Consider the following 106,940-nt stretch of genomic DNA (forward strand, 5'->3'; position numbering starts at 1 on the left):
AGGCAATCACAAATTTGTAACAAGCAAATTTCGTGAAGTGCCAAAAAATGGACGTAGACTCACCTGATCATTCCCAGCTTAGTGATAAGCTTTCAGCGACTGATAAGATGAGGAAAATAGCTGGTGCACCTGCAGAATTCCGTGCCAGCTTGGCTAAAGACCTATATAAGGCAATTGGAACGCCTAACTACAATAGTAGCTTGATCGCAACGACTACAAGCACTATTACCACGAGCACACTATCTTTTTCAACAGGGAAATGTCCAGCGAATTACTCAATGGCAAATACCGTAACTGGCAGCATATGTTCAGTACCGAGCACCTCGAGAGCTGAGGCGTCTACTTCAAGCTTAGCCAAAAAAGTATCCCAAGGAAAAGATTGTAGCTTTCAGATGCCGATGGTCTCTATTAGTAAAAAGCAAAAAAGAGCTGATAAAGTCTCAAAAACAATTAAAAAAACTACACACCCAGCTATTCCAAAAAATCACCCATTCAAGGGCCGCCAAAATTTTACACCTGTTACTACCCCTTCAGTAGCACTTCTAAATAATCGCTATGCAGCGCTATCTGAAGAAGCTGAATCTGTCATGGAACTGGACGAAGAAGAGCAACATGGGCTAGTAGCAAACGAAGCTAGCAATGAGCAGCAGCCAAGCATAGTGCCTAAGCCTCCAGCTATTTGCGTGCCGCAAGTGAATAAAATGGACAAACTCGAAGACGCCCTCAATTCTGTAATTCCAGCTGATGAGTATGACATTCGCACATCCAGATTTGGAGTTTCGCGTATATATGCAAAAAATTCCCAAGCTTTTCGAACAGTTATTGATATGCTGACGAAGCAAAACTGTGAATTCTGGCACCATCAGTTGAGAGAGGATACGCCGTACAGATTGATTATTCGAGATATCCATCCAAATGTACCAAAACACTTAATTGAGCACACTTTCACCGACAAGGGTTTCACAGTCATGAACATCTACTGCCCCAGGAAGCCAAACTGGCGTAATATTGAAATAAATGAAGAGGATGATCATGAAATAAATAACTTAAAAACAAGACAGAGTATGTTCTACGTGAACCTAAAGAAAACACCAAATATTGCAGAGGCACTTAAGATTACTCAAATTGGAAGGCACAGAGTAACAGTAATTAAGGCAAAGCACAGTAAAGAATTGGTGCAGTGCTTTAGATGCCAAGATTTTGGACATACGCGAAACTACTGCCTTAAAAAGCCAGTCTGTGGAAAATGCTCTGGCGACCACTATACTGGATCAAAATCGTGCGAACTAAGTCTTAGTAACAAATCCATTTGTGCAAACTGCGGCGAAGATCACCTATCTAGCTATAAAAGTTGTTCAGTCCGAATTGAACTCAGCAAGAAGCTTAAGCCGACAGCCAGACTACCAGAAGATGGAATGCCTGCCAGTAGCAAAAATAAAAATCACCCAGTCGGATCGCAAGTCATCTCAAATGCCAATGTGAGGAGTGGGTTCTCCTATGCAGACATAACAAGACCGCGTGCAGAGAAAAATATTAACGTGAACACATTACATGACAGCTCCCGGTTGTTTAATGGTGCTGAAGATCAACATTTTAGTAGCAAATTCAAAATATTAGAAAAAGCTATAAACGACCTTAATAGTAGAATGGATCAAATGTTCAAACTAATACAGGATACGATGGAGGCAAACAAAGCCTTCCGCGACCTGGTACAGAAGCTTATTTCAAAATGAACAAGCTTCAATTAAAAATCGGATTATGGAATGCACGAGGGCTAGTCAAGAACATTGAAGAACTTAGACTTTTCCTTAATGCTAATAAAATCGATGTAATGTTGATAACAGAGACACATATGCGCCCTGGTCGGAGAGCATTCGTACCAGGATACGATCAATATTACGCTGATCATCCCAGCGGAACATCGAAAAGTGGCTTTGCTCTGTTCATACGATCGTCCATTGCCCATACTCAGAACGAACCTATGTCCAGGATAAACATACAAGTTGCCAGCGTGAGTGTGCCGACTAATGTTGGATGCATCAAGATCTCCTCAATATACCTGCCACCCAACCAACCTTGGAGTACAACTGATTTTGAGCAACTTTTTCTTAGCCTGGGGAACAGATTCATCGCAGGCGGTGACTTTAACGCAAAGCACCCATGGTGGGGTAACGTCAGATCATGCTGTCGAGGGAAGCGATTGCAAGAGGCCATCGTCAGTAGCACATGCGAAATCCTTGCCACTGGCGAGGCAACTTTCTTCTCATACAACACTCGCCTTACACCTTCTGCTCTCGACTTTTTCATTGTCAACGGGATTGCGCAAAACAAGCTGTCAGTCGAAACTAAATATGAACTCTCCTCGGATCACCTGCCAATTGTAGCATCAGTGCATCATTCTCCTCAAATCAAAACTATGAAGCAACAAATTCTCCCTCGAGGCTCTTGCGTTGAAGTATTTCAAGCCGAACTAGATAGTAGAATCAACCTCAACACGGAAATAAAAAGTCCCGATGATATAGAAGATGCAATCTCGATATTTATGAGAAACGTAATATTGGCTGCATCTTCTGCTGCGCCTGTAAACCAATGTTCACCAAGCCAACGACGACAAGATACTCTTCCCCCAAGTGCCGTAGCTCTCCTGCGCCTGAAAAGAAGAGTAAGAAGAGAGTATGCGAGAACGGGTGATACTCGAGTTCATCAAATCTACTTGAGACTATCAAACCGTTTGCAAAAGGTTCTTGCAAAAGTCAAGCAGACGAGCATTGATAACATTTTAGAAAAAGCTGGCCCCGATGCATCTTTCAACTATACTCTCTGGAAGCTTACAAGCCGATTTAAAAGAGTAGTCATGCCTAAATCGCCAATTAAAAATCCAGCAGGCGGTTGGTGCTACTCCAGTCAGCAAAAGGCTGATATCTTCGCAGACAGTTTAGAGCAAAGATTTAAGCCATTTAATCTTACGTCTGCTGTTACACGAAGGGCCGTCGAGCTACAATTGGAAATGCCATTTCAAATGTCCTTGCCAGCAAGCCCAGTCACATTTCAAGAGGTGGTGCAGCAAATTAAGAAGCTGAAGGCCAAAAAATCCCCTGGTGAGGACCTGCTGGACAACAGGACTTTAAAACTTCTGCCTAAAAAAGCGCTGCTATTTATAGTGCTGCTCCTCAACAGCATTCTTAGGATAGGACACTTTCCTACCTGCTGGAAGATGGCGCTAATCTCCATGGTACCTAAGCCAGAAAAACAACACACAGAAGTCGATGGCTACAGACCAATTAGCCTGCTCTCAGCGCTAGGGAAGATGGCGGAAAGAATGATACTGAACCGCATCATGCAGCTTGAACCTGTAAAGAAAAGAATTCCAAAGTGGCAGTTTGGATTTAGACAAGGTCACGGCACGCCAGAACAACTTCATCGAGTGGTCAACTTCGCGCTTGATGCAATGGAGCAAAAAATGTATTCGGTAGCTGTGTTTATGGACATTCAACAAGCGTTTGACAGGGTGTGGCATGATGGCCTCCTCTTTAAGCTGAGAAACATATTGCCGCCGCAGCTATTCCAGCTGGTGAGTAGCTTTCTAATGGACAGAAGTTTTAGAGTTGTTGTAAATGGAGCAAAATCATCGAAGCGCCCAATCTGTGCAGGCGTCCCACAAGGCAGCGTTCTTGGACCAACGTTATATACCCTATATACAGCCGATATGCCTTCCTCAAGGGTAATAACTGGGTTGGACGAGGACGATGTGTTGATAGCAACCTACGCGGATGACACTGCAGTGCTGACCAGAAGTCCAAGCATAAATCTAGCTACGGAAGCTCTGCAACAATATGTGAGCAGCTTTGAGGTCTGGGCTCAGAAATGGAACATAGGCATCAACAGCAGCAAATGTGCTAATGTTACTTTTGCTACGAGAACACTTTCTTGCGGAGGCATTAATATGCTGGGCTCCACACTTACGCACAAGAGCTCGTACAAATACCTGGGTGTTGTACTCGACAGGTCACTAAATTTCAAAACCCATACTACCATGGTTCGACAGTCTGTGATGGCGAAAGCGGGAAAGATGGCGTGGCTACTTGCACCAAGAAATAAGCTATCGCTGTACAGCAAAGTCACGATATACAAGTCCATCCTCAGCCCCATATGGAAATACGCACTTCAAGTTTACGGCAACGCGTCAAAAACCAACTTAAATAAAATTAGAGTTGCTCAGTCAAAAATTCTACGACGAATATGCAATGCTCCATGGTACATACGAAACAGCGACATCGAGAGGGACCTAAAGGTTCCCAAAGTGGGCGATGTTATACAATTACATGCAGCAAGGTACTTGCAACGACTTGGTGGTCACCCTAATGCGCTAGCCAGACGTCTAATTAACCCGCCAAGGAAAAGAAGACTCAAAAGGAGTCATCCACTGGATCTCCCTACTAGATCCCTCCTATAACATCTCATTAACTTTTTGTAAATATTCTAAATAATGTATGTACCTACTCCATATATGTAACATTAAGTTTAAGTATGTATCTCCTGTGATCAATTGTTTTTCCCCTTAAATGTAAAACTAGATTAAGTTGCCACGAAAGGTAGCAGTAAACTTGTTTACAATAAAATACAAATTTTCCACATGAAAAAAAAAAAAGATAATTTAATGTTTTTTTTATATGGTATATTAAGAAAAAATCATTTTGTTTATTATATATTTTTATTTAAATTAATTTATTTTATATATTTTTCTTGATTTCTTATTTTGGGTGCAGTTATATAATTATAATTGTTAGTGTTACGCGAGAAGAGAAGAGCAGCCCCTATATTATTTATACGAGACCGCAAGCCCCAGCCAGCCCAAAAACCACAAAACCTTACGCTCCTGCGAGGGAAAGCCCCCCCCCCCCCCCAGAAAACAACAAACTATTCTAAATATACGTATAGTACATATAGGCATGCATTCGGGGGGATCTTTGGTTGATCTTTGGTGTTTGTGGGAGGCGGTCGATCGGTCGGTCGGTCTGTCGGTCAACACACAACACACACAAAACTGAGTACAGTGTTAGCGATGTATAATTAAGCGAGACGGAGCAACAAATACAAAATAGCGAGCGACAACTTAATGGAAATATTTAAATTATTTATGTACACACAGACACGACACCCTCTACATACATTTATGTACATATGTATGTACAATTCCACCTCAATGGATAGATAATTTTGGAATCCTTATTTTTACTTTTTGTCATTGTCCCATTCAAAACCAATCACAACAATCCAATATTTAACTATTTATATTAATTCGATTGATTTCACAGTGGCAGTGGTATTATATTTATGTACAATTTGAAACAATAGCAACGGAATAATTCAAAAAAAAATTCAAAACAGAGAGAGGAATAGAGAGAGATGGAGAGATAGAGAAAGAGAGAGCGCGCTCGTTGATCAATCAAATGTGGGGGGTATATAATTCTCAAAGTGCCTTATCATTAATATATTATATATGAATATGAAACAAATACAGAAAACACACAAATTATGTATAGTCTTGAGAAAGACTGAAAAAACAAAACAACAAAAAAAGGCATTAATTATTTATTTGTATTTAATTACTATCTACCCAATCAATCCCTACTTGTTACGGCAGAGTGCAAAGGTCTACCACATAATGATACTATGTAAACAAACCAATATAAATTACTGTTTTTTTTATACCCGATACTCAAAATGAGTATTGGGGTATATTAGATTTGTGGTAAAAGTGGATGTGTGTAACGTCCAGAAGGAATCGTTTCCGACCCCATAAAGTATATATATTCTTGATCAGCATCAATAGCCGAGTCGATTGAGCCCTGTCTGTCTGTCCGTCTGTCCGTCCGTCCGTCCGTCCGTCCGTCCGTCCGTCCGTCCGTCCGTCCGTCCGTCCGTCCCCTTCAGCGCCTAGTGCTCAAAGACTATAAGAGCTAGAGCAACGATGTTTTGGATCCAGACTTCTGTGATATGTCACTGCTACAAAAATATCTCAAAACTTCGCCCCGCCCACTTCCGCCCCTACAAAGGACGAAAATCTGTGGCATCCACATTTTTGAAGATACGATAAAACCAAAAACGCAGAATCGGTGAGGATGACCATATCTTCTACAGTGCAAAATCTGAACCAGATCGTATAATGATTATAGCCAGAATCAAGAAAACAATTTCATTCTTTCTCGCTCTGTCTCTCTCTAACACACAGGTTTCATGGTCGGTTTTGTCAATTGCAAAATATGAGTTCAAGGATCTCAAAACCTATAAGAGCCAGAGCAACCAAATTTGGTATCCACACTCCTGTGATATCGGACCTTGACCGTTTCGTGTCCAAATTTCGCCACACCCCCTTCCGCCCCCGCAAAGGACGAAAATCTGGGGCATCCACAAATCTCAGAGACTATTAAGGCTAGAGTAACCAAATTTGGTATCCGCACTTCTGTTAGATCTCACTATTAAACGTATATCTCAGAATTTCGCCCAACCCCCTTCCGCCCCCACAAAAGACGAAAATCTGTTGCATCCACAATATTGCACATTCGAGAAAACTAAAAACGCAGAATCATAGATAATGACCATATCTATCAGATTGCTGAATCTGGATCAGATCGGATCATTGTTGTAGCCAAAAGCAAGAAATCAATTTTCACTGGCTACGCAGCGCCCGACGTCACGCTCAGACTGATTTTCTGTCTCTCTCGCACGCACTCTTTGTCGTGTCGTTTAAGATTAGCGGCGTCTGCCGGAGGAGAGCCATACTGACTTAGTATCGGGTATAACTGTAGAGTTGCGGTGTCCGCAGCAACTCACAACGTTCCACCTCGTTTTTATGTTATTTCCAAACCATTCGGTTCCCGCCACAAGGCATTTGCACCTGAACGATCAGAGAGGATCTTGAGGTATCAAAACGCCACAATTGACCGACTGGGAAAGTAGCATAGCATAGCATCAGAGCCAAGGTCCAAGTAGCAGCAGGTTCAAGAAGCTTCAGTTGCGTCATTGCAGCCATTTTCATAGTTTCATAGGCGCCGGCTTCCAGAGTTTCATAGCACCCAAAGAGCATAGTTGCACAGCCAGCACCTTAAATAGTTTCGTAGCAGGCAAATTTCATGGTTTCGTAGCAGCCACTTCAAGAGTGGATTTATTTATAAATTATGGCATACTTTCAGGCTGTTTTGCAAATACAAATTCTGGTTCCAATCGGTTGGCACAACTGTCCCTATCACGAAAGATATAGCCAAGGAAAAACAAAAAGTTGAAGCAGACTTAAAATTGGTACAAAACGAGAAAAATTAAAAAAAAAGTCAAACGGCCAACCTAGCTTACAAAAGCACAATTTTCGACATACGGAAAAAATCTATTTTTATACCCGATACTCAAAATGAGTATTGGGGTATATTAGATTTGTGGTAAAAGTGGATGTGTGTAACGTCCAGAAGGAATCGTTTCCGACCCCATAAAGTATATATATTCTTGATCAGCATCAATAGCCGAGTCGATTGAGCCCTGTCTGTCTGTCCGTCCGTCCGTCTGTCCGTCTGTCCGTCCCCTTCAGCGCCTAGTGCTCAAAGACTATAAGAGCTAGAGCAACGATGTTTTGGATCCAGACTTCTGTGATATGTCACTGCTACAAAAATATTTCAAAACTTCGCCCCGCCCACTTCCGCCCCCACAAAGAACGAAAATCTGTGGCATCCACAATTTTAAAGATATGAGAAAACCAAAAACGTAGAGTTGTAGAGAATGACCATATCTTTAAGACTGCAGAATCTGAATTGGATCGTTTCATTATTATAGCCAGCATCAAGAAAACAATTTCATTTTTTCTCGCCCTGTCTCTCTCTAACACACACGTAGCATAGGCGGCTTTGCTTAGAGTAAAACATTATCGCCTAGATCTCAGAGACTACAAAAGCTAGAGCAACCAAATTTGGTATCCACACTCCTAATATATCGGACCGAGACGAGTTTGTTTCAAAATTTCGCCACACCCCCTTCCGCCCCCGCAAAGGACGAAAATCTGGGGATATTCAAAAATCTCAGAGACTATTAAGGCTAGAGTAACCAAATTTGGTATCCGCACTCCTGTTAGATCTTACTATAAAATGTGTATCTCAAAATTTCGCCCCACCCCCTTCCGCCCACACAAAGAACGAAAATCTGTTGCATCCACAATATTGCACATTCGAGAAAACTAAAAACGCAGAATCATAGATAATGACCATATCTATCAGATTGCTGAATCTGAATCTGGATCAGATCAGATCATTTTTATAGCCAATAGGAACAAATCAATTTGCAGTGGCTACGCAGCGCCCGACGTCACGCTCAGACTGATTTTCTGTCTCTCTCGCACGCACTCTTTGTCGTGTGGTTCAATATTAGCGGCGTCTGCCGGAGGAGAGCCATACTGACTTAGTATCGGGTATAACCGTAGAGTTGCGGTGTCCGCAGCAACTCACAACGTTCCCCCTCGTTTTTTTTTTTTTTTTTTTTTTTTTTTTTTATATACCATACAATTTATATTTAACTTAATTTAACGGACAAGAGTATGTTGGGACTAAGGGCCCCGCGGACTGCGGTACTGCCGCAAAGCATTGCTTCGCAGTGGCGTGGACACCTACTCCGTCTGCTCCTTCCGCCTTCTCTCCAAGGACCTAAGCGTTCGCATCACGCTAGAGGCGAACTCCGCGGCCGCTTCCCACACCTTCGGGTCTGCCAGCATCAGCGGCACCAGAGTCTCGGTGCTGACCCTAGACCCTGCTGCTGTCTCCAATGTCTGACGCTCGAGGTCAAACCTGTGGCAGTCGAAGAGGACGTGGCGAGCGTCCTCCTCTATGCCTGTGCCACACTCGGGGCACCAGTCCTCTGTCTCGTGGCCGAAGCGCTTGAGGTAGCCGCGGAAGCAGCCATGTCCGCTCAGTGCCTGGGTAAGGTAGAAATCCACCTGGCCGTGCTTCCTTTCAACCCAGCATGCTATGCTTGGGATGAGGGTGTGGGTCCATCGGCCTTTGGGTGAGTGGTCCCATCGAGTCTGCCATCTGTCTATGCTGGTCCTTCTGGCGGCGTCCTTAATTTCTGCTTTGGAGCGTACCTCGGCTGCACTGTCCGTCATGGCATCATGGATCTCCTTCCTCTCCCTTATCAGCTCCCTGAGCGGAACTTGCCCGGCAATGACTAACGCGGCTTCGTCTGAGATGGTCCGGAACGAGCACGCGATCCTAATGGCGCACAGTCTGTACGTTGCCTCCACTCCTCGCATGTAGCTCCTCACCTTCGCGGCTTCTGCCCACACCGGTGCGGCGTAGAGCATCTGCGACGTCACGACGCTCGTCAGCAGTTTCCTCGTTGCCTGCTTTGGCCCTCTGGTGCTTAGCAGCATCCTGGATAGCGCTCCCGCGGTCCCACCGGCCTTCGTGTGGACGTATTCCAGATGCTCTTTGAAGGACAGGCGCGTGTCGATGAGGACTCCAAGGTACTTGATGGACCTATGTGATTCGATCGCGGTCCCACCAACCTGCACTGGAATCTGGAATCTGGCGGTCTCGACCACTTTACGGCTGGATATCAGGACCGCCTCCGTTTTTTGGGCCGCCAGCTCCAGCCCCGCGGCGGCTAGCCACGCCTCGACGGCTTGTATGGCGACGTTGGCAAGCTCCTCCACTGCGGCAAGTTCCTTCGCTACCGCCACTATTGCGACGTCGTCAGCGAAACCCACCAGGTTAGTGTTGGCTGGCAACGGGAGCCGTAGGACCCCGTCGTACATGGCGTTCCAGAGCAGAGGTCCCAAAACGGAGCCCTGCGGGACTCCGGCTGAGACTTCGTATGCCCTAGAGCCCTGACATGTGTCCATTGTCAGCACCCTATTGCTGAAATAGCTGCGCGCTATATTCAGTAGGTAGCCCGGGATGTTGAAGGACCTCAGTGCCTCCAGCGTCCGGGTCCAGTCGGCCGAGTTGAAGGCGTTCCTTATGTCCAGTGTCACCACCAGACAATAGGACTTGGTTCCGCCTCTCCACCTAGTCCCAGCAATGGCTTCCTCCGCCGTTTGTACGACCCTCAAGATGGCGTCCAGCGTCGACCTCCCTTTCCTGAACCCGTATTGGTTCTGGGAGAGACCGCCTGCTGCTTCGATGGCTGCGCTCAGCCTCGCACCGATCACCCTTTCGAAGACTTTTCCCATGGAGTCCAGAAGGCAGATGGGCCTGTAGGAAGAGGCCACCCCTGGCGGCTTGCCCGGCTTGGTTAATAGTAGCAGCCGTTGCCTTTTCCACCTGTCGGGGAACGTCCCCTCCTGGAGGCATTTGTTGAAAAGGCCCGCAACTTCCCTCGGGAGTAGAAGAAGTGCCAGCTTCAACGCGCTGTTGGGGATCGCATCCGGACCCGGAGCCTTCCTAGGTATCAGGTTTCTGCCTGCCTGCAACACCTCGGCTTCCGTAACCTCGCAAATGTCGCTCGGGCTATGCTCGAACCGCAGGGAGCTAGGGATCTGCCGTCCTCGAGGAAACAGTGCCCTGACTATACCCTCCAGTGCCTCTGGATCTGTTGGAGCTTTACTGCCCGCGTTCAGCCTCTTCACCACCATCCTGTACGCGCCTCCCCAGGGGTCCTCTTCGGCGGCATCACACAGCTTAAGGAAGCATTCCCTCTTGCTGTTCCTTATGGCGGTCTTCAGATCCTTCCTCGCCGCTTTGTAGGTCTCGCTGCATCGGGCCAAGCGCGGTGTGCCTCTGGCTCGCTGGAGCAGCCTTCTGGCCCGGTGGCAGGTTTTACGGAGAACCGCAATCGCTTCGCTCCACCAGAAAACTGGATCCTTGTGCTTCCGGAACGTCCCTCTCGGTAGCATGCTCTGGTCGCAGGCGCCTTCAAGTGCGTCCGCCAATTTGGTCGCCATATCGTTGGCTCCGTCTGCATCGTTTGCAGAGTAGCGCTCAAGGGCGCTTGCGAAGGCTTGGGCCCTCAGCGTGTCCTGGCGGTACGCCTTCCCATGCCGGAACGGGGTACCTCTCGATCGGGCAAGGGTGCCCAGGGTGCATAGTATGGCCTCGTGGTCGCTGGCAGTATATACGTCGCTGATCCTCCATCGGGCGTGCCGGGCCAGCGTGCTGCTGGCATAGGTGAGATCGATGATCGACCCTACACCTGCCCTGCTGAAAGTTTGTTGGGACCCTTCGTTCAGAAGGACGACGTCCAGAGAGGCAAAAGCCTCCAACACCGTGCGGCCTCTGGCGTTTGTACGTGAGGACCCCCATTCCAGGGCCCAGGCGTTGAAGTCGCCTCCGACTACGACGTTGTTCCGTCCTCGCAGATCGCAGCTCAGCTCGTCCATAATGCGGCTGAAAGTCTCCAGTGAGAGGCTGGGTGCCAGGTAGCAGCTGTAGAACCATATGCCGCCTACATACCCTCGGACGAACCCGTCTGCCGACTTGGTGTCGCGCAATTGTGGCGCGTCGACGCCACAGAGCCACAGGGCCGCTTTGCCAGTAAGGTCCGTGGCCCAATCGCTGCTGCTGCAACTCCAGCTCTCTCCAACACTCTGGCAGCCCTGGGTCGATCGGGGCTGTCTGGCAACACCGTCCGTGTGGCAACTCTACGCGATCACCTGTCTGGCGGCGCGATCAGCTGCTGTGTGTGAAGCTCCGGACGAGAAGAAGAAGAAAGAAGAAAAGTTGAGTGAAAATTCCTTTTTTCCCTCCACCAACAATGTGGAAAGTGGAAGTGGAAGTCGCCAAAAACAAGGGTTCACCCCCCCTTCCCATCTGTGTCTCTGTGTGTGTGTGTGTGTGTGGGGGTTTTTTTTTGCTTATAGGTCAAGTTAAAAGTAAAAGTATCCAACACCATTTGAGCCGTGTCTTTGCTACTCGTCGCCCTCTTTCGCCCTTGTTCGTTCGCCCTCTCTCTCTTTATCATCCGATCCCTTTTGAGTCTTTTGAGTTTTTGCGAAACATTCGCGTTACGTATCCCCAAGCAGCAATGGAAATTGATTTCAACGTATCTCTCCCATTCGCAGGTGGCCAGCGATCATCACCAGCCGCAGCAGCAACAGCAGCACCAGCACCATCAGCAGCAGACAGCGGATCAACTCGTCCTGGATATCAGCATGGAGCAGTCACAGTCGCAGCAGCACCGCCTCCATGGCGCCCTCACACGCACCATCTCACAGCCGGCTCAACAGCGCCACCCTCTGCACCAGCAGCAGATCCAACAACAGCAGCAGCAGCAACAGCAGCAGCAGCAGGGTGTTGCCTCCTTGGTGACCATCATTGAGAATCTGGGGAACATGAATCTGCACCGTAAGCTCGAGCGCACACAGTCGGAGCCGCTGCCCCAACAGCCCATGAACATATCTCGGTGAGTGCCCCCCCCCCCCAGATCTGTGAGATCTTTCATTATGCGCCAGACGTGCCTTACATGTGACTTACTCTTTCCCTTCGTTTGTGTGTTGCAGCTACAAGACGGAGCTGTGCCGCCCGTTCGAGGAGGCCGGCGAGTGCAAGTACGGAAAGAAGTGCCAGTTCGCGCACGGCTTCCACGAGCTGCGCAACCTGCAGCGCCATCCCAAGTACAAGACAGAGTACTGCCGCACCTTCCACAGCGTCGGCTTCTGCCCCTACGGGCTGCGCTGCCACTTTGTGCACAACGCGGACGAGGCCCGCGCTCAGCAGCAGGCCGCAGCCCAGGCGGAAGCGGATTGGGAGGACAGGCCAAGCAGAAGAGCATGAGCACGCCGATGCAGCAGGAGGAGATGCCGCGCTTGCCCGTCTTCAACCGCCTGAGCTCTGCCGTGGAGGACTACCAGCAGAAGCTTCAGTCCAGCCTACTGCCCTAAGCAGCTCCAGCATCAGCATCAACACGAACATCAACACAGTCAAGCCACACCTCACCTTCGCCTTCGCCTTCGCCTTCGCCCTCGCCCTCGCCCTCGCCCTCGCCCATTCACCCAGCATCCTCCAATCATTCAGTCATTCAGTCATTCAGTCATGCAATCAGCCACAGCAACAGCAACATTGACAAAATCTCAACAACGACTACTCCGAACCATTGTAGACTTGATCCCCTGGCTGCTCCCTGCTTCCCCGGGATAACTTCGTATTCACTTATCCACCGGGGGTCCGCAATTCCCTTATCCTTATACAAATCCTTATCCAAATCCAAACCAAAACACAAACCAGCAAACAACAACGATGATCTTGACCAACGAACAGCACTCTTCTTCCACAACGGAAACGGAACAGCACCGTAACGCAACTGAATGAGGAACAGAGTGTTGCTCGAACACACAAAAACAATTGAAACGAAATCTGATCTTGAAAACAAAACAAATAATACTTGTATACACGCACGCGACTGTATACAGATCTTCGGTCTTGCATTTATAGGACCTATTCGCGGACCCGCACACCCATTAGAACCCAGGCACATTTGCTCTTGTTTAATATCTATGCAAAAATTTTACTAGTTATTACATGCGATCGGTCGTATTGAGAATCGATTATCAATCGATCCGATCAATGTATCAAAATCCAATCCAAAACATATACATATATATACAAAATATATGTACATGAATACATATATATATGTATACATATATATTTTATATATAACGTTGGACCGTAACGTTGTCTTCCAATCCAATCCAAAACGGATCGCCGAGAGCCGAGTAGGTTCTTTAATTTATTATCCTGCTAAATTATGTAGTAGCAACTTTGTGTACATATTGCGATATGAGTTGATATTTTTTGATAAACTTTTATATAAATTATACATACTTATGATTACGAGACTACGATAATGATAATGATAACGATAACGATAACAGTAACAGTAACAGTAGCGCCAATGCCAATCCACTGGCGAACGCTATTAACGATGATATACCTCTTGCAGTCCTCTGCAATGCAACAAAACAAAAACGAAACAAAAAGAAAAGAAAAAGACCCAATCACAATTCAAACAAAAGACAAAGAAGAACAAAACAGATTTTTGTCAATTGTTCATCAAAAGACTATCGATATCGAACGAGCACTACTCGATATTCGACTCGATTCGATTTGATTCGATTCGATTCGGTTCGGTTCTTGCTCATGATATCTTATTGATCAATTTTTGTGAGACGAACGGAAATGCTGATTTATTAGACACACATAATTTATTTTCACATAAATATACATACCAGATATTTTATATGCGATTAATGTTAATAATTTATGAAACCAACCCGCTCACACATACAGATATACACACAGACACACACACACCACACTGACACTCACACACAAGCACACACATACACACACAAACGTATATATTTTGACCATTGATAATTTAATGTTTTTTTTATATGGTATATTAAGAAAAAATCATTTTGTTTATTATATATTTTTATTTAAATTAATTTATTTTATATATTTTTCTTGATTTCTTATTTTGGGTGCAGTTATATAATTATAATTGTTAGTGTTACGCGAGAAGAGAAGAGCAGCCCCTATATTATTTATACGAGACCGCAAGCCCCAGCCAGCCCTAAAACCACAAAACCTTACGCTCCTGCGAAGGAAAGCCTTAATGGAAATATTTAAATTGTTTATGTACACACAGACACGACACCCTCTACATACATTTATGTACATATGTATGTACAATTCCACCTCAATGGATAGATAATTTTGGAATCCCTATTTTTACTTTTTGTCATTGTCCCATTCAAAACCAATCACAACAATCCAATATTTAACTATTTATATTAATTCGATTGATTTCACAGTGGCAGTGGTATTATATTTATGTACAATTTGAAACAATAGCAACGGAATAATTCGAAAAAAATTCAAAACAGAGAGAGGAATAGAGAGAGATGGAGAGATAGAGAAAGAGAGAGCGCGCTCGTTGATCAATCAAATGTGGGGGGTATATAATTCTCAAAGTGCCTTATCATTAATATATTATATATGAATATGAAACAAATACAGAAAACACACAAATTATGTATAGTCTTGAGAAAGAGTGAAAAAACAAAACAACAAAAAAAGGCATTAATTATTTATTTGTATTTAATTACTATCTACCCAATCAATCCCTACTTGTTACGGCAGAGTGCAAAGGTCTACCACATAATGATACTATATAAACAAACCAATATAAATTACTGTTTTTTTTATACCCGATACTCAAAATGAGTATTGGGGTATATTAGATTTGTGGTAAAAGTGGATGTGTGTAACGTCCAGAAGGAATCGTTTCCGACCCCATAAAGTATATATATTCTTGATCAGCATCAATACCCGAGTCGATTGAGCCCTGTCTGTCTGTCCGTCTGTCCGTCCGTCCGTCTGTCCGTCTGTCCGTCCGTCCGTCCGTCCGTCCGTCCGTCCGTCCGTCCGTCCGTCCGTCCCCTTCAGCGCCTAGTGCTCAAAGACTATAAGATCTAGAGCAACGATGTTTTGGATCCAGACTTCTGTGATATGTCACTGCTACAAAAATATTTCAAAACTTCGCCCCGCCCACTTCCGCCCCCACAAAAGACGAAAATCTGTGGCATCCACATTTTTAAAGATACGATAAAACCAAAAACGCAGAATCGGTGAGGATGACCATATCTTCTACAGTGCAAAATCTGAACCAGATCGTATAATGATTATAGCCAGAATCAAGAAAACAATTTCATTCTTTCTCGCTCTGTCTCTCTCTAACACACAGGTTTCATGGTCGGTTTTGTCAATTGCAAAATATGAGTTCAAGGATCTCAGAACCTATAAGAGCCAGAGCAACCAAATTTGGTATCCACACTCCTGTGATATCGGACCTTGACCGTTTCGTGTCCAAATTTCGCCACACCCCCTTCCGCCCCCGCAAAGGACGAAAATCTGGGGCATCCACAAATCTCAGAGACTATTAAAGCTAGAGTAACCAAATTTGGTATCCGCACTTCTGTTAGATCTCACTATAAAACGTATATCTCAGAATTTCGCCCCACCCCCTTCCGCCCCCACAAAAGACGAAAATCTGTTGCAATATTGCCACAATATTGCACATTCGAGAAAACTAAAAACGCAGAATCATAGATAATGACCATATCTATCAGATTGCTGAATCTGAATCTGGATCAGATCGGATCATTTTTGTAGCCAAAAGCAAGAAATCAATTTTCAGTGGCTACGCAGCGCCCGACGTCACGCTCAGACTGATTTTCTGTCTCTCTCGCACGCACTCTTTGTCGTGTGGTTCAATATTAGCGGCGTCTGCCGCAGGAGAGCCATACTGACTTAGTATCGGGTATAACTGTAGAGTTGCGGTGTCCGCAGCAACTCACAACGTTCCACCTCGTTATACCCGATACTCAAAATGAGTATTGGGGTATATTAGATTTGTGGTAAAAGTGGATGTGTGTAACGTCCAGAAGGAATCGTTTCCGACCCCATAAAGTATATATATTCTTGATCAGCATCAATAGCCGAGTCGATTGAGCCCTGTCTGTCTGTCCGTCTGTCCGTCCGTCCGTCCGTCCGTCCGTCCGTCCGTCCGTCCGTCCGTCCGTCCGTCCCCTTCAGCGCCTAGTGCTCAAAGACTATAAGAGCTAGAGCAACGATGTTTTGGATCCAGACTTCTGTGATATGTCACTGCTACAAAAATATCTCAAAACTTCGCCCCGCCCACTTCCGCCCCTACAAAAGACGAAAATCTGTGGCATCCACATTTTTAAAGATACGATAAAACCAAAAACGCAGAATCGGTGAGGATGACCATATCTTCTACAGTGCAAAATCTGAACCAGATCGTATAATGATTATAGCCAGAATCAAGAAAACAATTTCATTCTTTCTCGCTCTGTCTCTCTCTAACACACAGGTTTCATGGTCGGTTTTGTCAATTGCAAAATATGAGTTCAAGGATCTCAGAACCTATAAGAGCCAGAGCAACCAAATTTGGTATCCACACTCCTGTGATATCGGACCTTGACCGTTTCGTGTCCAAATTTCGCCACACCCCCTTCCGCCCCCGCAAAGGACGAAAATCTGGGGCATCCACAAATCTCAGAGACTATTAAGGCTAGAGTAACCAAATTTGGTATCCGCACTTCTGTTAGATCTCACTATTAAACGTATATCTCAGAATTTCGCCCCACCCCCTTCCGCCCCCACAAAAGACGAAAATCTGTTGCAATATTGCCACAATATTGCACATTCGAGAAAACTAAAAACGCAGAATCATAGATAATGACCATATCTATCAGATTGCTGAATCTGAATCTGGATCAGATCGGATCATTTTTGTAGCCAAAAGCAAGAAATCAATTTTCACTGGCTACGCAGCGCCCGACGTCACGCTCAGACTGATTTTCTGTCTCTCTCGCACGCACTCTTTGTCGTGTGGTTCAATATTAGCGGCGTCTGCCGCAGGAGAGCCATACTGACTTAGTATCGGGTATAACTGTAGAGTTGCGGTGTCCGCAGCAACTCACAACGTTCCACCTCGTTTTTATGTTATTTCCAAACCATTCGGTTCCCGCCACAAGGCATTTGCACCTGAACGATCAGAGAGGATCTTGAGGTATCAAAACGCCACAATTGACCGACTGGGAAAGTAGCATAGCATAGCATCAGAGCCAAGGTCCAAGTAGCAGCAGGTTCAAGAAGCTTCAGTTGCGTCATTGCAGCCATTTTCATAGTTTCATAGGCGCCGGCTTCCAGAGTTTCATAGCACCCAAAGAGCATAGTTGCACAGCCAGCACCTTAAATAGTTTCGTAGCAGGCAAATTTCATGGTTTCGTAGCAGCCACTTCAAGAGTGGATTTATTTATAAATTATGGCATACTTTCAGGCTGTTTTGCAAATACAAATTCTGGTTCCAATCGGTTGGCACAACTGTCCCTATCACGAAAGATATAGTCAAGGAAAAACAAAAAGTTGAAGCAGACTTAAAATTGGTACAAAACGAGAAAAAATAAAAAAAAAGTCAAACGGCCAACCTAGCTTACAAAAGCACAATTTTCGACATACGGAAAAAATCTATTTTTATACCCGATACTCAAAATGAGTATTGGGGTATATTAGATTTGTGGTAAAAGTGGATGTGTGTAACGTCCAGAAGGAATCGTTTCCGACCCCATAAAGTATATATATTCTTGATCAGCATCAATAGCCGAGTCGATTGAGCCCTGTCTGTCCGTCCGTCCGTCCGTCCGTCCGTCCGTCCGTCCGTCCCCTTCAGCGCCTAGTGCTCAAAGACTATAAGAGCTAGAGCAACGATGTTTTGGATCCAGACTTCTGTGATATGTCACTGCTACAAAAATATTTTTTAAAACTTCGCCCCGCCCACTTCCGCCCCCACAAAGGACGAAAATCTGTGGCATCCACAATTTTAAAGATATGAGAAAACCAAAAACGTAGAGTTGTAGAGAATGACCATATCTTTAAGACTGCAGAATCTGAATTGGATCGTATCATTATTATAGCCAGCATCAAGAAAACAATTTCATTTTTTCTCGCCCTGTCTCTCTCTAACACACACGTAGCATAGGCGGCTTTGCTTAGAGTAAAACATTAGCGCCTAGATCTCAGAGACTACAAAAGCTAGAGCAACCAAATTTGGTATCCACACTCCTAATATATCGGACCGAGACGAGTTTGTTTCAAAATTTCGCCACACCCCTTCCGCCCCCGCAAAGGACGAAAATCTGGGGATATTCAAAAATCTCAGAGACTATTAAGGCTAGAGTAACCAAATTTGGTATCCGCACTCCTGTTAGATCTTACTATAAAATGTGTATCTCAAAATTTCGCCCCACCCCCTTCCGCCCCCACAAAGAACGAAAATCTGTTGCATCCACAATATTGCACATTCGAGAAAACTAAAAACGCAGAATCATAGATAATGACCATATCTATCAGATTGCTGAATCTGAATCTGGATCAGATCAGATCATTTTTATAGCCAATAGGAACAAATCAATTTGCAGTGGCTACGCAGCGCCCGACGTCACGCTCAGACTGATTTTCTGTCTCTCTCGCACGCACTCTTTGTCGTGTGGTTCAATATTAGCGGCGTCTGCCGGAGGAGAGCCATACTGACTTAGTATCGGGTATAACCGTAGAGTTGCGGTGTCCGCAGCAACTCACAACGTTCCCCCTCGTTTTTTTTTTTTTTTTTTTTTTTTTTTTTTTATATACTATACAATTTATATTTAACTTAATTTAACGGACAAGAGTATGTTGGGACTAGGGGCCCCGCGGACTGCGGTACTGCCGCAAAGCATTGCTTCGCAGTGGCGTGGACACCTACTCCGTCTGCTCCTTCCGCCTTCTCTCCAAGGACCTAAGCGTTCGCATCACGCTAGAGGCGAACTCCGCGGCCGCTTCCCACACCTTCGGGTCTGCCAGCATCAGCGGCACCAGAGTCTCGGTGCTGACCCTAGACCCTGCTGCTGTCTCCAATGTCTGACGCTCGAGGTCAAACCTGTGGCAGTCGAAGAGGACGTGGCGAGCGTCCTCCTCTATGCCTGTGCCACACTCGGGGCACCAGTCCTCTGTCTCGTGGCCGAAGCGCTTGAGGTAGCCGCGGAAGCAGCCATGTCCGCTCAGTGCCTGGGTAAGGTAAAAATCCACCTGGCCGTGCTTCCTTTCAACCCAGCATGCTATGCTTGGGATGAGGGTGTGGGTCCATCGGCCTTTGGGTGAGTGGTCCCATCGAGTCTGCCATCTGTCTATGCTGGTCCTTCTGGCGGCGTCCTTAATTTCTGCTTTGGAGCGTACCTCGGCTGCACTGTCCGTCATGGCATCATGGATCTCCTTCCTCTCCCTTATCAGCTCCCTGAGCGGAACTTGCCCGGCAATGACTAACGCGGCTTCGTCTGAGATGGTCCGGAACGAGCACGCGATCCTAATGGCGCACAGTCTGTACGTTGCCTCCACTCCTCGCATGTAGCTCCTCACCTTCGCTGCTTCTGCCCACACCGGTGCGGCGTAGAGCATCTGCGACGTCACGACGCTCGTCAGCAGTTTCCTCGTTGCCTGCTTTGGCCCTCTGGTGTTTAGCAGCATCCTGGATAGCGCTCCCGCGGTCCCACCGGCCTTCGTGTGGACGTATTCCAGATGCACTTTGAAGGACAGGCGCGTGTCGATGAGGACTCCAAGGTACTTGATGGACCTATGCGATTCGATCGCGGTCCCACCAACCTGCACTGGAATCTGGAATCTGGCGGTCTCGACCACTTTACGGCTGGATATCAGGACCGCCTCCGTTTTTTGGGCCGCCAGCTCCAGCCCCGCGGCGGCTAGCCACGCCTCGACGGCTTGTATGGCGACGTTGGCAAGCTCCTCCACTGCGGCAAGTTCCTTCGCTACCGCCACTATTGCGACGTCGTCAGCGAAACCCACCAGGTTAGTGTTGGCTGGCAACGGGAGCCGTAGGACCCCGTCGTACATGGCGTTCCAGAGCAGAGGTCCCAAAACGGAGCCCTGCGGGACTCCGGCTGAGACTTTGTATGCCCTAGAGCCCTGACATGTGTCCATTGTCAGCACCCTATTGCTGAAATAGCTGCGCGCTATATTCAGTAGGTAGCCCGGGATGTTGAAGGACCTCAGTGCCTCCAGCGTCCGGGTCCAGTCGGCCGAGTTGAAGGCGTTCCTTATGTCCAGTGTCACCACCAGACAATAGGACTTGGTTCCGCCTCTCCACCTAGTCCCAGCAATGGCTTCCTCCGCCGTTTGTACGACCCTCAAGATGGCGTCCAGCGTCGACCTCCCTTTCCTGAACCCGTATTGGTTCTGGGAGAGACCGCCTGCTGCTTCGATGGCTGCGCTCAGCCTCGCACCGATCACCCTTTCGAAGACTTTTCTCATGGAGTCCAGAAGGCAGATGGGCCTGTAGGAAGAGGCCACCCCTGGCGGCTTGCCCGGCTTGGTTAATAGTAGCAGCCGTTGCCTTTTCCACCTGTCGGGGAACGTCCCCTCCTGGAGGCATTTGTTGAAAAGGCCCGCAACTTCCCTCGGGAGTAGAAGAAGTGCCAGCTTCAACGCGCTGTTGGGGATCGCATCCGGACCCGGAGCCTTCCTAGGTATCAGGTTTCTGCCTGCCTGCAACACCTCGGCTTCCGTAACCTCGCAAATGTCGCTCGGGCTATGCTCGAACCGCAGGGAGCTAGGGATCTGCCGTCCTCGGGGAAACAGTGCCCTGACTATACCCTCCAGTGCCTCTGGATCTGTTGGAGCTTTACTGCCCGCGTTCAGCCTCTTCACCACCATCCTGTACGCGCCTCCCCAGGGGTCCTCTTCGGCGGCATCACACAGCTTAAGGAAGCATTCCCTCTTGCTGTTCCTTATGGCGGTCTTCAGATCCTTCCTCGCCGCTTTGTAGGTCTCGCTGCATCGGGCCAAGCGCGGTGTGCCTCTGGCTCGCTGGAGCAGCCTTCTGGCCCGGTGGCAGGTTTTACGGAGAACCGCAATCGCTTCGCTCCACCAGAAAACTGGATCCTTGTGCTTCCGGAACGTCCCTCTCGGTAGCATGCTCTGGTCGCAGGCGCCTTCAAGTGCGTCCGCCAATTTGGTCGCCATATCGTTGGCTCCGTCTGCATCGTTTGCAGAGTAGCGCTCAAGGGCGCTTGCGAAGGCTTGGGCCCTCAGCGTGTCCTGGCGGTACGCCTTCCCATGCCGGAACGGGGTACCTCTCGATCGGGCAAGGGTGCCCAGGGTGCATAGTATGGCCTCGTGGTCGCTGGCAGTATATACGTCGCTGATCCTCCATCGGGCGTGCCGGGCCAGCGTGCTGCTGGCATAGGTGAGATCGATGATCGACCCTACACCTGCCCTGCTGAAAGTTTGTTGGGACCCTTCGTTCAGAAGGACGACGTCCAGAGAGGCAAAAGCCTCCAACACCGTGCGGCCTCTGGCGTTTGTACGGGAGGACCCCCATTCCAGGGCCCAGGCGTTGAAGTCGCCTCCGACTACGACGTTGTTCCGTCCTCGCAGATCGCAGCTCAGCTCGTCCATAATGCGGCTGAAAGTCTCCAGTGAGAGGCTGGGTGCCAGGTAGCAGCTGTAGAACCATATGCCGCCTACATACCCTCGGACGAACCCGTCTGCCGACTTGGTGTCGCACAATTGTGGCGCGTCGCCGCCACAGAGCCACAGGGCCGCTTTGCCAGTAAGGTCCGTGGCCCAATCGCTGCTGCTGCAACTCCAGCTCTCTCCAACACTCTGGCAGCCCTCGGTCGATCGGGGCTGTCTGGCAACACCGTCCGTGTGGCAACTCTACGCGATCACCTGTCTGGCGGCGCGATCAGCTGCTGTGTGTGAAGCTCCGGACGAGAAGAAGAAGAAAGAAGAAAAGTTGAGTGAAAATTCCTTTTTTCCCTCCACCAACAATGTGGAAAGTGGAAGTGGAAGGCGCCAAAAACAAGGGTTCACCCCCCCTTCCCATCTGTGTCTCTGTGTGTGTGTGTGTGTGTGGGGTTTTTTTTTGCTTATAGGTCAAGTTAACAGTAAAAGTATCCAATACCATTTGAGCCGTGTCTTTGCTACTCGTCGCCCTCTTTCGCCCTTGTTCGTTCGCCCTCTCTCTCTTTATCATCCGATCCCTTTTGAGTCTTTTGAATTTTTGCGAAACATTCGCGTTACGTATCCCCAAGCAGCAATGGAAATTGATTTCAACGTATCTCTCCCATTCGCAGGTGGCCAGCGATCATCACCAGCCGCAGCAGCAACAGCAGCACCAGCACCATCAGCAGCAGACAGCGGATCAACTCATCCTGGATATCAGCATGGAGCAGTCACAGTCGCAGCAGCACCGCCTCCATGGCGCCCTCACACGCACCATCTCACAGCCGGCTCAACAGCGCCACCCTCTGCACCAGCAGCAGATCCAACAACAGCAGCAACAGCAGCAGCAGGGTGTTGCCTCCTTGGTGACCATCATTGAGAATCTGGGGAACATGAATCTGCACCGTAAGCTCGGGCGCACACAGTTGGAGCCGCTGCTCCAACAGCCCATGAACATATCTCGGTGAGTGCCCCAAACCCCCCCCCCCCAGATCTGTGAGATCTTTCATTATGCGCCAGACGTGCCTTACATGTGACTTACTCTTTCCCTCCGTTTGTGTGTTGCAGCTACAAGACGGAGCTGTGCCGCCCGTTCGAGGAGGCCGGCGAGTGCAAGTACGGAAAGAAGTGCCAGTTCGCGCACGGCTTCCACGAGCTGCGCAACCTGCAGCGCAATCCCAAGTACAAGACAGAGTACTGCCGCACCTTCCACAGCGTCGGCTTCTGCCCCTACGGGCTGCGCTGCCACTTTGTGCACAACGCGGACGAGGCCCGCGCTCAGCAGCAGGCCGCAGCCCAGGCGGAAGCGGATTGGGAGGACAGGCCAAGCAGATGCTGCAGAACAGCATGAGCACGCCGATGCAGCAGGAGGAGATGCCGCGCTTGCCCGTCTTCAACCGCCTGAGCTCTGCCGTGGAGGACTACCAGCAGAAGCTTCAGTCCAGCCTACTGCCCTAAGCAGCTCCAGCATCAGCATCAACACGAACATCAACACAGTCAAGCCACACCTCACCTTCGCCTTCGCCTTCGCCTTCGCCCTCGCCCTCGCCCTCGCCCATTCACCCAGCATCCTCCAATCATTCAGTCATTCAGTCATTCAGTCATGCAATCAGCCACAGCAACAGCAACATTGACAAAATCTCAACAACGACTACTCCGAACCATTGTAGACTTGATCCCCTGGCTGCTCCCTGCTTCCCCGGGATAACTTCGTATTCACTTATCCACCGGGGGTCCGCAATTCCCTTATCCTTATACAAATCCTTATCCAAATCCAAACCAAAACACAAACCATCAAACAACAACGATGATCTTGACCAACGAACAGCACTCTTCTTCCACAACGGAAACGGAACAGCACCGTAACGCAACTGAATGAGGAACAGAGTGTTGCTCGAACACACAAAAACAATTGAAACGAAATCTGATCTTGAAAACAAAACAAATAATACTTGTATACACGCACGCGACTGTATACAGATCTTCGGTCTTGCATTTATAGGACCTATTCGCGGACCCGCACACCCATTAGAACCCAGGCACTTTTGCTCTTGTTTAATATTTATGCAAAAATTGTACTAGTTATTACATGCGATCGGTCGTATTGAGAATCGATTATCAATCGATCCGATCAATGTATCAAAATCCAATCCAAAACAAACAAACAAAAATATATGTACATGAATACATATATATATATATATACATATATTTTATATATAACGTTGGACCGTAATCGTTGTCTTCCAATCCAATCCAAAACGGATCGCCGAGAGCCGAGAGCCGAGTAGGTTCTTTAATTTATTATCCTGCTAAATTATGTAGTAGCAACGTTGTGTACATATTGCGATATGAGTTGATATTTTTTGATAAACTTTTATATAAATTATACATACTTATGATTACGAGACTACGATAATGATAATGATAACGATAACGATAACGATAACGATAACAGTAACAGTAGCGCCAATGCCAATCCACTGGCGAACGCTATTAACGATGATATACCTCTTGCAGTCCTCTGCAATGCAACAAAACAAAACAAAAACGAAACAAAAAGAAAAGAAAAAGACCCAATCACAATTCAAACAAAAGACAAAGAAGAACAAAACAGATTTTTGTCAATTGTTCATCAAAAGACTATCGATATCGAACGAGCACTACTCGATATTCGACTCGATTCGATTTGATTCGATTCGATTCGGTTCGGTTCTTGCTCATGATATCTTATTGATCAATTTTTGTGAGACGAACGGAAATGCTGATTTATTAGACACACATAATTTATTTTCACATAAATATACATACCAGATATTTTATATGCGATTAATGTTAATAATTTATGAAACCAACCCGCTCACACATACAGATATACACACAGACACACACACACCACACTGACACTCACACACAAGCACACACATACACACACAAACGTATATATTTTGACCATTGATAATTTAATGTTTTTTTTATATGGTATATTAAGAAAAAATCATTTTGTTTATTATATATTTTTATTTAAATTAATTTATTTTATATATTTTTCTTGATTTCTTATTTTGGGTGCAGTTATATAATTATAATTGTTAGTGTTACGCGAGAAGAGAAGAGCAGCCCCTATATTATTTATACGAGACCGCAAGCCCCAGCCAGCCCTAAAACCACAAAACCTTACGCTCCTGCGAAGGAAAGCCTTAATGTAAATATTTAAATTGTTTATGTACACACAGACACGACACCCTCTACATACATTTATGTACATATGTATGTACAATTCCACCTCAATGGATAGATAATTTTGGAATCCCTATTTTTACTTTTTGTCATTGTCCCATTCATAACCAATCACAACAATCCAATATTTAACTATTTATATTAATTCGATTGATTTGACAGTGGCAGTGGTATTATATTTATGTACAATTTGAAACAATAGCAACGGAATAATTCGAAAAAAATTCAAAACAGAGAGAGGAATAGAGAGAGATGGAGAGATAGAGAAAGAGAGAGCGCGCTCGTTGATCAATCAAATGTGGGGGGTATATAATTCTCAAAGTGCCTTATCATTAATATATTATATATGAATATGAAACAAATACAGAAAACACACAAATTATGTATAGTCTTGAGAAAGAGTGAAAAAACAAAACAACAAAAAAGGCATTAATTATTTATTTGTATTTAATTACTATCTACCCAATCAATCCCCACTTGTTACGGCAGAGTGCAAAGGTCTACCACATAATGATACTATGTAAACAAACCAATATAAATTACTGTTTTTATACCCGATACTCAAAATGAGTATTGTGGTATATTAGATTTGTGGTAAAAGTGGATGTGTGTAACGTCCAGAAGGAATCGTTTCCGACCCCATAAAGTAGATATATTCTTGATCAGCATCAATAGCCGAGTCGATTGAGCCCTGTCTGTCTGTCCGTCTGTCCGTCCGTCCGTCCGTCCCCTTCAGCGCCTAGTGCTCAAAGACTATAAGAGCTAGAGCAACGATGTTTTGGATCCAGACTTCTGTGATATGTCACTGTTACAAAAATATTTCAAAACTTTGCCCCGCCCACTTCCGCCCCCACAAAGGACGAAAATCTGTGGCATCCACATTTTTAAAGATACGATAAAACCAAAAACGCAGAAACGTAGAGGATGACTATATGTTCTAGAGTGTAAAATCTCAACCAGATCGTATAATTATTATAGCCAGAATCAAGAAAACAATTTCATTCTTTCTCGCTCTGTCTCTCTCTAACACACATGTTTCATGGTCGGCTTTGCCAATTGCAAAATATGAGTTCAAGGATCTCAGAACCTATAAGAGCCAGAGCAACCAAATTTGGTATCCACACTCCTGTGATATCGGACCTTGACCGTTTCGTGTCCAAATTTCGCCACACCCCCTTCCGCCCCCGCAAAGGACGAAAATCTGGGGCATCCACAAATCTCAGAGACTATTAAGGCTAGAGTAACCAAATTTGGTATCCGCACTTCTGTTAGATCTCACTATAAAACGTATATCTCAGAATTTCGCCGCACTCCCTTCCGCCCCCACAAAAGACGAAAATCTGTTGCATCCACAATACTGCACATTCGAGAAAACTAAAAACGCAGAATCATAGATAATGACCATATCTATCAGATTGCTGAATCTGGATCAGATCGGATCATTTTTGTAGCCAAAAGCACGAAGTCAATTTTCAGTGGCTACGCAGCGCCCGACGTCACGCTCAGACTGATTTTCTGTCTCTCTCGCACGCACTCTTTGTCGTGTGGTTCAATATTAGCGGCGTCTGCCGCAGGAGAGCCATACTGACTTAGTATCGGGTATAACTGTAGAGTTGCGGTGTCCGCAGCAACTCACAACGTTCCACCTCGTTTTTGCTGTATTCATACTTAAACTTAGACGTAACTGAATCCCTCAGCTTTTGGTTATTACTATACGATAATTCTTTTTATAAAAACATGCTCTTCTCTTTGTACAACAAACAAGTACAGAAACACAAAACAAAATCGTACGACCGTCAATATGTGGCCTTATCAAATGGAACCCTTTACTCTACGCCTTACGCCCCACATCGTCTTCCCTTTAAAGTAATAATGAATACTATGCTAATCGGAAGCGAGAAAGAGAGAGAACTCTGGAATGAGAGAGAACTCTGGAATGACCCACATAATCAATATCAGAGAGGAACATGAAAGAGTTTTTAAATGCCAGTTGAATTATTCATTATTTATACAATATACTTATTATATACTACAATGCCTTGTTCGTTATTTATGTAATCATACAATCTATATACCAAGATAGTTCATAGATTTCTTCCGCACAAAAGACAGCAACGAGAACAGACAACAACCGATCAGGATCAAACACAACTGTACATGAATTTTGTTACATGCTGAAACATGCCTATTTATGCTTCCATTGCAACACAACTGTGTATTTATACCCGATACTCAAAATGAGTATTGGGGTATATTAGATTTGTGGTAAAAGTGGATGTGTGTAACGTCCAGAAGGAATCGTTTCCGACCCCATAAAGTATATATATTCTTGATCAGCATCAATAGCCGAGTCGATTGAGCCCTGTCTGTCTGTCCGTCTGTCCGTCCGTCCGTCCGTCCGTCTGTCCGTCTGTCCGTCTGTCCGTCCCCTTCAGCGCCTAGTGCTCAAAGACTATAAGAGCTAGAGCAACGATGTTTTGGATCCAGACATCTGTGATATGCCACTGCTACAAAAATATTTCAAAACTTCGCCCCGCCCACTTCCGCCCCCACAAAAGACGAAAATCTGTGGCATCCACAATTTTAAAGATATGAGAAAACCAAAAACGTAGAATTGTAGAGAATGACCATATCTCTAAGACTGCGGAATCTGAATTGGATCGTATCATTATTATAGCCAGCATCAAGAAAACAATTTCATTATTTCTCGCCCTGTCTCTCTCTAACACACACGTAGCATAGGCGGCTTTGCTTAGAGTAAAACATTAGCGCCTAGATCTCAGAGACTACAAAAGCTAGAGCAACCAAATTTGGTATCCACACTCCTAATATATCGGACCGAGACGAGTTTGTTTCAAAAGTTCGCCACACCCCCTTCCGCCCCCGCAAAGGACGAAAATCTGGGGATATTCAAAAATCTCAGAGACTATTAAGTCTAGAGTAACCAAATTTGGTATCCGCACTCCTGTTAGATGTTACTATAAAACGTGTATCTCAAAATTTCGCCCCACTTCCTTCCGCCCACACAAAGGACGAAAATCTGTTGCATCCACAATATTGCACATTCGAGAAAACTAAAAACGCAGAATCATAGATAATGACCATATCTATCAGATTGCTGAATCTGAATCTGGATCAGATCAGATCATTTTTATAGCCAATAGGATCAAATCAATTTGCACTGGCTTCGCAGCGCCCGACGTCACGCTCAGACTGATTTTCTGTCTCTCTCGCACGCACTCTTTGTCGTGTCGTTTAATATTAGCGGCGTCTGCCGGAGGAGAGCCATACTGACTTAGTATCGGGTATAACCGTAGAGTTGCGGTGTCCGCAGCAACTCACAACGTTCCCCCTCGTTTTTGTTATACCCGATACTCAAAATGAGTATTGGGGTATATTAGATTTGTGGTAAAAGTAGATGTGTGTAACGTCCAGAAGGAGTCGTTTCCGACCCCATAAGGTATATATATTCTTGATCAGCATCAATAGCCGAGTCGATTGAGCCCTGTCTGTCTGTCCGTCCGTCCGTCTGTCCGTCTGTCCGTCCCCTTCAGCGCCTAGTGCTCAAAGACTATAAGAGCTAGAGCAACGATGTTTTGGATCCAGACTTCTGTGATATGTCACTGCTACAAAAATATTTCAAAACTTCGCCCCGCCCACTTCCGCCCCCACAAAGGACGAAAATCTGTGGCATCCACAATTTTAAAGATATGAGAAAACCAAAAACGTAGAATTGTAGAGAATGACCATATCTCTAAGACTGCGGAATCTGAATTGGATCGTATCATTATTATAGCCAGCATCAAGAAAACAATTTCATTTTTTCTCGCCCTGTCTCTCTCTAACACACACGTAGCATAGGCGGCTTTGCTTAGAGTAAAACATTAGCGCCTAGATCTCAGAGACTACAAAAGCTAGAGCAACCAAATTTGGTATCCACACTCCTAATATATCGGACCGAGACGAGTTTGTTTCAAAATTTCGCCACACCCCCTTCCGCCCCCGCAAAGGACGAAAATCTGGGGATATTCAAAAATCTCAGAGACTATTAAGTCTAGAGTAACCAAATTTGGTATCCGCACTCCTGTTAGATGTTACTATAAAACGTGTATCTCAAAGTTTCGCCCCACTTCCTTCCGCCCACACAAACGACGAAAATCTGTTGCATCCACAATATTGCACATTCGAGAAAACTAAAAACGCAGAATCATAGATAATGACCATATCTATCAGATTGCTGAATCTGAATCTGGATCAGATCAGATCATTTTTATAGCCAATAGGATCAAATCAATTTGCACTGGCTTCGCAGCGCCCGACGTCACGCTCAGACTGATTTTCTGTCTCTCTCGCACGCACTCTTTGTCGTGTCGTTTAATATTAGCGGCGTCTGCCGGAGGAGAGCCATACTGACTTAGTATCGGGTATAACCGTAGAGTTGCGGTGTCCGCAGCAACTCACAACGTTCACCCTCGTTTTTGTTATACCCGATACTCAAAATGAGTATTGGGGTATATTAGATTTGTGGTAAAAGTAGATGTGTGTAACGTCCAGAAGGAGTCGTTTCCGACCCCATAAGGTATATATATTCTTGATCAGCATCAATAGCCGAGTCGATTGAGCCCTGTCTGTCTGTCCGTCCGTCCGTCTGTCCGTCTGTCCGTCCCCTTCAGCGCCTAGTGCTCAAAGACTATAAGAGCTAGAGCAACGATGTTTTGGATCCAGACTTCTGTGATATGTCACTGCTACAAAAATATTTCAAAACTTCGCCCCGCCCACTTCCGCCCCCACAAAGGACGAAAATCTGTGGCATCCACAATTTTAAAGATATGAGAAAACCAAAAACGTAGAATTGTAGAGAATGACCATATCTCTAAGACTGCGGAATCTGAATTGGATCGTATCATTATTATAGCCAGCATCAAGAACACAATTTCATTTTTTCTCGCCCTGTCTCTCTCTAACACACACGTAGCATAGGCGGCTTTGCTTAGAGTAGAACATTAGCGCCTAGATCTCAGAGACTACAAAAGCTAGAGCAACCAAATTTGGTATCCACACTCCTAATATATCGGACCGAGACGAGTTTGTTTCAAAATTTCGCCACACCCCCTTCCGCCCCCGCAAAGGACGAAAATCTGGGGATATTCAAAAATCTCAGAGACTATTAAGGCTAGAGTAACCAAATTTGGTATCCGCACTCCTGTTAGATGTTACTATAAAACGTGTATCTCAAAGTTTCGCCCCACTTCCTTCCGCCCACACAAACGACGAAAATCTGTTGCATCCACAATATTGCACATTCGAGAAAACTAAAAACGCAGAATCATAGATAATGACCATATCTATCAGATTGCTGAATCTGAATCTGGATCAGATCAGATCATTTTTATAGCCAATAGGATCAAATCAATTTGCACTGGCTTCGCAGCGCCCGACGTCACGCTCAGACTGATTTTCTGTCTCTCTCGCACGCACTCTTTGTCGTGTCGTTTAATATTAGCGGCGTCTGCCGGAGGAGAGCCATACTGACTTAGTATCGGGTATAACCGTAGAGTTGCGGTGTCCGCAGCAACTCACAACGTTCACCCTCGTTTTTGTTATACCCGATACTCAAAATGAGTATTGGGGTATATTAGATTTGTGGTAAAAGTAGATGTGTGTAACGTCCAGAAGGAATCGTTTCCGACCCCATAAAGTATATATATTCTTGATCAGCATCAATAGCCGAGTCGATTGAGCCCTGTCTGTCTGTCCGTCCGTCCGTCTGTCCGTCTGTCCGTCCCCTTCAGCGCCTAGTGCTCAAAGACTATAAGAGCTAGAGCAACGATGTTTTGGATCCAGACTTCTGTGATATGTCACTGCTACAAAAATATTTCAAAACTTCGCCCCGCCCACTTCCGCCCCCACAAAGGACGAAAATCTGTGGCATCCACAATTTTAAAGATATGAGAAAACCAAAAACGTAGAATTGTAGAGAATGACCATATCTCTAAGACTGCGGAATCTGAATTGGATCGTATCATTATTATAGCCAGCATCAAGAAAACAATTTCATTTTTTCTCGCCCTGTCTCTCTCTAACACACACGTAGCATAGGCGGCTTTGCTTAGAGTAGAACATTAGCGCCTAGATCTCAGAGACTACAAAAGCTAGAGCAACCAAATTTGGTATCCACACTCCTAATATATCGGACCGAGACGAGTTTGTTTCAAAATTTCGCCCCACTTCCTTCCGCCCACACAAAGGACGAAAATCTGTTGCATCCACAATATTGCACATTCGAGAAAACTAAAAACGCAGAATCATAGATAATGACCATATCTATCAGATTGCTGAATCTGAATCTGGATCAGATCAGATCATTTTTATAGCCAATAGGAACAAATCAATTTGCAGTGGCTACGCAGCGCCCGACGTCACGCTCAGACTGATTTTCTGTCTCTCTCGCACGCACTCTTTGTCGTGTCGTTTAATATTAGCGGCGTCTGCCGGAGGAGAGCCATACTGACTTAGTATCGAGTATAACCGTAGAGTTGCGGTGTCCGCAGCAACTCACAACGTTCCCCCTCGTTTTTTATACCCGATACTCAAAATGAGTATTGGGGTATATTAGATTTGTGGTAAAAGTGGATGCGTGTAACGTCCAGAAGGAATCGTTTCCGACCCCATAAAGTATATATATTCTTGATCAGCATCAATAGCCGAGTCGATTGAGCCCTGTCTGTCTGTCCGTCCGTCCGTCTGTCCGTCTGTCCGTCCCCTTCAGCGCCTAGTGCTCAAAGACTATAAGAGCTAGAGCAACGATGTTTTGGATCCAGACTTCTGTGATATGTCACTGCTACAAAAATATTTCAAAACTTCGCCCCGCCCACTTCCGCCCCCACAAAGGACGAAAATCTGTGGCATCCACAATTTTAAAGATATGAGAAAACCAAAAACGTAGAATTGTAGAGAATGTCCATATCTTTAAGACTGCGGAATCTGAATTGGATCGTATTATTATTATAGCCAGCATCAAGAAAACAATTTCATTTTTTCTCGCCGTATCTCTCTCTGACACACACGTAGCATAGGCGGCTTTGCTTAGAGTAAAACATTAGCGCCTAGATCTCAGAGACTACAAAAGCTAGAGCAACCAAATTTGGTATCCACACTCCTAATATATCGGACCGAGACGAGTTTGTTTCAAAATTTCGCCCCACCCCCTTCCGCCCACACAAAGGACGAAAATCTGTTGCATCCACAATATTGCACATTCGAGAAAACTAAAAACGCAGAATCATAGATAATGACCATATCTATCAGATTGCTGAATCTGAATCTGGATCAGATCAGATCATTTTAATGGCCAATAGGAACAAATCAATTTGCAGTGGCTACGCAGCGCCCGACGTCACGCTCAGACTGATTTTCTGTCTCTCTCGCACGCACTCTTTGTCGTGTCGTTTAATATTAGCGGCGTCTGCCGGAGGAGAGCCATACTGACTTAGTATCGAGTATAACCGTAGAGTTGCGGTGTCCGCAGCAACTCACAACGTTCCCCCTCGTCTTAGTAGTTTCATTGTTTGCCGACCAGAATATGACTAGTGTTTCAGAGTGAAGTCTGACCAGGCGTTGTAGACAATTGGATGCGTGTAGATGTATAACAGCACCCACATTAGGAACATGCAGAACATTAGGATCGGGTCTGCACTGGAAAACCCCAGTCTAAAATATTCGATTTGATGTCGGAATCAAAGGGTCCTGCTAACGCACAAATTCACATACTATATTGTATCTATATTTATCTATCACAGTGACCTGTGACATTCAGTGATCACAACTCTAAAATATGTAGATATTCCACATTCAAATTCGATTCCGATAACAAAAATAAAGTCAAGTCCAACAGAAAATAGTTCAGGATAAAGGATAAGCAAAACGGAACAACAAAGGAACAAGTAGGTACCCCCCACCCTCCCATTGGTGGCCAATGGTGGCCCCCCACAGCCCTTTGTCCAGCAGCGGTATGGGAGTGTATTCGTGTGTTCCTGTGTCCGTGTGTCGTTGGTTAATGTGTGGAAAATTATAAGCATTGGTGACTCTTGCAATATCCCCACGCTGCAAGTGGTGCGCTGTCGCTGCCTCTGCCTCAGTCGCTGCTTACCGAAATAGCGCTGTTGCTGCAGTCGCTGCCGCTAGACCAATGTGTCTCTGTGTGTGTGTGTGTGTGAGGTCTTTTTTTGCTTATAGGTCAAGTTAAAAGTAAAAGTATCCAACATTATTTGAGCCGTGTCTTTGCTACTCGTCGCCCTCTTTCGCCCTTGTTCGTTCGCCCTCTCTCTCCTTATCATCCGATCCCTTTTGAGTCTTTTGAGTTTTTGCGAAACATTCGCGTTACGTATCCCCAAGCAGCAATGGAAATTGATTTCAACGTATCTCTCCCATTCGCAGGTGGCCAGCGATCATCACCAGCCTCAGCAGCAGCAACAGCAGCACCAGCACCATCAGCAGCAGACAGCGGATCAACTCGTCCTGGATATCAGCATGGAGCAGTCACAGTCGCAGCAGCACCGCCTCTATGGCGCCCTCACACGCACCATCTCACAGCCGGCTCAACAGCGCCACCCTCTGCACCAGCAGCAGATCCAACAACAGCAGCAGCAGCAACAGCAGCAGCAGCAGGGTGTTGCCTCCTTGGTGACCATCATTGAGAATCTGGGGAACATGAATCTGCACCGTAAGCTCCAGCGCACACAGTTGGAGCCGCTGCTCCAACAGCCCATGAACATATCTCGGTGAGTGCCCCCCCCTCCACCAAGATCTGTCAGATCTTTCATTATGCGCCAGACGTGCCTTACATGTGACTTACTCTTTCCCTTCGTTTGTGTGTTGCAGCTACAAGACGGAGCTGTGCCGCCCGTTCGAGGAGGCCGGCGAGTGCAAGTACGGAGAGAAGTGCCAGTTCGCGCACGGCTTCCACGAGCTGCGCAACCTGCAGCGCCATCCCAAGTACAAGACAGAGTACTGCCGCACCTTCCACAGCGTCGGCTTCTGCCCCTACGGGCCGCGCTGCCACTTTGTGCACAACGCGGACGAGGCCCGCGCTCAGCAGCAGGCCGCAGCCCAGGCGGAAGCGGATTGGGAGGACAGGCCAAGCAGATGCTGCAGAAGACCATGAGCACGCCGATGCAGCAGGAGGAGATGCCGCGCTTGCCCGTCTTCAACCGCCTGAGCTCTGCCGTGGAGGACTACCAGCAGAAGCTTCAGTCCAGCCTACTGCCCTAAGCAGCTCCAGCATCAGCATCAACACGAACATCAACACAGTCAAGCCACACCTCACCTTCGCCTTCGCCTTCGCCCTCGCCCTCGCCCATTCACCCAGCATCCCCCAATCCTTTGTACAACAAACAAGCACAGAAACACAAAACAAAATCGTACGACCGTCAATATGTGGCCTTATCAAATGGAACCCTTTACTCTACGCCTTACGCCCCACATCGTCTTCCCTTTAAAGTAATAATGAATACTATGGTAATCGGAAGCGAGAAAGAGAGAGAACTCTGGAATGAGAGAGAACTCTGGAATGACCCACATAATCAATATCAGAGAGGAACATGAAAGAGTTTTTGAATGCCAGTTGAATTATTCATTATTTATACAATATACTTATTATATACTACAATGCCTTGTTCGTTATTTATGTAATCATACAATCTATATACCAAGATAGTTCATAGATTTCTTCCGCACAAAAGACAGCAACGAGAAAAGACAACAACCGATCAGGATCGAACACAACTGTACATGAATTTTCTTACATGCTGAAACATGCCTATTTATGCTTCCATTGCAACACAACTGTGTATTTATACCCGATACTCAAAATGAGTATTGGGGTATATTAGATTTGTGGTAAAAGTGGATGTGTGTAACGTCCAGAAGGAATCGTTTCCGACCCCATAAAGTATATATATTCTTGATCAGCATCAATAGCCGAGTCGATTGAGCCCTGTCTGTCTGTCCGTCTGTCCGTCCGTCCGTCCGTCCGTCCGTCCGTCCGTCCGTCCGTCCGTCCGTCCGTCCCCTTCAGCGCCTAGTGCTCAAAGACTATAAGAGCTAGAGCAACGATGTTTTGGATCCAGACTTCTGTGATATGTCACTGCTACAAAAATATTTCAAAACTTCGCCCCGCCCACTTCCGCCCCCACAAAGAACGAAAATCTGTGGCATCCACATTTTTAAAGATACGATAAAACCAAAAACGCAGAATCGGTGAGGATGACCATATCTTCTACAGTGCAAAATCTGAACCAGATCGTATAATGATTATAGCCAGAATCAAGAAAACAATTTCATTCTTTCTCGCTCTGTCTCTCTCTAACACACAGGTTTCATGGTCGGTTTTGTCAATTGCAAAATATGAGTTCAAGGATCTCAGAACCTATAAGAGCCAGAGCAACCAAATTTGGTATCCACACTCCTGTGATATCGGACCTTGACCGTTTCGTGTCCAAATTTCGCCCCACCCCCTTCCGACCCCACAAAGAACGAAAATCTGTTGCTTCCACAATATTGCACATTCGAGAAAACTAAAAACGCAGAATCATAGATAATGACCATATCTATCAGATTGCTGAATCTGAATCTGGATCAGATCAGATCATTTTTATAGCCAATAGGAACAAATCAATTTGCAGTGGCTACGCAGCGCCCGACGTCACGCTCAGACTGATTTTCTGTCTCTCTCGCACGCACTCTTTGTCGTGTCGTTTAATATTAGCGGCGTCTGCCGGAGGAGAGCCATACTGACTTAGTATCGGGTATAACCGTAGAGTTGCGGTGTCCGCAGCAACTCACAACGTTCCCCCTCGTTTTTTATGTTATTTCCAAACCATTCGGTTCCCGCCACAAGGCATTTGCACCTGAACGATCAGAGAGGATCTTGAGGTATCAAAACGCCACAATTGACCTACTGGGAAAGTAGCATAGCATAGCATCAGAGCCAAGGTCCAAGTAGCAGCAGGTTGAAGAAGCTTCAGTTGCGTCATGGCAGCCATTTTCATAGTTTCATAGTTTCATAGCACCCAAAGAGCATAGTTGCATAGCCAGCACCTTAAATAGTTTCGTAGCAGGCAAATTTCATGGTTTCGTAGCAGCCACTTCAAGAGTGGATTTATTTATAAATTATGGCATACTTTCAGGCGGTTTTGCAAATACAAATTATGGTTCCAATCGGTTGGCACAACTATCCCTATCACGAAAGATATAGCCAAGGAAAAACAAAAAGTTGAAGCAGACTTAAAATTGGTACAAAACGAGAAAAATTAAAAAAAAAGTCAAACGGCCAACCTAGCTTACAAAAGCACAATTTTCGACATACGAAAAAATCTATTTTTTTTTATCTATTCGAATTATAATGCATCATGAACCTTATCAATACTTTTTCTATATTTTTAACATCGATATTAATAGAAAAAAGTACATTAAAGTTTTTGCTGGCGCATCAACGAATTTTGGTGACAATTTGCAGCCGATGCAAAAAAATGTATAATTTATACAAAAAAAATGAAACTGTTGAAATTAATTGCTTTTGCAGAGTTACATAAATGAAAAATGTGTTTTTTTTAAAGGTTTTTCTCCGACATAATAATTTTGAAGATAACCTTAAATATTTGTTATGTTTACGGTTTTAGCATTCTTCCGTGGAGCTTACCAAAAAATTCTGGACCTGTCTAGTTGGTAACTTGGTTCGTCTTGATTATAAAACAGTAAATATCATTGTTCTTTGATTGCGTCTATTTTTTTTTAGAAGTTTCATTGTTTGCCGACCAGAATATGACTAGTGTTTCAGAGTGAAGTCTGACCAGGCGTTGTAGACAATTGGATGCGTGTAGATGTATAACAGCACCCACATTAGGAACTCTCAGATTTCGATTGGGCAACTCTTATATCTCTCTATTATATTCGATATTTTACTCATATAGGCGTGAGCGAGCGAAGCGAGTGTGCAGGGGGCTTGCCCTCTAGTTATACATACATATATATCAGTTTTTGCAGCCGCATTGAAATTTGAGGTAAATTTGAGATGAATATTTCCATATGGAGGACTTGTAGATAGCCACTTTTCTGAGCAGCTTGTTTTAGCTTGTTTTTGGGTGCAACCACGACCGGGTGCTGAACCATGATTGGTGTGGGCCTTGGAGTTCAGTGTCCTGTCCAGTACGACACGTAAATATCTGTGGGAGCTCTTGCAATCTTGTTGTAGTCTGTTGTTCAAGGCATAGCTTCGCCATTTCTAGTCTGATCTAGAGGTGCAATGGCTTTCGATGATCGGAAAAATATGACTTATGGAGTCCCTGGAGATCCTATCAAGGATCAAGGATTTGCAGTTCAACAATAAATCCAGCTAATCCAGAGCGAAACAGAATCAGAAAAATGTTATACACTGCTTTTGTTTTATTTGTTTGTATTTCTTTTTATTATACCCGATACTCAAAATGAGTATTGGGGTATATTAGATTTGTGGTAAAAGTGGATGTGTGTAACGTCCAGAAGGAATCGTTTCCGACCCCATAAAGTATATATATTCTTGATCAGCATCAATAGCCGAGTCGATTGAGCCCTGTCTGTCTGTCCGTCTGTCCGTCCGTCCGTCCGTCCGTCCGTCCGTCCGTACCCTTCAGCGCCTAGTGCTCAAAGACTATAAGAGCTAGAGCAACGATGTTTTGGATCCAGACTTCTGTGATATGTCACTGCTACAAAAATATTTCAAAACTTCGCCCCGCCCACTTCCGCCCCCACAAAAGACGAAAATCTGTGGCATCCACATTTTTAAAGATACGATAAAACCAAAAACGCAGAATCGGTGAGGATGACCAAACAATTTCATTCTTTCTCGCTCTGTCTCTCTCTAACACACAGGTTTCATGGTCGGTTTTGTCAATTGCAAAATATGAGTTCAAGGATCTCAGAACCTATAAGAGCCAGAGAAACCAAATTTGGTATCCACACTCCTGTGATATCGGACCTTGACCGTTTCGTGTCCAAATTTCGCCACACCCCCTTCCGCCCCCGCAAAGGACGAAAATCTGGGGCATCCACAAATCTCAGAGACTATTAAGGCTAGAGTAACCAAATTTGGTATCCGCACTTTTGTTAGATCTCACTATAAAACGTATGTCTCAGAATTTCGCCCCACCCCCTTCCGCCCCCACAAAAGACGAAAATCTGTTGCAATATTGCCACAATATTGCACATTCGAGAAAACTAAAAACGCAGAATCATAGATAATGACCATATCTATCAGATTGCTGAATCTGGATCAGATCAGATCATTTTTATAGCCAATAGGAACAAATCAATTTGCACTGGCTTCGCAGCGCCCGACGTCACGCTCAGACTGATTTTCTGTCTCTCTCGCACGCACTCTTTGTCGTGTGGTTCAATATTAGCGGCGTCTGCCGCAGGAGAGCCATACTGACTTAGTATCGGGTATAACTGTAGAGTTGCGGTGTCCGCAGCAACTCACAACGTTCCACCTCGTTTTGTTTTAGTTTCATTATGTATTAAAAATATTGAATTATTTTGTTTTGTGGTTTTTCAATTGGTTTCATTCTTGTTTTATGCGTTTGCATGTAAAAAAAAATAAGTTAAAAAAAAACGAATTAAACAGTAAAATAGCTAAACACTAAACTGTTTCGTAAGACATAGGGTTTATATAAAAAAATATGCATATGTATATCCCATATATGTTCACGTATACATACATACACACGTACATCCATCAATATATATTGTATATATATGTATGTATAATGCTCTGGCCATCAACTGGCCCCTGCTCTCGTCTTGCATATGTAACTCTAGGTATGGTATTACATGTGCATCGTATGTATCATTTGTATGGGGGTTTCTTTTCTTTTCTTTTCTTTTGTTTTCTTTTTTTCGTTTCTTTATTTGACTTACATGCGACATTTCATTAGCTTAGCAGTAAACGTAGTACATAATCATAATCCAATAATAGCGCTCGCTTACAGTGGATGCAACACACAAAAATCCATCGTAAATTAATTTTGCGTATATAAAATTGAAAAAAAATATAATATATATATATAAACGAATAATAATCGTAATCGTAATCGTAATTGTAATCGTAATCGTAATCGTAAAGTGGTACGTATAGATAAGATCGATTGAAACAATGCTCTCGCTAAACTAAAGCGCAGTTCTTTCTTTTCTTCTTTCTTTTATGAAATTTACAAAAAGTCGTTTAAATAATGTGTGTGTGTGTGTGTGTGTGTTGGGAGAGGGCGGGGCGGGGCGGGAGAGGTTATGCTACAGTTTAAAATAATAAATTTACCTCCTTCTCTAATTTCGTTTTCCTTTTATGTTTAGATCTTTTTTCTATTTTCTAAGAACAGCCCAACAGTGTGTGTTTCTCTATATATTTCCTCTTGATTTACTCTTATCTATACGTTTACGGTGTGTGTATGTATTTGTATATGTATATGTATATTGTGTGTGTGGCTTCTTGTTATACATACATTTATGTGCTTTATATATATATATATATATATATATATATATTTAGTTATTTTGTCACTACCATTCACAATGTTCTATCGACTGAGGGCGTGGGGGGGGCTTTCGGTTGGGGAGGGGAAGGAAGGGAAACACTTGTTGCACGACAGCAAATAGACACCAAACGCAAAATACACTTACACACCCACACACACACATAAGGGAACAGTAAAAAGGACATTGATGGAACCCAAAGGCTCTCTCACATTGGAGGGGTGGGGGAACTAAAAGGGGGAGATCCAAATATCTAAAGAGCGGGTGCATGTGTGTGTGTGCGCCATCTAAGAGAGAGAGAGAGAGAGAGAGATAGAGTGAAGTGGAGTGGAGTGAAGTCCAGAGTGGGGCCCAAGAGTTGCAGGAGCAGCAGCAGCAGCAGGTCTGCTTCTGTCTCTCAAGGGGGAATAGGGGGGGGTGGGGTAGTGGGGTGGTGTGGGAGGCATGTATGTACATATGTACCAGTCCAATAAAAAACAATTTCATTTGTAATTGCGTCTAATCTAAGCTTCAAATTTAAATAAATGTCAAATAGATTTCCGATTTCCGAATTCCGATTTCCAATAGCCGATTGCCGATTTCCAGCTTAAATCCTTTTCCATTTCCGCTCTCCTCCTTTTGTGCTAATCCTAACTACACTAACAATGGGTGCGTGCATGTGTGTGTGTGGGAGGGAGGAGGAGTGCCAAGATTTTGGGCATCAGTTAACTTTCTCCCTCTATCTCTCCAGCTCACCCACTCACTCTCCCTCGCCCTCGCTGTGTTTACTTTTGCCGTTGCACTCTTAAAGCCTATCGCCCATGGCCTATGCCAACGCGTTTCTCTCTTCTGTGTTTTACTTTTTACATTTTCTCTCTCTCTTCGTTCCTAGATATATCTGTATCTGTATCTGTATCTGTATATATATACGTATAGTTGTTGGTGCATCGTTTCGCTCTTTATATACGATCCTGATCCTGCTGGTGTCAGTAGTAGCCCGGATTACCGCCGGCAGCACTGCCACCGCCGCTGGCCGCGTAATGCTCGCTCGCATAGTACAGTGCCCGCTGCTGTGCCGCCCGCTGCTGCGCCACTTCCTGGGCCGCCAGATGCGCTTGCTGGGCCGCTGCTTGCTGGTGCGCGCGCTGCGCCGCCTGCTGATGCGCCGCCTCCTGCGCCGCCTGCGCCGCCTCCTGCGCAGCCTGCGCCGCCTGCTGCTGATGCGCCTGCTGTTGCTGGTGATGATGATGCTGCTGCTGCGACTGCAGGGGCGGAGGCAACGCCGTCGGCTGGTAGGGGTGCCGGGGCGAGGGCTGATGATGCGTCGTTAGCGACAGCGGTAGCGGAAGCTGCTGGGCATGTGGATGCGTATGCTGGTGTGTAAGCGGAAGCGGGAGCGGTAGCGTGTGCGGATGAGCGTGCGCTGGCTGCACGGACGGATGGTGCCGTCGATAGCCGTAGCCGTAGACCAGGCTCAGCGGGCTGAGGGGGTTGTTGACTGCTGCTACCGCTGCTGCTGCCGCTGCTGCTGCTGATGCTGAAGCTGCTGCTGGAGGCGCCGTCGCTGCTGCCGTCAGATGTCGTAGACCCGACGACGACGCCTGCAGTCACAACTAATCTTCGTCGCTCAGTGCCTCGTACTTGGACGACAGCAGAGGCTTTGGCTCGCTGGCCGCTGCTGCTGCTGCCGCCGCGGCAGGGTGGTGGCTATTGGAGCCGGCGCCGCCCGAGCGTCGACCGCTGCCGTCGACCACCTCGTACTGGTTGGGCGTCTTCCGGGACACGCTGATCTCGTGCGACGGCGGCGGCTGCTGGGGATCCTTGCTGCGGTGCTGCTGTTGCTGCTGTTGTTGTTGCTGGTGCTCAAAGGCGGCTACCATGTGGGCGGCGAGCGCTGCTACGACTGCGTTCGACTGGGCCACTAGGTCGCCGGGATCGTCATCCGATCGCACTTCCACGATGCGGTTCTTGGAATAGCCGATGTCGTCACGCATCACCTCCGCGATGCGGTTCTTCACGTATTTGTATATGGTGGTCACGGATCCGTCCGCACCGCCTCCGCCCGGCACACGCTGGTCGGGGGGCGGAGGAACGCCCACGCGACCCACAACCGAGCCGGGGCCGGGCAGGTAGTAGTGGCCGGGGTCTCCGCCGGCCACCACAGCCTGGTGGAGCATAAGCTCTTGGGCGTACTTGCGGGGGCTGACCGGCTGGGGCATGCGGATGATGTTGCGTCCGTCCTCGGGCGTGTTTGCCCTGACGCCGGGCGGACCTCCGGAGGATCCTGGTCCCCCACTGGGTCCGCCGCCAGGACCACCGCTGCCGGGCATGCCCTGCTGCTGCTGGTGGTGCTGCTGCTGTTGCTGGTGCTGCTGGTGGTGGTGTTGCTGCTGCTGCTGTTGCTGCTGCTGCTGCTGCTGTTGCTGCTGCTGCGCCTGGTGCTTGGCCTCCTCGGCCTTGTGCTGCATGCGTCGGTTCTGCTTCCAGCGGTCTGGCGGAAGCATCGTCTGCGGCGGCCCCTCCATGTAGGTCATGAATGGGGGCGTGGGCCGCATGTGTGGATTGGAGACGTAGTCGTTGGTGATGATCGAGTCGGTGAGCTCTCCGAAGGTGATGCTCTTGGTGTGGATCTGCTGGGGACTGGGTGCTGGTCCGGGACCCTGCGCCTGGGATGTGGGCGTATGCGGCTGGCCGCGCATCGATCCGTGAACGGATCGCGACTGGCTCGACTGCTGCTGCGGCGGAGGACCCTGTTGCTGCTGTTGCTGTTGCTGTTGCTGCTGCTGCTGTTGCTGTTGCTGCTGCTGCTGGATGGCAGCCGTCGCCCCGGCGGTTGCGGCGGAGAGGCGCTCCTGGTCCAGATCAATGTTGATGACGTTCGGGCACTGGGAGTTGGCCTTGCCATTGTTCTCCGCCGCCAGCTCCAGCGGCTGTCGATGGTATTGCTGGAGGGCGAAAAGGGCGTGGGAGGGAGAATTTGTGTTAGCTCGGGATGCCTCCACGTTGGGTGGTTTCAGCTCTAGATGACTTACGAATGGGGCTCGCGTGTACTCGCGCCCGGTGGCTCCGGTGGCGTCGTTGGTGCGTCTTATCTGGTGCTTGATGATGGCATCGATCAGGTTCTGGGCGCTCAGCTGGCCAGGGACATCCTCAGTGGGCTGGCTGGCATGTGGGGGCCGATAGTATCTAAGGATAATCAAGTGGCGATTATTTTAAAAGTCTAAAAGGTTTCAAATGGTGGAAATTTAATTTGTGCTTCCTGTGGGAGCAGGACACAAAGATAGACAGAAACGGAGAGAGATAGATACAGAGAAGGAGAGACATATATATAAAAGGATAGAGAAAAAGGGAGAGGGGATAGGGGATAGCAAACACTTGTCCCGTGGATCAGCTGTTTTCGCGACGCGTAAAACTTTTTCTCAGGCAAAAGGCAACGCGAGAGAGAGAGAGAGATCAAAAGAGAACTCTTGAGAGTTTTCAATTTCAGGCCACTCGAAAATGCTGTACTTCAAAACTTTCGCAGGGAATGGAATGGGTTTCAGTTCGGTTCGTTTAATTTCGTTTCGTTTCGGATAAATCAAGGTTAGAATCGTAAATTTGTTGAATATTCCCGCCTATTCCCTTGAGAACAGTTAAAGTATTAAAGGAAGATGTCTCTCATTGAATCGCTTGCCACCCTCTTAAAGAGGGCTGTTCTCTGGCAAAGCGAAACCATTAGAGCACAGATCTATCGCCCATAAGGAGATCCAACGAGAAGAAAGAACGAGTAGAAAGAAACACTCATATCAGGCCGAAAAGCCTTCTTCTAGATAATTCATATTAAAAGCTTCAAGGATTCCCTTTAAAACGGTTCCAAACCAAAAGTTATCCATCCCAAAATTATGGAGATTTCTGGGGGGAAAACTTCCCCGCAACAAACAAGTTCCGTCTCCAAATAATTAGCGTAAAAATTAATTACACGCAAACAGCTAAAAATCGTGACAAAAATAGAAAAACCTTGGTGACATAATAATTTTTGTTATTTGCATATTCGGTCGAACCTGTCACGGAGGACGAAATCGTCGCCCTGGCCCAAAGCTTAAAGGCCAAGAAGGCTCCAGGCCCTGATGGAATCCCCAACCGTGCGGTAAAACTGGCGATGGCATACAACCCGCACGTGTTTGCTAAGGCATTCACGCAGTGCCTGCGGGAAGGTCTATTTCCGCCGCAGTGGAAGTTGCAACACCTGGTGCTATTGCCAAAGCCAGGAAAGCCGCCGGACGATCCCTCCTCGTTTCGACCGATTTGCTTAATCGACTCGCTGGGGAAGACTCTGGAACAGATAATCCGTAGAAGACTGGACAACGCCGTCGAGGATGCTGGGGGACTTTCACCAAACCAATACGGCTTCAGGAGTGGGAGGTCAACGGTGGACGCCATAGGCAGGGTAGTCGACATAGCCTCCAAGGCAGTGGAGGGAACTCGATGGAAGGACGGCAAGAAGGAATACTGCCTGATTGTCACCCTAGACATCAGGAACAACTTCAATACGGTGAAGTGGGAGTGCATCCTGGACTCACTTAACCGGCGCGGTGTACCCCAATACCTTCAGGCAATCGTAAGGAGCTACTTCGAGGGGAGACTGCTGGAGTATAATACGGCGGCCGGCGCGCAGACTCACGGCATAACGGCAGGCGTTCCCCAAGGATCAGTGATGGGTCCCCTCTTATGGAACATTGCCTACGATGGAGTCATGAAATTAGCACTTCCAGGCGGATGTCAGCTAACCTGCTACGCAGATGATGTCGCCCTGACGGTGGTAGCCAAGCACCTGGACGTCGTCGAAGCAAATTGCGACACCGCAATCCAGCTGATTGCAGACTGGCTCCGTTCTGCGGGACTAGAGCTTGCCGCTCATAAAACCGAGGCAGTATTGGTGAGCACCCGTTCGACTGTGGAGACCGCTCACATCAGGGTTGGCGACCAGAGACTATCGTCGAAACGAGCCATTCGGTATCTGGGCGTGATGATCGACACCAGGCTCAGTTTCCGTGAACACCTAAGCTACGTCCAGGAGAAAGCGGCAAACACGAGTCGGGCGCTGTTCCGAATACTGCTGAACACCCGTGGCTCGAAGCAGGAGAGGAGGATTCTGCTGACCAGCGTAGTCCGCTCAGCCATGACCTACGCAGCAGACGTATGGGCGGATGGCATTAAAGTTGCCAGCTACGCTAGGGGCGTAAAAGCCACTCATCGCCTCTGCGCGCTCCGGATCTGCTGCGGCTTTCGGACCATATCCGACGACGCTGCCCTATTACTGGCGGGTGTCCTACCTATCGACCTTCTGGTGCTTGAGGAGAGGGCCGTGGCCGAAGCCATCCGGGCCGTCGCGGCAAGGAGAGACGCGCGCAAGCAGGCCCGTGAAGGAAGCCTCAGAGCATGGCAAAGCCGCTGGGACGGCTCTGATAACGGACGGTGGACACACCGCCTGATTCCGGATGTCCGATATTGGATCGGCAGGCGACACGGTGCGGTCAATTTCCATTCCACACAGCTTCTGAGCGGACACGGCTGCTTCAGCCATTACCTTTGGAGGTTCGGCCACGAGGACTCGCCGAACTGCTCGTGGTGTGTCGACGCCACTGAAGACGCTGAGCACATCATTTTTCAATGTAGGCGCTTCTCACTTATTAGGGAGGAGTTGTGGCGAGCCGCCGGCGGGCAGCTCACGCCGAACAACTTGATCGAGGCGATTGTGGAAGACCCCATGGTATGGTCGGCCTGGAGCAACTTTGCAGCCGGCGCCATGAAGGAGCTGCGTAGGTGCGAGCGCCGAAGGAAGGAGAGTGGCTAGGAGGAACCATGGTCCCTGCGAAGCATTGCTTTGCGGCCGTCCCGCAGAGACCCGGAACTTCCTGCCGGTCTCTCCAACTCAATACAGCTCCCTGTCTAGCTATAGTTAAGTCCCAGGCTTATAAAATTTAATAAAATTAAGAGTTAATACAGAATTAAAAAAAAAAAAAAAAAAAAACACCACACTGACACTCACACACAAGCACACACATACACATACAAACGTATATATTTTGACCATTGATAATTTTATGTTTTTTTTATATGGTATATTCAGAATGAATCATTTTGTTTATTATATATTTTTATTTAAATTAATTTATTTTATATATTTTTCTTGATTTCTTATTTTGGGTGCAGTTATATAATTATAATTGTTAGTGTTACGCGAGAAGAGAAGAGCAGCCCCTATATTATTTATATATATATATACAAAACCTTACGCTCCTGCGAGGGAAAGCCCCCTATGTACACACAGACACGACACCCTCTACATACATTTATGTACATATTTATGTACAATTCCACCTCAATGGATAGATAATTTTGGAATCCTTATTTTTACTTTTTGTCATTGTCCCATTTAAAACCAATCACAACAATCCAATATTTAACTATTTATATTAATTCGATTGATTTCACAGTGGCAGTGGTATTATATTTATGTACAATTTGAAACAATAGCAGCGGAATAATTCGAAAAAAATTCAAAACAGAGAGAGGAATAGAGAGAGATGGAGAGATAGAGAAAGAGAGAGCGCGCTCGTTGATCAATCAAATGTGGGGGGTATATAATTCTCAAAGTGCCTTATTATTAATATATTATATATGAATATGAAACAAATACAGAAAACACACAAATTATGTATAGTCTTGAGAAAGAGTGAAAAAACAAAACAACAAAAAAAGGCATTAACTATTTATTTGTATTTAATTACTATCTACCCAATCAATCCCCACTTGTTACGGCAGAGTGCAAAGGTCTACCACATAATGATACTATGTAAAAAAACCAATATAAATTACTGTTTTTTTTTTTTTTTTGCTGTATTTATACTTAAACTTAGACGTAACTGAAACCCTCAGCTTTTGGTTATTACTATACGATAATTCTTTTTATAAAAACATGCTCTTCCCTTTGTACAACAAACAAGCACAGAAACACAAAACAAAATCGTACGACCGTCAATATGTGGCCTTATCAAATGGAACCCTTTACTCTACGCCTTACGCCCCACATCGTCTTCCCTTTAAAGTAATAATGAATACTATGCTAATCGGAAGCGAGAAAGAGAGAGAACTCTGGAATGACCCACATAATCAATATCAGAGAGGAACATGAAAGAGTTTTTGAATGCCAGTTGAATTATTCATTATTTATACAATATACTTATTATATACTACAATGCCTTGTTCGTTATTTATGTAATCATACAATCTATATACCAAGATAGTTCATAGATTTCTTCCGCACAAAAGACAGCAACGAGAAAAGACAACAACCGATCAGGATCGAACACAACTGTACATGAATTTTGTTACATGCTGAAACATGCCTATTTATGCTTCCATTGCAACACAACTGTGTATTTTTATATAGTAAATTACATTTTTATGAAGTGAAAACCATTTAGTTTACGGCGAATTTTAGGTTATTTAGCAATTAAATGAAAGCGTTACAAAATAAATGAAACAAAAAAAACCAAAGTCGATTCCATTTACCCAACAGCAACGGGGCCGCTGCCTATGGCGGGGGTTATCGCCAATCTCTCTTCCAGGGCGTCTGTCGACGGGGTGACGGTGACGGCGACGGTACGCTATCGGTCCGGCGGAGACACCGTCCGGCACACCGATTGCAAAATCTGCAAACCTTTTTTTTTATGTTATTTTCAAACCATTCGGTTCCCGCCACAAGGCATTTGCACCTGAACGATCAGAGAGGATCTTGAGGTATCAAAACGCCACAATTGACCGACTGGGAAAGTAGCATAGCATAGCATCAGAGCCAAGGTCCAAGTAGCAGCAGGTTCAAGAAGCTTCAGTTGCGTCATTGCAGCCATTTTCATAGTTTCATAGGCGCCGGCTTCCAGAGTTTCATAGCACCCAAAGAGCATAGTTGCATAGCCAGCACCTTAAATAGTTTCGTAGCAGGCATATTTCATGGTTTCGTAGCAGTCACTTCAAGAGTGGATTTATTTATAAATTATGGCATACTTTCAGGCTGTTTTGCAAATACAAATTCTGGTTCCAATCGGTTGGCACAACTGTCCCTATCACGAAAGATATAGCCAAGGAAAAACAAAAAGTTGAAGCAGACTTAAAATTGGTACAAAACGAGAAAAACTAAAAAAAAAGTCAAACGGCCAACATAGCTTACAAAAGCACAATTTTCGACATACGAAAAAATCTATTTTTATACCCGATACTCAAAATGAGTATTGGGGTATATTAGATTTGTGGTAAAAGTGGATGTGTGTAACGTCCAGAAGGAATCGTTTTCGACCCCATAAAGTATATATATTCTTGATCAGCATCAATAGCCGAGTCGATTGAGCCCTGTCTGTCTGTCCGTCTGTCCGTCCGTCCGTCCGTCCGTCTGTCCGTCTGTCCGTCTGTCCGTCCCCTTCAGCGCCTAGTGCTCAAAGACTATAAGAGCTAGAGCAACGATGTTTTGGATCCAGACTTCTGTGATATGTCACTGCTACAAAAATATTTCAAAACTTCGCCCCGCCCACTTCCGCCCCCACAAAGGACGGAAGTGGAATTGTGGCATCCACAATTTTAAAGATATGAGAAAACCAAAAACGTAGAATTGTAGAGAATGACCATATCTTTAAGACTGCGGAATCTGAATTGGATCGTATTATTATTATAGCCAGCATCAAGAAAACAATTTCATTTTTTCTCGCCCTGTCTCTCTCTAACACACACGTAGCATAGGCGGCTTTGCTTAGAGTAAAACATTAGCGCCTAGATCTCAGAGACTACAAAAGCTAGAGCAACCAAATTTGGTATCCACACTCCTAATATATCGGACCGAGACGAGTTTGTTTCAAAATTTCGCCACACCCCCTTCCGCCCCCGCAAAGAACGAAAATCTGGGGATATTCAAAAATCTCAGAGACTATTAAGGCTGGAGTAACCAAATTTGGTATCCGCACTCCTGTTAGATGTTACAATAAAACGTGTATCTCAAAATTTCGCCCCACTTCCTTCCGCCCACACAAAGGACGAAAATCTGTTGCATCCACAATATTTCACATTCGAGAAAACTAAAAACGCAGAATCATAGATAATGACCATATCTATCAGATTGCTGAATCTGAATCTGGATCAGATCAGATCATTTTTATAGCCAATAGGAACAAATCAATTTGCAGTGGCTACGCAGCGCCCGACGTCACGCTCAGACTGATTTTCTGTCTCTCTCGCACGCACTCTTTGTCGTGTCGTTTAATATTAGCGGCGTCTGCCGGAGGAGAGCCATACTGACTTAGTATCGAGTATAACCGTAGAGTTGCGGTGTCCGCAGCAACTCACAACGTTCCCCCTCGTTTTAGTAGTTTCATTGTTTGCCGACCAGAATATGACTAGTGTTTCAGAGTGAAGTCTGACCAGGCGTTGTAGACAATTGGATGCGTGTAGATGTATAACAGCACCCACATTAGGAACATGCAGAACATTAGGATCGGGTCTGCACTGGAAAACACCAGTCTAAAATATTCGATTTGATGTCGGAATCAAAGGGTCCTGCTCCACGTACAAATTCACATACTATATTGTATCTATATTTATCTATCACAGTGACCTGTGACATTCAGTGATCACAACTCTAAAATATGTAGATATTCCACATTCAAATTCGATTCCGATAACAAAAATAAAGTCAAGTCCAACAGAAAATAGTTCAGGATAAAGGATAAGCAAAACGGAACAACAAAGGAGCAAGTAGGTACCCCCCACCCTCCCATTGGTGGCCAATGGTGGCCCCCCACAGCCCTTTGTCCAGCAGCGGTATGGGAGTGTATTCGTGTGTTCCTGTGTCCGTGTGTCGTTGGTTAATGTGTGGAAAATTATAAGCATTGGTGACTCTTGCAATATCCCCACGCTGCAAGTGGTGCGCTGTCGCTGCCTCTGCCTCAGTCGCTGCTTACCGAAATAGCGCTGTTGCTGCAGTCGCTGCCGCTAGACCAATGTGTCTCTGTGTGTGTGTGTGTGGGGGGGTTTTTTTTTTGCTTATAGGTCAAGTTAAAAGTAAAAGTATCCAACACCATTTGAGCCGTGTCTTTGCTACTCGTCGCCCTCTTTCGCCCTTGTTCGTTCGCCCTCTCTCTCTTTATCATCCGATCCCTTTTGAGTCTTTTGAGTTTTTGCGAAACATTCGCGTTACGTATCCCCAAGCAGCAATGGAAATTGATTTCAACGTATCTCTCCCATTCGCAGGTGGCCAGCGATCATCACCAGCCGCAGCAGCAACAGCAGCACCAGCACCATCAGCAGCAGACAGCGGATCAACTCGTCCTGGATATCAGCATGGAGCAGTCACAGTCGCAGCAGCACCGCCTCCATGGCGCCCTCACACGCACCATCTCACAGCCGGCTCAACAGCGCCACCCTCTGCACCAGCAGCAGATCCAACAACAGCAGCAACAGCAGCAACAGCAGCAGCAGCAACAGCAGCAGCAGGGTGTTGCCTCCTTGGTGACCATTATTGAGAATCTGGGGAGCATGAATCTGCACCGTAAGCTCGAGCGCACACAGTTGGAGCCGCTGCTCCAACAGCCCATGAACATATCTCGGTGATTTTCCAATTTTCCAGTCTTCAGGTCCCAAAGATGTGGTTGTTTTGACGCCAAGGCAAGTTTGGGGGGTCATGTAATCAGTTGATCTGGTCATGTCCCTGCCAATTGAACTGTGCCCGTATCCTTGTATGGATAGGTTTCCTGATGCTATAAGGCGTTGTGCTGCCTTTTCCGCAATCAGGCGAGCGTGAACGTCCAGGGGGTCGATTCCGAGTATGGTTTCGAGTGCTTTTGTTGGGGTTGACCTCAGCGCCCCTGTAATACAGAGTAGAGCCTGTCGCTGAGTCTTTTCCTTAAGCTTATGGTATGTCTTCTTTTCAATAGCCTGCCACCACACTAAGGCTCCATACAGCAGAGTTGGTCGCACCACCGAGATGTAGATCCAGTGCATTAGAGCAGGTGACAGGCCCCATGTGCTGCTGAGCATCTTCTTGGATGCATAAAGCGCAATGGTAGCCTTCTTCACCCTTTCCACTACATTGGGCCTCCATGCCAGCTTGCTGTCCAGTACTGTGCCTAGGTATTTCACCTGTGATTTTGGAGTCAGCCTAGTTTGGTCAATTTTCGGGGGGGTCCATATCGGTACCTTGTACCTCTTGGTAAAGAGGATGAGGTCCGTCTTGTCCGCGTTGATACTGAGTCCTACCTCTTCCGCCCACTCACGTATCTCCCTGAGTGTACGTTCCATTATGGAGCTGAGGGTCGATGGACATACACCCGTAATAAGTATGCTTATGTCATCTGCATAGGCTGTTATTTTTGGGGCCTTCCTTTCAAATCTCTTAATGAGGTCGTCGACCACCAAATTCCACAGTAGTGGCGATAGGACTCCACCTTGAGGTGTGCCTCTGTGTGCCCCCTTTACCATGGAAGCGGTGCCCCACTCCGATTGCACCCGTCTACAACTTAGGAGGTTTTTGATCCAGACGTTGATTGCAGGGTGTATGTTATTCGCTTCTAGGCGACTTGTTATTGCGGTTGTTGCCACGTTGTTGAATGCTCCTGAGATGTCCACAAATGCTCCCAAAGCATACTTTTTGTTGTGAAGGGCGCTCTCGATTGTGGCTACTAGCGAGTGTAGTGCCGTCTCCACCGATTTCCCCTTGGTGTAGGCGTGTTGGTTTATTGACATCAGTCCCCCTACCTCATTTCTGATGTGTAAATCCAACAGCTTTTCTAGTGTTTTTAGTAGAAAGGAGGTAAGGCTTATCGGTCTGTAATCCTTGGGACTCACGTGGCTGCACTTTCCTGCCTTAGGGAGGAAGACAACCCTCGAGGTTCTCCATTGGATGGGGATATAGCCTGTACTTAGGCATGCTGAGTATATTGAGAAGAGCCATGGGGTAATAACCTCTTTGGTCAACTGCATCATGGCTGGGAATATCCCGTCCAGTCCTGGTGCTTTTATGGCCGCGAAGGAGTCTATGGCCCAGTGGACTCTCTTAGTGGTTAACAGACCTATTAGGGGGTGCTGTTCCTCAGTTGCTAGGTCCTGATGCTCCTTGGCGTCAGTGACCTCGGTGCATCCAGGGAAGTGCGCCTCCATTAGTGCTGTTAGGGCTTCTTTACTGCCCTCTGTCCACTGTCCGTTGTCTAGTTTTAGTTGGCTCTGTACTGTGGGCTGCTTTGAGAGCAGCTTCCGGAGCCTAGCGGTTTCGGGCACTTTCTCAATGTTGGAGCAGAAGTTTCTCCACGAGTTCCTTTGTGCCTTACGTATTTCCTTCTTGTAGCTCCTAAGTAGGATTTTATATTCCTCATTGACAATCTCTTCGTTCGCTTGTTTGGCGATCTTGAAGAATTCCTTGAGGTTGTTCCTCTGGAGAGAGAGATCTCGGTTCCACCAGGGTGGCTTGGACCTCCTCTTCGTTCTCGAGGGTTTGCACGATGCATGGTAGGCGTTCAGTAACTCGTTGGATAGGGTCTTTAGGGAGGAGGTCTTTTGGGGAGAGTGAAACTTGCTCCAAAACTTTTGAAGGCAAAGAAAGTGAATTTCAACCGTAAATCGGGGTCGCATCTCCCCACCCCCTCACCCCCTCGCCCCACCCCTTTTAGCCGCTGCCTCGTTGCTGTAACAAATTGATAGGCGCTTAGAGCCGCCTGCCGCTTGCCGGTTGCTGGAAAGTGAAATTATTTCTATTTACGCTTCAATTATTGAATGATTTTCGTTCATTTATTGGCCGGCCATTTACTGCGATGGTGGATGGGGGACATCGCAGGCATCGCAGGAAGTCCAAAGGATCTTTATTAAATAAAGTTCGTTAATATGAATAATAATATTTAATAATAAAATATAATAAATCAAATATTTATATATTTAAGTAAAATATTTTTATATTTCAAATAATTATAATAAATAATAAATATGTATGTATATATTAAATTTATTTTTGTTTCAATACTGAAGAGATTGTGCCACACATTGCAACAACAGAGCACGGGTCGCAGGAACAGCCCCGGATCGGTCGGCCCTCAGGCCCATGGTATCGTCCATCGCAATCCCATCGGGTCCATCCTGGCGCAGGGACCTCCACAAAGTGAATGGAATCGTATTCGTATTCGTATTCGTATTCGTATTCGTAGTAGGCGTGCCCTCCTCGACAGAGTACTCAGATTTGTGCCCACAAATTGTCAGGAATCGTGCCAGTCAGTCCAGTCGGAGTTTAATTCAGAATCGAAAAGGTTTTCGTCGGCTTGAGAGCTTTGTGAATTGTGAAATTGTTGTTTGGAGTTTTGTTTGTGTTTCTCGATTTTCATTTTTCATTTTTCAGTTTTCGATTTTTGTTATTTGTTCGAAATGGACCTGGACCTCCTTTCCAGTAAGGAGTCGTTGGACAAGTGCGTGGAGTTTGACCTGCCCCCGGTCGCGGTGGGCGACAGCACCCGCGGATGCATCATCCGTAACCAGCGCGTTGCCATTTCGGGCACGTTCCAGAGCAAACCGAAGCCTGCTGCTTCGGCCAAGAAGAACGCGACTCCTGGGCGTGGCACCACACGCGGCGGCAAGGCGACTCCTGGGCGTGGCACCACACGCGGCGGCAAGGCGACTCCTGGGCGTGGCACCACACGCGGCGGCAACGCGACGCCCGCAGCGGAGACCGGGGGACGTCCGAGTCGCAACAGCAGCAAGCAGAGCGCTCCTCCTGGTCGTCGCGCGATTTCCCAAGGCCTGGACAACCCACCCGTCCGGGGGCGCTCTGTGGGAGGGTACTCGCTGCGCAGTCGCAGCGCTGTGTCGATGGCCAGGGCCAGAGTGCTGATCACATCCTTGCCAGGCGAACGGCGGGAGGAGGACGCACCCCAAGGCCGCTGCTACGGACCGCAGAGACGCCGCTCGTACCTGGATCTGGACCAGGATCTGGCCCAGCTGAACTGGACCGGCCATCAGGAGGATGCTGGCCCACGCCACCCATTCAGCGGCTCGGCTCGTCGCCAGGGCGGGCGGGTGGCGCCTCTCCACCCGGGCACCCGCATGGAGCCCGCCGGGCAGAGCCACTCACAGGTGTCCGTGCCCCCCATGGCACACTTCCGTCGGCTATGCTGCGCTCTGGATCGTCACTACAGTCCCCTGTCGCACTTCCTCGTGTTCCTGGCTGGGATGCTGGCCACTCTGCTGTGCGTGGCCCTGACGCCCGCCAACCAATATCTCTAAAAAGACTTGCACTCGAACACTGAAAGGGGCAGCGGTTTCCACAACGGGCTGCAGATACACCATACACTACGCAAGATACACGACACACGATACCGATACGTGCTTCCATCGCCGATCGAAGACTGTTCTGCCCCACAAATATTTGCATTGAATAAACGAGGAGGAATCTCCTCAAAGAATTCCACACCAGACTACAGATACAGATACAGATACAGATACAGATACAGATACAGATACAGATACAGGATACTGGTGGAGCTCCTCTTGGATCGTCCTGTGGGGCAGGTCGCCTAGGTCGGTGGAGTATTTTTGTGTGACTTTTGTCGGAATTAATCCGATTGAGGCATTTCTGAGGATGTTGTGTGGCAAGTGCTGCATGCCTGATAAATCGTGGGCTTTTGGGCCATTGGTTGAGCAATAACTCGCATTTTCCCGGACCCTAACCCGGACCCGGACCCGGACCCGGATCGGCCTCAATTCACGCATAAAATCCGCAATCAAATGTAAATGGAACGAGGGGGAACGTTGTGAGTTGCTGCGGACACCGCAACTCTACGGTTATACCCGATACTAAGTCAGTATGGCTCTCCTCCGGCAGACGCCGCTAATATTAAACGACACGACAAAGAGTGCGTGCGAGAGAGACAGAAAATCAGTCTGAGCGTGACGTCGGGCGCTGCGAAGCCAGTGCAAATTGATTTGTTCCTATTGGCTATAAAAATGATCTGATCTGATCCAGATTCAGATTCAGCAATCTGATAGATATGGTCATTATCTATGATTCTGCGTTTTTAGTTTTCTCGAATGTGCAATATTGTAGATGCAACAGATTTTCGTCCTTTGTGTGGGCAGAAGGGGGTGGGGCGAAATTTTGAAACAAACTCGTCTCGGTCCGATATATTAGGAGTGTGGATACCAAATTTGGTTGCTCTAGCTTTTGTAGTCTCTGAGATCTAGGCGCTAATGTTTTACTCTAAGCAAAGCCGCCTATGCTACGTGTGTGTTAGAGAGAGACAGGGCGAGAAAAAATGAAATTGTTTTCTTGATGCTGGCTATAATAATGATTCCGCAGTCTTAAAGATATGGTCATTCTCTACAATTCTACGTTTTTTGGTTTTCTCATATCTTTAAAATTGTGGATGCCACAGATTTTCGTCCTTTGTGGGGGCGGAAGTGGGCGGGGCGAAGTTTTGAAATATTTTTGTAGCAGTGACATATCACAGAAGTCTGGATCCAAAACATCGTTGCTCTAGCTCTTATAGTCTTTGAGCACTAGGCGCTGAAGGGGACGGACAGACGGACAGACGGACAGACGGACGGACGGACGGACGGACAGACAGACAGGGCTCAATCGACTCGGCTATTGATGCTGATCAAGAATATATATACCTTATGGGGTCGGAAACGATTCCTTCTGGACGTTACACACATCCACTTTTACCACAAATCTAATATACCCCAATACTCATTTTGAGTATCGGGTATAAGGTTAGGTTAGGTTAACCCGGACGGCCCTCAGCGGGGCCACGCATAGGCCAATATGGCCCTTAGTTATCCGGATGGGGGTGTGTATGAACCGTCGCGGGAGTGTTAATGTGGTTTTAAAAAGTCCCCGAGAATCGAGGTGTTTTTAGCATAGGCCAGCAGTTCCTGTGGCGTCCTTTTGGAGGCATCTTCCAGTGATGCCAACACTGGGGCGCCCAGGTATCTCCTCCTTGCCCTTGAGAGAGCCGGACAGTTGCAGATGAGATGTTCCAGGGTTTCGATAGCCCCAGGTTCCTCACATTTCCTACAACTGTCTCTGTTGGTGATGCCTAGCTTTGCTGCATGTGCAGCAGCCAGACAGTGACCTGTTAGTATCCCCACTAGCAATCTACAGTCCTTTCGTGGTAGGTGCAGTAGGTAGTGGCTAAGTTTCTCGTTGCGCTCCTTGCACATTATCTTCGAGGTTCTGCAGGTGGTGGTACTCCTCCACCTGCTATCAGTCTGTGCTCTAGCCTGCTTCTCTAGATCGCCTTGCAGCGTTCTGAGGAAGGCAGGCACGTTCTCGGTTCTCCTATTCTCCAGCCCGACGCCTTCCTTAGCTAGTACGTCCGCCGCTTCGTTTCCTTCGATGCCCTGGTGGCTAGGAACCCAATAGATCCGCACTGTCTTTGTCGTGCTTAGGATGTCTAATGCCTCCCTGCTCGCCAAGACACTTCTGGAACTGACCGCGGACGACTGCATGGATCTTATCGCCGCTTGGCTGTCGACGAATAGGTTGACCGCATCGTGTGCTCGTTCTGTTAGGAGAGCGACCTCCGCTGCCTTCCCGATGGCAAAAACTTCTGCCTGGAATATGCTGCATTGGTCCGGTAGCTTATACGACAGCCTTATCTCAGGGTCTGTACAGTATAGGCCCGCTCCTACTCCTCCTTCCATCTTGGAGCCGTCTGTGTATATATTGAGGTGCTCAGTTTGGTCCCTTCCAATTTTCCAGTCTTCAGGTCCCAAAGATGTGGTTGTTTTGACGTCAAGGCAAGTTTGGGGGGTCATGTAATCAGTTGATCTGGTCATGTCCCTGCCAATTGAACTGTGCCCGTATTCTTATATGGATAGGTTTCCTGATGCTATAAGGCGTTGTGCTGCCTTTCCCGCAATCAGGCGAGCGTGAATGTCCAGGGGGTCGATTCCGAGTATAGTTTCGAGTGCTTTTGTTGGGGTTGACCTCAGCGCCCCTGTAATACAGAGCAGAGCCTGTCGCTGAGTCTTTTCCATAAGCTTATGGTATGTCTTCTTTTCAAAAGCCTGCCACCACACTAAGGCTCCATACAGCAGAGTTGGTCGCACCACCGAGATGTAGACCCAGTGCATTAGAGCAGGTGACAGGCCCCATGTGCTGCTGAGCATCTTCTTGGATGCATAAAGCGCAATGGTAGCCTTCTTCACCCTTTCCACTACATTGGGCCTCCATGCCAGCTTGCTGTCCAGTACTGTGCCTAGGTATTTCACCTGTGATTTTGGAGTCAGCCTAGTTTGGTCAATTTTCGGGGGGGTCCATATCGGTACCTTGTACCTCTTGGTAAAGAGGATGAGGTCCGTCTTGTCCGCGTTGATACTGAGTCCTACCTCTTCCGCCCACTCACGTATCTCCCTGAGTGTACGTTCCATTTTGGAGCTGAGGGTCGATGGACATACACCCGTAATAAGTATGCTTATGTCATCTGCATAGGCTGTTATTTTTGGGGCCTTCCTTTCAAATCTCTTAATGAGGTCGTCGACCACCAAATTCCACAGTAGTGGCGATAGGACTCCACCTTGAGGTGTGCCTCTGTGTGCCCCCTTTACCATGGAAGCGGTGCCCCACTCCGATTGCACCCGTCTACAACTTAGGAGGTTTTTGATCCAGACGTTGATTGCAGGGTGTATGTTATTCGCTTCTAGGCGACTTGTTATTGCGGTTGTTGCCACGTTGTTGAATGCTCCTGAGATGTCCACAAATGCTCCCAAAGCATACTTTTTGTTGTGAAGGGCGCTCTCGATGGTGGCTACTAGCGAGTGTAGTGCCGTCTCCACCGATTTCCCCTTGGTGTAGGCGTGTTGGTTTATTTACATCAGTCCCCCTACCTCATTCCTGATGTGTAAATCCAACAGCTTTTCTAGTGTTTTTAGTAGAAAGGAGGTAAGGCTTATCGGTCTGTAATCCTTGGGACTCACGTGGCTGCACTTTCCTGCCTTAGGGAGGAAAACAACCCTCGAGGTTCTCCATTGGATGGGGATATAGCCTGTACTTAGGCATGCTGAGTATATTGAGAAGAGCCATGGGGTAATAACCTCTTTGGTCAACTGCATCATGGCTGGGAATATCCCGTCCAGTCCTGGTGCTTTTATGGCCGCGAAGGAGTCTATGGCCCAGTGGACTCTCTTAGTGGTTAACAGACCTATTAGGGGGTGCTGTTCCTCAGTTGCTAGGTCCTGATGCTCCTTGGCGTCAGTGACCTCGGTGCATCCAGGGAAGTGCGCCTCCATTAGTGCTGTTAGGGCTTCTTTACTGCCCTCTGTCCACTGTCCGTTGTCTAGTTTTAGTTGGCTCTGTACTGTGGGCTGCTTTGAGAGCAGCTTCCGGAGCCTAGCGGTTTCGGGCACTTTCTCAATGTTGGAGCAGAAGTTTCTCCACGAGTTCCTTTGTGCCTTACGTATTTCCTTCTTGTAGCTCCTAAGTAGGATTTTATATTCCTCATTGACAATCTCTTCGTTCGCTTGTTTGGCGATCTTGAAGAATTCCTTGAGGTTGTTCCTCTGGAGAGAGAGATCTCGGTTCCACCAGAGTGGCTTGGACCTCCTCTTCGTTCTCGAGGGTTTGCACGATGCATGGTAGGCGTTCAGTAACTCGTTGGATAGGGTCTTTAGGGAGGAGGTCTTTTGGGGAGAGTGAAACTTGCTCCAAAACTTTTGAAGGCAAAGAAAGTGAATTTCAACCGTAAATCGGGGTCGCATCTCCCCACCCCCTCACCCCCTCGCCCCACCCCTTTTAGCCGCTGCCTCGTTGCTGTAACAAATTGATAGGCGCTTAGAGCCGCCTGCCGCTTGCCGGTTGCTGGAAAGTGAAATTATTTCTATTTACGCTTCAATTATTGAATGATTTTCGTTCATTTATTGGCCGGCCATTTACTGCGATGGTGGATGGGGGACATCGCAGGCATCGCAGGAAGTCCAAAGGATCTTTATTAAATAAAGTTCGTTAATATGAATAATAATATTTAATAATAAAATATAATAAATCAAATATTTATATATTTAAGTAAAATATTTTTATATTTCAAATAATTATAATAAATAATAAATATGTATGTATATATTAAATTTATTTTTGTTTCAATACTGAAGAGATTGTGCCACAAATTGCAACAACAGAGCACGGGTCGCAGGAACAGCCCCGGATCGGTCGGCCCTCAGGCCCATTGTATCGTCCATCGCAATCCCATCGGGTCCATCCTGGCGCAGGGACCTCCACAAAGTGAATGGAATCGTATTCGTATTCGTATTCGTATTCGTATTCGTAGTAGGCGTGCCCTCCTCGACAGAGTACTCAGATTTGTGCCCACAAATTGTCAGGAATCGTGCCAGTCAGTCCAGTCGGAGTTTAATTCAGAATCGAAAAGGTTTTCGTCGGCTTGAGAGCTTTGTGAATTGTGAAATTGTTGTTTGGAGTTTTGTTTGTGTTTCTCGATTTTCATTTTTCATTTTTCAGTTTTCGATTTTTGTTATTTGTTCGAAATGGACCTGGACCTCCTTTCCAGTAAGGAGTCGTTGGACAAGTGCGTGGAGTTTGACCTGCCCCCGGTCGCGGTGGGCGACAGCACCCGCGGATGCATCATCCGTAACCTGCGCGTTGCCATTTCGGGCACGTTCCAGAGCAAACCGAAGGCTGCTGCTTCGGCCAAGAAGAACGCGACTCCTGGGCGTGGCACCACACGCGGCGGCAAGGCGACTCCTGGGCGTGGCACCACACGCGGCGGCAAGGCGACGCCCGCAGCGGAGACCGGGGGACGTCCGAGTCGCAACAGCAGCAAGCAGAGCGCTCCTCCTGGTCGTCGCGCGATTTCCCAAGGCCTGGACAACCCACCCGTCCGGGGGCGCTCTGTGGGAGGGTACTCGCTGCGCAGTCGCAGCGCTGTGTCGGTGGCCAGGGCCAGAGTGCTGATCACATCCTTGCCAGGCGAACGGCGGGAGGAGGACGCACCCCAAGGCCGCTGCTACGGACCGCAGAGACGCCGCTCGTACCTGGATCTGGACCAGGATCTGGCCCAGCTGAACTGGACCGGCCATCAGGAGGATGCTGGCCCACGCCACCCATTCAGCGGCTCGGCTCGTCGCCAGGGCGGGCGGGTGGCGCCTCTCCACCCGGGCACCCGCATGGAGCCCGCCGGGCAGAGCCACTCACAGGTGTCCGTGCCCCCCATGGCACACTTCCGTCGGCTATGCCGCGCTCTGGATCGTCACTACAGTCCCCTGTCGCACTTCCTCGTGTTCCTGGCTGGGATGCTGGCCACTCTGCTGTGCGTGGCCCTGACGCCCGCCAACCAATATCTCTAAAAAGACTTGCACTCGAACACTGAAAGGGGCAGCGGTTTCCACAACGGGCTGCAGATACACCATACACTACGCAAGATACACGACACACGATACCGATACGTGCTTGAGTTCCATCGCCGATCGAAGACTGTTCTGCCCCACAAATATTTGCATTGAATAAACGAGGAGGAATCTCCTCAAAGAATTCCACACCAGACTACAGATACAGATACAGATACAGATACAGATACAGATACAGATACAGGATACTGGTGGAGCTCCTCTTGGATCGTCCTGTGGGGCAGGTCGCCTAGGTCGGTGGAGTATTTTTGTGTGACTTTTGTCGGAATTAATCCGATTGAGGCATTTCTGAGGATGTTGTGTGGCAAGTGCTGCATGCCTGATAAATCGTGGGCTTTTGGGCCATTGGTTGAGCAATAACTCGCATTTTCCCGGACCCGGACCCAGACCCGGACCCGGACCCGGACACGGACCCGGATCGGCCTCAATTCACGCATAAAATCCGCAATCAAATGTAAATGGAACGAGGGGGAACGTTGTGAGTTGCTGCGGACACCGCAACTCTACGGTTATACCCGATACTAAGTCAGTATGGCTCTCCTCCGGCAGACGCCGCTAATATTAAACGACACGACAAAGAGTGCGTGCGAGAGAGACAGAAAATCAGTCTGAGCGTGACGTCGGGCGCTGCGAAGCCAGTGCAAATTGATTTGTTCCTATTGGCTATAAAAATGATCTGATCTGATCCAGATTCAGATTCAGCAATCTGATAGATATGGTCATTATCTATGATTCTGCGTTTTTAGTTTTCTCGAATGTGCAATATTGTAGATGCAACAGATTTTCGTCCTTTGTGTGGGCGGAAGGGGGTGGGGCGAAATTTTGAAACAAACTCGTCTCGGTCCGATATATTAGGAGTGTGGATACCAAATTTGGTTGCTCTAGCTTTTGTAGTCTCTGAGATCTAGGCGCTAATGTTTTACTCTAAGCAAAGCCGCCTATGCTACGTGTGTGTTAGAGAGAGACAGGGCGAGAAAAAATGAAATTGTTTTCTTGATGCTGGCTATAATAATGATTCCGCAGTCTTAAAGATATGGTCATTCTCTACAATTCTACGTTTTTGGTTTTCTCATATCTTTAAAATTGTGGATGCCACAGATTTTCGTCCTTTGTGGGGGCGGAAGTGGGCGGGGCAAAGTTTTGAAATATTTTTGTAGCAGTGACATATCACAGAAGTCTGGATCCAAAACATCGTTGCTCTAGCTCTTATAGTCTTTGAGCACTAGGCGCTGAAGGGGACGGACAGACGGACAGACGGACAGACGGACGGACGGACAGACAGACAGGGCTCAATCGACTCGGCTTTTGATGCTGATCAAGAATATATATACCTTATGGGGTCGGAAACGATTCCTTCTGGACGTTACACACATCCACTTTTACCACAAATCTAATATACCCCAATACTCATTTTGAGTATCGGGTATAAGGTTAGGTTAGGTTAACCCGGACGGCCCTCAGCGGGGCCACGCATAGGCCAATATGGCCCTTAGTTATCCGGATGGGGGTGCGTATGAACCGTCGCGGGAGTGTTAATGTGGTTTTAAAAAGTCCCCGAGAATCGAGGTGTTTTAAGCATAGGCCAGCAGTTCCTGTGGCGTCCTTTTGGAGGCATCTTCCAGTGATGCCAACACTGGGGCGCCCAGGTATCTCCTCCTTGCCCTTGAGAGAGCCGGACAGTTGCAGATGAGATGTTCCAGGGTTTCGATAGCCCCAGGTTCCTCACATTTCCTACAACTGTCTCTGTTGGTGATGCCTAGCTTTGCTGCATGTGCAGCAGCCAGACAGTGACCTGTTAGTATCCCCACTAGCAATCTACAGTCCTTTCGTGGTAGGTGCAGTAGGTAGTGGCTAAGTTTCTCGTTGCGCTCCTTGCACATTATCTTCGAGGTTCTGCAGGTGGTGGTACTCCTCCACCTGCTATCAGTCTGTGCTCTAGCCTGCTTCTCTAGATCGCCTTGCAGCGTTCTGAGGGAGACAGGCACGTTCTCGGTTCTCCTATTCTCCAGCCCGACGCCTTCCTTAGCTAGTACGTCCGCCGCTTCGTTTCCTTCGATGCCCTGGTGGCTGGGAACCCAATAGATCCGCACTGTCTTTGTCGTGCTTAGGATGTCTAATGCCTCCCTGCTCGCCAAGACACTTCTGGAACTGACCGCGGACGACTGCATGGATCTTATCGCCGCTTGGCTGTCGACGAATAGGTTGACCGCATCGTGTGCTCATTCTGTTAGGAGAGCGACCTCCGCTGCCTTCCCGATGGCAAAAACTTCTGCCTGGAATATGCTGCATTGGTCCGGTAGCTTATACGACAGCCTTATCTCAGGGTCTGTACAGTATAGGCCCCCTCCTACTCCTCCTTCCATCTTGGAGCCGTCTGTGTATATATTGAGGTGCTCAGTTTGGTCCCTTCCAATTTTCCAGTCTTCAGGTCCCAAAGATGTGGTTGTTTTGACGTCAAGGCAAGTTTGGGGGGTCATGTAATCAGTTGATCTGGTCATGTCCCTGCCAATTGAACTGTGCCCGTATCCTTGTATGGATAGGTTTCCTGATGCTATAAGGCGTTGTGCTGCCTTTCCCGCAATCAGGCGAGCGTGAACGTCCAGGGGGTCGATTCCGAGTATGGTTTCGAGTGCTTTTGTTGGGGTTGACCTCAGCGCCCCTGTAATACAGAGCAGAGCCTGTCGCTGAGTCTTTTCCTTAAGCTTATGGTATGTCTTCTTTTCAATAGCCTGCCACCACACTAAGGCTCCATACAGCAGAGTTGGTCGCACCACCGAGATGTAGATCCAGTGCATTAGAGCAGGTGACAGGCCCCATGTGCTGCTGAGCATCTTCTTGGATGCATAAAGCGCAATGGTAGCCTTCTTCACCCTTTCCACTACATTGGGCCTCCATGCCAGCTTGCTGTCCAGTACTGTGCCTAGGTATTTCACCTGTGATTTTGGAGTCAGCCTATATTGGTCAATTTTCGGGGGGGTCCATATCGGTACCTTGTACCTCTTGGTAAAGAGGATGAGGTCCGTCTTGTCCGCGTTGATACTGAGTCCTACCTCTTCCGCCCACTTACGTATCTCCCTGAGTGTACGTTCCATTATGGAGCTGAGGGTCGATGGACATACACCCGTAATAAGTATGCTTATGTCATCTGCATAGGCTGTTATTTTTGGGGCCTTCCTTTCAAATCTCTTAATGAGGTCGTCGACCACCAAATTCCACAGTAGTGGCGATAGGACTCCACCTTGAGGTGTGCCTCTGTGTGCCCCCTTTACCATGGAAGCGGTGCCCCACTCCGATTGCACCCGTCTACAACTTAGGAGGTTTTTGATCCAGACGTTGATTGCAGGGTGTATGTTATTCGCTTCTAGGCGACTTGTTATTGCGGTTGTTGCCACGTTGTTGAATGCTCCTGAGATGTCCACAAATGCTCCCAAAGCATACTTTTTGTTGTGAAGGGCGCTCTCGATGGTGGCTACTAGCGAGTGTAGTGCCGTCTCCACCGATTTCCCCTTGGTGTAGGCGTGTTGGTTTATTGACATCAGTCCCCCTACCTCATTCCTGATGTGTAAATCCAACAGCTTTTCTAGTGTTTTTAGTAGAAAGGAGGTAAGGCTTATCGGTCTGTAATCCTTGGGACTCACGTGGCTGCACTTTCCTGCCTTAGGGAGGAAGACAACCCTCGAGGTTCTCCATTGGATGGGGATATAGCCTGTACTTAGGCATGCTGAGTATATTGAGAAGAGCCATGGGGTAATAACCTCTTTGGTCAACTGCATCATGGCTGGGAATATCCCGTCCAGTCCTGGTGCTTTTATGGCCGCGAAGGAGTCTATGGCCCAGTGGATTCTCTTAGTGGTTAACAGACCTATTGGGGGGTGCTGTTCCTCAGTTGCTAGGTCCTGATGCTCCTTGGCGTCAGTGACCTCGGTGCATCCAGGGAAGTGCGCCTCCATTAGTGCTGTTAGGGCTTCTTTACTGCCCTCTGTCCACTGTCCGTTGTCTAGTTTTAGTTGGCTCTGTACTGTGGGCTGCTTTGAGAGAAGCTTCCGGAGCCTAGCGGTTTCGGGCACTTTCTCAATGTTGGAGCAGAAGTTTCTCCACGAGTTCCTTTGTGCCTTACGTATTTCCTTCTTGTAGCTCCTAAGTAGGATTTTATATTCCTCATTGACAATCTCTTCGTTCGCTTGTTTGGCGATCTTGAAGAATTCCTTGAGGTTGTTCCTCTGGAGAGAGAGATCTCGGTTCCACCAGGGTGGCTTGGACCTCCTCTTCGTTCTCGAGGGTTTGCACGATGCATGGTAGGCGTTCAGTAACTCGTTGGATAGGGTCTTTAGGGAGGAGGTCTTTTGGGGAGAGTGAAACTTGCTCCAAAACTTTTGAAGGCAAAGAAAGTGAATTTCAACCGTAAATCGGGGTCGCTTCTCCCCACCCCCTCACCCCCTCGCCCCACCCCTTTTAGCCGCTGCCTCGTTGCTGTAACAAATTGATAGGCGCTTAGAGCCGCCTGCCGCTTGCCGGTTGCTGGAAAGTGAAATTATTTCTATTTACGCTTCAATTATTGAATGATTTTCGTTCATTTATTGGCCGGCCATTTACTGCGATGGTGGATGGGGGACATCGCAGGCATCGCAGGAAGTCCAAAGGATCTTTATTAAATAAAGTTCGTTAATATGAATAATAATATTTAATAATAAAATATAATAAATCAAATATTTATATATTTAAGTAAAATATTTTTATATTTCAAATAATTATAATAAATAATAAATATGTATGTATATATTAAATTTATTTTTGTTTCAATACTGAAGAGATTGTGCCATACATTGCAACAACAGAGCACGGGTCGCAGGAACAGCCCCGGATCGGTCGGCCCTCAGGCCCATTGTATCGTCCATCGCAATCCCATCGGGTCCATCCTGGCGCAGGGACCTCCACAAAGTGAATGGAATCGTATTCGTATTCGTATTCGTATTCGTAGTAGGCGTGCCCTCCTCGACAGAGTACTCAGATTTGTGCCCACAAATTGTCAGGAATCGTGCCAGTCAGTCCAGTCGGAGTTTAATTCAGAATCGAAAAGGTTTTCGTCGGCTTGAGAGCTTTGTGAATTGTGAAATTGTTGTTTGGAGTTTTGTTTGTGCTTCTCGATTTTCATTTTTCATTTTTCAGTTTTCGATTTTTGTTATTTGTTCGAAATGGACCTGGACCTCCTTTCCAGTAAGGAGTCGTTGGACAAGTGCGTGGAGTTTGACCTGCCCCCGGTCGCGGTGGGCGACAGCACCCGCGGATGCATCATCCGTAACCTGCGCGTTGCCATTTCGGGCACGTTCCAGAGCAAACCGAAGGCTGCTGCTTCGGCCAAGAAGAACGCGACTCCTGGGCGTGGCACCACACGCGGCGGCAAGGCGACTCCTGGGCGTGGCACCACACGCGGCGGCAAGGCGACTCCTGGGCGTGGCACCACACGCGGCGGCAAGGCGACGCCCGCAGCGGAGACCGGGGGACGTCCGAGTCGCAACAGCAGCAAGCAGAGCGCTCCTCCTGGTCGTCGCGCGATTTCCCAAGGCCTGGACAACCCACCCGTCCGGGGGCGCTCTGTGGGAGGGTACGAGGAGGAATCTCCTCAAAGAATTCCACACCAGACTACAGATACAGATACAGATACAGATACAGATACAGATACAGATACAGATACAGGATACTGGTGGAGCTCCTCTTGGATCGTCCTGTGGGGCAGGTCGCCTAGGTCGGTGGAGTATTTTTGTGTGACTTTTGTCGGAATTAATCCGATTAAGGCATTTCTGAGGATGTTGTGTGGCAAGTGCTGCATGCCTGATAAATCGTGGGCTTTTGGGCCATTGGTTGAGCAATAACTCGCATTTTCCCGGACCCGGACCCAGACCCGGACCCGGACCCGGACACGGACCCGGATCGGCCTCAATTCACGCATAAAATCCGCAATCAAATGTAAATGGAACGAGGGGGAACGTTGTGAGTTGCTGCGGACACCGCAACTCTACGGTTATACCCGATACTAAGTCAGTATGGCTCTCCTCCGGCAGACGCCGCTAATATTAAACGACACGACAAAGAGTGCGTGCGAGAGAGACAGAAAATCAGTCTGAGCGTGACGTCGGGCGCTGCGTAGCCACTGCAAATTGATTTGTTCCTATTGGCTATAAAAATGATCTGATCTGATCCAGATTCAGCAATCTGATAGATATGGTCATTATCTATGATTCTGCGTTTTTAGTTTTCTCGAATCTGCAATATTGTGGATGCAACAGATTTTCGTCCTTTGTGGGGGCGGAAAAGGGTGGGGCGAAATTCTGAGACATACGTTTTATAGTGAGATCTAACAAAAATGCGGATACCAAATTTGGTTACTCTAGCCTTAATAGTCTCTGAGATTTGTGGATGCCCCAGATTTTTGTCCTTTGCGGGGGCGGAAGGGGGTGTGGCGAAATTTGGACACGAAACGGTCAAGGTCCGATATCACAGGAGTGTGGATACCAAATTTGGTTGCTCTGGCTTTTATAGGTTCTGAGATCCTTGAACTCATATTTTGCAATTGACAAAACCGACCATGAAACCTGTGTGTTAGAGAGAGACAGAGCGAGAAAGAATGAAATTGTTTTCTTGATTCTGGCTATAATCATTATACGATCTGGTTCAGATTTTGCACTGTAGAAGATATGGTCATCCTCACCGATTCTGCGTTTTTGGTTTTATCGTATCTTTAAAAATGTGGATGCCACAGATTTTCGTCCTTTGTGGGGGCGGAAGTGGGCGGGGCGAAGTTTTGAAATATTTTTGTAGCAGTGACATATCACAGAAGTCTGGATCCAAAACATCGTTGCTCTAGCTCTTATAGTCTTTGAGCACTAGGCGCTGAAGGGGACGGACGGACGGACGGACAGACGGACAGACGGACAGACAGACAGGGCTCAATCGACTCGGCTATTGATGCTGATCAAGAATATATATACCTTATGGGGTCGAAAACGATTCCTTCTGGACGTTACACACATCCACTTTTACCACAAATCTAATATACCCCAATACTCATTTTGAGTATCGGGTATAAAAAGTACATTAAAGTTTTCGCTGGCGCATCAACGAATTTTGGTGCCAATTTGCAGCCGATGCAAAAAAATGTATAATTTATACAAAAAAATTGAAACTGTTGAAATTAATTGCTTTTTCAGAGTTACATAAATGAAAAATGTTGTGTTTTTTTTAAAGGTTTTTCTCCGACATAATAATTTTGAAGATAACCTTGAATATTTGTTATGTTTACGGTTTTAGCATTCTTCCGTGGAGCTTACCAAAAAATTCTGGACCTGTCTAGTTGGTAACTTGGTTCGTCCTGATTATAAAACAGTAAATATCATTGTTCTTTGATTGCGTCTGTTTTTTTTTTTAGTAGTTTCATTGTTTGCCGACCAGAATATGACTAGTGTTTCAGAGTGAAGTCTGACCAGGCGTTGTAGACAATTGGATGCGTGTAGATGTATAACAGCACCCACATTAGGAACATGCAGAACATTAGGATCGGGTCTGCACTGGAAAACACCAGTCTAAAATATTCGATTTGATGTCGGAATCAAAGGGTCCTGCTCCACGTACAAATTCACATACTATATTGTATCTATATTTATCTATCACAGTGACCTGTGACATTCAGTGATCACAACTCTAAAATATGTAGATATTCCACATTCAAATTCGATTCCGATAACAAAAATAAAGTCAAGTCCAACAGAAAATAGTTCAGGATAAAGGATAAACAAAACGGAACAACAAAGGAACAAGTAGGTACCCCCCACCCTCCCATTGGTGGCCAATGGTGGCCCCCCACAGCCCTTTGTCCAGCAGCGGTATGGGAGTGTATTCGTGTGTTCCTGTGTCCGTGTGTCGTTGGTTAATGTGTGGAAAATTATAAGCATTGGTGACTCTTGCAATATCCCCACGCTGCAAGTGGTGCGCTGTCGCTGCCTCTGCCTCAGTCGCTGCTTACCGAAATAGCGCTGTTGCTGCAGTCGCTGCCGCTAGACCAATGTGTCTCTGTGTGTGTGTGTGTGTGGGGGGTTTTTTTTTGCTTATAGGTCAAGTTAAAAGTAAAAGTATCCAACACCATTTGAGCCGTGTCTTTGCTACTCGTCGCCCTCTTTCGCCCTTGTTCGTTCGCCCTCTCTCTCTTTATCATCCGATCCTTTTTGAGTCTTTTGAGTTTTTGCGAAACATTCGCGTTACGTATCCCCAAGCAGCAATGGAAATTGATTTCAACGTATCTCTCCCATTCGCAGGTGGCCAGCGATCATCACCAGCCGCAGCAGCAACAGCAGCACCAGCACCATCAGCAGCAGACAGCGGATCAACTCGTCCTGGATATCAGCATGGAGCAGTCACAGTCGCAGCAGCACCGCCTCTATGGCGCCCTCACACGCACCATCTCACAGCCGGCTCAACAGCGCCACCCTCTGCACCAGCAGCAGATCCAACAACAGCAGCAACAGCAACAGCAACAGCAGCAGCAGCAGGGTGTTGCCTCCTTGGTGACCATCATTGAGAATCTGGGGAACATGAATCTGCACCGTAAGCTCCAGCGCACACAGTTGGAGCCGCTGCTCCAACAGCCCATGAACATATCTCGGTGAGTGCCCCCCCTCCCAGATCTGTCAGATCTTTCATTATGCGCCAGACGTGCCTTACATGTGACTTACTCTTTCCCTTCGTTTGTGTGTTGCAGCTACAAGACGGAGCTGTGCCGCCCGTTCGAGGAGGCCGGCGAGTGCAAGTACGGAGAGAAGTGCCAGTTCGCGCACGGCTTCCACGAGCTGCGCAACCTGCAGCGCCATCCCAAGTACAAGACAGAGTACTGCCGCACCTTCCATAGCGTCGGCTTCTGCCCCTACGGGCCGCGCTGCCACTTTGTGCACAACGCGGACGAGGCCCGCGCTCAGCAGCAGGCCGCAGCCCAGGCGGAAGCGGATTGGGAGGACAGGCCAAGCAGATGCTGCAGAACAGCATGAGCACGCCGATGCAGCAGGAGGAGATGCCGCGCTTGCCCGTCTTCAACCGCCTGAGCTCTGCCGTGGAGGACTACCAGCAGAAGCTTCAGTCCAGCCTACTGCCCTAAGCAGCTCCAGCATCAGCATCAACACGAACATCAACACAGTCAAGCCACACCTCACCTTCGCCTTCGCCTTCGCCCTCGCCCTCGCCCATTCATCCAGCATCCCCCAATCCTTTGTACAACAAACAAGCACAGAAACACAAAACAAAATCGTACGACCGTCAATATGTGGCCTTATCAAATGGAACCCTTTACTCTACGCCTTACGCCCCACATCGTCTTCCCTGTAAAGTAATAATGAATACTATGCTAATCGGAAGCGAGAAAGAGAGAGAACTCTGGAATGAGAGAGAACTCTGGAATGACCCACATAATCAATATCAGAGAGGAACATGAAAGAGTTTTTGAATGCCAGTTGAATTATTCATTATTTATACAATATACTTATTATATACTACAATGCCTTGTTCGTTATTTATGTAATCATACAATCTATATACCAAGATAGTTCATAGATTTCTTCCGCACAAAAGACAGCAACGAGAAAAGACAACAACCGATCAGGATCGAACACAACTGTACATGAATTTTGTTACATGCTGAAACATGCCTATTTATGCTTCCATTGCAACACAACTGTGTATTTTTATATAGTAAATTACATTTTTATGAAGTGAAAACCATTTAGTTTACGGCGAATTTTAGGTTATTTAGCCATTAAATGAAAGCGTTACAAAATAAATGAAACAAAAAAAACCAAAGTCGATTCCATTTACCCAACAGCAACGGGGCCGCTGCCTATGGCGGGGGTTATAGCCAATCTCTCTTCCAGGGCGTCTGTCGACGGGGTGACGGTGACGGCGACGGTACGCTATCGGTCCGGCGGAGACACCGTCCGGCACACCGATTGCAAGCTCTGCAAACCTTTTTTTTATGTTATTTCCAAACCATTCGGTTCCCGCCACAAGGCATTTGCACCTGAACGATCAGAGAGGATCTTGAGGTATCAAAACGCCACAATTGACCGACTGGGAAAGTAGCATAGCATAGCATCAGAGCCAAGGTCCAAGTAGCAGCAGGTTCAAGAAGCTTCAGTTGCGTCATTGCAGCCATTTTCATAGTTTCATAGGCGCCGGCTTCCAGAGTTTCATAGCACCCAAAGAGCATAGTTGCATAGCCAGCACCTTAAATAGTTTCGTAGCAGGCAAATTTCATGGTTTCGTAGCAGCCACTTCAAGAGTGGATTTATTTATAAATTATGGCATACTTTCAGGCTGTTTTGCAAATACAAATTCTGGTTCCAATCGGTTGGCACAACTGTCCCTATCACGAAAGATATAGCCAAGGAAAAACAAAAAGTTGAAGCAGACTTAAAATTGGTACAAAACGAGAAAAATTAAAAAAAAAGTCAAACGGCCAACCTAGCTTACAAAAGCACAATTTTCGACATACGAAAAAATCTATTTTTTTTTATCTATTCGAATTATAATGCAACATGAACCTTATCAATACTTTTTCTATATTTTTAACATCGATATTAATAGAAACGAGGGGGAACGTTGTGAGTTGCTGCGGACACCGCAACTCTACGGATATACCCGATACTAAGTCAGTATGGCTCTCCTCCGGCAGACGCCGCTAATATTAAACGACACGACAAAGAGTGCGTGCGAGAGAGACAGAAAATCAGTCTGAGCGTGACGTCGGGCGCTGCGTAGCCACTGCAAATTGATTTGTTCCTATTGGCTATAAAAATGATCTGATCTGATCCAGATTCAGCAATCTGATAGATATGGTCATTATCTATGATTCTGCGTTTTTAGTTTTCTCGAATGTGCAATATTGTGGATGCAACAGATTTTCGTCCTTTGTGTGGGCGGAAGGGGGTGGGTCGAAATTTTGAAACAAACTCGTCTCGGTCCGATATATTAGGAGTGTGGATACCAAATTTGGTTGCTCTAGCTTTTGTAGTCTCTGAGATCTAGGCGCTAATGTTTTACTCTAAGCAAAGCCGCCTATGCTACGTGTGTGTTAGAGAGAGACAGGGCGAGAAAAAATGAAATTGTTTTCTTGATGCTGGCTATAATAATAATACGTTCCAATTCAGATTCCGCAGTCTGAAAGATATGGTCATTCTCTACAATTCTACGTTTTTGGTTTTCTCATATCTTTAAAATTGTGGATGCCACAGATTTTCGTCCTTTGTGGGGGCGGAAGTGGGCGGGGCGAAGTTTTGAAATATTTTTGTAGCAGTGACATATCACAGAAGTCTGGATCCAAAACATCGTTGCTCTAGCTCTTATAGTCTTTGAGCACTAGACGCTGAAGGGGACGGACAGACGGACAGACGGACAGACGGACGGACGGACAGACAGACAGGGCTCAATCGACTCGGCTATTGATGCTGATCAAGAATATATATACTTTATGGGGTCGAAAACGATTCCTTCTGGACGTTACACACATCCACTTTTACCACAAATCAAATATACCCCAATACTCATTTTGAGTATCGGGTATAAAAAGTACATTAAAGTTTTCGCTGGCGCATCAACGAATTTTGGTGCCAATTTGCAGCCGATGCAAAAAAAATGTATAATTTATACAAAAAAATTGAAACTGTTGAAATTAATTGCTTTTTCAGAGTTACATAAATGAAAAATGTTGTGTTTTTTTTAAAGGTTTTTCTCCGACATAATAATTTTGAAGATAACCTTGAATATTTGTTATGTTTACGGTTTTAGCATTCTTCCGTGGAGCTTACCAAAAAAATTCTGGACCTTCTAGTTGGTAACTTGGTTCGTCCTGATTATAAAACAGTAAATATCATTGTTCTTTGATTGCGTCTGTTTTTTTTTTAGTATTTTCATTGTTTGCCGACCAGAATATGACTAGTGTTTCAGAGTGAAGTCTGACCAGGCGTTGTAGACAATTGGATGCGTGTAGATGTATAACAGCACCCACATTAGGAACATGCAGAACATTAGGATCGGGTCTGCACTGGAAAACACCAGTCTAAAATATTCGATTTGATGTCGGAATCAAATCCTGCTCCACGTACAAATTCACATACTAAATTGTATCTATATTTATCTATCACAGTGACCTGTGACATTCAGTGATCACAACTCTAAAATATGTAGATATTCCACATTCAAATTCGATTCCGATAACAAAAATAAAGTCAAGTCCAACAGAAAATAGTTCAGGATAAAGGATAAGCAAAACGGAACAACAAAGGAACAAGTAGGTACCCCCACCCTCCCATTGGTGGCCAATGGTGGCCCCCCACAGCCCTTTGTCCAGCAGCGGTATGGGAGTGTATTCGTGTGTTCCTGTGTCCGTGTGTCGTTGGTTAATGTGTGGAAAATTATAAGCATTGGTGACTCTTGCAATATCCCCACGCTGCAAGTGGTGCGCTGTCGCTGCCTCGGCCTCAGTCGCTGCTTACCGAAATAGCGCTGTTGCTGCAGTCGCTGCCGCTAGACCAATGTGTCTCTGTGTGTGTGTGTGTGTGTGGGGTTTTTTTTTGCTTATAGGTCAAGTTAAAAGTAAAAGTATCCAACACCATTTGAGCCGTGTCTTTGCTACTCGTCGCCCTCTTTCGCCCTTGTTCGTTCGCCCTCTCTCTTTATCATCCGATCCCTTTTGAGTCTTTTGAGTTTTTGCGAAACATTCGCGTTACGTATCCCCAAGCAGCAATGGAAATTGATTTCAACGTATCTCTCCCATTCGCAGGTGGCCAGCGATCATCACCAGCCGCAGCAGCAACAGCAGCACCAGCACCATCAGCAGCAGACAGCGGATCAGCTCGTCCTGGATATCAGCATGGAGCAGTCACAGTCGCAGCAGCACCGCCTCTATGGCGCCCTCACACGCACCATCTCACAGCCGGCTCAACAGCGCCACCCTCTGCACCAGCAGCAGATCCAACAACAGCAGCAACAGCAACAGCAGCAGCAGCAGCAGCAGGGTGCTGCCTCCTTGGTGACCATCATTGAGAATCTGGGGAACATGAATCTGCACCGTAAGCTCCAGCGCACACAGTTGGAGCCGCTGCTCCAACAGCCCATGAACATATCTCGGTGAGTGCCCCCCCCCCCCCCCCCCCAGATCTGTCAGATCTTTCATTATGCGCCAGACGTGCCTCACATGTGACTTACTCTTTCCCTTCGCTTGTGTGTTGCAGCTACAAGACGGAGCTGTGCCACCCGTTCGAGGAGGCCGGCGAGTGCAAGTACGGAGAGAAGTGCCAGTTCGCGCACGGCTTCCACGAGCTGCGCAACCTGCAGCGCCATCCCAAGTACAAGACAGAGTACTGCCGCACCTTCCATAGCGTCGGCTTCTGCCCCTACGGGCCGCGCTGCCATTTTGTGCACAACGCGGACGAGGCCCGCGCTCAGCAGCAGGCCGCAGCCCAGGCGGAAGCGGATTGGGAGGACAGGCCAAGCAGATGCTGCAGAAGACCATGAGCACGCCGATGCAGCAGGAGGAGATGCCGCGCTTGCCCGTCTTCAACCGCCTGAGCTCTGCCGTGGAGGACTACCAGCAGAAGCTTCAGTCCAGCCTACTGCCCTAAGCAGCTTCAGCATCAGCATCAACACGAACATCAACACAGTCAAGCCACACCTCACCTTCGCCTTCGCCTTCGCCTTCGCCCGAAATCTGATCTTGAAAACAAAACAAATAATACTTGTATACACGCACGCGACTGTATACAGATCTTCGGTCTTGCATTTATAGGACCTATTCGCGGACCCGCACACCCATTAGAACCCAGGCACTTTTGCTCCTGTTTAATATTTATGCAAAAATTGTACTAGTTATTACATGCGATCGGTCGTATTGAGAATCGATTATCAATCGATCCGATCAATGTATCAAAATCCAATCCAAAACATATAGGTTAGGTTAGGTTAGGTTAACCCGGACGGCCCTCAGCGGAGCCACGCATAGGCCAATATGGCCCTTAGTTATCCGGATGGGGGGGGTGTATGAACCATCGCGGGAGTGTTAATGTGGTTTTAAAAGTCCCCGAGAATCGAGGTGTTTTTAGCATAGGCCAGCAGTTCCTGTGGCGTCCTTTTGGAGGCATCTTCCAGTGATGCCAACACTGGGGCGCCCAGGTATCTCCTCCTCTCCCTTGAGAGAGCCGGACAGTTGCAGATGAGATGTTCCAGGGTTTCGATAGCCCCAGGTTCCTCACATTTCCTACAACTGTCTCTGTTGGTGATGCCTAGCTTTGCTGCATGTGCAGCAGCCAGACAGTGACCTGTTAGTATCCCCACTAGCAATCTACAGTCCTTTCGTGGTAGGTGCAGTAGGTAGTGGCTAAGTTTCTCGGTGCGCTCCTTGCACATTATCTTCGAGGTTCTGCAGGTGGTGGTACTCCTCCACCTGCTATCAGTCTGTGCTCTAGCCTGCTTCTCTAGATCGCCTTGTCTGTCTGCTTAGGATGTCTAATGCCTCCCTGCTCGCCAAGACACTTCTGGAACTGACCGCGGACGACTGCATGGATCTTATCGCCGCTTGGCTGTCGACGAATAGGTTGACCGCATCGTGTGCTCGTTCTGTTAGGAGAGCGACCTCCGCTGCCTTCCCGATGGCAAAAACTTCTGCCTGGAATATGCTGCATTGGTCCGGTAGCTTATACGACAGCCTTATCTCAGGGTCTGTACAGTATAGGCCCGCTCCTACTCCTCCTTCCATCTTGGAGCCGTCTGTGTATATATATATTTTCCAGTCTTTAGGTCCCAAAGATGTGGTTGTTTTGACGTCAAGGCAAGTTTGGGGGGTCATGTTATCAGTTGATCTGGTCATGTCCCTGCCAATTGAACTGTGCCCGTATCCTTATATGGATAGGTTTCCTGATGCTATAAGGCGTTGTGCTGCCTTTCCCGCAATCAGGCGAGCGTGAATGTCCAGGGGGTCGATTCCGAGTATAGTTTCGAGTGCTTTTGTTGGGGTTGACCTCAGCGCCCCTGTAATACAGAGCAGAGCCTGTCGCTGAGTCTTTTCCATAAGCTTATGGTATGTCTTCTTTTCAATAGCCTGCCACCACACTAAGGCTCCATACAGCAGAGTTGGTCGCACCACCGAGATGTAGATCCAGTGCATTAGAGCAGGTGACAGGCCCCATGTGCTGCTGAGCATCTTCTTGGATGCATAAAGCGCAATGGTAGCCTTCTTCACCCTTTCCACTACATTGGGCCTCCATGCCAGCTTGCTGTCCAGTACTGTGCCTAGGTATTTCACCTGTGATTTTGGAGTCAGCCTAGTTTGGTCAATTTTCGGGGGGGTCCATATCGGTACCTTGTACCTCTTGGTAAAGAGGATGAGGTCCGTCTTGTCCGCGTTGATACTGAGTCCTACCTCTTCCGCCCACTCACGTATCTCCCTGAGTGTACGTTCCATTATGGAGCTGAGGGTCGATGGACATACACCCGTAATAAGTATGCTTATGTCATCTGCATAGGCTGTTATTTTTGGGGCCTTCCTTTCAAATCTCTTAATGAGGTCATCGACCACCAAACTCCACAGTAGTGGCGATAGGACTCCACCTTGAGGTGTGCCTCTGTGTGCCCCTTTTACCATGGAAGCGGTGCCCCACTCCGATTGCACCCGTCTACAACTTAGGAGGTTTTTGATCCAGACGTTGATTGCAGGGTGTATGTTATTCGCTTCTAGGCGACTTGTTATTGCGGTTGTTGCCACGTTGTTAAATGCTCCTGAGATGTCCACAAATGCTCCCAAAGCATACTTTTTGTTGTGAAGGGCGCTCTCGATGGTGGCTACTAGCGAGTGTAGTGCCGTCTCCACTGATTTCCCCTTGGTGTAGGCGTGTTGGTTTATTGACATCAGTCCCCCTACCTCATTCCTGATGTGTAAATCCAACAGATTTTCTAGTGTTTTTAGTAGAAAGGAGGTAAGGCTTATCGGTCTGTAATCCTTGGGACTCACGTGGCTGCACTTTCCTGCCTTAGGGAGGAAGACAACCCTCGAGGTTCTCCATTGGATGGGGATATAGCCTGTACTTAGGCATGCTGAGTATATTGCGAAGAGCCATGGGGTAATAACCTCTTTGGTCAACTGCATCATGGCTGGGAATATCCCGTCCAGTCCTGGTGCTTTTATGGCCGCGAAGGAGTCTATGGCCCAGTGGATTCTCTTAGTGGTTAACAGACCTATTGGGGGGTGCTGTTCCTCAGTTGCTAGGTCCTGATGCTCCTTGGCGTCAGTGACCTCGGTGCATCCAGGGAAGTGCGCCTCCATTAGTGCTGTTAGGGCTTCTTTACTGCCCTCTGTCCACTGTTCGTTGTCTAGTTTTAGTTGGCTCTGTACTGTGGGCTGCTTTGAGAGCAGCTTCCGGAGCCTAGCGGTTTCGGGCACTTTCTCAATGTTGGAGCAGAAGTTTCTCCACGAGTTCCTTTGTGCCTTACGTATTTCCTTCTTGTAGCTCCTAAGTAGGATTTTATATTCCTCATTGACAATCTCTTCGTTCGCTTGTTTGGCGATCTTGAAGAATTCCTTGAGGTTGTTCCTTTGGAGAGAGAGATCTCGGTTCCACCAGAGTGGCTTGGACCTCCTCTTCGTTCTCGAGGGTTTGCACGATGCATGGTAGGCGTTCAGTAACTCGTTGGATAGGGTCTTTAGGGACTTCTCTATATCCTCCGCGGATTTCACTGAGCCCGGATTCGCGAGCTTCGAAGTAACAGTCTTTTTAAACTTTACCCAGTTTGTGTTTCGGGGGTTTCTATAGACTGTTATCTTCGAAGAGTGTTTGAATTCGCACTTGAACTGAATGTACTTATGATCTGAGAAGGATGGTCTTTCGAGGACTCTCCAGTCAGATACCAAGGTACTCTTTCCCGTGACAAGAGTTAGGTCTAGCACGTTTGACGAGGTGGGACCCACGAAGGTGTGTTCCTCCCCCACGTTTGCTACATCTAAGTTAGTGGATAAGATAAAGTCTAGGAGTGACTCACCTCTATCGTTGGTGTCAGGGCTTCCCCACACATTGTGATGGGCGTTGGCGTCTGCACCGATGAGGAGTTGGAGATTTTTGGAGCCGGCTTCTGTCACCAGACTCCTAAGTTCTTCCGGCGGGGCGGGCCTGTCGTGTGCCATGTAGCAGGAAGCTGCCATTAGGCGCTTTTCCTCGCTCTCCAGCATCACCACCGTCAGGTCATCCGTGCTGTAATGAGACATAAGATGAGCATGGATTCCCTTCCGTACGAGGACGGCGGTTCTGTTCCTGCTTACCGATGTTGAGTAGAGAAGGCTGTAATTTGAGGACTTTAGTCCGGCCACAGAGTTGCCTGACGCAATCCACGGCTCCTGGACTAAAGCTATGTCGGCGGGCCCTTGCTCCATGGCAATGAGGAGCTCCGCCGACGCTACCTTGCTTTTATGGAGATTGAGTTGCAGCACCCTTAGTGTCATGGGTGGCTAACTCAACCTCGCACGACGGGTTGACTATGATTGTCAGGTCACCGTCACCGTCTTCCTCCTCCTCCGAGTCGTCCAGCGCAAGACCCTGGGCGGCCTCCACTATGGTCTCCAGACCTAGGTCCTTCTCGACCTCGCCTGCCTGGAGGGTGTGCGCATCTTTATCCTCGGGGTGGCGCTTTTTCAGCCGTAGGTATACGCTACCTACGCCCCACGCCATCTTCCCGAACTTGGGATACAGGATGTCCTCCGCCATCTTGCTGATCTGGAGGATCACGTGCTGGCCCGCCTCGTTGGATAGTGGGCTACCGGCATGCAGAACCTTCCAATCAGCCGTTGGCACGTCCGGATTTTGCCTCTGCAGCAGCTTCAGTGCTCGCTCCCCCTGGACAGCAATGGGGAAGAGCACCTTCGCCTTTGGTATGGACGGGATCAGCTCCCTGTCTACCACCTCCAGCTTGGCCCCCTCCCACAGAGCTTCCAGTGGGGGCACCTTCTGCACCAGCCACTGCCGCGTTGGGTCGTCATTGCACTTGAGGATTTTGACCCCGTTCAGCCATCCCGCTCCATCGAACGTGGGCATGGGAGCGCTAGGGTCCTCCTCCATTCGCGAGAACAGTGCCTCGACGAGCTGCGCGTGGACTAACTTCCACTGCGCCGCCGTCATCTTCCCGTTCTCATCGCTGCGATCGATCAAGGCCACAATGAGATGTCTCTTGGACACCTCGCTCATGGCCTTCTGCCTCGGCTTCCTCGTCTTCAGCTGGGGGGTGGCCACCTTGGGCCCGCGTTGCCGCTTGCTCGCCGTAGTGTCTTTGGCAGCACTCTCGATCGAGCGTTGCCTCTTGGTGGCCAACATCTCCTCCACCTTGTTGGCGAATCTACCGTTTGTTGCCTTCATCTGCGGCAGCTGCGCGTAGTATTCGCGGCCCTCCTGTACCCGTTGCTCAGCCCAGGCTAGCTTGGACTTCTCCTCTTGGGAGATATCCGCCTTGCCCTGGAGCCGGCTCAGTAACTTGAGGGCCGCCTTATACTGAGCTTTTGCCTTCATCCCCTCCCTGGAACGCTTCGGCCCTTCCCTACGCAGGGAGCTGGTACCTGGTTCCGGCGAGCGGAGAAGGCTTTCCTCTTCGGTCTTGCTAAGGTTTAGCACGCTCTCCAGGTCCGAGTCTGCATCGACAACGGCACCCGCGCGGCTCAACCTGCAACGCGTCGTTTTTGTGGCAGTAGTATTACAACTGACATGACCTGCTCCCGCCATGCCCGAGGTGTGACCGCTGGCGACACGCAGAGAGGATTGCTCCTCCCCGTGCCCGCCGGTGGTAGCAGTCACGCTTTCCACCGACGTTTGGGTTGACATCCCAACCCGTGTTTGCTCCTTATCTACCTCCATATTTGGCCCGAAGGTCCATACCGGTTAATGTTTTTTTTGGGGGGGACCACCCCCTAGCGTTTTATGCCTGGCCGCCAGGCACCTCTAGCCATGGCCTTGGTTCAGTTCCCCCGACTTTAGATCGGGAAGACGATGGACCATAGCCTTAGCTAGACACTGCATTACCCCGGGCAAGGCAAGCGACAGTGCATTATCCTCGCCCGGGATAATGCAGTGTCCATTGCCCAGCCGGCACCCTCGCGGAGGGTTCAGCTAGAGGGTTTTTGCCAGCTCCAAAACATATACATATATATACAAAATATATGTACATGAATACATATATATATGTATACATATATATTTTATATATAACGTTGGACCGTAACGTTGTCTTCCAATCCAATCCAAAACGGATCGCCGAGAGCCGAGAGCCGAGTAGGTTCTTTAATTTATTATCCTGCTAAATTATGTAGTAGCAACGTTGTGTACATATTGCGATATGAGTTGATATTTTTTGATAAACTTTTATATAAATTATACATACTTATGATTACGAGACTACGATAATGATAATGATAACGATAACGATAACAGTAACAGTAACAGTAGCGCCAATGCCAATCCACTGGCGAACGCTATTAACGATGATATACCTCTTGCAGTCCTCTGCAATGCAACAAAACAAAACAAAAACGAAACGAAACAAAAAGAAAAGAAAAAGACCCAATCACAATTCAAACAAAAGACAAAGAAGAACAAAACAGATTTTTGTCAATTGTTCATCACTAGACTATCGATATCGAACGAGCACTACTCGATATTCGACTCGATTCGATTTGATTCGGTGGAAAATACAGAAGCTAGTGCTTATTCCCAAGCCAGGCAAGCCGCCGGGTACAGCGTCGTCGTATAGGCCTATCTGCCTGATCGACACCGCGGGTAAACTGCTTGAGAAGGTGGTTTGCGCGCGACTGGAACGCTCCATCGCGGAGGCTGGCGACCTCTCACCGCACCAATACGGCTTTCGCAAGGCCCGATCCACGATAGACGCCGTTCGTAAGGTGGTGGACATTGCCTCCGGTGCAATTGCTGGCACTCGGTGGAAAGGCGGCGGGAAAGAGTATTGCCTAGTAGTCACTCTAGGCGCGTTCAACTAGACTCTAATGCGTTCAACACGGCGAGGTGGAGCTGCATCCTAAGGGCGCTGGAGAGTTTCGACACAGCCAGGTACCTGCAGCGGATGGTACAAAGCTACTTTGAGAGAAGGCTGCTTTTGTACGACACGCAGGCTGGCACGGAGGAATACGAGGTATCGGCAGGCGTCCCGCAGGGTTCAGTGCTTGGCCCCACTCTGTGGAACGCAATGTATGACGGCATCTTGCGACTCAGCCTCCCCCACGGAGTACACATGGTGGGTTTTGCAGACGATGTGGCTGTCCTAGTGGTGGCAAAAGACCTGTCCGTCGTGGAAACGACCTGCAGCCAAACGATAGCGCGCATTGAACAGTGGCTGGACCTGGTCGGGCTCGAACTCGCACCCCACAAAACAGAGGCAGTGCTGGTATCCAGCCGGAAGAAAGTCGAGACGGCCAACATCTCAGTGGCAGGTACTCTGGTTTCGTCTAAGCGCGCTATCAAATACCTTGGTGTCCTGGTGGACACACGTCTCTGCTTTCGGGAGCACTTGGCCTACATGGGCACGAAGGCGGCGACCACCAACGGTGCGCTTTCGAGGCTAATGCTAAACACCCGAGGACCAAAGCAATGGCGGCGACAACTGCTAACGAGTGTCACGAGATCGGTGATGCTATATGCGGCGCCAATCTGGGCAAAGGCCCTTCGAACAGCGAGCTACGCACGGGGTCTGGCAGCCACGCACCGCCTCTCTTCGATTCGGATCACCAGTGCCTTCCGAACGGTCTCGGACGAGGCAGCACACGTGATCGCGGGCATAGGACCCCTGGAATTCCTGGCGGAGGAACGGTCCACATACTACCAGGAAACACATGGCAGAGGAATGGACGCGGCGGCGAAAAGGCAGGTACGCATGGCGTGCAAACAGGAGAGTCTCAGAAGGTGGCAACAGCGCTGGGACACGACCACTAAGGGGCGTTGGACCCACCAGCTTATCCCGTCCATCGACGCGTGGGTAAGCAGGAAGCACGGGCAGGTCAACTTTTACCTGACTCAGCTCCTCAGTGGTCACGGCTGCTTCCGAAGCTACCTTCATCGCTTCGGGCACGCGGACTCCGCAGAATGCTCTTGGTGCGGGCACTACGTGGAGGAGGATGCCGAGCATGCGATATTTTCGTGTGGCAGGTTCGCAGCGCTGCGCCAGCGGCTAGAAGAAGCGCTGGGTGGAGCCGTAGTCAAGCAGAGCTTGGTGCCGTGCATGCTCCTGTTCCCTGAAAACTGGGAAGCGACGAGCTGCTTCGCGGCGACCATTATGAGGGAACTGCGCGCTGTTGAGCACCAGACAAGAGTCCAGTTAGTCTAAACGAAGCCTGCACATGTGTGAAGCATTGCTTCACGGCCGTACCACACATGTTGGGCTTGCATAGCCTAGCCTTTAATATAGTTTGCTTTAAGTATAAAATAAGTTGTAAATACGAGCAACTAAATGGAATTAAAAAAAAAAAAAAACCACACTGACACTCACACACAATCACACACATACACACACAAACGTATATATTTTGACCATTGATAATTTTATGTTTTTTTTATATGGTATATTCAGAAAGAATCATTTTGTTTATTATATATTTTTATTTAAATTAATTTATTTTATATATTTTTCTTGATTTCTTATTTTGGGTGCAGTTATATAATTATAATTGTTAGTGTTACGCGAGAAGAGAAGAGCAGCCCCTATATTATTTATACGAGACCGCAAGCCCCAGCCAGCCCAAAACCACAAAACCTTACGCTCCTGCGAAGGAAACCCCCCCCCCCCCCCCCCCCCCCCCCCCCCAGAAAACAACAAACTATTCTAAATATACGTATAGTACATATAGGCATGCATTCGGGGGGATCTTTGGTTGATCTTTGGTGTTTGTGGGAGGCGGTCGATCGGTCGGTCGGTCAACACACAACACACACAAAACTGAGTACAGTGTTAGCGATGTATAATTAAGCGAGACGGAGCAACAAATACAAAATAGCGAGCGACAACTTAATGGAAATATTTAAATTATTTATGTACACACAGACACGACACCCTCTACATACATTTATGTACATATGTATGTACAATTCCACCTCAATGGATAGATAATTTTGGAATCCTTATTTTTACTTTTTGTCATTGTCCCATTCAAAACCAATCACAACAATCCAATATTTAACTATTTATATTAATTCGATTGATTTCACAGTGGCAGTGGTATTATATTTATGTACAATTTGAAACAATAGCAGCGGAATAATTCGAAAAAAATTCAAAACAGAGAGAGGAATAGAGAGAGATGGAGAGATAGAGAAAGAGAGAGCGCGCTCGTTGATCAATCAAATGTGGGGGGTATATAATTCTCAAAGTGCCTTATTATTAATATATTATATATGAATATGAAACAAATACAGAAAACACACAAATTATGTATAGTCTTGAGAAAGAGTGAAAAAACAAAACAACAAAACAAGGCATTAATTATTTATTTGTATTTAATTACTATCTACCCAATCAATCCCCACTTGTTACGGCAGAGTGCAAAGGTCTACCACATAATGATACTATGGAAACAAACCAATATAAATTACTGTTTTTTTTTTTTCTGTATTTATACTTAAACTTAGACGTAACTGAAACCCTCAGCTTTTGGTTATTACTATACGATAATTCTTTTTATAAAAACATGCTCTTCCCTTTGTACAACAAACAAGCACAGAAACACAAAACAAAATCGTACGACCGTCAATATGTGGCCTTATCAAATGGAACCCTTTACTCTACGCCTTACGCCCCACATCGTCTTCCTTTTAAAGTAATAATGAATTCTATGCTAATCGGAAGCGAGAAAGAGAGAGAACTCTGGAATGAGAGAGAACTCTGGAATGACCTGAACTCTGCTGAGTTTATTGAGGCATGTCCTTCTGTCCAAGGCTGGCCACCATACCACCACTCCATAGAGCATGATTGGTCGTATGATGGCGGTGTAGAGCCACCGAACTATATAGGGGGTCATTCCCTATTTTGGTCCGATGGCTTTCCTGCAAGTATAGAGGGCCACTGTGGCCTTCTTTACTCTATCCTCTATGCTCAATTTCCAATCGAGCTTTCTATCGAGGATTAGGCCAAAATACTTGGCGTTGTTGCTGAAGACTAGCGTTTCCCCACATAGTCTTGGGGGAATCAGTACCGGAACTTTGTACTTCCTAGTGAAAAGCACCAGTTCCGTTTTAGACGGGTTGACGCCTAACCCGCATTTGTCTGCCCATTTCGACATTTTCGTGAGAGTACTTGTCATGCACTCACACAATGTCTGCGGAAATTTTCCGGAGAATGCTATGGCAACATCGTCCGCGTACGCCACCACACGACAGCCACCCCCCTCTATCTCCCGCAGCAGTGTGTTCACTGCCACGTTCCATAGGAGGGGCGAGAGGACTCCGCCCTGCGGTGTGCCTCTGCTGACAAATCTGGTACACGTTGACGTCCCCAGTGATGCCTCAACCGTCCTGCATTGTAGCATCTGATCGATCAGGCTCACCGTCCTGGAGTCAACGCCCAGATACGTCAGTGCGCCCGTGATGGCGGTCGGAAGGATGTTGTTAAAGCCGCCTTCTATGTCGAGGAAGGCTACTAGGGTGTACTCCTTAAAATTAAGGGATGCTTCGATGATCGATGTGATCGAGTGTAGGGCCGTTTCGGTGGATCTTCCCATCCGATAGGCATGCTGGGAGTCTGAGATCAGACTGGACGGAATGCACGCCGTTAGATGCAGCCCCAGGAGCCGCTCCATCGCCTTTAGAAGAAAAGACGATAGACTTATGGGTCTGAAATCTTTTGGGGCAGTGTGCGAGGGCTTGCCTGCCTTGGGTATGAATACGACTTTGGTCTGAAGCCAGGTGTCAGGAATGCACCCGTGGGAGAAGATTCCCTCGTAAATTATTTTGAGCCAGTTAATGGCTTTATGTCCCGCGTGAATCAGTTGGGCAGGGAAAATGCCGTCTGGCCCCGCGGACTTGTAGGGTTTAAAGCTTCTGATCGCCCAGGAAATGTTCTCCTGGCTTAGCAGTCCCAAGATGGCATTTGAGGCGACAGAAGGAGGCGCGAGGTAGTTGGGTCTGTTTTCATCGCAGCCAGGGAAGTGGGTATTTAGGAGAAGATTTAGCGACTCCTCGCTGGACGTAGTTTACGACTGGTCGGTGTTCTTCAAGTAGCCCAGGGTGGGTGTTGTCTTCGAGAGAACTCTGCGCAAGCGTGAGGCTTCTGAGTTACTCTCGATTTCGCTGCAGAACTTACGCCAGGAGGCGCATTTGGCTTTTCTAAGTTCTTTGTTGTAGGTTGACAGACTGGCCTTGTATTCGGCCCAGTTTTGCTCAACGTTTTCAGCCTTAGCTTTATTGAAGAGTCTCCGGGAGGCTTTCCGGAGTTCACCCAGTTTCGGATTCCACCATTCAGGTTTCTTCCGGCCTCTGTTCTTGCCAGAGGGGCATGCTTTGTCGAGCGCCTTATTGCAGGCGTCGGTAAAGATCTTAAGAAGACGAGTCGTGGCCTCCGTGGAGAACTCCTCCTCAGATGGGGGCTCAGGGAGAACACGACAGAGGTAATCAGAGTACCGAGTCCAGTTTGTCCGCCTGATGTTTCGGAATCGGACTGGCTTCGGTACTGAGAAGGAGAAGACAGTTTCCACGTGCCTGTGGTCCGAGAAGGAGTGCTCTTCCAGGACCCTCCAGGATACAATGTTACGCTGTATCTCATGAGAGGCAAGCGTGAGGTCCAGGACCTCCTTGCCGTTTTTAATGATAAAGGTGGGATCACTACCCCGGTTTGGTAAGACCATCTGAGTGGTCAGTAAGTAACTGAAAAGGTACTCACCCCTTTCGTTTGTGTCAGTGCTTCCCCACTGACAGTGATGTGCATTGGCATCGCACCCCACAATTAGGCCGATGTCCTTGGCCGAGCAGTCTGCGATTAGAGCCCGGAGAGGCGCGTGTGGAGGGGGGTCTGGTTGTTCATGCCCCATGTATGCGGAGCAGATCCTCAGTGAGCGCTCCTGGCCTTCGAGGCTCACTGCGGTGTGGTCTTCATTGCTGAAATTTGGGAGCAAAAATAGGTGCAACTCTCTTTTTGCAAGAATGCAGGTACGAATTTTACCTGCGGTTTCAGCTACATATAGCTTGTAGTCAGAAGTCCTCAGACCGGAGACCCTGTTTCCGAGGATCCAGGGCTCCTGAATGAGGACTATGTCGGCTCCACCCTTGGCCAGGTGGAGCAGTAGAGCAGCGCATGCTGCCTTACAATGGTGGAGGTTTATCTGCAGGAGCGTCAACGACATTCCTGAGGCTCGCCTCCACCATTGTTGCTTCTAGATCGCTGTCAGGGGATTCCGGCTCCTCCCCGACAACGATGTGGCTGAGACCTCTGGCTAGGTCGCTCTCGTCGAACGCGTAGTCGTCCAAGATATCGTCCGACATCATGGACGCCGCATCCGACGCCGGGTTGTCTTCCTCGCACGAGGCCCCCTCTTTCGGGATCTCCGGCAGCTCCGGGTCTGGCTCGACCTCCGCTTGCCTGCCCTTGCGATCGGACTTGTAAGTGGATATGGTGACCTTCTTGTAGCCATAATCCACTACACCGTCCGACTTTGCGAGGAGATCAATGGATTCCTCATTTAGGACGAGGATAATCTGGCGCCTCTGCCCTTGGATATCCTCCACCTTTGCCACCTTCCAATCGGCTATAGGAAGGTGGGGGTTGCAGACCTGCAGTAACCTGAGGATCTTCTCAGGCTCTGCAGGCTTAGCCGAGACCCACGCTCTGGCTCTCGGGCGACTAGGGACATCTTCCCACTTCACGGCCTCCAGTTTCGCCCCTGGATAGACCTCTTTTAGGGCCGCCACCGCCTTCATGTAGAGGGCCGCAGAGCGAGCGTCTTGGCAGGCGATGGCTTTCACCTTGCCTTGATGCCACCCTGCGTCCTCACACTTTGGCGGTGGTCCGCCGTTCTCCTCCAGTTCCAGTAGGAACCGGTCCTGGAGCTCGTTCTCCACCAGGTGCCACTTATCGCGAGGGACATGGCCGTCCTCGGCGCCCCTGTCCAGGACACCGATCAGGGTCCTGCCCCTCGCCACCTCAGCGAACGACCGGTTCGTGAGGTGGGTCTTCACCCGCTTGGCTTGCTGGGCTTGGCCTGGCTGATTTGCGGGGTCCTCCGCTGAGCGTTGCCGCTTGTTGGCGGCCTTGGCTGCGCCCTTTCCGGCTTTGGCTGGCTGGAACAGTGGAAGGATTGAGCAGGCCCACAGCCTCTGCTCCTTTCCTTCGGCTGACGCCTTGAAGTTCGGGTCTTCGTTGGACAGGATGAAAGCCGCTCGTCTCCTGTCCTGGTACGACGGCTTTCCACCCCGTGGTGCAGAGACGCTGCCCGCCGGGGCTCCCATGGGTTCTTCGGTCCCGGTGCGCTTACCAGCCGCGATTACGCTCTGCTTGGCAGCCACCCCGGTATCCGCTTCGCCCTTGGAGCCACCCGACTTGGAAGGACCCGATTGGCTTTTCGGGCCCCCCCTCGCTGCGGCTGCTGCCTGAAGACGGTGGACCGACTCAGTCTCCTTCCCCGTCTTCTTTGGACCCGGTTTCCCAGGCGCTGGTGCAGAGGGATCGGCTTGTCCCTCCGGTACTTTAAGAGGAGTACCGAGCTCCTTTGCGCCTTTGTTGGTTTTTATATGTTTATTATTTGGCATAGTAGTTCCCACGAGTAGGCGGGAAGGGGATGGTCACCCGAGGCATAGCCCGCTTGCCCCGGGAAGCCTGATTTAAACTGGAGGTCGGCAGGTATCCAGAGTCCGCATATTAGCGACCGGGCACCCCCCCGGCCATGCATCCCTCGGCATATAACAGTGTCACCTTGGATTGGGGTAATTTCACTGAGAGTTTTCTTCTCTCCGCCCGACTACCATTCGCCAGCATCATAGCAGAGACATGACCGTGCTAGGACCTGTTTCCAGCCGCCCTCACGGGGAGAGTATAGTCGCACTTCCACCGGTGTGCACAGTTACGGCGGGTGACGGTTCGCTCGCAACCCTCTGTGTCCTAGGGGGGTGGGGGGGGGGGGGGGGGGGGGGGGGGGGGGGGGTGTGAGACGCAGACCGCACCGGGTATTACTAACCGGAGCGGCTGCGCCTCAGTTCCGAGTTCACAGTTGTGCGAGCCGACCCGTCATCCGTTTGTCCCCCTGTAGCACCCGATGGCTGACGGCCTATTAATATAAATAAGTATATTAAAGTTTTCGCTGGCGCATCAACGAATTTTGGTGCCAATTTGCAGCCGATGCAAAAAAAAAAATGTATAATTTATACAAAAAAATTGAAACTGTTGAAATTAATTGCTTTTTCAGAGTTACATAAATGAAAAATGTTGTGTTTTTTTTAAAGGTTTTTCTCCGACATAATAATTTTGAAGATAACCTTGAATATTTGTTATGTTTACGGTTTTAGCATTCTTCCGTGGAGCTTACCAAAAAATTCTGGACCTGTCTAGTTGGTAACTTGGTTCGTCCTGATTATAAAACAGTAAATATCATTGTTCTTTGATTGCGTCTATTTTTTTTTTAGTAGTTTCATTGTTTGCCGACCAGAATATGACTAGTGTTTCAGAGTGAAGTCTGACCAGGCGTTGTAGACAATTGGATGCGTGTAGATGTATAACAGCACCCACATTTGGAACATGCAGAACATTAGGATCGGGTCTGCACTGGAAAACACCAGTCTAAAATATTCGATTTGATGTCGGAATCAAAGGGTCCTGCTCCACGTACAAATTCACATACTATATTGTATCTATATTTATCTATCACAGTGACCTGTGACATTCAGTGATCACAACTCTAAAATATGTAGATATTCCACATTCAAATTCGATTCCGATAACAAAAATAAAGTCAAGTCCAACAGAAAATAGTTCAGGATAAAGGATAAGCAAAACGGAACAACAAAGGAACAAGTAGGTACCCCCCACCCTTCCATTGGTGGCCAATGGTGGCCCCCCACAGCCCTTTGTCCAGCAGCGGTATGGGAGTGTATTCGTGTGTTCCTGTGTCCGTGTGTCGTTGGTTAATGTGTGGAAAATTATAAGCATTGGTGACTCTTGCAATATCCCCACGCTGCAAGTGGTGCGCATTCGCTGCCTCTGCCTCAGTCGCTGCTTACCGAAATAGCGCTGTTGCTGCAGTCGCTGCCGCTAGACCAATGTGTCTCTGTGTGTGTGTGTGTGTGGGGTTTTTTTTTGCTTATAGGTCAAGTTAAAAGTAAGAGTATCCAACACCATTTGAGCCGTGTCTTTGCTACTCGTCGCCCTCTTTCGCCCTTGTTCGTTCGCCCTCTCTCTCTTTATCATCCGATCCCTTTTGAGTCTTTTGAGTTTTTGCGAAACATTCGCGTTACGTATCCCCAAGCAGCAATGGAAATTGATTTCAACGTATCTCTCCCATTCGCAGGTGGCCAGCGATCATCACCAGCCGCAGCAGCAACAGCAGCACCAGCACCATCAGCAGCAGACAGCGGATCAACTCGTCCTGGATATCAGCATGGAGCAGTCACAGTCGCAGCAGCACCGCCTCTATGGCGCCCTCACACGCACCATCTCACAGCCGGCTCAACAGCGCCACCCTCTGCACCAGCAGCAGATCCAACAACAGCAGCAGCAGCAGGGTGTTGCCTCCTTAGTGATCATCATTGAGAATCTGGGGAACATGAATCTGCACCGTACGCTCCAGCGCACACAGTTGGAGCCGCTGCTCCAACAGCCCATGAACATATCTCGGTGAGTGCCCCCCCCCCTCCCCCCAGATCTGTCAGATCTTTCATTATGCGCCAGACGTGCCTCACATGTGACTTACTCTTTCCCTTCGCTTGTGTGTTGCAGCTACAAGACGGAGCTGTGCCACCCGTTCGAGGAGGCCGGCGAGTGCAAGTACGGAGAGAAGTGCCAGTTCGCGCACGGCTTCCACGAGCTGCGCAACCTGCAGCGCCATCCCAAGTACAAGACAGAGTACTGCCGCACCTTCCATAGCGTCGGCTTCTGCCCCTACGGGCCGCGCTGCCATTTTGTGCACAACGCGGACGAGGCCCGCGCTCAGCAGCAGGCCGCAGCCCAGGCGGAAGCGGATTGGGAGGACAGGCCAAGCAGATGCTGCAGAAGACCATGAGCACGCCGATGCAGCAGGAGGAGATGCCGCGCTTGCCCGTCTTCAACCGCCTGAGCTCTGCCGTGGAGGACTACCAGCAGAAGCTTCAGTCCAGCCTACTGCCCTAAGCAGCTCCAGCATCAGCATCAACACGAACATCAACACAGTCAAGCCACACCTCACCTTCGCCTTCGCCTTCGCCCGAAATCTGATCTTGAAAACAAAACAAATAATACTTGTATACACGCACGCGACTGTATACAGATCTTCGGTCTTGCATTTATAGGACCTATTCGCGGACCCGCACACCCATTAGAACCCAGGCACTTTTGCTCTTGTTTAATATTTATGCAAAAATTGTACTAGTTATTACATGCGATCGGTCGTATTGAGAATCGATTATCAATCGATCCGATCAATGTATCAAAATCCAATCCAAAACATATAGGTTAGGTTAGGTTAGGTTAACCCGGACGGCCCTCAGCGGAGCCACGCATAGGCCAATATGGCCCTTAGTTATCCGGATGGGGGGGTGTATGAACCATCGCGGGAGTGTTAATGTGGTTTTAAAAGTCCCCGAGAATCGAGGTGTTTTTAGCATAGGCCAGCAGTTCCTGTGGCGTCCTTTTGGAGGCATCTTCCAGTGATGCCAACACTGGGGCGCCCAGGTATCTCCTCCTCTCCCTTGAGAGAGCCGGACAGTTGCAGATGAGATGTTCCAGGGTTTCGATAGCCCCAGGTTCCTCACATTTCCTACAACTGTCTCTGTTGGTGATGCCTAGCTTTGCTGCATGTGCAGCAGCCAGACAGTGACCTGTTAGTATCCCCACTAGCAATCTAGTCCTTTCGTGGTAGGTGCAGTAGGTAGTGGCTAAGTTTCTCGGTGCGCTCCTTGCACATTATCTTCGAGGTTCTGCAGGTGGTGGTACTCCTCCACCTGCTATCAGTCTGTGCTCTAGCCTGCTTCTCTAGATCGCCTTGTCTGTCTGCTTAGGATGTCTTATGCCTCCCTGCTCGCCAAGACACTTCTGGAACTGACCGCGGACGACTGCATGGATCTTATCGCCGCTTGGCTGTCGACGAATAGGTTGACCGCTGCCTTCCCGATGGCAAAAACTTCTGCCTGGAATATGCTGCATTGGTCCGGTAGCTTATACGACAGCCTTATCTCAGGGTCTGTACAGTATAGGCCCGCTCCTACTCCTCCTTCTATCTTGCAGCCGTCTGTGTATATATATATTTTCCAGTCTTCAGGTCCCAAAGATGTGGTTGTTTTGACGTCAAGGCAAGTTTGGGGGGTCATGTAATCAGTTGATCTGGTCATGTCCCTGCCAATTGAACTGTGCCCGTATCCTTGTATGGATAGGTTTCCTGATGCTATAAGGCGTTGTGCTGCCTTTCCCGCAATCAGGCGAGCGTGAATGTCCAGGGGGTCGATTCCGAGTATAGTTTCGACTGCTTTTGTTGGGGTTGACCTCAGCGCCCCTGTAATACAGAGCAGAGCCTGTCGCTGAGTCTTTTCCATAAGCTTATGGTATGTCTTCTTTTCAATAGCCTGCCACCACACTCCATACAGCAGAGTTGGTCGCACCACCGAGATGTAGATCCAGTGCATTAGAGCAGGTGACAGGCCCCATGTGCTGCTGAGCATCTTCTTGGATGCATAAAGCGCAATGGTAGCCTTCTTCACCCTTTCCACTACATTGGGCCTCCATGCCAGCTTGCTGTCCAGTACTGTGCCTAGGTATTTCACCTGTGATTTTGGAGTCAGCCTAGTTTGGTCAATTTTCGGAGGGGTCCATATCGGTACCTTGTACCTCTTGGTAAAGAGGATGAGGTCCGTCTTGTCCGCGTTGATACTGAGTCCTACCTCTTCCGCCCACTCACGTATCTCCCTGAGTGTACGTTCCATTATGGAGCTGAGGGTCGATGGACATACACCCGTAATAAGTATGCTTATGTCATCTGCATAGGCTGTTATTTTTGGGGCCTTCCTTTCAAATCTCTTAATGAGGTCATCGACCACCAAATTCCACAGTAGTGGCGATAGGACTCCACCTTGAGGTGTGCCTCTGTGTGCCCCTTTTACCATGGAAGCGGTGCCCCACTCCGATTGCACCCGTCTACAACTTAGGAGGTTTTTGATCCAGACGTTGATTGCAGGGTGTATGTTATTCGCTTCTAGGCGACTTGTTATTGCGGTTGTTGCCACGTTGTTAAATGCTCCTGAGATGTCCACAAATGCTCCCAAAGCATACTTTTTGTTGTGAAGGGCGCTCTCGATGGTGGCTACTAGCGAGTGTAGTGCCGTCTCCACTGATTTCCCCTTGGTGTAGGCGTGTTGGTTTATTGACATCAGTCCCCCTACCTCATTTCTGATGTGTAAATCCAACAGCTTTTCTAGTGTTTTTAGTAGAAAGGAGGTAAGGCTTATCGGTCTGTAATCCTTGGGACTCACGTGGCTGCACTTTCCTGCCTTAGGGAGGAAGACAACTCTCGAGGTTCTCCATTGGATGGGGATATAGCCTGTACTTAGGCATGCTGAGTATATTGCGAAGAGCCATGGGGTAATAACCTCTTTGGTCAACTGCATCATGGCTGGGAATATCCCGTCCAGTCCTGGTGCTTTTATGGCCGCGAAGGAGTCTATGGCCCAGTGGATTCTCTTAGTGGTTAACAGACCTATTGGGGGGTGCTGTTCCTCAGTTGCTAGGTCCTGATGCTCCTTGGCGTCAGTGACCTCGGTGCATCCAGGGAAGTGCGCCTCCATTAGTGCTGTTAGGGCTTCTTTACTGCCCTCTGTCCACTGTCCGTTGTCTAGTTTTAGTTGGCTCTGTACTGTGGGCTGCTTTGAGAGCAGCTTCCGGAGCCTAGCGGTTTCGGGCACTTTCTCAATGTTGGAGCAGAAGTTTCTCCACGAGTTCCTTTGTGCCTTACGTATTTCCTTCTTGTAGCTCCTAAGTAGGATTTTATTTTCCTCATTGACAATCTCTTCGTTCGCTTGTTTGGCGATCTTGAAGAATTCCTTGAGGTTGTTCCTTTGGAGAGAGAGATCTCGGTTCCACCAGAGTGGCTTGGACCTCCTCTTCGTTCTCGAGGGTTTGCACGATGCATGGTAGGCGTTCAGTAACTCGTTGGATAGGGTCTTTAGGGACTTCTCTATATCCTCCGCGGATTTCACTGAGCCCGGATTCGCGAGCTTCGAAGTAACAGTCTTTTTAAACTTTACCCAGTTTGTGTTTCGGGGGTTTCTATAGACTGTTATCTTCGAAGAGTGTTTGAATTCGCACTTGAACTGAATGTACTTATGGTCTGAGAAGGATGGTCTTTCGAGGACTCTCCAGTCAGATACCAAGGTACTCTTTCCCGTGACAAGAGTTAGGTCTAGCACGTTTGACGAGGTGGGACCCACGAAGGTGTGTTCCTCCCCACGTTTGCTACATCTAAGTTAGTGGATAAGATAAAGTCTAGGAGTGACTCACCTCTATCGTTGGTGTCAGGGCTTCCCCACACATTGTGATGGGCGTTGGCGTCTGCACCGATGAGGAGTTGGAGATTTTTGGAGCCGGCTTCTGTCACCAGACTCCTAAGTTCTTCCGGCGGGGCGGGCCTGTCGTGTGCCATGTAGCAGGAAGCTTCCATTAGGCGCTTTTCCTCGCTCTCCAGCATCACCACCGTCAGGTCATCCGTGCTGTAATGAGACATAAGATGAGCATGGATTCCCTTCCGTACGAGTACGGCGGTTCTGTTCCTGCTTACCGATGTTGAGTAGAGAAGGCTGTAATTTGAGGACTTTAGTCCGGCCACAGAGTTGCCTGACGCAATCCACGGCTCCTGGACTAAAGCTATGTCGGCGGGCCCTTGCTCCATGGCAATGAGGAGCTCCGCCGACGCTACCTTGCTTTTATGGAGATTGAGTTGCAGCACCCTTAGTGTCATGGGTGGCTAACTCAACCTCGCACGACGGGTTGACTATGATTGTCAGGTCACCGTCACCGTCTTCCTCCTCCTCCGAGTCGTCCAGCGCAAGACCCTGGGCGGCCTCCACTATGGTCTCCAGACCTAGGTCCTTCTCGACCTCGCCTGCCTGGAGGGTGTGCGCATCTTTATCCTCGGGTGGCGCTTTTTCAGCCGTAGGTATACGCTACCTACGCCCCACGCCATCTTCCCGAACTTGGGATACAGGATGTCCTCCGCCATCTTGCTGATCTGGAGGATCACGTGCTGCCCCCCTCGTTGGGTAGTGGGCTACCGGCATGCAGAACCTTCCAATCAGCCGTTGGCACGTCCGGATTTTGCCTCTGCAGCAGCTTCAGTGCTCGCTCCCCCTGGACAGCAATGGGGAAGAGCACCTTCGCCTTTGGTATGGACGGGATCAGCTCCCTGTCTACCACCTCCAGCTTGGCCCCCTCCCACAGAGCTTCCAGTAGGGGCACCTTCTGCACCAGCCACTGCCGCGTTGGGTCGTCATTGCACTTGAGGATTTTGACCCCGTTCAGCCATCCCGCTCCATCGAACGTGGGCATGGGAGCGCTAGGGTCCTCCTCCATTCCACTGCGTCGCCGTCATCTTCCCGTTCTCATCGCTGCGATCGATCAAGGCCACAATGAGATGTCTCTTGGACACCTCGCTCATGGCCTTCTGCCTCGGCTTCCTCGTCTTCAGCTGGGGGGTGGCCACCTTGGGCCCGCGTTGCCGCTTGCTCGCCGGAGTGTCTTTGGCAGCACTCTCGATCGAGCGTTGCCTCTTGGTGGCCAACATCTCCTCCACCTTGTTGGCGAATCCACCGTTTGTTGCCTTCATCTGCGGCAGCTGCGCGTAGTATTCGCGGCCCTCCTGTACCCGTTGCTCAGCCCAGGCTAGCTTGGACTTCTCCTCTTGGGAGATATCCGCCTTGCCCTGGAGCCGGCTCAGTAACTTGAGGGCCGCCTTATACTGAGCTTTTGCCTTCATCCCCTCCCTGGAACGCTTCGGCCCTTCCCTACGCAGGGAGCTGGTACCTGGTTCCGGCGAGCGGAGAAGGCTTTCCTCTTCGGTCTTGCTAAGGTTTAGCACGCTCTCCAGGTCCGAGTCTGCATCGACAACGGCACCCGCGCGGCGACGAGGTGTGACCGCTGGCGACACGCAGAGAGGATTGCTCCTCCCCGTGCCCGCCGGTGGTAGCAGTCACGCTTTCCACCGACGTTTGGGTTGACATCCCAACCCGTGTTTGCTCCTTATCTACCTCCATATTTGGCCCGAAGGTCCCTACCGGTTAATGTTTTTCGGGGGGACCACCCCCTAGCGTTTTATGCCTGGCCGCCAGGCACCTCTAGCCATGGCCTTGGTTCAGTTCCCCCGACTTTAGATCGGGAAGACGATGGACCATAGCCTTAGCTAGACACTGCATTACCCCGGGCAAGGCAAGCGACAGTGCATTATCCTCGCCCGGGATAATGCAGTGTCCATTGCCCAGCCGGCACCCTCGCGGAGGGTTCAGCTAGAGGGTTTTTGCCAGCTCCAAAACATATACATATATATACAAAATATATGTACATGAATACATATATATATGTATACATATATATTTTATATATAACGTTGGACCGTAACGTTGTCTTCCAATCCAATCCAAAACGGATCGCCGAGAGCCGAGTAGGTTCTTTAATTTATTATCCTGCTAAATTATGTAGTAGCAACGTTGTGTACATACTGCGATATGAGTTGATATTTTTTGATAAACTTTTATATAAATTATACATACTTATGATTACGAGACTACGATAATGATAATGATAACGATAACGATAACAGTAACAGTAACAGTAGCGCCAATGCCAATCCACTGGCGAACGCTATTAACGATGATATACCTCTTGCAGTCCTCTGCAATGCAACAAAACAAAACAAAAACGAAACGAAACAAAAAGAAAAGAAAAAGACCCAATCACAATTCAAACAAAAGACAAAGAAGAACAAAACAGATTTTTGTCAATTGTTCATCACTAGACTATCGATATCGAACGAGCACTACTCAATATTCGACTCGAGTCGATTTGATTCGGTGGAAAATACAGAAGCTAGTGCTTATTCCCAAGCCAGGCAAGCCGCCGGGTACAGCGTCGTCGTATAGGCCTATCTGCCTGATCGACACCGCGGGTAAACTGCTTGAGAAGGTGGTTTGCGCGCGACTGGAACGCTCCATCGCGGAGGCTGGCGACCTCTCACCGCACCAATACGGCTTTCGCAAGGCCCGATCCACGATATACGCCGTTCGTAAGGTGGTGGACATTGCCTCCGGTGCAATTGCTGGCACTCGGTGGAAAGGCGGCGGGAAAGAGTATTGCCTAGTAGTCACTCTAGGCGCGTTCAACTAGACTCTAATGCGTTCAACACGGCGAGGTGGAGCTGCATCCTAAGGGCGCTGGAGAGTTTCGACACAGCCAGGTACCTGCAGCGGATGGTACAAAGCTACTTTGAGAGAAGGCTGCTTTTGTACGACACGCAGGCTGGCACGGAGGAATACGAGGTATCGGCAGGCGTCCCGCAGGGTTCAGTGCTTGGCCCCACTCTGTGGAACGCAATGTATGACGGCATCTTGCGACTCAGCCTCCCCCACGGAGTACACATGGTGGGTTTTGCAGACGATGTGGCTGTCCTAGTGGTGGCAAAAGACCTGTCCGTCGTGGAAACGACCTGCAGCCAAACGATAGCGCGCATTGAACAGTGGCTGGACCTGGTCGGGCTCGAACTCGCACCCCACAAAACAGAGGCAGTGCTGGTATCCAGCCGGAAGAAAGTCGAGACGGCCAACATCTCAGTGGCAGATACTCTGATTTCGTCTAAGCGCGCTATCAAATACCTTGGTGTCCTGGTGGACACACGTCTCTGCTTTCGGGAGCACTTGGCCTACATGGGCACGAAGGCGGCGACCACCAACGGTGCGCTCTCGAGGCTAATGCTAAACACCCGAGGACCAAAGCAATGGCGGCGACAACTGCTAACGAGTGTCACGAGATCGGTGATGCTATATGCGGCGCCAATCTGGGCAAAGGCCCTTCGAACAGCGAGCTACGCACGGGGTCTGGCAGCCACGCACCGCCTCTCTTCGATTCGGATCACCAGTGCCTTCCGAACGGTCTCGGACGAGGCAGCACACGTGATCGCGGGCAGAGCACCCCTGGAATTCCTGGCGGAGGAACGGTCCACATACTACCAGGAAACACATGGCAGAGGAATGGACGCGGCGGCGAAAAGGCAGGTACGCATGGCGTGCAAACAGGAGAGTCTCAGAAGGTGGCAACAGCGCTGGGACACGACCACTAAGGGGCGTTGGACCCACCAGCTTATCCCGTCCATCGACGCGTGGGTAAGCAGGAAGCACGGGCAGGTCAACTTTTACCTGACTCAGCTCCTCAGTGGTCACGGCTGCTTCCGAAGCTACCTTCATCGCTTCGGGCACGCGGACTCCGCAGAATGCTCTTGGTGGCTCTTCCCTTCTTTTGTGTGTTGCAGCTACAAGACGGAGCTGTGCCGCCCGTTCGAGGAGGCCGGCGAGTGCAAGTACGGAGAGAAGTGCCAGTTCGCGCACGGCTTCCACGAGCTGCGCAACCTGCAGCGCCATCCCAAGTACAAGACGGAGTACTGCCGCACCTTCCACAGCGTCGGCTTCTGCCCCTACGGGCCGCGCTGCCACTTTGTGCACATCGCGGACGAGGCCCGCGCTCAGCAGCAGGCCGCAGCCCAGGCGGAAGCGGATTGGGAGGACAGGCCAAGCAGATGCTGCAGAAGAGCATGAGCACGCCGATGCAGCGCCTGAGCTCTGCCGTGGAGGACTACCAGCAGAAGCTTCAGTCCAGCCTACTGCCCTAAGCAGCTCCAGCATCAGCATCAACACGAACATCAACACAGTCAAGCCACACCTCACCTTCGCCTTCGCCTTCGCCTTCGCCCGAAATCTGATCTTGAAAACAAAACAAATAATACTTGTATACACGCACGCGACTGTATACAGATCTTCGGTCTTGCATTTATAGGACCTATTCGCGGACCCGCACACCCATTAGAACCCAGGCACTTTTGCTCTTGTTTAATATTTATGCAAAAATTGTACTAGTTATTACATGCGATCGGTCGTATTGAGAATCGATTATCAATCGATCCGATCAATGTATCAAAATCCAATCCAAAACATATAGGTTAGGTTAGGTTAGGTTAACCCGGACGGCCCTCAGCGGGGCCACGCATAGGCCAATATGGCCCTTAGTTATCCGGATGGGGGGTGTATGAACCATCGCGGGAGTGTTAATGTGGTTTTAAAAGTCCCCGAGAATCGAGGTGTTTTTAGCATAGGCCAGCAGTTCCTGTGGCGTCCTTTTGGAGGCATCTTCCAGTGATGCCAACACTGGGGCGCCCAGGTATCTCCTCCTCTCCCTTGAGAGAGCCGGACAGTTGCAGATGAGATGTTCCAGGGTTTCGATAGCCCCAGGTTCCTCACATTTCCTACAACTGTCTCTGTTGGTGATGCCTAGCTTTGCTGCATGTGCAGCAGCCAGACAGTGACCTGTTAGTATCCCCACTAGCAATCTACAGTCCTTTCGTGGTAGGTGCAGTAGGTAGTGGCTAAGTTTCTCGGTGCGCTCCTTGCACATTATCTTCGAGGTTCTGCAGGTGGTGGTACTCCTCCACCTGCTATCAGTCTGTGCTCTAGCCTGCTTCTCTAGATCGCCTTGTCTGTCTGCTTAGGATGTCTAATGCCTCCCTGCTCGCCAAGACACTTCTGGAACTGACCGCGGACGACTGCATGGATCTTATCGCCGCTTGGCTGTCGACGAATAGGTTGACCGCATCGTGTGCTCGTTCTGTTAGGAGAGCGACCTCCGCTGCCTTCCCGATGGCAAAAACTTCTGCCTGGAATATGCTGCATTGGTCCGGTAGCTTATACGACAGCCTTATCTCAGGGTCTGTACAGTATAGGCCCGCTCCTACTCCTCCTTCCATCTTGGAGCCGTCTGTGTATATATTGAGGTGCTCAGTTTGGTCCCTTCCAATTTTCCAGTCTTCAGGTCCCAAAGATGTGGTTGTTTTGACGTCAAGGCAAGTTTGGGGGGTCATGTAATCAGTTGATCTGGTCATGTCCCTGCCAATTGAACTGTGCCCGTATCCTTGTATGGATAGGTTTCCTGATGCTATAAGGCGTTGTGCTGCCTTTCCCGCAATCAGGCGAGCGTGAATGTCCAGGGGGTCGATTCCGAGTATAGTTTCGAGTGCTTTTGTTGGGGTTGACCTCAGCGCCCCTGTAATACAGAGCAGAGCCTGTCGCTGAGTCTTTTCCTTAAGCTTATGGTATGTCTTCTTTTCAATAGCCTGCCACCACACTAAGGCTCCATACAGCAGAGTTGGTCGCACCACCGAGATGTAGATCCAGAGCAGGTGACAGGCCCCATGTGCTGCTGAGCATCTTCTTGGATGCATAAAGCGCAATGGTAGCCTTCTTCACCCTTTCCACTACATTGGGCCTCCATGCCAGCTTGCTGTCCAGTACTGTGCCTAGGTATTTCACCTGTGATTTTGGAGTCAGCCTAGTTTGGTCAATTTTCGGGGGGGTCCATATCGGTACCTTGTACCTCTTGGTAAAGAGGATGAGGTCCGTCTTGTCCGCGTTGATACTGAGTCCTACCTCTCCGCCCACTCACGTATCTCCCTGAGTGTACGTTCCATTATGGAGCTGAGGGTCGATGGACATACACCCGTAATAAGTATGCTTATGTCATCTGCATAGGCTGTTATTTTTGGGGCCTTCCTTTCAAATCTCTTAATGAGTTCATCGACCACCAAATTCCACAGTAGTGGCGATAGGACTCCACCTTGAGGTGTGCCTCTGTGTGCCCCTTTTACCATGGAAGCGGTGCCCCACTCCGATTGCACCCGTCTACAACTTAGGAGGTTTTTGATCCAGACGTTGATTGCAGGGTGTATGTTATTCGCTTCTAGGCGACTTGTTATTGCGGTTGTTGCCACGTTGTTAAATGCTCCTGAGATGTCCACAAATGCTCCCAAAGCATACTTTTTGTTGTGAAGGGCGCTCTCGATGGTGGCTACTAGCGAGTGTAGTGCCGTCTCCACTGATTTCCCCTTGGTGTAGGCGTGTTGGTTTATTGACATCAGTCCCCCTACCTCATTCCTGATGTGTAAATCCAACAGCTTTTCTAGTGTTTTTAGTAGAAAGGAGGTAAGGCTTATCGGTCTGTAATCCTTGGGACTCACGTGGCTGCACTTTCCTGCCTTAGGGAGGAAGACAACTCTCGAGGTTCTCCATTGGATGGGGATATAGCCTGTACTTAGGCATGCTGAGTATATTGAGAAGAGCCATGGGGTAATAACCTCTTTGGTCAACTGCATCATGGCTGGGAATATCCCGTCCAGTCCTGGTGCTTTTATGGCCGCGAAGGAGTCTATGGCCCAGTGGATTCTCTTAGTGGTTAACAGACCTATTGGGGGGTGCTGTTCCTCAGTTGCTAGGTCCTATGCTCCTTGGCGTCAGTGACCTCGGTGCATCCAGGGAAGTGCGCCTCCATTAGTGCTGTTAGGGCTTCTTTACTGCCCTCTGTCCACTGTTCGTTGTCTAGTTTTAGTTGGCTCTGTACTGTGGGCTGCTTTGAGAGCAGCTTCCGGAGCCTAGCGGTTTCGGGCACTTTCTCAATGTTGGAGCAGAAGTTTATCCACGAGTTCCTTTGTGCCTTACGTATTTCCTTCTTGTAGCTCCTAAGTAGGATTTTATATTCCTCATTGACAATCTCTTCGTTCGCTTGTTTGGCGATCTTGAAGAATTCCTTGAGGTTGTTCCTTTGGAGAGAGAGATCTCGGTTCCACCAGAGTGGCTTGGACCTCCTCTTTGTTCTCGAGGGTTTGCACGATGCATGGTAGGCGTTCAGTAACTAGTTGGATAGGGTCTTTAGGGACTTCTCTATATCCTCCGCGGATTTCACTGAGCCCGGGTTCGCGAGCTTCGAAGTAACAGTCTTTTTAAACTTTACCCAGTTTGTGTTTCGGGGGTTTCTATAGACTGTTATCTTCGAAGAGTGTTTGAATTCGCACTTGAACTGAATGTACTTATGGTCTGAGAAGGATGGTCTTTCGAGGACTCTCCAGTCAGATACCAAGGTACTCTTTCCCGTGACAAGAGTTAGGTCTAGCACGTTTGACGAGGTGGGACCCACGAAGGTGTGTTCCTCCCCCACGTTTGCTACATCTAAGTTAGTGGATAAGATAAAGTCTAGGAGTGACTCACCTCTATCGTTGGTGTCAGGGCTTCCCCACACATTGTGATGGGCGTTGGCGTCTGCACCGATGAGGAGTTGGAGATTTTTGGAGCCGGCTTCTGTCACCAGACTCCTAAGTTCTTCCGGCGGGGCGGGCCTGTCGTGTGCCATGTAGCAGGAAGCTGCCATTAGGCGCTTTTCCTCGCTCTCCAGCATTACCACCGTCAGGTCATCCGTGCTGTAATGAGACATAAGATGAGCATGGTTTCCCTTCCGTACGAGTACGGCGGTTCTGTTCCTGCTTACCGATGTTGAGTAGAGAAGGCTGTAATTTGAGGACTTTAGTCCGGCCACAGAGTTGCCTGACGCAATCCACGGCTCCTGGACTAAAGCTATGTCGGCGGGCCCTTGCTCCATGGCAATGAGGAGCTCCGCCGACGCTACCTTGCTTTTATGGAGATTGAGTTGCAGCACCCTTAGTGTCATGGGTGGCTAACTCAACCTCGCACGACGGGTTGACTATGATTGTCAGGTCACCGTCACCGTCTTCCTCCTCCTCCGAGTCGTCCAGCGCAAGACCCTGGGCGGCCTCCACTATGGTCTCCAGACCTAGGTCCTTCTCGACCTCGCCTGCCTGGAGGGTGTGCGCATCTTTATCCTCGGGGTGGCGCTTTTTCAGCCGTAGGTATACGCTACCTACGCCCCACGCCATCTTCCCGAACTTGGGATACAGGATGTCCTCCGCCATCTTGCTGATCTGGAGGATCACGTGCTGGCCCCCCTCGTTGGGTAGTGGGCTACCGGCATGCAGAACCTTCCAATCAGCCGTTGGCACGTCCGGATTTTGCCTCTGCAGCAGCTTCAGTGCTCGCTCCCCCTGGACAGCAATGGGGAAGAGCACCTTCGCCTTTGGTATGGACGGGATCAGCTCCCTGTCTACCACCTCCAGCTTGGCCCCCTCCCACAGAGCTTCCAGTAGGGGCACCTTCTGCACCAGCCACTGCCGCGTTGGGTCGTCATTGCACTTGAGGATTTTGACCCCGTTCAGCCATCCCGCTCCATCGAACGTGGGCATGGGAGCGCTAGGGTCCTCCTCCATTCCACTGCGTCGCCGTCATCTTCCCGTTCTCATCGCTGCGATCGATCAAGGCCACAATGAGATGTCTCTTGGACACCTCGCTCATGGCCTTCTGCCTCGGCTTCCTCGTCTTCAGCTGGGGGGTGGCCACCTTGGGCCCGCGTTGCCGCTTGCTCGCCGGAGTGTCTTTGGCAGCACTCTCGATCGAGCGTTGCCTCTTGGTGGCCAACATCTCCTCCACCTTGTTGGCGAATCCACCGTTTGTTGCCTTCATCTGCGGCAGCTGCGCGTAGTATTCGCGGCCCTCCTGTACCCGTTGCTCAGCCCAGGCTAGCTTGGACTTCTCCTCTTGGGAGATATCCGCCTTGCCCTGGAGCCGGCTCAGTAACTTGAGGGCCGCCTTATACTGAGCTTTTGCCTTCATACCCTCCCTGGAACGCTTCGGCCCTTCCCTACGCAGGGAGCTGGTACCTGGTTCCGGCGAGCGGAGAAGGCTTTCCTCTTCGGTCTTGCTAAGGTTTAGCACGCTCTCCAGGTCCGAGTCTGCATCGACAACGGCACCCGCGCGGCGACGAGGTGTGACCGCTGGCGACACGCAGAGAGGATTGCTCCTCCCCGTGCCCGCCGGTGGTAGCAGTCACGCTTTCCACCGACGTTTGGGTTGACATCCCAACCCGTGTTTGCTCCTTATCTACCTCCATATTTGGCCCGAAGGTCCATACCGGTTAATGTTTTTCGGGGGACCACCCCCTAGCGTTTTATGCCTGGCCGCCAGGCACCTCTAGCCATGGCCTTGGTTCAGTTCCCCCGACTTTAGATCGGGAAGACGATGGACCATAGCCTTAGCTAGACACTGCATTACCCCGGGCAAGGCAAGCGACAGTGCATTATCCTCGCCCGGGATAATGCAGTGTCCATTGCCCAGCCGGCACCCTCGCGGAGGTTTCAGCTAGAGGGTTTTTGCCAGCTCCAAAACATATACATATATATACAAAATATATGTACATGAATACATATATATATGTATACATATATATTTTATATATAACGTTGGACCGTAACGTTGTCTTCCAATCCAATCCAAAACGGATCGCCGAGAGCCGAGTAGGTTCTTTAATTTATTATCCTGCTAAATTATGTAGTAGCAACGTTGTGTACATACTGCGATATGAGTTGATATTTTTTGATAAACTTTTATATAAATTATACATACTTATGATTACGAGACTACGATAATGATAATGATAACGATAACGATAACAGTAACAGTAACAGTAGCGCCAATGCCAATCCACTGGCGAACGCTATTAACGATGATATACCTCTTGCAGTCCTCTGCAATGCAACAAAACAAAACAAAAACGAAACAAAAAGAAAAGAAAAAGACCCAATCACAATTCAAACAAAAGACAAAGAAGAACAAAACAGATTTTTGTCAATTGTTCATCACTAGACTATCGATATCGAACGAGCACTACTCGATATTCGACTCGATTCGATTTGATTCGGTGGAAAATACAGAAGCTAGTGCTTATTCCCAAGCCAGGCAAGCCGCCGGGTACAGCGTCGTCGTATAGGCCTATCTGCCTGATCGACACCGCGGGTAAACTGCTTGAGAAGGTGGTTTGCGCGCGACTGGAACGCTCCATCGCGGAGGCTGGCGACCTCTCACCGCACCAACACGGCTTTCGCAAGGCCCGATCCACGATAGACGCCGTTCGTAAGGTGGTGGACATTGCCTCCGGAGCAATTGCTGGCACTCGGTGGAAAGGCGGCGGGAAAGAGTATTGCCTAGTAGTCACTCTAGACATTAAGAACGCGTTCAACACGGCGAGGTGGAGCTGCATCCTAAGGGCGCTGGAGAGTTTCGACACAGCCAGGTACCTGCAGCGGATGGTACAAAGCTACTTTGAGAGAAGGCTGCTTTTGTACGACACGCAGGCTGGCACGGAGGAATACGAGGTATCGGCAGGCGTCCCGCAGGGTTCAGTGCTTGGCCCCACTCTGTGGAACGCAATGTATGACGGCATCTTGCGACTCAGCCTCCCCCACGGAGTACACATGGTGGGTTTTGCAGACGATGTGGCTGTCCTAGTGGTGGCAAAAGACCTGTCCGTCGTGGAAACGACTTGCAGCCAAACGATAGCGCGCATTGAACAGTGGCTGGACCTGGTCGGGCTCGAACTCGCACCCCACAAAACAGAGGCAGTGCTGGTATCCAGCCGGAAGAAAGTCGAGACGGCCAACATCTCAGTGGCAGGTACTCTGGTTTCGTCTAAGCGCGCTATCAAATACCTTGGTGTCCTGGTGGACACACGTCTCTGCTTTCGGGAGCACTTGGCCTACATGGGCACGAAGGCGGCGACCACCAACGGTGCGCTCTCGAGGCTAATGCTGAACACCCGAGGACCAAAGCAATGGCGGCGACAACTGCTAACGAGTGTCACGAGATCGGTGATGCTATATGCGGCGCCAATCTGGGCAAAGGCCCTTCGAACAGCGAGCTACGCACGGGGTCTGGCAGCCACGCACCGCCTCTCTTCGATTCGGATCACCAGTGCCTTCCGAACGGTCTCGGACGAGGCAGCACACGTGATCGCGGGCATAGCACCCCTGGAATTCCTGGCGGAGGAACGGTCCACATACTACCAGGAAACACATGGCAGAGGAATGGACGCGGCGGCGAAAAGGCAGGTACGCATGGCGTGCAAACAGGAGAGTCTCAGAAGGTGGCAACAGCGCAGGGACACGACCACTAAGGGGCGTTGGACCCACCAGCTTATCCCGTCCATCGACGCGTGGGTAAGCAGGAAGCACGGGCAGGTCAACTTTTACCTGACTCAGCTCCTCAGTGGTCACGGCTGCTTCCGAAGCTACCTTCATCGCTTCGGGCACGCGGACTCCGCAGAATGCTCTTGGTGCGGGCACTACGTGGAGGAGGATGCCGAGCATGCGATATTTTCGTGTGGCAGGTTCGCAGCGCAGCGCCAGCGGCTAGAAGAAGCGCTGGGTGGAGCCGTAGTCAAGCAGAGCTTGGTGCCGTGCATGCTCCTGTCCCCTGAAAACTGGGAAGCGACGAGCTGCTTCGCGGCGACCATTATGAGGGAACTGCGCGCTGTTGAGCACCAGACAAGAGTCCAGTTAGTCTAAACGAAGCCTGCACATGTGTGAAGCATTGCTTCACGGCCGTACCACACATGTTGGGCTTGCATAGCCTAGCCTTTAATATAGTTTGCTTTAAGTATAAAATAAGTTGTAAATACGAGCAATTAAATGGAATTAAAAAAAAAAAAAAACCACACTGACACTCACACACAAGCACACACATACACACACAAACGTATATATTTTGACCATTGATAATTTTATGTTTTTTTTATATGGTATATTCAGAAAGAATCATTTTGTTTATTATATATTTTTATTTAAATTAATTTATTTTATATATTTTTCTTGATTTCTTATTTTGGGTGCAGTTATATAATTATAATTGTTAGTGTTACGCGAGAAGAGAAGAGCAGCCCCTATATTATTTATACGAGACCGCAAGCCCCAGCCAGCCCAAAAACCACAAAACCTTACGCTCCTGCGAAGGAAAGGATAGATAATTTTGGAATCCTTATTTTTACTTTTTGTCATTGTCCCATTCAAAACCAATCACAAAAATCCAATATTTAACTATTTATATTAATTCGATTGATTTCACAGTGGCAGTGGTATTATATTTATGTACAATTTGAAACAATAGCAGCGGAATAATTCGAAAAAAATTCAAAACAGAGAGAGGAATAGAGAGAGATGGAGAGATAGAGAAAGAGAGAGCGCGCTCGTTGATCAATCAAATGTGGGGGGTATATAATTCTCAAAGTGCCTTATTATTAATATATTATATATGAATATGAAACAAATACAGAAAACACACAAATTATGTATAGTCTTGAGAAAGAGTGAAAAAAAAAAACAACAAAAAAAGGCATTAATTATTTATTTGTATTTAATTACTATCTACCCAATCAATCCCCACTTGTTACGGCAGAGTGCAAAGGTCTACCACATAATGATACTATGGAAACAAACCAATATAAATTACTGTTTTTTTTTTTTCTGTATTTATACTTAAACTTAGACGTAACTGAAACCCTCAGCTTTTGGTTATTACTATACGATAATTCTTTTTATAAAAACATGCTCTTCCCTTTGTACAACAAACAAGCACAGAAACACAAAACAAAATCGTACGACCGTCAATATGTGGCCTTATCAAATGGAACCCTTTACTCTACGCCTTACGCCCCACATCGTCTTCCTTTTAAGGTAATAATGAATTCTATGCTAATCGGAAGCGAGAAAGAGAGAGAACTCTGGAATGACCCACATAATCAATATCAGAGAGGAACATGAAAGAGTTTTTGAATGCCAGTTGAATTATTCATTATTTATACAATATACTTATTATATACCACAATGCCTTGTTCGTTATTTATGTAATCATACAATCTATATACCAAGATAGTTCATAGATTTCTTCCGCACAAAAGACAGCAACGAGAAAAGACAACAACCGATCAGGATCGAACACAACTGTACATGAATTTTGTTACATGCTGAAACATGCCTATTTATGCTTCCATTGCAACACAACTGTGTATTTTTATATAGTAAATTACATTTTTATGAAGTGAAAACCATTTAGTTTACGGCGAATTTTAGGTTATTTAGCCATTAAATGAAAGCGTTACAAAATAAATGAAACAAAAAAAACCAAAGTCGATTCCATTTACCCAACAGCAACGGGGCCCCTGCCTATGGCGGGGGTTATCGCCAATCTCTCTTCCAGGGCGTCTGTCGACGGGGTGACGGTGACGGCGACGGTACGCTATCGGTCGGGCGGAGACACCGTCCGGCACACCGATTGCAAAATCTGCAAACCTTTTTTTTTATGTTATTTCCAAACCATTCGGTTCCCGCCACAAGGCATTTGCACCTGAACGATCAGAGAGGATCTTGAGGTATCAAAACGCCACAATCGACCGACTGGGAAAGTAGCATAGCATAGCATCAGAGCCAAGGTCCAAGTAGCAGCAGGTTCAAGAAGCTTCAGTTGCGTCATTGCAGCCATTTTCATAGTT

At 48.2% G+C, this 106,940-nt stretch overlaps 10 protein-coding genes across 22 annotated transcripts; 9 read left to right on the forward strand and 1 right to left on the reverse strand.

Moving 5' to 3' along the window:
• The first annotated feature begins 12,001 nt into the window (after nt 1-12,001).
• On the forward strand, nt 12,002-13,939 carry LOC117186538 (protein TIS11-like). Its single transcript, XM_033387465.1, has 2 exons — nt 12,002-12,375; nt 12,473-13,939. Exons 1-2 carry the CDS (start codon nt 12,125-12,127, stop codon nt 12,744-12,746), a joined length of 525 nt encoding a protein of 174 aa, XP_033243356.1. The 5' UTR covers nt 12,002-12,124; the 3' UTR covers nt 12,747-13,939.
• Nucleotides 12,755-24,180, forward strand: LOC117186745 (protein TIS11-like). Its single transcript, XM_033387946.1, has 3 exons — nt 12,755-12,808; nt 22,652-23,022; nt 23,127-24,180. Exons 1-3 carry the CDS (start codon nt 12,755-12,757, stop codon nt 23,407-23,409), a joined length of 708 nt encoding a protein of 235 aa, XP_033243837.1. The 3' UTR covers nt 23,410-24,180.
• Nucleotides 24,181-33,084: 8,904 nt separating this feature from the next.
• On the forward strand, nt 33,085-50,486 carry LOC117186534 (protein TIS11-like). 3 transcript variants are annotated; one of them, XM_033387458.1, is made up of 3 exons: nt 33,088-33,241; nt 33,735-34,078; nt 34,179-34,796. In XM_033387458.1, the coding sequence occupies exons 2-3, from the start codon at nt 33,828-33,830 to the stop codon at nt 34,459-34,461; spliced, it is 534 nt and encodes a 177-aa protein (XP_033243349.1). In that variant the 5' UTR covers nt 33,088-33,241; nt 33,735-33,827; the 3' UTR covers nt 34,462-34,796. The 3 variants fall into 3 exon arrangements, with proteins under 3 accessions (XP_033243351.1, XP_033243349.1, XP_033243350.1); XM_033387460.1 differs by lacking the exons at nt 33,735-34,078; nt 34,179-34,796 and adding an exon at nt 50,112-50,486 and having other exon boundaries at nt 33,085-33,241; XM_033387459.1 differs by lacking the exons at nt 33,088-33,241; nt 33,735-34,078; nt 34,179-34,796 and adding exons at nt 49,261-49,616; nt 50,112-50,486.
• Nucleotides 41,344-43,048, reverse strand: LOC117186514 (putative uncharacterized protein DDB_G0294196). Its single transcript, XM_033387401.1, has 2 exons — nt 42,869-43,048; nt 41,344-42,781 (listed from the first exon to the last, which is right to left on the reverse strand). Exon 2 carries the CDS (start codon nt 42,533-42,535, stop codon nt 41,450-41,452), a length of 1,086 nt encoding a protein of 361 aa, XP_033243292.1. The 5' UTR covers nt 42,536-42,781; nt 42,869-43,048; the 3' UTR covers nt 41,344-41,449.
• A 2,591-nt stretch (nt 50,487-53,077) lies between the features above and the next one.
• Nucleotides 53,078-54,239, forward strand: LOC117186512. Of its 3 annotated transcripts, XM_033387398.1 has the most exons (3): nt 53,083-53,179; nt 53,239-53,438; nt 53,475-54,239. In XM_033387398.1, the coding sequence occupies exons 2-3, from the start codon at nt 53,265-53,267 to the stop codon at nt 54,117-54,119; spliced, it is 819 nt and encodes a 272-aa protein (XP_033243289.1). In that variant the 5' UTR covers nt 53,083-53,179; nt 53,239-53,264; the 3' UTR covers nt 54,120-54,239. The 3 variants fall into 3 exon arrangements, with proteins under 3 accessions (XP_033243290.1, XP_033243288.1, XP_033243289.1); XM_033387399.1 differs by having other exon boundaries at nt 53,078-53,187; nt 53,239-54,239; XM_033387397.1 differs by having other exon boundaries at nt 53,082-53,179; nt 53,239-54,239.
• Nucleotides 54,240-59,190: 4,951 nt separating this feature from the next.
• Nucleotides 59,191-60,383, forward strand: LOC108153663. Of its 3 annotated transcripts, none has more exons than XM_017283775.2 (2): nt 59,191-59,298; nt 59,350-60,383. In XM_017283775.2, the coding sequence occupies exon 2, from the start codon at nt 59,376-59,378 to the stop codon at nt 60,192-60,194; it is 819 nt and encodes a 272-aa protein (XP_017139264.2). In that variant the 5' UTR covers nt 59,191-59,298; nt 59,350-59,375; the 3' UTR covers nt 60,195-60,383. The 3 variants fall into 3 exon arrangements, with proteins under 3 accessions (XP_017139264.2, XP_017139266.2, XP_033243315.1); XM_017283777.2 differs by having other exon boundaries at nt 59,197-59,290; XM_033387424.1 differs by having other exon boundaries at nt 59,225-59,549; nt 59,586-60,383.
• Nucleotides 60,384-65,127: 4,744 nt separating this feature from the next.
• Nucleotides 65,128-66,139, forward strand: LOC117186526. Of its 6 annotated transcripts, none has more exons than XM_033387450.1 (3): nt 65,128-65,369; nt 65,421-65,620; nt 65,693-66,139. In XM_033387450.1, exons 2-3 carry the CDS (start codon nt 65,447-65,449, stop codon nt 66,122-66,124), a joined length of 606 nt encoding a protein of 201 aa, XP_033243341.1. In that variant the 5' UTR covers nt 65,128-65,369; nt 65,421-65,446; the 3' UTR covers nt 66,125-66,139. The 6 variants fall into 6 exon arrangements, with proteins under 6 accessions (XP_033243341.1, XP_033243339.1, XP_033243340.1 ...); XM_033387448.1 differs by having other exon boundaries at nt 65,136-65,369; nt 65,657-66,139; XM_033387449.1 differs by having other exon boundaries at nt 65,138-65,369; nt 65,421-65,692; nt 65,729-66,139.
• Nucleotides 66,140-67,977: 1,838 nt separating this feature from the next.
• LOC117186529 (protein TIS11-like) lies at nt 67,978-70,086 on the forward strand. Its single transcript, XM_033387453.1, has 3 exons — nt 67,978-68,065; nt 68,561-68,907; nt 69,004-70,086. Exons 2-3 carry the CDS (start codon nt 68,651-68,653, stop codon nt 69,284-69,286), a joined length of 540 nt encoding a protein of 179 aa, XP_033243344.1. The 5' UTR covers nt 67,978-68,065; nt 68,561-68,650; the 3' UTR covers nt 69,287-70,086.
• Nucleotides 70,087-72,434: 2,348 nt separating this feature from the next.
• LOC117186530 (protein TIS11-like) lies at nt 72,435-74,059 on the forward strand. The gene is made up of 3 exons (XM_033387454.1): nt 72,435-72,576; nt 73,069-73,415; nt 73,520-74,059. The coding sequence occupies exons 2-3, from the start codon at nt 73,159-73,161 to the stop codon at nt 73,800-73,802; spliced, it is 540 nt and encodes a 179-aa protein (XP_033243345.1). The 5' UTR covers nt 72,435-72,576; nt 73,069-73,158; the 3' UTR covers nt 73,803-74,059.
• Nucleotides 74,060-88,065: 14,006 nt separating this feature from the next.
• Nucleotides 88,066-97,280, forward strand: LOC117186541 (protein TIS11-like). Of its 2 annotated transcripts, none has more exons than XM_033387469.1 (3): nt 88,066-88,310; nt 88,804-89,129; nt 96,988-97,280. In XM_033387469.1, exons 2-3 carry the CDS (start codon nt 88,894-88,896, stop codon nt 97,268-97,270), a joined length of 519 nt encoding a protein of 172 aa, XP_033243360.1. In that variant the 5' UTR covers nt 88,066-88,310; nt 88,804-88,893; the 3' UTR covers nt 97,271-97,280. The 2 variants fall into 2 exon arrangements, with proteins under 2 accessions (XP_033243360.1, XP_033243359.1); XM_033387468.1 differs by lacking the exon at nt 96,988-97,280 and adding an exon at nt 89,232-89,899 and having other exon boundaries at nt 88,069-88,310.
• The last annotated feature ends 9,660 nt before the right edge of the window (nt 97,281-106,940 follow it).

Source organism: Drosophila miranda, chromosome XR (assembly GCF_003369915.1).
Source record: "Drosophila miranda strain MSH22 chromosome XR, D.miranda_PacBio2.1, whole genome shotgun sequence".
Lineage (NCBI taxonomy): Eukaryota > Metazoa > Arthropoda > Insecta > Diptera > Drosophilidae > Drosophila > Drosophila miranda.

Bases quoted from the DNA above. Each gene is read 5' to 3' on its own strand.
- LOC117186538 (XM_033387465.1), top strand. From the start codon at position 12,125: ATGGAGCAGTCACAGTCGCAGCAGCACCGCCTCCATGGCGCCCTCACA. The intron at 12,376-12,472 runs GTGAGTGCCCCC...TGTGTGTTGCAG, and splicing joins CAGCCCATGAACATATCTCG to CTACAAGACGGAGCTGTGCC.
- LOC117186745 (XM_033387946.1), top strand. From the start codon at position 12,755: ATGCAGCAGGAGGAGATGCCGCGCTTGCCCGTCTTCAACCGCCTGAGC. The intron at 12,809-22,651 runs GTGGAGGACTAC...ATCCCCAAGCAG, and splicing joins TCAACCGCCTGAGCTCTGCC to CAATGGAAATTGATTTCAAC. The intron at 23,023-23,126 runs GTGAGTGCCCCA...TGTGTGTTGCAG, and splicing joins CAGCCCATGAACATATCTCG to CTACAAGACGGAGCTGTGCC.
- LOC117186534 (XM_033387458.1), top strand. From the start codon at position 33,828: ATGGAGCAGTCACAGTCGCAGCAGCACCGCCTCTATGGCGCCCTCACA. The intron at 34,079-34,178 runs GTGAGTGCCCCC...TGTGTGTTGCAG, and splicing joins CAGCCCATGAACATATCTCG to CTACAAGACGGAGCTGTGCC.
- LOC117186514 (XM_033387401.1), bottom strand. From the start codon at position 42,535: ATGCGCGGCCAGCCGCATACGCCCACATCCCAGGCGCAGGGTCCCGGA.
- LOC117186512 (XM_033387399.1), top strand. From the start codon at position 53,265: ATGGACCTGGACCTCCTTTCCAGTAAGGAGTCGTTGGACAAGTGCGTG.
- LOC108153663 (XM_017283775.2), top strand. From the start codon at position 59,376: ATGGACCTGGACCTCCTTTCCAGTAAGGAGTCGTTGGACAAGTGCGTG.
- LOC117186526 (XM_033387446.1), top strand. From the start codon at position 65,447: ATGGACCTGGACCTCCTTTCCAGTAAGGAGTCGTTGGACAAGTGCGTG.
- LOC117186529 (XM_033387453.1), top strand. From the start codon at position 68,651: ATGGAGCAGTCACAGTCGCAGCAGCACCGCCTCTATGGCGCCCTCACA. The intron at 68,908-69,003 runs GTGAGTGCCCCC...TGTGTGTTGCAG, and splicing joins CAGCCCATGAACATATCTCG to CTACAAGACGGAGCTGTGCC.
- LOC117186530 (XM_033387454.1), top strand. From the start codon at position 73,159: ATGGAGCAGTCACAGTCGCAGCAGCACCGCCTCTATGGCGCCCTCACA. The intron at 73,416-73,519 runs GTGAGTGCCCCC...TGTGTGTTGCAG, and splicing joins CAGCCCATGAACATATCTCG to CTACAAGACGGAGCTGTGCC.
- LOC117186541 (XM_033387469.1), top strand. From the start codon at position 88,894: ATGGAGCAGTCACAGTCGCAGCAGCACCGCCTCTATGGCGCCCTCACA. The intron at 89,130-96,987 runs GTGAGTGCCCCC...TGTGTGTTGCAG, and splicing joins CAGCCCATGAACATATCTCG to CTACAAGACGGAGCTGTGCC.